The sequence below is a fragment of the Myotis daubentonii genome, chromosome 6, assembly GCF_963259705.1.
Source record: "Myotis daubentonii chromosome 6, mMyoDau2.1, whole genome shotgun sequence".
Taxonomy (NCBI): domain Eukaryota; kingdom Metazoa; phylum Chordata; class Mammalia; order Chiroptera; family Vespertilionidae; genus Myotis; species Myotis daubentonii.
Genome location: NC_081845.1, coordinates 50,924,047 through 51,068,225, shown reverse-complemented (window position 1 = coordinate 51,068,225; position 144,179 = coordinate 50,924,047).

Sequence of the window (144,179 nt, the reverse complement as noted above, 5' to 3'; positions counted from 1 at the left end):
TTATCATTAACTTACTAAGTGTACCAGTAAATAATGTGGATTTTTTTCAATAGATGCAGTTAAACATATGTTGATATATATGCTATTTGATATGTACGCTATTTTGTTGTATTGACAACAAGCTTCAAAACTTCATATGTCAACTTTTCTGGTGTTAACATCATAGATATTTTTGCCTTTAAAAATTTAGAATTTTGTGCAAAAAAAAAGAGCATTTGTGGGAAGTTTTAATTTATTACTTTATTTTTGAAGAAAAGTGTTGCTGAATACTTCGGGAAGCTTATGGTGAACATGCTCCATCTCAAGATACTTGTGAACACTGGTTTAAATGCTTAAAAAGTGATGATTTCGATATGAAAGACAAAGAACGTCCAGGTCAACCGAAAAAGTTTGAAGACCAATAATTACAAGCATTATTTGATGAAGTTGCATGTCAAACTCAAAAATAACTTGCAGAAAGATTAAACGTTTCTCAGCAATTTCCATTTGTTTACAAGCAATGGGGAAGATTGTAAAGGAAGGAAAATGGGTGCCAGTTCAATTGAACTAAAGACAAATGGAAAACTGAAAAGTCATCAGTAAAATGTTGCTTCAACGGCACAAAAGAAAGTCTTTTTTTGTATCAAATTGTGACTGGCAATGTAAAGTGGATTTATTTTGAGAATCAAAATCATGGGTTGATCCAGGTCAACCATGAAGATCAACAGCAAGACCAAATCGCTTCAGAAACAAGACAATGCTCTGCGTTTGGTGGGATCAGGAATGTGTGGTGTATTATGAGTTTCTAAAACCAGGTGAAACTGTTAATACTGATGGCTACTGACAACAAATAATCAAATTGAACCATGCTTTGATTGTGAAATGACCAGAATGTGCCAGAAGACACAGCAAAGTAATTTTGCTTCATGATGACGCACCATCACACACTTCAAAACCAGTTAAAGACACGTTAAAAGATCTTGCCTGGGAAATATTAACCCACCACTGTATTCACCAGATCTTGCTCCTTCAGATTACTACTTGTTCTTATCGATGGCACATGCACTTTCTGAGCAGCACTTCAAAACATACAAAGAAGTGGAAAATTGGGTCTCTGAATGGTTTGTCTCAAAACAAGAAAAGTTCTATTGGGACGGTATCCACAAATTACCTAAAAGATGGGGAAAATGTGTAGCTAGTGATGGACATTACTTTGAATAAAGCACTTTTGACATTTCCCTTGAAATTATCGGGTTTTCTTTGATTACAAAGCCCACATTATATGCTTTAAAACCTTCACTAGATCCTTGAAGCTTACAGCATAAAGTGTACAATTATGATCACATCTATCCTTCACTGTTGTTACCGCACTGCTCCCCACTCAAACACCAAGATTGTGTATGCAATTGACAGTTTCCAATACTAGGAGTAGGTGGCAGGAGAAGGCTCAAGTCAGGGGTAGGAGCAGTAAGCTCAGAACTGTCCAGCCACTGTCCATTCTGGCCTGCAGTGGGGTAAGGGTGGAGGCAGGGGATGTGGTTGTGGGCTGGAAGGTTGCACTTGTAATTAAGAGCATCTTTGAAATGTGAATACTCTGATGTTAGGTTGCTTCTCTTCCCCAAAGCTGGAAGTAGAATGTGGAAAGAAGGGAGGAACAGAACAAAGAAAAGTGGATCATTTAAAGTAGTGTAGGGAAAACAATTACAAATCCGATTTTATAAATTTCACAGAAACCCTGAACTCTGCTCATATCTGCTACATTTAAGAGATTCTATGAGTGTGCTCTTCTGAACAACAGCAAAATTAATTAATTACTTAATACTTAGGTTTTGGGGTATTAGAGTCAAATAATACATTTGACCCAACTTTAAGGAAAGCATAAATATTTTAAAAATGTTAACCAAAATAATACTTTTATAAATAATTAAATATTTTAATTCCAAAATCAAAGGAAATTATCTATAGCATTTTAAATAAATACGTTATTTTTTTGAATTTTAAAATAACAAAGTCAAGAGGACATAGCGGAAAGATGCTAAATTATAAGGCAAGATATACATATAACCTTTGGAGGCTGACACGTTTTTTTCATTTAGAATAAAAAAATTAATTGTCGCATTTGCGTATTAAAAAGAAGCATAGGTTTATTCTGATATAGTTTGTTAACCCATGCAGAAATCACATGTACCATTTTTTGTTACAGGATTTCTGCTTCCAGATCTTTGGATTTGTTGCATATATCATGCCAGCATATCTTGCGTTCAGTGACTTGTTCCACACCAGCCCTGGCTTCTGCGCTTTAAAGGCCTATGCCTCCACGATTAGTGCCCCCCCCCCCCCACTATTAGTCTGCCACCCGGGGACTCAAGATTTGTGTATCATGAAGTAACGATAATAAAACGATGGTTTCAAACGCAACAGGGCTCTGCAGAATTTAAACTGCTAAGTTTACGTCCCATTTTCTTCATTCTCATGAGGCATAATACTTTACAATAAACATTTCCGTGTTTGGTGTTTTGTTTGATACAGACAAAAGCAGACTGCATAAGCCATTTTCTCCTGAGTGTATGATTAATGAATTATCCCTTTACCCCCTAATTGCCATATCAGGAATGGAGTTGCTTGTGGCAGATTCATAAAAAATCTTTGAGTGAACAGTTAGTACTGGCTGTCTCATATTTTGTGTGTTAGTTTTCAAATGTGCAATTACCAGCCATGGAACACTACTGCATAGAACTAAGAAAAGAAGATACACTCAGGGACATTTTCTTTATCTGGGATGTAAGTGATTGTTTTTTTGTGGAAAGTAACAATTTGATGTTGTTTGAAGTTGTTTCTTTCTTTGTCATGCAACTCAAATCAGAATACACTTATGCAAAGAAATCTACAGCAAGCCAACAGGGAAGGGAGTATCATTTCCATGTCCTAAAATAAAGAGAAAAGAAAAAAAAATCAACTGCTAATGATAAAAAGAGAAAATAATGGAGAAAAAGTTAAACCAGGAGACAGAATGTATAGGTTCCTTTATGATATTTCACTAAACACATTAAAAATAGAACCTCCTAAGTTGGGATGTCACATAGAAGTCATTTAGTTCAACTTTTAGTCAATGTAAGGATTGTTTAAAATATATGTGAAGGGGACCCCTTAAACTGGCTCCCATCTTGGAAACTCCCCACCCTACAAGGCAGCCCATTTCATTGAGACAAGTAAAATCTATTCCCCTTTTGCTTGCACTTGTAATTCTTGTTTCGTCACTTTAGATTCACATAGAACAATTGACGCCCCTTCAAATATTTACAAATAGGTACCACAGTAATTTTCTTCTAAATGTTACACTAGTAACTTTAGAATTCTATACAAGGCTCCAGGTGTGGTCTTTCTGATGGCTATTTCTTTTCCTTTTGGTACAACATTTAATTACTTTAGAAATCACTAATTAATTTTTATAATTTGGTATGGTTTTTCACATGGATTCTACATTGTTGTTGCTAATGTGTACACCAAGATTGACATGTTTGCTAAGAAAGGTGTCCAAATTTGTTATCCCAGTCGGTGAGGTTTTTAGAAGAATTTGCCACAGTTTGAGATCTTTTGTTTTCAACTTGACATATTGATAAGCAATATTTTCAGTTCCACATAATTTGTTTCACTCATGTATTTATTAAATGCCAAAGACTATTATCCTATATAATAAAGAGGTAATATGCAAATTGACCATCACTCCAACACAAAGATGGCCACCCCCATGTGGACACAAGATGGCCAGCAGGGGAGGGCAGTTGTGGGTGATCAGGCCAGCAGGGGAGGGCAGTTGGGAGGGACCAGGCCTGCAGGGGAGGGCAGTTGGCAGACCAGGCCTACAGGGGAGGGCAATTGGGGGTGACCAGGCCAGCAGGGGAGAGAAGTTAGGGGTGACTAGGCTGGCAAGGGAGGTCAGTTAGGGGTTACCGGGCCAGCAGGGGAAGGCAGTGGGGGTGACCAGACCTGCAGAGGAGGACAGTTAGGGGCAATTAGGCTGGCAGTGGAGCAGTTAAGCATTGATCAGGCTGGCAGGGGAGTGGTTAGGGGGTGATCAGGCTGGCAGGCAGGAGTGGTTAGGGGCAATCAAGCAGGCAGGCAGGTGAGTGGTTTGGAGCCAGCAATATTCTATTGTGAGAGGGATATCCGACTGCCCTTGAGGGGTCCCAGATTGGAGAGGGTGCAGGCTGAGCTGAAAAACACACTGCACTCCCGTGCACAAATTCCATTCACCAGGCATCTAGTAACATATAAAAGCCAATTTCTTCATGTACAATAAATAATTGTACATGAATAAATTTATTTACTTTAAATAAATTTAGAAAACTAGATTATATCTGCCTTCTAATGAAATCACCCATTTTACTGGTACTTTTATGTCAAGAACACTGGATTAGATATCAGAAAGTAGATTCATGAGCTTTGATTCAAACGACAGGGTAGAAGAAAATCTTGACAGCTCTTTCATCCAAGTCAAGAAATCTAATGAGCAAGCCCTGTTCAGTAACAGAAATTATCTCCCAGGATGATAAGATTACCATATGTTCCCAATTCAGGTTTTTTCTTCTCTCTGAGGTAGTGAGTACACACCACCAAGTTTTGCTTCTATGAATCCCTTTATGATATCATTATTTCTGTACTTTGGGTTCATTTTATTAAATTAATTAGGTCATTTTTTGGTTTATTTTGGAAACATGCTAGCTTTTACTGAAATGTTGATTTTATTAGCCAAACTCTTAGAGTTTTTGGAATGATAAGCTCTTTCTGCTACCTCTGTTTATATTTGTGTTAGTTATTTGTTTTAATTAAAACTCAAGATTTCGCATGTGTCGTATTTATTTCTATCTTCTTATTTTATCCTCAAGTCCATTTTGAGGTCTTTAATCATCCAGGAGTGTAAGTGAACAGATTTGTGTACTATTCATAATTTATAAACATATCCTCTAAACCTAGGTTATTGTGATTCATGAATGACACTACTTTTTAAAAAATATGTTTTTATGGATTTTTTTTAGAGAGGAAGAGAAAGGGATACAAAGATAGAAACATCAATGATGAGAGAGAATCATTGATTGAATGCCTCCTGCCTGCCCCACAATGGGGATTGAGCCTACAACCCAAGCACGTGCCCTGATCAGGAATCGAACTGTGACCTCCTGGTTCATAGGTCGACACTCAACTGCTGAGCCTAGGATTATGTTAAGAGTTAGCATTAGTGGTAAGATGAACACAGCCAGCTGAGTGCTAATATTGTCAGTAATGACAGAGGGATCTGGAAGTTAGTAGCTTGTTAGCACTCAGCAGGTAAAAGGGCAAGATAGCAATTGTGTATGAAGAGAGAAGAATGGTGAGGATGATACTTGTTCGTGTGGCAGGAAATTATTTAAATGTACTATCTGATGCTCTCCATCCTGTTATTCCATTTTCTCCAATCCTAGTAGATAGTTCTGTATCAGAGAAATAGTGTGAAGGATAACAGAAGGCAGCTCAGATTTTGGTCTGGTTTGGTTTCATACTATAATGAAGAAATAAGGAAAGGTAAAAAGGGGGTGACGATGTTTAATAGTCCTTAGAGATAAGGTTAGAGGTGATGAGTCATATAGACAACTTTTTGGTAAATGATCTCTTTGAAGAGCCTTGTTTCAGTTGTCAGAGCCATTTGGAAATTGAAATATCATTTGCTACTGTTCTCTCTGTGCCCAGACCTATATTAGCTCCTCTTGTCATGGGTATCTGAAGAAATCTTCCTTTGTTCAGGAGCTAGCACTCAGATTAATGTCCACCCAGCAGGAGAGAGGCCCAACTATATCTCTTCATTAAATGAAGTTGTTTTTCGTCTCTGTCTGGTTTATCTCTTGTGGAATTTTCCCACAGACTTAACGGAACAGACTTCTATAAGCCTCAAGAATGGGGCTGTATTTCTGGTCCCTGGCAGGACTGTTGGAAGGAGGAGACGGCGCGGCTGCGTGTAGAGAGGACTGAAAGCAGCCTGCGCTTAGACAATAGCTAACACAGCTCCTCTCTCTGGCTTTGTGAGCAGAAGTGGTAATGCCGTTTACTGAGCGAGGGGGAAGAATTTGAGGAAATACACATAATGTCTACTTTAAGCATTGGTTTGAGTTGTTTCTGGAACTAAGTGGAGATCTGCAATAAGCTATTGGATAAATGGATTGGGATCTTTAATAGGTCTATGATGTGGAGATGTGTATTTGGGACCTAACAACTCTTCAGTTGCTTCTGAAGAAATTTGTATATGGGTATCTGTCCAGGATATACAGTGAGTAGAGGAAATAACACAGAAAAGAGAACACAGACATTTAAAGAGTATGGAATATTTCACAGGAAAGACTAAAAAGGACCTGCCAAAGTGGTGAAGGATAAAGTAATGTCATATAAGCAAAGGAGGATTCAATGTCAGAGTATCACGTACAAAGGCACTGGGATGAGAAAAAGTCCTTGTAAGTTTTCAGTGAATTTTAAATCTATCATTGACCTTAGCATGCAATATTTTTGGAGTGACGTGGTATAGACAGTAGACTGCTCTTGGCTGAAGAATAAGCAAGGCAGTGGAGATCACCTTGTCTTAAAAAGGCACAAACATAGTTATGCACTTAGTATACAGAAATAAATGCAAAGTCATTGGTAGTTTGTATTTTTATAATTAACATTTTAAAGATGAGCAAGTCTTAGAGGTTTTCATATGTTGAGATGAAAAAAAAAAAAACAGCACAGAGGGAGAGTTTTAAAATACATGTGAGATGGTACAAGCCATATACCTAAGCCAGGTTATCTTGTGAAATAAATCTATGTATATGTTTCTGGGCTTGAACTAAGTATTGTCATTGGTTTTATTTGTTTATTTTCATTTTTTTCTGCAACGAAAAGGGACTTTTATAGGGTTCAAACCCATGTTCTCAGCATCCCCGCGTGGGGAACTAATTGCTCAGATGACTTGTACTTTTAAAGGGGCATTAACAGTGGATGCCACTAGAGTGCTCCCAGCTCTGCAATGGACTCCCTGGAGCTATAGTGATTCATAAATAGTTTATGTGAGGCCTCAAATGCCAAATCTTAGGAGAATCTTATTCACCTGTCAGGTTATTGACCATTACCCAGTAATCTTTCAAAACAGAGTGAAAATAGGCTTTGCAATAGCTACTCCATTTAAAAATCATGTCCCCCAAAGACCTCAAGTGCAACAATAGGGATGTGTAGCCACAGATATCCTAAACTATTTTCTATTTTATTGTGTCAGTTTGCAGTTACCAGTAATGTTATATGCAAGTAAAAATACAATGCCTTATTTTCTTTGCTGCCAAGTCTGAACTACAATTTAGCCTGACAAATGGGCAAAGGTTTCCAAGCACCACTTGGCTGATATCTCTGTGTTGGAGTATGATGAGCCCGTATTGTTTTTAAATCCAGGAGGTGTTAGTCAAAGGTGCCTCTGCGAATTTTATAATGAAAGCCTGGGAATTGTAGGTGGTATTACTCAGTTCATTTATGAACAAATGTGGGATTGCAAACTGTAGATTCTGGAAAAGGTATTAATGAATCATTCCCAGATGATCTTCCAACCACCCATAGGACTTCAAAATGAATCATGTGACCTATTTTTTAATTAAAAAATGCATTTTAAATGAATTATTTATGAACAAGTACAGCTGTAACCTTGATGATATTAAACTGTTATGGGCTGTTGAAAGGTATCTCATAGCAGTGACTATTCATAGTCAAACATGCAGAATGCATTAATGTAGTCGGTGAAAAATATAAACTAGTCTCTGAAGAGGTGGAGATAAATGAGCCTATCAATCCATATTGCCTTCTTACCATAGCCAGTCACCAAAGATTTGTGCAGAAATATTTTATTTGGGGGGTTATTAGTAGTCTGCAAGTATCTATGATTCTGTCCCTCGGGTTTTAAAATGTGAATATCCTCCCCCCCCAAAAAAATAAAATGTGAATATTTAACACATTATAAGTAATCAATGAAAAGAATATTGGTTATTCATCATATTTCCGTTAGGAATAGAATTAATGAACAAGGCAATTTAGTAAAGATCATTTTGGCTCTCTCTCATATCTGAGATAAACTGAATATTACTTTTACATTGTGAAAACAGAGGGAGTGTTTTCCAAGTGCTAGCCAAAGTGGCTACATTGTGTTTCAGACATCAGTGCTAAAACACACAGAATGTTTCAGTCAGGAACTCAACAGGTTTGCCATCTAGATAACATCTCCTAAATGTATTTTTCATTGTCTAACTTTAACATTTTATTTTTAAAGGTAAAAATTAAAGATATTAAATTATTTTCTAATTTTTTGAGAGATATTTAATCAAAGGGTATGTTATGTACACAGGTAAGCAAGGAAGAAAATTTTAAAGTGGAAAAATTGGGATGAGAGAAGTGAAAGGAGTGGGATAATTAGGCAAATTACCATTGGTAAAATCTAGAGACTTTTCTCATTTTATACTATAAGAATTTAGAAACCTTGGGATCCAGAAAGGAGCTAAGATAAAGTCCAGTATAGAAAACTTAATTAGAATCAGATAAATATTTACTTCAAATACAAAAATGTTTGCAAAAATAATAGAAAAAAATAAACTAATTGCATTAATTGACCATATCCTATATAATAAAAAAGAAACATGCAAATTAACCATCCCTCCACTAGGCTCAAGACACTCCAGCGAGCCACGCCTACCAACCAGTCATGAGCAAGTATGCAAATTAACCCAACTAAGATGGTGGCGGCCACAGAGCTGGAGTGAGCAGGAGGCTTGGGTTGCCCCTGGCGATGGAGGAAACCAAGCTTCCCCCTTGCCCTGGCCAGCCCTGGGCTACCCTCAAGGCTACAAAGTTTCAATTATAGAAGATAAATTAATCCCAGAAAAAAAGAAAAAAAAAAGAAAAAAGGAGAGGCTGGGAGTTTGGGTCGCCAGGAAGTGTGGCCAGCCTAAAAATGGCCCTCAGCCCCTCACCCATGCTGGCCACACACCCATGGGGTGAGGGTCCCCGTGGGGGAGCTTGGCCATAAGCCCCTCACCCAGGCTGGTCAGGCACCGCAGTAGGGACCCCCACCTGAAGGGGGTGTGGCCAGCTTGAAAACAGCCCTCAGTCCCTCACCCATGCTGGCCACACCCCCATGGAGTGAGGGTCCCCACTGGGGGCTTGTCCAGCCTGCAAATAGCCATCAGCCCCTCACCCAGGCTGGCCAGGCACCCCAGCGGGACCCCCACCCTGATCCAGGACACCCTTCAGGGCAAACCAGCCTGCCTGCACCCATGTACCAGGCCTCTATCCTATATAATAAAAGGGTAATATGCAAATTGACCCTAACAGCAGAACGGCTGGGAATGACTGGACAGTATGACACACACTGACCACCAGGGGGCAGATGCTCAATGCAGGAGCTGCCCTCTGGTGGTCAGTGTGCTCTCACAGCAGGGAGCTATGCTCAGCCACAAGCCAGGCTGATGGCTGCCAGCACAGTGGTGGTGGCGGGAGCCTCTCCTGCCTCCTCAGCAGCGTTAAGGATGTCCGAGTGCAGCTTAGGCCTGCTCCTCATTGGCAAGTGGACATCCCCCGAGGGTTCCCGGGCTGCCAGAGGGATGTTTGACTACCAGCTTAGGCCCTATCCCCCGGGAAGTGGGCCTAAGCTAGCAGGTGGACATCCCCTGAGGGGTCCCAGACTGTGAGAGGGCACAGGCCAGGCTGAGAGACCCTCCCTCCCCCGAGTGCACAAAGTTTTGTACACCGGGCCTCTAGTACAGGGGTGGGCAAACTTTTTGACTCGAGGGCCATAATGGGTTCTTAAACTGGACCGGAGGGCCGGAACAAAAGCATGGATGGAGTGTTTGTGTGAACTAATATAAATTCAAAGTAAACATCATTACATAAAAGGGTACGGTCTTATTTTTTTTTAGTTTTATTCATTTCAAACGGGCCGGATCCGGCCCCCAGGCCGTAGTTTGCCCACGGCTGCTCTAGTACTTACTATAAGTTAACACAGTGAAATTACTTTATTTACACTGGTCTCCTTTATCTTTTATAACAAACATGTAGGGTAGGATTATTATTGCATTTTATACACTAGAAAGCTACACCTCTGAGGATGTACTTAACAATGATAAAGATCTAGACTAGTGTTAAGACACAGCAGAGCTAAGATGAAAAATGAGGGCATCTGTGGGACCCCAGACACTGTCTTCTCACAAAACTGCACCATTTCTCATTAAAGTTTTGAAGCAAAGATGTTATAAGGAGAAACTTGTATCTCTTTTAGAAAAATAATATTTACATTTCTATGAGCAAATGCATCCTTTATTAAAATGTATATGTACACATGTGTTGGAGGTTGAGAGGCATATATATATATATAGTTACAATTTTGTGGTGCTAAGTTTATGGGCTAAAATGATAAGAATGTTTCCTACAGTGGCTTTTTGGCTTTTAATTTTCAGTGGTATCTATGTAATATCTTTTTTGAAATCTGAATTTTGCACAGGATGTGATCACATATGTTTGGCATAATAAAGATTTAAAGAAGTTGTCCTTTTAGGATCTCCATATCATCAGCAGGAATTTTTAGGCAATACATTTATATTTGTCAAGCCTTTTAAAAATTATAAGATTATCTTAATTTGTTAGCTAATGATATTAACTTGAACCATTTATTATTGCAATTTATACAGGCATAAAATGGTTTTCAGCAGTTTTATATACTTCATCCATATAATCTATTTATATAAAAACCCTGGGTGTAACGATCCGTCACCACTGAGGTTTGACCAACCGGAAGTCAGCCCTGCAGTCAGCACTGGGTTGCTGTGGCGACCTTCACAGCCGCTGCCACATGCTGTAGTAGAAAACACAGTGTGCAAGTGATCAGAAGCGCAGGAACCACCTCCAGGCCACCCCCGACTTCCATCAGTCCCACCGGCCCTGAGGCGCCCTCCCTGATCTGTTTCCTGGGAGGTTTGAGGGAGGAACCCATCCTCAGATTGTGCAGACATCTATTTATAAAGTTTTAATACATTATATTAGAGGTCATGGTGGTACTGTTTTACCCACAGCGTCTGCAGGAATTGCTGCAAATTTACTTCTCGGTGGAAGAACCTTTCATTCGCAATATAAATTACCAATTCCATTAAATAAAACTTCAATTTCTAGACTTGATATAAACAGTGAAGTTGCTAAAACTATTAAAAAGGCCCAACTTCTCATTATTGATGAATGCACCATGGCATCCAGTCATGCTATAAACGCCATAGACAGATTACTAAGAGAAATAATGAATTTGAATGTTGTATTTGGTGGGAAAGTTCTCCTTCTTGGAGGGGATTTTCGACAATGTCTCAGTATTGTATCGCATGCTATGTGATCGGACATACTACAAATGAGTTTAAAGTAATGTTTGGGGATGTTTCAGAAAGTTGTCTCTTACAACAAATATGAGATCAGAGGATCCTGCTTATAGTGGATGGTTAGTAAAACTTGGACATGGCAAACTTAATAGCAGTTTTCATTTAGGAATGGATATTATTGAAATCCCCTGTGAAATGATTAGTAATGGATCTATTATTGAAGCTACCTTTGGAAATAGTATATCTAAAGATAATATTAAAAATATATCTAAATGTGTGATTCTTTGTCCAAAAAATGAGCACATTCAAAAATTAAATGAAGAAATTTTGGATATACACAATGGAGATTTTCACACATATTTGAGTGATGATTCCGTTGACTCAATAGATGATGCTGAAAAGGAAAATTTTCCCATCGAATTTCTTAATAGTATTACTCCTTCGGGAATGCCGTGTCATAAATTAAAATTGAAAGTGGGTGCAATCATGCTATTGAGAAATCTTAACGGTAAATGAGGTCTTTGTAATGGTACTAGATTTATTATCAAAAGATTATGACCTAACATTATCGAAGCTGAAGTATTAACTGGATCTGCAGAAGGAGAGATGGTTCTGATTCCAATAATTGATTTGTCCCCATCTGACACTGGCCTTCCATTTAAATTGATTCGACAACATTTTCCTGTGATGCCAGCATTTGCGATGACTATTAATAAGTCACAAGGACAAACTCTAGACAGACTAGGAATATTCCTACCTGAACCCATTTTTGCACATGGTCAGTTATATTTTACTTTCTCTCAAGTTCAAAGACCATGTGATGTTAAAGTTCTAAATACTTCATCACAAGGGAAATTAGTCAAGTATTCTGAAAGTGTTTTCTCTCTTAGTGTGGTGTACAGGGAGATATTAGAATAAGTTTAATCGCTTTATCAGTCATTCTTTGCATCACTGTTGTTTTCATATCATGTTTTTGTTGGTTTTATATCATGCCTCTGTTATTGTTATATCATTTTGTTACTGTTTATTTATTAATAAATTTATATATTATTTTCATATACATTTTGCTAATTTCCTTTTGTCTCTAACACTTCTATTATAGAGAAAGGGCAAATAGCAATATTAAAATATTTCCTCTAATTAATTCCCTTTTAATGTGCACAAATTTTGTGCTCTGGGCCATTAGTGTTCTATATAATTTTAGCTGCTTGGGGGTAAACTCTATCAGTAATAATAATTATGATAATAATAATTATCAAATATTACATACTTTTTACACAATTGACACTAACTCCAATATATGGAAACATAAAAATTGACAAAAATATTGTCATTATTATGAGGTATCTTACATCAGATAGTTATAGCTAGATCATTCAGTCTATATATATAAAACCTTAATATGCAAATAGACCGAATGGAGCAACCGGTCTCTATGACATGCGCTGACCACCAGGGGGCGCATGTGGGACAAGGCAGGCATTGGCCAAGGTGGGATGGTGGAGCAGGTGAGCTGGGGCACCAGGTCAAGGCAGGATGCTGGTTGCTGTCATTGGGGTGAGCCTCTGGTGGTTATTGAAAATTCTTTGCTTCTGCGTGCCGTGGTCCCGCCCAGCACTTGCACCTGTTGCCAGCGCTGGCCCAGCTCATACCCCCTGCAGCGCCAGAGCTGCCACTAACACCTGCTGCTGGCGCTGGCCCCAATCGCTCCACTCCGTCAGTGGGTGCGAGCAGGGCTGGCTCCATCAGCACGTGGGAGTGGCAGCAGTGGGAGCAGGGCTGCCAGAAGACAGGAGACGGGGGGCTGTGGCAGGAGGAGCTAAGAGGGGGGCACAGAGAATGGGCCGAATCCCACCCCTGTGCCCACCACAGCCTCATGGCCCACATTTCATTTCAAGGTGCATGAATTCGTGCACTGAGCCCCTAGTATAAAAAAAAAGAAAAGAAAAAAAACTCTAAATATAATTTTTGTGCAAGGAATCTCATAAATAGTAGTTTAAATAGCTAAATTCCCCTTATTGTTTCTCTATTTTCTTCTTTACTCAAAAGACTAAGATTTAAGGAACTCCTTCATAGGACAATGGACATAACAAACCAATTCCCTCAGGAAAGTCTCTATTTATGATTTGGTCAGTAATTATTGATCTTTCAGTAAGACATGTTGATTTTAATTTATCCTTTATCAATAATCACATTTATGAGGAGAGAAAATATAAAAAAAGATTTATTGATAATGAACTATATGAATGCCTCAGTAATTACTATAGACAGGTTTATTGGTTAATTACAATTTTTTTCATACCACATTTTGAAATACTTTGTATGTATATATAGGTTAATGTCCTATTTGTGTAGATGATTTTAGTGCTTCAAATATGCAGAACCCCATTTGAAAGACAGACAACTCTTAAAAGCTATGAAAAATTTATACCTAATTATATATATAAGTGCATACTAGTAAAGTCTGATTAAATGAAAGCAAAATATTAAAGAAAACCTCCCTGTTTTCTTTGTTGCCCTGTTGAATACTCTTTAATCCTTCAACCCCCTCTTAAACTGTTCTTTCAACTCCTGCTGTTATTAGATGCTGTGGCTGCAGTGTTGTCTTTTTTTGCTTCTTTTTCCCAAATAACTTAACATTATTGTTGCAATCGCAGGCTGCAAAAATAACCACAAATTTTTCTTTTTTAATCAGGAAATAGAATCTATTTATTTTACCTCTTGAAATACGGTAGACCATGTTAGCTTTTTTGGCTAATGGAATATTAACAAATGTGATCCAAATTGATCGGGTTTCCTGACCTCATCACTGTTCACATTTTGGATTGGATAATTCTTTGTTAAGAGGGCTTTACTGATCATTGTAGGATATATATCAATATCTCTGGTCTTTACCCACACATGCCAATAACAACCTTCAAACTATGCCCATAAAAAATATATCTCTAGACATTGCCAAACATCCCTTAAGGGTAGGAGATATTGTCCCTGGTTAACAACAACTATTATAAAACTTTGAAACAGTTTTCATACTGGGGTTTGCCCACTCATGTTGCAATCCTGTAGTCATTCTAGAATCCTGAAATTACCATGTGAGTAAGCCTGACCTAATATGATGGAAGATCAAACTATGTGAAAGAGAATAAAGGCACTATGCCCAAAAGCCTCTCAGCTTCCAGACACATGAGTGGAGCAATTTTTGACCATCTGACTGAGTGTACCCCACAGAGATCAGTTGAGCTGATCCAGACATGAAAAAACCACTGAGCTGATTCACAGAATCATGAGCTAACTAAACAATTATTGCTTTAGATCTAAGTTTTAAGGTAGTTCATTGTGTATCAAGTCTAAATTGCATATATTTGAAGTTATCTTTATTTAGCTTTCAATGGTGTCTGGTTTTTATCTAATGGACACTACTCAATCATTTATTAGCATACTAGAGGCCTGGTGCATGAAATTCATGCACAGATAGGGTCCCTAGAACTGGTTGGTGATCAGGGCTAATCTGTGGGGCGATCAGAGGGCTTCACTTGTGCCCACCTAGGCCGGCCTGGCACTGCCTGCTTACCGGCTCCACCTCCTACCACCGCTGCCAATTGCCACCCTCTGTGGAGCAACCGGGGGGTGATCAGAGGGGAAGGGGCACTCCACTGGCACCTGCCTTGGCTGGCCTGGGGCCTGCAAGCTGGGGGAAGCTCTTGCATTGAGCATCTGCCCCCTGGTGGTCAATGGATGTCATAGAGACCGGTCATTCCACTGGTCGTTCTGTGGTTTGGTCAATTTGCATATTAGGCTTTTATTATATAGGATAATCAGGCAAGATATAAGTTCAAATTCTGACTATACCACTTTCTGTTAGTATCACCTGAGGTAAGTTATTTAAACTTGCTTTGCTATGTTTCCACATCTGTAAAATAAAGTTAATAAAAGTGCCTGAAACATAGTAAGAGATTTCTTAAACAAATTTGGTCTAAATCTTCTTAATTGGGGAAAGCATGTTTCTTTATTTCTGCCACTGATCTCAAGTTTAGAAGCTTATAAATACATTTATGTTCTTCTTTATTATGGACCATTTCTTTATAGTGTCCTGTTTGAGAATACATGTGACTTATTGACTCTACTTAGAGTATATTGTTATAGTGGGAATATCTTTCATATCCTATCTAATAAAAGAGAAAAATGGTAATTGGCGTACGACGATACCCTTTTCATTGGCTAATCAGGGCTATATGCAAATTAACTGCCAACTATGATTGGCAGTTAACTGCCAACTATGATTGGCAGTTAACTGCCAACTAAGATTGGCAGTTAACTGCCAACAAGATGGTGGTTAATTTGCATATGTAGGCACAATGCAGGGAGGCGAAAGGGAAAGCAGGAAGAAGCCCCCTGCCACTGACAGTGATCGGAAACCCAGGGAGGAGCTAAGAGCTGGGGGGCAGGGCAAAGGCGGCCCTGGGGCCGCCTTTGCCCTGCCCCCCCAGACATGATCGGAGAATCAGGCGCCTTTGCCGTCCTGGCCAGTGATAGCAGGAAGTAGGGGTGGAGCCAGCGATGGGAGCTGGGCACGGTCGAAGCTGGCAGTCCCGGGAGCTAGGGGTCCCTTGCCTGGGCCTAAAGCGAAGCCCACAATCGCGGGGCCGCTGCAGCTGCAGGTCCCCGCTGCCCGGGCCGGACGCCTAGGCCAGAGGTGTTAGGCCTGGGCAGGGGCGGAGCCTGCAACCACGGGGAGCTGGGGGTCCCCTGCCAAGGCCTGACACCTCTGCCAGAGGCCTCAGGCCTGGTCAAGGGGCCGATCCGGTGATTGGTGATCGGAGGGTGATGAGGGTCAACTCCTCTGGCCGAGGCATCAGCTGGGCGGGGGGCTGAGCCGGGGATTGGGGGGATATGATGGTCCCCTTGCCCAGGCCTGAAGCCTGGGTCAGAGGCGTCAGGCTTGGGCGGGGGGTGGAGCAAGCGATCAGAGGGAGATGGGGGTCCCCTGCCCAGGCATGATTCCTGGGCCAGAGGCCTCAGGCCTGGGCGGGGGCCAGAGCCAGTGATCGGGGGGAGATGGGGGTCCCCTGTCCAAGCCTGACACCTCTGGCAGAGGCGTCAGGCCTGGGCAAGGGGCCGATCAGGCGATCGGAGGGTGATGGGGGTCTACGCCTCTGGCCAAGGCCTGGGCAAGGGGCGGATCCTGCGATTGGAGGGTGATGGGGGTCAACACCTGAGGGCTCCCAGTATGTGAGAGGGGACAGGCTGGGCTGAGGGACACTCCCCTCCCCACACACACCCAGTGCACGAATTTCGTGCACCGGGCCCCTAGTATGAAATAATACTTATAAAGCCAACCACTAACAATCCTTAGTGTGTCCAGTTCATATTTAATGAGAAAACTACATAAATATCTGAATTGGAAACTCTGCTCTGGTCCAGTCATCATCACTTCAGGTTATATTATTTATTCCAATTTCAAAATAGTTTCCACCATTTCTGGGCTCAAAAGTAGATCTGGTTCCTAAGTAGGGGAAATCAAAAGCTGCCCATATTCATATATTAGGGACTTGGCATCAGCTGAATCCTGTTGCTTGTTTTTATGTTCTGTTGTATCTTCATAGTACTTGAGTTATGCCCTGGCAATTCCATTTGCTGAGACTAGTGCTATCTATCTGCTGTATAAAACTTCAGATCTCAATTAAGTTATTCTCTACATCATTTATCCTTGCTAATGAACTCCCTAGACCTGTTCCTTATAGGATATCCACCTGGTGTCAATTCCCTGACTTTCTTATTTTGCTCATATTACCTGCTGTAAATTTCTCCTGATGCCCTATTTACCTCCCGGATGCCTTCTCCTGGTATAATGCTGGGTCTCCTCATCTCTTATGGAATATTTGTCTGAAAATCATATATTTATGCTGCCAGAACTTTTCAACTTAACCAGGTCCAGTTATGTTCCTTCCTACAAATACTAGAACATCTACTATATTGTCTCTAATTGTCACAACAACCCTTCATAACAACTTTTAAGAACACATGATTGATTAGTTATAGAAAACAAGATTTTAAAATGTTAAGTAGCTAATATAAAGTCATACAAAAGTGACTTTAAACTATGATTTAAATCCAGAAGGTGCAAGTTACTCTAAATCAACACTCGGCATATTCGGTATATCTTTTTCAACCCTGTTCTGGTTCTTCTGCCAACACAATTTGAACAAAGCAGAATAAACAGTATTTATTTTGTAATTATTTTTATTAATTGGTAATTGATGAGGTATCACTAAAGGTTGTTGAGCTGAGAAGAATTAATATCAAAACTGTGTTCTAGAAAGATTAATTAAAAGTAGATTGAGGAGGTAGGAGAGGCTGGGTGCACCAGGATATTACACAGTCCAGATCAAGGGTAATAAGGTCCTGACACAAAGCAGTAGAGCATTAGGGAGTAAAATGAATAAAACAGCAACATTGAATGTTGGTGCCCTCTTCCCTGAGTAAGAAGATAAGGAGTGCCAATAGTAATTATATACTACCCTTAAATGATTGTCTCAAAATTATTTTATTGTTGAAACCTATTCAAATATGCTGAATTTAAGTTTTTTTTTAATTTAATTCATAATATGATGAAACATTCATTCAATTATATTAGGTACAGGAAATTAATCTTTAGTAAAGAAATAAGGAGTTCAAAGTATTGCTGAATAATTAAAGAGTCCAGGTGAGCATTTAGTGAGTTTACTTGTGGTCTTGCAGAATGCATTCTAAAGTTGTCTAATTAGTTGAATGTAAGAATCTACGGTAGTGAATTTTTGCTGTGTATATTCAATTTTTATTTTGCGCAAATGGTTCTGGCTATTTTGAATGCCCTGGACAACCCTTCATTCCATAGGCTACATTATTTTACTGCAAGAGCCAGCTCAAATTTCAGTTTACCTATGAAATCCACCCTGCACACCTCAATAAGTAAACACTTTGGTGATTTTATTGTATATAGGGCATTGGCCTGTATTTTGTAGGGGAGGAAAAAAAATAGTTTTCCCTCTACCTGTCTAAGTTCTTAGCTGAGACCCCTGTAATAAGAGACAGATTCATGAAAGCAAAACAAACATAAGCCTGTTAACATATATATCTCATACATACAAGGGAGATACCCAGAGAAAAAATGAATAACTCAAAGAGATGGCTTTAGAATTCAGGATTAAATATGACCTTAAGAGGGAAAGAGGCAAAGGAATGTAGGTCTCTTAAAGGAGAGTAATGATGAATGGGTTCTATGTAGAATAGATGGGAAGTATGATAATTTGTGACAAAGTTTGTCTGGGTGTGATGTTGACTTTTAGTCTCCGCTTCTGTGATCAGTCAATCTTCCCTGGTTGACAAAACTCCCAAGGAGGGTATTTATAGCATCTGAGTTCCTTTTGGAGGATTTGCCTTAAGAGTTCAGAAAAAAAGCCTCTTCCTGTATCTGCTGTTTTCCAAGGATCTACAGCTCAAAACAATCAACATACTAAAGAAACATATTTTTTGGATGGCATATCCCCAACTTCTACAATCATCTTTTGGAGTGGCTCACTCTGCTACTCTTCAATTTCCATTTTTGCTTTTGCCTCATTATATTTTACTTGCTACACGCCTCCCAAGAGTTTCACTGATCTTTAAGAACATAGTAAAAGCTTTAGTCATCTTTTTTTTTCACTTTGATTACCACTCATAAGCCTGGGGTTGCAAATATGTAAGAATAGCAGGTAGAGGAAAAGTAGAAGTGGAAGGGAGAGCTAACATTTTGAACCTCCTGAATACTAAATGTTCTTCTAAGTTATAAGTAAGTTGTAGCCATATTTCCTTCCTTAAAGTTTTGTGTGGCTCATAAAGTTTTATTTGAATGCCTTTGTCTGTTGCAGATCTCAAAAGTCCTTCAAATTCCTACTCTCTTACTCCTGTCTTGATTTACTAATTGCCTGGGGGCAACTGAGTTAGTGAGCCTTGCTATGATTTCATTTTTGCTATGATTTCACATGTACAATAGTCCTTAGAAACCTTCTTTACTAGTCCATTTTTCTAGAGGAAGAAACTGAGACTCCTAGGGGCTAAATAAATTTCCTAATACAGCTCTATTAATCTATCCGGTAGACTTTAATTTTTAAAATAAAATCACTAATTTCCAGAAGTTTTAGCTAAAAGTTGAAGATTAAGTGGAGTAATGGAAGCTATTACCATAATAAATTTTATTCCAGCTGGTTGACAGACACAGTTATATTTGATATTGGCTCCAACTCTTAAGACCTGGCTATGGGAAACCATGACCAGTATAAAGATCTGGGGATATGTCTTAGTTTTGTGCTTAAGCTTTATGGGGGGGAGGGATGATTGAGTGTTTCCATAAAGATAATCTACACACCATGGGTGGTTTATCAGTAGTCACTGTTTCATAACGTCCTAAGATGTGAATACTGTCACGTTGCAGTAGCAACAGTCAGGTTTCAATGGAAAATATAAGCTTTGCCAGGACACAACAACAGAAGTAAACATAAAGAGGGAGAAAGGGAAAATCAGGTATAATTTAAAAGCAGATAACCTGTGTTGATTGTCTTCATCTCAAGAAGACAGGTTTGCTTCCTGAGTCTGTAGCTTACCCCACAGCATTCATTTAAACTTTATAAATATGACCGGCACCAAGGCTGGACTCCCAGGGAGGATATGGATACTGGTGCTCGTAGTTGTACGGTCACTACAACTGAATGTGAGCTCAGTGACTATGATGGGAATGAAAGTTGCCGCTGTCCTTCAGGCTGAAAGTCAAAGGGAAGATTAAAAAAAATACAAGCTACTACTTCTTTTAGGCTTTATTTCAATTATAGCTAACCTAAACATAAAGTGTATAGTGAAAGGGAAACACTTTCACTATATTGGTAATCAGGGTCTCTGACCACAGGTGGTGAAGTATGGTAAATGTTTATTTTTTAAAAAAATATCTTCACAGTTAACATTTGTTACCTTTTTAAGGATGAAGGTATTCTTATTTAAGAAAATGTCATTGTTCATTAATGATAATGATAATAAGCCGTTTGGGATAATAGTTGAAACCTCTGTGGAAATGGGTAGGCTGGAGCTAAATAAAAATGATCCATAAATTTTTCTGTATTAAAAATGAATAGTAGTTTCGGGACAGGTTTGAGTCATAAGAAACATGAGAAGGGTGAGGGAATTAATTTGAGAAGTACAGGGCTATGGATGTAGGAGTTTTAAAACATGGTGTCTAATGCCATGATGCTATTAGCATATTTGTGTTGTGAATCTCCCCAGCTCTCCAAAATCTTCAGGGAATGCAGTGCCTTCACAGATGTGTCATGCGAGAGTGAAGTATTTGTGGAGGAGGCTTGAATGATACATTTCTATTGACGCCCTTAAGAACAGGAGCATCGTGCACTGGACAGCAATAAGATCCATAAACTAAAATGATTAAGCAGGAGCAGGCGTTCAAAGACAGAGGATCATAAGCCACAGCTCTTTCTGGCTTTGGGAATTTGCAGAAATATTCAGAAGGTAGCTGAAATTCTATAATGTGGGGTAGCATTTTAATCAATACTATCTAGAACTTTGATGGCATAAAGTGAATCTGGATTGTAAAAGGAAAAAAGGAAAATAATTTTATCTCTTAAAACCTTTTTCTGCGAGACATTAGTGGGAGAACTATGTTTGGAGAAGAATAAGATCCATATTTCCTGTTTACATACTTAACTTTGGAAAGGACATCAAAACATATTACTTTATATCAGTAAATTTTCTGATATTTTCAGTGGGGACTTCTAATGAAATTGCAGTGCAAAATGAATGATTATAAGTCAATTGAAATAAGACAAACTATTTTTCAAATTTGAAAAAGTTATCTGTAACCAGCTAAAGGATATATCAACAAATTAATTGACACTTAAGCAGAAGCAGAAAACAAAACAAAACTTTGAAATGAGGGCAAAATGTAGATGAACAGACTCAAATAATGACCTCAAAATACATCAACAGATAAAAATAGGAAGTGTTTTTATTTCATCTGCTTTTAATAACAAGGATCAGATCAAGCGAAAGGCTTCCTTTGCTCTTCAGCTCCTTAAAGCAGGCACTTCAAAGAATGAAGGCTGCTCACATCGTTAAGCGATGCAGGAGAAATCTACGTGGCCTTCCGCTTCAGTGGCAGAGTGTCCCTTTGTCCTTGGTCAGCTGGTGAGTCGTGGCACTATTTGTCTCTGTCAGGTCTGCACATCTCACACCTGCATGCTGGAGTCCCCGCTTGGTCCGTTTCTGGGCTGAAGGGATGCTCTTCAGAGAATTGACTACTGTGAGCTTGACAAGTTTGCCCTTTGACGAGGTAAAAGAAGGGCATGATGTCCACCAGTGGGATCCACAAAGCAATTCCCAAGGAGGCTTTAAGCCAATATTTTTACAGTTGCACATCAGGAAGACTGTGAACACAGGGAAACATTGTAAACAGTGCAGAATTTTAAAAAAATGTTTTCAAAATACAGTTATCAGCAATGTTTGTCTTTTTAATTGCCCACAGCACTATGGGGGTAAAGCTAAATATGTATTTTACTAATTTATATAAAAATAACAGAAATAATTATTGCATCTTAAGTGCAGTTCTCAGGAGATAACTCAGCTGAGAAATAGCACATATTAACAAAATCACTATTCACTGGCTAAGTACCTTTTAAAACGGTTAATAAATGTAAGCAGAACAAGAAAGAAAATATTTTTTTCAGAACCATTCTCAGAATAAAATTAAATTTTCTCAGTAATTATTGGAAAATGTTTAATCTTTGAAATAAAGAATTGAATTACTGGCCTGGTCTTGACCCTGATTAAGAGATTCATAGTGTAATGAGAGAAAGCAAAAGGAAATTTTAAACTCAAGAGAGAACAAAGTTAAACGTATATCATAACTCATTTCTAAATTATTAAAGATATTTTGTTCTCTCTGTTGTCCCAACAGTCAAAAGAATGTTTTAATTATCTTTTGTAAAAAATAAAGAACTGTGCCACTGACATGAATTTAACTAATTTGGTTTGTTAAGATGCTTTACCATGCTTTCTAGTGACTTACAGAATGCCAATATTCTTGTTTAATATATGTACTTTAATAATATACTCAGCAATATTTTCCAATATACCATTGGGGTCTTTTAAGTTCCAGTGTCTCCTAAATCCATTTTTACCTGGTATTGTTGCATGGGGACTTTACATTTTCAAAGCACAGCTACAGTATCATTAGTATTCCACAAAACTTATGAAAAGTAACTAAGGCTTCCTCACCAATTTTCCCCCCCAGCAGGTTTGTAAATCTCTAGAGCACTTGCATTTACCATAAAATATTATAGCAACGAGCACTCCTGAAGTAATTAAGTTGGCTATCCAAGAGAAATGCTCTCTCCTGCAGTATTTTGGGAAGACCTGAAAAATTGTAATTTACTGACGTATTTATTTGGAGGGCAAAGGAAGAACTTACAACATGTTGGCTGAATATATCTTTGAAGGTGGAAAAGCCTTCAGGCTAAGTCTCAGATAAGTATGATAGTCCTTTCTGAGGTATTTTTAAGAAAATGATACTATTTCTTCTCTTTTCTTTCTCTTCCTCCTGCTCCTACTTCTCCTAACCCCCTCCTCCATCTATTAGTCTTCTTCTTCACTTCTTTTTCACCTACTTTTCTATGCACCGCCAACCTTTACGCCATCAAAGAATTGACTGTAGACATATGTGTTTACATGGAAATTCAAATTGGTTCCACTCTCTAAAGGACAGATCAAAATGAATCTAGAAGATCATACCAGGAAATTTTAAACTCAAGGCCATGATATCTTACCTTCTGAAATTATACTAGTAACTGAGGCCTCTTCATAAACTTCATGTAACTTAATACACTTTATTAAGAGATTGGCCCTAACCGGTTTGGCTCAGTGGATATAGCGTCGGCCTGGGGACTGAAAGGTCCCAGGTTCGATTCCGGTCAAGGACATGTACCTTGGTTGCAGGCACATCCCCAATGGGGAGTGTGCAGGATGCGGCTGGTCGATGTTTCTCTCTCATCGATGTTTCTCTCTATCCCTCTCCCTTTCTCTCTGTAAAAATCAATAAAATTTATTTTTTTAAAAAAGAGATTGTGTAATTTCAGAGTAAATCTTTTCAAATGACTTTTTTCCCTCTACATAAATATCAAAATCTTGAAAGACAGAAAGACACAGAACTATTCCACATAAATAAGATCAAAGTACATGACACAAAATGTAATGTCTTAGACTGGACTTCAACCAATAAATACATACATACATGCACATATACATGAATATACAAAGGGAATGATTGGTAAAATTTATATATATATAGTAGATTAGATGATACTTTTTAATCAATGTTAATTTTCTAAATTTTATATTTGTCTTCTTGTTATATAAGAAATACAAGAAAATGCTTTTATTCTTAAAAAAATAAACACAAGTATTTAGGAGGTAAAAGGGAATCATTTTTAACTTACTCTCAGATGGTTCGGGCAGCGGGGGGGGGGGGGCAATAATGATAAACAGATAGCTAGAGAGACAAGAAGAATGATTTTATTCTTCCAAAATAGTCTTATCTTTCTAAAGGGATATGCCATTAGATAGCCTGAAAGCAGACTTTATGCTATACCTGAACAGAACACAATCCTGGGAGTAGAAAGGAGGTTTCAGTGATGCAGCCCTCAATCAGTGGATTACTGGCTCCTAACCGCACACCTGCCTGCCTGCTGGCCTGCTCGCCCCTAACTGCCCCCTGCCATTCTCGCCCCAACTGCCCCCCCCCCACCAGCCTGCTTACCCCCAACTGCCTCCCTCTGCCGACCTGCTTGCCCCCAACTGGCCCCCCTGCCGGCTTGCTCACCCCCCAACTGCCCTTCCTGCCACCATGGCTTTGTCCGAAAGGACATCCAGAAGATCTCCTGGAAGGTCTCCCGGTCTAAATAGCATATTACCTTTTATTAGTATAGATTATTAGTATAGATAACTGAGTAACTGCACTAGAATATTACTCATTCCTCAGTCATGGTTATTTAAGTTGCTAGTGATTTTTTTTCTATTAAATGAATTTTGCAATGAACATCCTTGTACATGTCTATAAATATTTCTTTTTAACATTACATGAAGCAACATTTCCAAAAGTTTTAATATTGAATAAATCATCACAGTGCCTCACCAACACATGCTCTTCAGTGAGTGTGGCTTTGAAAGCTAGAAGGCTCATAAATCTCAGGCATACAAATTTTGAACTTAGCAGAGTGAAGGTTTAACAATTTTTCTAAATCTGAAATCAATGGAACTTGCAAAACCCTTTTTACACTTAGAGGGGAAAAAACAATCATATAAGTCAAGGCAAGTCATTCATTTCCACTTCAGAAATACTAGTAAGGTCTTTTTTAAATATAAATATCGATTTAGACTTAGGTTTCTTGCTTTTCTTCCTCCTGGGAGGTAATTGAAGTTATTTGGAAGACATATAAGACTCCCAGTGGATGGGTGTTTGAACCAGTGACTCAACTCTTCAGTTCCCCAGGGTCTCTACCAAGACTCTTGTTTTGCAGCACCTTTGTTTGGGCTCCCTATTCTGACTCTAGTCACATGATCAGTAAATCTAGACCCCTTGGATCTGCACCCTCTCTAGTTCCTCTCTCAACACTGATTTAAACTCACCCCTTTCTCCCTGAGTCATCGCTGGTTTAGAAAATTCCAGAACCACATTCAGATAAGCAGGCTTCTCTGGGCTGCCCCAGCCCCTCTGCAGAGACAGCCCCTCTGGAAAATGACCCACAGCCATACTGACAAAATGTCTACACCTAGAGGCTGGAAGCCCACTGCAGGCCACCTTCAGGGTAACAAAGTACAAACTCTTCTTAAATATTCCTTCAATTTTTTAAAGATTTCTGCCAGGAAATTTTTCATAATGCCTGTAACATGCCCTTAAGAACCCCGAGGACAGAGCTCAAAATTCTAACTCAGAGGCTCAGACAGTGTTTGAACTTTGGACACAGAACCCAAGATTTGTCCTCTCTCTCACCATCTGGTTGAAAATTTAGTGTATTTCCAAGTGATAGGAAAAAATTCTGCTTATGACTTACTTAGCTTTTTTCTGATATTTTTGGTTGATTTTATATTCTTTATGTTCTGTTCCTTCTGACTTTAACTCAGGATGTTCCAAAAACTATCCTAAAAAATTATTGTTGTAGTGGAGGAGAGTAAATTTAGAAACTTTGTCTAGCAATTCAGTGGACTTTTTTACTTCAGAATGAGGCATTATGCATGGAAGCTAAGGCTCAGACCTAGATGGTGGAAGATGATGAAGTCAAAGAATTAAGGAGGAAAACAATCTTAAGCTATATTTGAAATTTTTTAAAGATAAACTTGTTTGATAAAGATAGTTGACTATTTTTAGGAATTACTTTACTTCACTTATCTACCATTTAGGATTTTCTCATCTATATACAACATAAAGAAGACACTTGGTGTTTGTACATGTGCCTGTTTGACAGTATTAAGTAGTAAAAACATTTTTTTAAATAATAAAGACAATGTTTGCAAATTTAAAATGTAGTTGTAACCCCAGCTGGTTTGGTTCAGTGGATAGAGTGTTGGCTTGTGGACTGAAGGGTCCTGGGTTTGATTCCAGTCAAGGGCACATGCCTAGGTTTCAGGCTTGATTCCCAGTGCGAAGCGTGCAGGAGGCAGCCGATCAATGATTCTCAGCATTGATGTTTCTCTCTCTCTCTACCTCTCGCTTCCTCTCTGAAATCAATAAAAATATACTTTAAAAAAATCCCCCCATATTCCCATTTTCTTGGATAGTTCAAGTCTTCTTTCAGATATTAAACAAAAATATAAATCGATGGTCATAGCTCGAAGTTACAATGTCTAGTAAGCATTTACCTATTGTGTGTCTTCAGGATTTAGTCTTGGCCCCATTGCTTAGTTCCCTCATCCTAAGATATCAACTGTTTTCCCAGAAATTTGATCATATTTTTCAGGGTGGCTCTAAAGTCATCATGAAAACCGTGGTTCTCAGAGGGCTCAGCTCTGATATCATTGATAAAGAGAGAAGGCTGCTCTTCTCTGCTTTGCCTCCTGGCTGTATCCTGGGAGAGGGAGTAACCCAGGTGGAAACAGAAAGGGGCAGCAGAGCATATTCACTGGGGCTCCTGCAGCTGCACATGTAGGTCTGAGAGTGAGAATGTCCATGTATTTCATTGTTTGAACCATGTGATTACATGAGTAACAGAGAATATTGAAAATAATCAAAATTATATAATTTTAAAATATTTATTTATTGAATATCCTATAAAATAGTTCTAAATAGAAAACCACTTCAAAACTAAAATTATTTGTAAAAATATATATCAGAGTACAGTAAAGCAATTTTAAGAAAATATGTTAGCTATTGAATATCAACAATTAAGATAAAATAATTTTAGTAAATATTCCATACACTAACCCACTTCCTTAACCATATCTGTCATAACATGCCATTGCTAGATAGAAGCAGTGTTTTTTTGCAAGAATCTTTTCTATATATAATCTTCCTGTTTTTCGGTTGCCTTTTAGTAATAATAATTTAAAGTTCTTTATACCTCTAATTGACTTTTCTTTGTGGATCACAGTATTTTTAAAATAAGAAATACTCTATAGATCTTAAGATGCTTCATATGCTCAGAGAAAATACTGCTAAATATGGAACATCTTAATTTTCTTGTTTCTGTTCAGAAATGCGTGACTATTTCATACGAAGTACTTTCATATATACTGTCTTTTTGAGTTCCTTCAAAATAATTTCCTTTGACAAATATTTTTACATGACAAAACTCATCAAATGAATTGTCTCTATTTTGTGATTCATTTGAAAACTTCACCAATTCCAGTTGCTTCCAATTGTAAACCCTGCCAATTTTATTCTATTTCAATGTTGAGTATAAATCCATCCAATTAAACATCTCATCACAAATTTCTTCTGAAAAGTTAGGAATTCCAAAGTATAATCATAAAGTTTAAAAAATTAAAACACTTATTACTTAATTTACAATTTGTGCATCTGTCTTTATTTCCCAGCTTTATTAAGATACAGTTAACATATAACAATTTGTAAATTTGAGGTGTACAATATGTTAATATGATGCACTCATACTAGTATATTACAAAATGATTATCACCATAGCATTAGCTGATACCTCTATGATGTCACGTAATTATGATTTAATTTTTGTGGTGAGAATATTTAATATATACTATTTTATCAACTTTCAAGTACTAGTATATAGCACAGTACTATTAACTCTAATCACCATGCTATACATTAGATTCCCAGAACGTTCTCAACTTATAACTGGAAGTTAGAACCCTTTGAGCAACACCTCCCGATTCTCCTTCTGTAGCACTTAGTCCCTAGTAACTATCATTCTAGTGTCTGTTTGTATGACTTTATCTCTTTCAGATCCTACTTTTAAGTGATAGCATATAATTTCAAATGGCTTCTCTTAAGTACTTAAGGAATTAGTAAGCAAATATTTTCCAAATTTTATAAAACAGGTATTTTGTTCATCATCGTGTTGTTTTTGAAAACAGAGATTCAAAATCCAAGATGTTTGGGAAATGAGTAAAAAATCATAATCATTAATAAAATAAATAAATGAATATAGCTTTAAAAATATACAAATGTGATAATAAATTGCTCTTTGTAAGACTTAAAACACAACTTCTACTTCTCAACTTCTGGTTTCCCCCCATACATATCACATGGATTCTAATCTACGATTTTTCACTTTTCCTTCTGACTGGCATTCTTTCAGCAACTTTATTCCCTCCTTGCCAGTGGCCCTAGCCCAGGCACAGCTAGATGGTTCATCCCATGGCCAGCAGGGTCAGCAACATCACACATCTCTCCCACTTCCGTCAGAGATCACATGGAGTGAAAAGTCCCTAGATACACTTTAAGGGAGGAATATACTTATTAGCAAGCGTCTGGCATCACCATATTGCATCAGAGGAGGGTAAAAAGAGAACAAGTATTAAAATGACGTCTCTGTTCACTTTTCACACAACAATTAACAACAGCAACATTGGCAGCAGAAACAATAACAATAATACTTAAGTGAAAAATGAAAAATCTAGAATATTAAAAACTCTTTAGAATGGCCATAGCCTTCAGGTTGTATGATAACCTTATGTCATAAAAATAAGTTTGCAATAAAAAATCATTACAGTTAAGATGTCTCTGTGTCTTTATATATTAAAAAAATTACATAAAAATCTTTTTTTCCTGTTCTAATGTTATTTTTAAGGAGTCTAGGAAAACATAACTTTGCCTCACCTTAAATGATATCCAAGATAAAACTTTTAGTTGTTTTTTTTTCTCTTAGATATCGATTTTTTTACATAAATTCTTTTTCCTATGGTTTTGCAACTTGTTGCGAATTGACTCCTCTGTAACACAGTACTATGTGCATTTTTTTGATGGAGAGAAAATCCAGAAAGGCATAAGTTTGAGTCTATCAACATTTAATCACATTTTTAGAATAAAAGATTTAATTTTTAATAATAAAATATTGTATATTAAATGGCAAAATAATTTTATAAAATTAAATATGGGTATTATCTTGATTTTGCTAAAAATATATCTATACTTTCTTCCATGCTTTTATAGCTACAAATAAAGATAATACATTCAGAGTATTTCAATAGGAATAATCTATAATCTGTGGGAAATTTTGTGATATTTTCTTCCTTAGACTCCATTTATTTGGCAAATGGAGGAAAACAATGTTATGATAATTTATAAAACTAAGTGTATCTGTGAATTATAAGCAGGATTGTTTTTCTATTTTTATTCTGTATATATTCAGAAAATTAATATAGATGAGGTACTTCAGAAAGAGCTGAAAAAGATACCAAAATATAAGGTGGAAATCTCATCACTAATCCTATGACAGTCTAAATGAGAAGCTAGAACACAGTTACAAACACACACACAAATAAAGACTATATTTACAGAGGAATATATTAAACAATGACAAATCAAATGTTAAGCATGTAGGTTGAGGAGGTCAAGTAAGAGATTGCAGGTGAGGTAAATCATAAAATACTTTCTTGAAAAGATGGGATTTAATGTGTTTAAATAAAATACTTCTTAAACTTAGAGAGTATCCATGGACTACTTTTGTGTCTGTTTATATAACAGTTCCTGATGTCTGGGCATCAGACTGAAGAGAATTATATTGATGGTCCCTACTTCTGGTGTTAAGCAATGCTAAAACAGGGAACATATTCTCACCCAAGTGACTGACAGTAAATGGGCCATGGGCCATGGTTCATACTTACTTAGCTAACACTCGCTGACAGCTACACTTTGGAGGTCAGCCAAAAAAATTAAGAGAAGGGGGCATTACATGGACTTTCTTTTCCCTAAAATAATCAAAGAGAGTGGAGACATTGAGGAGAGGCTGTTTTTATAACTTTTATTTGAGTACCTCTCACATAAAGTTGGGAAGTGTTTCTAAGATTGAAAATTGATGATGGAAAAGGAGAACCCTTTTGTAGTAACAGAAAAAGCATTCATTATAGAGACTAGTTGACGTACCTTCTTATAATGAAGAGTCTTACAATAGGTTTTGTGCTTTTTCTCTTTGGATGTTAAAGTCTGCAAGCTGGGTATGAGGCAAAAGTAATACAGGAATTGAGTAAAAATAGCAAACTCTGTTGTTTTAAATATCCACATTATTCATTCCATTGGGTTAGAGTGTAATATTCAACATGTCATCTTTAGGAAATATTACACGCTAACAGCTTTCACAGCAGGAATGTGTGGCTAGAGATCTTCAAAAGATTCAAAGCTTAATATTTATTAAGAATCTCTTTTACAAAGCTGAGGGTGTATATTGGAAAGCATAGTGCAATGAATTATATTTCATAGTAATTAATTTAAAATAACTATATTTTCAAGTCCTTTGATGTCTTTGTAATTGTGAGCATCTTGGACACTACAGCTAAACCAGTGCCTCCCTTTTTTTCCATGTGCCTTTATTTCAGCCATTATTTGTCCTATTATCAGTTATTTCCCCTTCTACTCTGTGATATGGTATAAAATTCTTCCAAAAAACTATTCTTGCTTTGTCATTCAATCAGGCTGATCCCTTAAACAGTGCCACTTTTAGATCTGTACACAGGTTATACTTATTCAGATGTCACTTATTAATCTCTCTAGTACATTCATTCTTCCATTAATTACACAAATATTTATTGAGTCAAGTTCTATTCTATTCTTGGAATACTCAGAACCACAGCATGCATGCCCTGCTCCTGAGTTTGCAGGCCAGAGGCAGAAACATGAGTAGATAATTCCAATACCATATGATGAATACTATGAGAGGTAGTGGCTTAGTGCAAGCAGAGCAGTACTGCTCCTGGTTATGGAGAAAAGAGTCAGAAAAGCCTTCAGAGAAGAAACAATAAAGTGAACCCATTGAGCTCTGAAGCTCAGATGAGCTTAGCCAATGAAATAAGTTAGTTAAGGAGCAGGCATTGCTAGGTAAAAAGACCTATAACTAGAGAGAGGACCTATGCAGTGGGCGTGAATAATTTATGAATCAACAAGTCATTCTAGGTTCCAGGAGAATAGAAAATGTGTTAATGTAATGAGTGTCACAAATTCCACTTAAAGAAGTAGATACAATGAATTTCTTTTTTAGTTCAAATTAAAATGAAAAATAATACAACAATAACTAGCATTCAAATGGGTTAGGAATTCATCTCTAAGGATATGTCAACCATTTAGTTTACACAAAATTGTGATATGTCAAATTTGTGTTTTAGAAGATTAATATGGCTACAAAATAGACAATAATTCATCCACCTGCTTGGCTCATCAGTTGAGTATCAACCTATGAACCAAGAGGTCACAGTTTAATTCTAGGTCAGGGCACATGCCCAGGTTGAGGGCTCAATCCCCAGGGTGGGGTGTGCAGGAGGCAGCCAACCAACGATTCTCTCTCATCACTGATGTTTCTATCTCTCTCTCCCTCACCCTTCTTCTCAATAAAAAACAAAAACAAACACACACACACACAAAACACACACAAAAAAACCAACAACAGAAAATGGTTTTAAGAGAACAATGCTGGGACCAGAAAGAAGAGCTTCCTGAAGAGTTTAGCAAGTAGGAAAGGTGGGGTTAGAATTGGGGTTATCAAAGATATCCAAATAGATTTCAGAGATGGTAATTATGCAGAAAGATGGTATGTTTTTGTTGATTTGGTTAAAGAGACTAAAGGTGTGATTCAAGGATGCTTCTTGAATTTTCTACTTGATCATCAGGGCTCAGAAACTAAGTAAAAAGAGAGTCAAATGCCAAGAGAATATAAGTGATTTACAAAGGGACAAGCATGCAATGGCTTTGGAATCAATGAGGTTCCTCTTGACAACAGTAATTTTTGTGAAGATGTGGGAATGGAAAAGAAATTTTGTGTTGAGTCACACATGAGAGAGTTAGGAGTAAAGAAACTCCTTGTAGAGGACTCAGCATTCTTGAAAAGAAGGAAAATAATATGGAAAAAATGGCAGTTATGTCATTTCTCTCTACCTCAGTTATCCCATTGGTCTATGGGCAGAAAAGGGTGTTTGTAACCTGAGTGGATATAGACTACTTGTCTTTGACACTGAAATTGGAAAAACCACAGTTCTTCCGCAATTCTTAATAATAGTAACTACCTCTATAGTTATAAATAATACATTAAACACTAAATGTTAGTTTTTAACCTTACTGGTGTAATAGTTAATACCTGAAAAAACTGAAGTGATTATAGAGAAATTGGCTACAGAATTGATTAACTTTATTCTCACCTCCCTAAGGGACTATAAAAAATTTTAATAATTTACTCAATAAATGTTTATGAAAATTCTCCCTTCTACTAAGGTTGGTAGCAAGGGTTTATTGATGAGGCTCAGAATGCTTAATTTTTTGCTAGAATCACACAGATAGTAGATGACAGAGCTAGGAACTAAATGTGAATTTTTTGACAGCAAAGCTCATGGAGCCCACACTATATGTCACTTTTAAAAGAAGATGTAACTATCACTCTATAACCAATAGTGTATGAATAATTCAGTCTACAGCACGATAGAATATTATTAATTTGCTGTCACTGTCTTGGTTGAGCAGGGTCACTGGCATCAAGGAGACCGACATAATCTTGAGTCCAAGTCAACCCTGGTTTCAGTTTTCTCATATTTAAAGGGGGAATAATAATAGTAACTAGTATTTGTATACAGTATAAAGATTCAAAGATAAATCTATATAAAATTCTTCACCGGCTTATCACAAGGTAATAGACATGTTAGTGATCATGGTAATAGAAGCAGAATTGCTAATAGTAGTTTTATCTTGAGACGTTTTTAATTTACTAAAGAAATAACTATCAATACAAGGAAATTATATCTGTTCTTTTGCCAGCTTTGGGTAATAAAGTCAGTCAACCAGTAAATTCAGCCACAGATAGAATTTGACATGTAACTTTCTCCATTAATTGAGTTAAATTACTTGAGAATGTTGAATTTTTTCTCACAGGTAATCAGAGCATCATTCACTTAAATTATTTATCTGTAACATTTTTCCTCAAAATTACATTGTAAACTTCTTGTTTTTGTCTGATGTTGAATTGGAAAGGATGTATAAAATGCCACTCTATTTTTTTTTTTTTTGCCATTTTTAGTGTATTGACTCCTGGATTCCCTGTGCTCTCCAATAATAAAGCTATTTATTTTTTCCTAAGTGTTTAATATTAATTTCATTCACATGTGTTTAATCCTCTTCAGTCGGTTCTATTAAAAAGGGATTAAACTTCACTAAACACAACAAATATTTTAAAAATTGTTTTCCTTTTCATTAGTATAAGCTTCATAGAGTAATTTAGAGTTTAATAAATAAAAAAATGTGACTAGAATTGTCAAAAATTATCTTAATTATGACATTGAAATCACAGTTGTAATGATTGACAACTTCAGTTACATATACAAGTGACGGGGGGGGAGTGGTGGGGGGAAGAAAGCTCGGATGGTTTATTGAAGGGAGGAAGTAGTGAATATATTTACAACTTCCATATAAGTGCTTTAGCTAGGGTTATTGTTCAAATATATTTGTTGCAAGTTGAAGAGGTGTGACTCACAATACAAAGTATTTGCTGCAGGTTGAAGAGGTGGGACTTACAACACAAAAATGAACATATTATCTTCTTCCATCCAGGAGTTAATCTAGCTCCAACATCTTTGTTTCTTATTTATTTACTATGCAAATGAAAACTCCTGGCTATGTAAATGGGATATTGTTATTTAACTTCACTGTTTCTTCATCTTCAAAATTGATATGCTAGCCCTGACCGGTTTGGCTCAGTGGATTGAGCTTCGGCCTGCAGATTCAAGGGTCCCAGGTTTGATTCCATTCAAGGGCATGTACCTCAGTTGCGGGCACATACCCAGTGGGGAGTGTGCAGGAGGCAGCTGATTGATGTTTCTCTCTCATTGATGTTTCTAACTCTCTATCCCTATCCCTTCCTCTCTATAAAAAATCAATAAAATATATATATTTTTAAAATTGATATGCTATCTATCTCAAAGAGTTGTGTTGACCATGCCTGGTTATAGTGCCTGCTCCAAACAAGGAGGCCTCCTTTGTACCCCAATTAAATATCTTGAAATTATTTATCTAAAAGATTCTACAAATATGTCTACTAATAATGAATCCTCTGAGATGTTAATATTCATATGAAGATACTATTTATCACTCCTATATCTTCAAATGCCATCAGTTAAGCTGGAATCTGAACTAAAGTATTCAACTATAATCAGGGTTTAGATCTACATCCTTTTAGGTAATGTTTGTGCCTTCTCATTTGATGGAGTCAAGCACTGCATTGAAAGATCTCGAATATTTATTAGATCTGTCAAAAGCCAAATCCCTGTTTGGACTCCATTTTTCCCATGGGTCACACCTCTTAGCCCCAAGGTTGAAGAGCGTGTTTTCTACCAACAATATGCTCATGAAGACCAACATGGAGACCAACAGTCCTCTAAATATGCTTGGTTTCTAAGAAATAAGAAAACAAACCAAAAATTTTTCAGTTTTATGTTCTTTATGTTCCTTATCGGTCAGAAGTACCTAAAACTGAAAGAGTGAAAAACGAACTGTGGCGCTGTCCCTGGTGAGTCCACTTGCCAGCTGTTCCCTGGTTGAAGTTTTGACCATCACCCCTCACGGCCCATTGCCTTTTCTGGGCCTATTTCCACAGCTTTGCAGATTTTGTGGTGTTTAACAAAAAAGTCCTCTGGCGCTTCTTTTGAAGATTTAAAATGGATTTTTTTTCCTTTCAAATACCTCTTTTATTCTCCTTTACTATTAAGTTCCTTTATTTGGAAGTAATATTCATAAATATTTATTATTGGATAAAAAAGACACTTCCATGTACTGCCCATGTAAACACTCCACAATTGGATAATTACTGAGAAACACCTGGATGTCCTGCTGCTTCTAATTGTCACCGTCTCCTGGTAGCTGATAGTCATATGCAAAAATAAGAAGCAGCCATCACTTTGCGTGAGACTAACCATGCAGCCCTCAAGCAAAGGCATCCATTAGCCATCTGCTCAGGGTGAGCTATGGCCAACTCCTTTCTGGTATGAATAAAGCTCATATTGGTTCCTTCATGTATTATTCTTTAAATTTTCCTGTTATAAAAATACAAGCTGAGTGGATTTCATTTCAGAAATATACAATTGTACCAAAAGCCTTATTTTAATCATTTTGTCAATTTGAAATTTTAAGAGCAATGAAAATTTCAATAGTTGAAGAAAGGAAAAAAAACTAACATTTTAGGTATGAAGATTATTTGTTCTATTTTTCTCATTGAAAAGATGGCTGTGTCATTTAGGATTTAAAAACATATCTGTTAAAGTCCAAGCTAGAAAATAAAAATTGTTGGTCAAACATATTGATTAAAGGATTTGGAACTGATGTTAAACCATAATCTACCGACTACACACACACACACACACACACACACACACACACACACACACACACAGTAGTGCCCCCTTTATCCATGGTTTCTCTTTCTGTGGTTTCAGTTATCTGCAGTCAATCACCGTCTAAAATATCAAATGGAAAATTCCAGAAATAAATAATTTATGAATCTTAATTTGCAAGCTATTCTGGGTATTGTGATGAAGTCTTGTGCTGTCCTACTCCCTCACTCCTGAGACATTAACTCATCTCTTTGTCCAGCATTTCAATGCTCTACATGCTACCTGTTACTGGCCAGAGGACACTTAATAGCTGTCTGGGTTTTATCAGATTGACTATCATGCTTTTGCAGGGCTTGTATTCAATTAGCCGTTATTTTACCAACAGTGGCTCCCAAAGCACAAGAGTAGTGGTACCGGCAATTCAGATATGCCAAAGAGAGCTGTAAAACACTTCCTTTAAATGAAAAGGTAAAAGTTCTCAATTTAATAAGAAAAGGGAAAAAAATAGCATACAGAGATTGCTAAGATTCACAATAAGGATGACCCCTGTGCCCATGAAATTGTGAAAAAAAATAGTTTTGCTGTCGTACCTCAAACTACAAAGGTTATGAATACAGTGCATGGTAAGTGCTTAGTAAAGATGGAAAAGGCATTGAATTTGTGGGTGGGAGACATAAACAGAAAATGTGTTCCAGTAGATAGCAACATGTTGTGCCAGAAGACACTGAACTTACCAGTATGTAAGGACTGCATGTATATCTTTATATATATATATGTAACAGACATCATGATTTGGTGTGGACTTGATCCTTTTGTCCTACCTTAAATTTTGTTGAAATTAAATAGCCCTGACATGGCCAGTGTGGCTCAGTTTGTGGGAGCATTGTCCTGTACATGGAAAGGTCATGGGTTAGATTCAAGGTCAGGGCACATACCCAGATTTGGGGTTTGATCCAAAATCTGGGTATGTGCCCTGAGAGAGGCAGCCAAACAATGTTACTTTCTCACATTGATTTTTCTCTCCCCCTCTCTCTTCATCTCTTTCCCTCTCTCTAAAGTCAATAAAAAAATTAAATGGCCTAGGTTGGGTAGCTCACTTTGTTAGAGAATTGTTCCTATATCCCAAGGTTTAGATTCTATCCCCGGTCATGGCACATACAAGAAATAACTAATGAATCCAATGAATGCATAAATAAGCGGAACAACAAACTGCTGTTTCTTTCACTCTTTTCTCTCTTCCTCTCTCCCTCTCTAAAATCAATAAAAACTATATGTTTCTTGCGTGTCAGGCATTATATTTGTCTTCGTTCTCCTTTTTGTCTTAAGTTGCTCATGTGAAAAAAAAAAACAACAACAAAAAACCCTCTTTAGTTCCAAATTTTGGTTCTCTGAGAGTTAGTTATCATCATTCATTGGCTTAGAAGAAAAAGCCATCTCTAAATTTAAGTCTCTGCAAAAGCTTCACACCTATGCCCCATAAATTATAGCACATAATTCTAACAGCCAGGGATCCTGGGTGCAGAATATGTGTAATATGAAAACAGATATACTGGTTTAAAAACACTTCAAAATTATCAAAATTTGACCATCCAGTGAAGCCTGCAGAGGGGAGAGACAAGTGGGACGTCTGTGACTGGAAGCTCTAATGTTGAGATGTGAGATGTGGTGAGTAAAACAATTATGAAATAAAGATTCTAATGGAAAAGAGAAACTAGGAAACAACATGGATACAAATGAGAACAGTGAGGAGGGCAAGCCCTCACCAAAAGTTCAGAGGAGAAGAGAAAATAATAACTATGCCCTGGAAACCCTGAGAGGAAACAGACACTACCAGACAATGAGGGAGGCTTACTTTTCCCCACCTCTTTCATGTGAGCAGTGGCAACTAATGTTATTTATCCAGGACAATGATAAAAAAAAATGAACTGCAGAAGGAGCTGCCTCCTATAGAGAGCAGAAGAGTTATACCAGCAGCCCTGTATGTGTACACACTCTGGAAACAGAAATAAAGTAGCACCACCAGTCCTCATGTCTTTTGACAAAGTGAAAAACTTGATCACACCCAAGAAGCAAGTAAAAGTATACCGAAGACTAACAAGGCATCTAGATTTATTGACAATGGCATCTAGAAAACCTATGCATATGAAAAGGCATCACAGTAGCAGTGCTATTGGGGAAGTAAGTATTGGCCAGACCGTGAAAAGGAGACAGCCAGATTTTAGTAGCAATATGATAAACACCATAAAGGAACGCCAGCACTTAGCTCTACTAATATTTTGTGCTCTGAAGAAAATGGTCTTGTTAAGTATATTTCTTGATGCCCTGATATAAGTTGCCTCATGGAAGCATATCTAGATCAGCTTCAGAGGAGCTTGGGCTCAGAAGACAGAATTGGAAGTGAGTGGACATGTGATAGGGCCTACAGTGGCTATTTGATGCCACCAAGAGATTTGTTTTTTAATGAAAAATATATGAGCTAAAGAATATCCTATATAATAAAAGCTTAATATGCTAAGTGTTTGGTGACTGGTCAACTGTTCAACCAATCAAAGAGTAATATGTTAATAATATGCTAAGGCCACTCAACTTCTCGCTATGACGTGCACTGACCACCAGGGGGCAGGCACTTCAACCAGTAGGTTTGCTTGCTGCTGGGGTCTGGCTGATGGGGACTGAGCGAGATGGGCTGGAAACACCCTGGAACCCTCCTATGGTCCCTCCCTGGCCCCGGTCATGCATCCATGGGGCCCTTCGGCCTGGCTTGTGCCCTCTCGCAATGCGGGACCCTTGGGGGGATGTTGGAAAGCCGGTTTCCTCTCGATCCCACAGTCCATTCCCCTCAGGAGAGCGCTAGACACAGTGCTCACGGCTGGAGAGCACTGCTGCAGAGGCCCGAGCCTCTCCCGATTGGGACTGATTGGGCCCGAGCCTCTCCGGATTGGGACTGATTGGGCGCGAGCCTGTGGCAGGCACAATGGAGCCGGGATGAGTGGAGGCGGCAGGTAGGAGCTGCAGGCAGGCATTGGACTGTGTGTTTCGGCTCTATCCCTGCAGGCCACCCTGAGGGACCCCAGCCATGCACAAATTCATGCACTGAGCCTCTAGTATACATATCAAATTATGTAATGCAAGGCTGTTTCTCTTTTCCCTCACATTTTGTCCTTCCCTCTCTCCAATTTATTTCCTTCTCATATCTTCATTGTCTCTACTAAGCGTCTTAGTTCTCCATAAAATTATCAATAATGATCAAAATTTTCTTTTTAATTTTGTATTAGCTTTCAGAGTGTTTCTTGGGGCTTTAGTCACTTCAGGGATTTTTTTAAGTCTCTAGTAAATCTCTTGATTTGGATTTCATTAAAGATGCCGTGTGTGTGTGAGTGTGTGTGTGTGTGTGTGTGTGTGTGTGTGATATTGTTACTTGCAAACATTTTAAAGTATTCAAGAATTTTTATGAGAAGTTATTGGATTTAAAGTTTAGCCATCAAATAGATTTCATATAAACAACACTGTGTTGGAGACATTGTAGTGCTTTAACACTTGAACACATAAGTTATGATCATAATTTTCATATCCAAATCTAATGTTTATCGATTTCAATGAGAAAACATTACCAGAGATGATAAAATAATCAAGCACACTTTAATGCACATATGTATGGTTGGGTGTTGATTCATAGAAAACCCTATGAGTATAGATTTTTGAGAGACAAGCTTAGTGGGACACTACTAGTGTTTGTTGCTGCTATTGTCTAATCATGTGTTAGCCTTCTCTTGTTTCTCAAATAAGCTTTGCATTATTAGAAAAGCCAGAGACAGTTGATTAAATAAATGCTTCAGGCAGGAAGCATAAAAAAGAAAGTAGATGATTATCCCAATTCAAAATTTAGATGTGAAGTCTTCATTCAACCATTTTTTTCCAAAAAAAAAAAAAAATCTTTACCTTATTCCTCAAATTTTAACTCATTTGGGAGTGTCTTGTAAGTGCCATAAAAAGTAAACACCTCTATAGAAAACAGCAATTAATAGAATTGTTTCAATGTAAACAAAGAAATAGTTTAATGTTGTTCAGTGTCCTCACAAATTCTAACATATTCTCTTTTTATGGAAAGTTATTAGTGCAGTTAAAATTCACCATATATTTTTGCTACTTTGTGAAAATTACAATTAGTGTTTATTAAGGTCAAAAAATTCCCTAGACTATCATGTGAAAGATTTATACACATACACATATGCATATGCTACCTAACATACATTCCCTATTAATTTAATCAAGTTATTAGCATGTTGAGTAACCATGCTAATTAAAATAAACTCACCAGAAAAGGGTTTGAAAAGAAACTAAGTTTGTAGATAATGAATAAAGGTAGAAATTACAATTTAAAAGTTTACACATATCTGGATATATCACTGTCATAATTCTAGCCACTTTGGGAAAACTGTGAAATTTTCAGGTTGATAAAAAACATTTCAAGATTTTTGTTGTATTTTAGATACATTAATATACAGTTTCTAAAGATCTCATTTCTCCCCAGAACCTTCAAGAGAAAGTATAACATCATTATCTCAATTTCTATCTTCAGATACTGGGTTGAAATTTCTGAAATACTTTACTTTTTCTGTGGTTAGTCCATATATTGCTCTCCTGGGCTATCCAATAAATTAATACAGGCTGTCAATACACTTGGACCAAAAGAGTAAAGGGTTGTCTAAAAGATTCCCGTGTTGTCAAATTTGTTAGGCCACTCTGGGGTACGGGGTGCAAAGGGAGAAGCATTTCATTTACTGACTTTTAAAACAGAGTGCTGTCAGTGACTGTGTGGGAAACTGACAATCAGGTCAGTGGTTGTGGTTCCCAATGGGCAGCTAGTCTTACCCGTTCAGTTAGTATTCTCTTCATTTCCATGGACTGCATGTGCTCTGTTACTAAGGAAATGCCCGTTGTATTTTCTTGTATTCCTATTTGGATTCCCCCTGCTACTCTTATCTGTGTGTAGCATGTTTGCTCTCCACATATATCTGCATTCAAGAGATACTGTTGGTTTTCTTTGCACTAGCCTGAACAGGGAAATTTAGTTAGCATTAAGAAGTTGAAACTCACCCTGCTTTCAGTGCACCTTAACTCGCTGAGATCAGTTTACATTTTATTTGTATCAAATACAAATCACTATAATACCTGGTGTGATTTTATAAGTATAAGGGGAACTCAAGGAAAGGTTTGATGGTGTTTTTTTTTTACCTCTTATGGTAGCACTCAGTGCATAGTGGCTCAATGGAGGAAAGAGGAAAGAAGAGAGGCAAACGTTACTATGATGTAGATAACATTTCCACTGTCAGATTAAGATGTTTTGGTTCAGTATCCCACTACGATTGCTCATTATGAGGTATGGTAACCCAAGATTAAAACGTATGCCTTTAACTTAAATGTTTATATGTCATTATCCAATTTATTGGATTCCTAGGGCTGTATTAGGTTCCTGCCATAACAAAGTAACACAAACTGGATGACTTAAAAATATAAAAATGCATTCTTTCACAGTTCTGGAGGCAAAATGTCTGAAATTAAAGTATCACCAGGGCCATGTTCCCTCTGAAGATTGTAAAAAACATACTTCCTTTTTTCCCACAGCTCTGGAATATATTCTAAGAATCCTAAAACACCAATCAGAAAGAATGGATACACCCCTATGTTAATAGCAGCACTATTTACAACATCTAAGATCTGGAAGCAGTTCAAGTGTTCATCATAGGTGAATGGATTAAAAACCTGTAATGCAATACTATGCAGGTGTAAATAAGAAAGATCTCTTACCCTTTGAGACACCATGGAGGAACCTGGAGAGTATTATGGTAAATGGAATAAGTCAGTCATAAAAAGACAAGTATCACATGATCTCACTTATATGTGGAATCTAATGAACAAAAGAAACTGACAAACCAAATAGATCCAAAGACATAGAAGCATAGAACAGACTGAGGATCCTCAGAGGGAAGGGGGTGGGGGAAACAGATTAACCAAAGAATTGATACGCATATATGAATAACACATGGACACGGATAATAGTGCTGTAGGCCTGGGGTGGAGGAGATGGTGGATGGTGGTCAAAGGGAGGGAAAAGGAACATGTGTAATAGTTTCAATAATAAAGATAATATTAAAATAAATAAATAAAAGATTAAGACCTACAATGGTATTTTTTGCAATGAGCAAATATGTATGAAAAATAGTATAAATTAATAGCCCAGAGAAGCATCTGTATATATTGTGGCAAAGAAATTGTCTAATGATAAGCTTGGCTGCAAGTGTATCTGGCATCTTTTGGACTGAATTCTTTCTTGCCTGTGAATAAATGACCCAAGACATGTAGTTAATGAGATTTCCAGTAAAGTTTAGGTAGAATATCATTACTCACAGGCCTACCTTCATTTAGGTTTTTTTTTCCTGTTAATATAATCCCTTTATATTATTATTTTTATATATGTAATTCCTGTTATAACATTATAGTATTAACATAGGAATCATATTTCAAAATGGGAAGGGGTATTAAATTAATGCTCATTTGTTATTCTGTTTAGGAGTGCACTCTATTTGTCCTTTCTTGGAAAACTACAGAGGACAAAAAAATCCTATCTGGTTCCAGTCATTTTTTACGTGGTTTTTTCTAATATTTGATATCAGTCGAATAGATATTAAATATTTAGAAATATATTGGGTAATGTTCTATACACATGGTACATAGTTTTAAATTTTCTACTTGTCATACATATTTTATTATTTTAGTATTTAATAAAGAATCCAACTGTACCCACATGTTTTTCCTTTTTCACACAATACAATAAAATCCAACCTATTCATTAAAAAGGGGGAAGTGGATTATTACTCTGAAAATAGCAGATGTACATATGAACATATGAGGCATGGCAGAACTGTTCATAACTTCTTAAAGTGATCCATTCATTCATCAAATGGATAATTACTAAAATTTACTATGTGCCAGATACTATTCTTGATGCTTTAGATAGGTCAATTAACAAAACAGATGAGAATTTTCACTGTAGGAATTTATATTCTAGTGAAGAAAGAATGAAAGTTTATATTTGTCTATAAATATATACTTACACATATGTTTATATGGATAATTAGAGCAAAATCAATTTAAATTAAAAGAAAAATATTTAATGTTGATCACCTGCTAAATAAAGAATATACAAAAAATTTGATTAGAAAAGTCCTTTAATATTTAAAAACTGTGAATATAATTTTGTTTTTATAGTTATCAATGAAATATTAAATAAATATTTCATAAATATTTAACAATAAAAAAATTACTCCGATCAACCCACTAATTTATACTTATCTGTGCTTTATTCTGATTTCTATCTCCTTTTTATATATTATGAAATAATATATATTTTTATAGTTGTCATTATAGTGTCTATAAAATCATAGTTTTAATTATTTTATTTAACTTTTCATAAAATGTCTAACTGCTTTTTATAGTCACTGTACTTATCATACTCATGGATGCCAATCTATCATATAACTATGACCTAATGTGTCCATTTTTTTAATTTAATTTTTAAAAATCATTATCATTATAAAACAGTGTAAAAAGCATATTTTACATAAATTATTTTAATTACTTCTTTTAAAATTTCCCCTGATGACAAAATGAAAGATTTCTCAGAATAACAGTTGAAATAATTTATTCTTATAATGTATTGATAAATTGCCATTTAAAATATTAACTTCATAATCTTCAACATCATCGCTTTCATCTATCATAGCACCTATCAATCAATCAGCACACATTTCTGTCTGCATGTCACTTTTGATAATCACTTTCTTCATTAGAGGAATTGATGCATCAACATTGTAAATCATTGGATTGGCCAAATGATAGCTTGTGTTTTGTCTCCTCTCATTATTCACAATTTACAGTTTTATCCCTTAAATAATACTTGTTATGATAATAGTGCTTGATAATAATGAATATTTTCTGACTGCAAATAATTCCTCCATAGTTAGCCAAACATTGAGTCATGATTTTGTTCATTTCTATTGTGACAAACAAAGGTCATACAATTGAGGGTTCAGGGCTGGTCATTTTGGTTGCAATGGGCAAAATTTAAGCTGCAGAATATTCAAGGGAATGATGTTGCCTGTTTCTTTCCATTTCTTTCTCAACTCTATTTTAGTATTGCTTAATATCGTTCATTAGATAATCATCAATGTGTAATATCAAGTGAAGCATAGGATGGGGAAGGAAAGACAGAATAGAAGACTTCTACCCTTCACACTTTGAAAAATAAAGCATGTCTCATTAAATCGTAATATCCCAATGCCTCTTGTGAGAAATTTGACTTTAGTGGTGGAAAGACGATATTTTAGTGTTTTATAAGTATAAATATGAGTTAATGAAGTATAAAACATCTTTTGCTCTATCAAAAATAATTTTAAAAACTTAAAATGCAGCAAGTAAAATCTAGAATTCCATCCAGTTAGAAAGGCTAATTTTTATTTGGAATGACATTGTGTAATGTACTTAATTTATATTAAAGTAAAATTATATCTACTGAGTTTTCAGGTGGAAGCACAGAAACAAGATGAACTTTTTGTTTTTATTTTTAAACAGTGAATTTCTAAGAAAATGCAAAACACTTGCTGTTAGACACTTCTAAATGCTCACATGGATAAAACTGAGTAATTTACTTGAGCCTCATATTAACTAGGAATCCTAAAGTGCAGATACTCAGTTTGTGAAGACAGAAAGATTACCTGTAAAATTCGTACTTTTTGCTGTTGTTTTTCTCCTTTATCGGTGCCATTATTTACAACTACAAAGCCTTGAGGAGTTTGTATTTTTCTTCTCATACCAATGATCTGAGGTATTAGTGCAGATTATTGATTCTATACTGCTGAGCTCTCTGGAGTATGGCAGACAAAGGGGGGTTATGGGTGTGACTTTAAAATGCCCTTTACTTTCAAGGATGAAGAAATGACATCCTCGCTTTATAACTGTGCAGCTTGCACTGTGTTGCATAAAATGCTCTCCCAGTGGACAAGGTCACCTGCTTTTGAGACTAATTCTCATTCTTTGTGTTCAACTTGGATTGAAAATATTATTGCATATCTTTGCAACCTGGGTCTTCCAACTGTATTAGGTGATAGATGAGTTTATATTTTGAATGAAAATTTTACCTTACATATTTTCTGATTAAATAAATATGCCACACATTTAAACAGTTTATACTTCATCATTTAAGCATTGTAATGCTAATGATAATTTCAGAAAGAACCAAATTTGCTATGAGATAATTTATGCTGCTGTATATTCTATAGTATTTTCAAACAAAGCTATATAATTTTAAAACTCTGCAGGCATAAACTTTATATCTGGAAGAAGTAGGAAGTAAAAGATAAAGTGATAAATTTATTAACTCAGTATAGAGATCACTATCTGATATTTACAGGACTGAAAAAAGATAACACTATACTATTAAATGTAAATTCATAGAATCATAGGATTTTACAAATTCAGATTTCTCTTATTGGAAGATTTTTTTCCACTCCACACTTTCCTCCTTTTCTTCTTTTTGTAAAGATTAACTTTGTTCCCCTCGTGTGAGTTCCCACATCAAAGACATCTTCATTGAAGTTAGTTGCTAAATACAATTCCTTTCCCATTAATTCTGTGAAGGTAAAGGTCATGTCTGTGCTCATCATGATCGTCAGCACCTGCTGGTGTGGTTCAAATTGGTTCTAAAAATGCTCTGCATTTAGACTTCCTGGGTTTAAATCCTGGCTCAGCATCTTAGCAATTTTGTGACCATGGCCAAATGGCTTAGACTATCTCTGCCTTAGTTTCCTCATCTTTAAATCGAGGTTAAAATAGTACCCACTTATAGAATGGCTGTGAAGCCTAAATTATTTAATACTTGCAAAGTGCTTAGAATAGAACCTGTCTGGCACACTATTAACAAAACGGTAGCTACTAATATTACTATTTTCATTCTACAAATATTTATGCTCTGAATGCAGAATTTTTATGTTTTAAGCATTTTATATGCAGAAGAAATGGCTTTATTGATATAAATAAAATATTTCAGTAAAAAAGTTGACAAAACCAAAGTCATCCCTCTGATAAATACTTTAAAGTTGAAATCATTTGGTAAATTAACACATTAAATAGGGTGATGATGATCTGAAAACTCTTGTTATCTTCAAACTCTTGTTATTTGATATATTTATTGGGATTTTATTGTGGTTATAAGTAATCTTTGTAATGTTCAAATTGTTTTCCAAATTAAAAATATTCTGTTTATGCATACAGGTATAGAGTTTTAGAGCCTTGATTACCTATTTTTATCTTGTTGGAGAAAACCCTACATTTTAGGGGAAATATTGACCATGACGATGAATATTTCTTTTACTTACTTTTTGATAGAGGTTTGGAATCCAGATTCGTCTTCCAATTTACACAACATAACTTTGCATCTACTTACCACTCAGCTAGCTTTTGAATCATTTGGAATTGTTCTGGAATTTAACAGTGAATATAATCTCAAACTCTTTAATGCCCAAAAGTTCTCAAAAATGCAAGTGTAAGAACTAACAATCATAGAATATACCAGAAGGATGCACAGTTAAAAATCATTTTTTGTAGATAATCTAATTTTATTCTTAGATTGAATTTATTCAATTAAAATTTTCCTACTGGGTTTAAATTTCATTTTCTGTCTGAACATTTAACATCATATAATCAGTATACATTGAAAAAAGCATAATAACTATGAAAAATATTACTGTTTATTATAGAAATGTTTGAGCAGACTGTGTTATATCATATAGAGATCAGAATGTAGGGAGGAAAGATGACTCGGTATCATTACCAAGATTACCAATGTGTTTTTTTTAATTATAAATTTTTGTTTATTGATACTGTGAACACATAAATAGTTGATGCATCCCTTTTGTGTTGGCTGCTATGAAGCTCAAAAGCAAATTAATAGCCCACATCTTGCTGTTTCATAAGACTTTATGGCATGCATTTGATGTATTTTCTTTATCCTAATTCATCATATACTTTTTCTACTCTGATTCTCCCTTTCAAGATGTTCTCATTTTCTGATTATAAATATTTTGCATTCAATTATTGCCATTACCTCAAGTAAATCTGAAAAAAAGTGAGGTAGGAACAAACACAGGTTAGGATAATGCCTAAAAATGCAGTAAAGGATAGATTTAGAAAACTCCAAATGATAGTGGACTAAATCTTTGAACTAAATCATTAAACTAAATAAATGTCCATGCTAAATAATGTCAGTGCTTTGACATTATTTGTTAAACACTTTGAATATCATCACAAGGTTATATACTAGTAATTATCATCATATGCATAGTTTAGTTCCTAAAAGTATTTACTAATAAAATCCAAATTCATTTACCAAATATATAATCACTATATGCTCAAATGAGATGCCTTTTATATTCAATTTTCATTACTTCATTTCATTAAATTAGGAAGAATTTGACCTTCTTTAGCTCTCTAGGACAGAGGTCATTCTCCTTGATATAGGTCCACTGATTTAACATATGCTATTAACCACTTCCTATAAGAGCAGGTTACATTTTTCCTAAAAGAAGCTGAGTTGTTACTTGCCAAGCCTGTTTCCTAATTAAAGTTGTTTTAAACCCTTGGTGTTTTCATTTTATTTTTGGAATGACATTTCAAGGAATGGCATAGTCACATAGCAAAAACAAACAAATAAAATAAAATAAAAAACTGCAATTACACAATATCACTTTTCACCAGAAGCAAAGAGACAACTCTAAGGACAGAGTGCTTCTGCTACTTTCTATGATGCCTTCCATTCTCTATCTGAAAGTTACCTTTCTTTATTCAACTTCTGTTTAGTATCTTCAGTTTTTAGTTCAACGGCTAAGTTTTAAACATGATAAGAACATTGGCTGTAATTTATTTTATATTTTACTAGATGTTCCAGTGCACAAAATTCGTACGGGGGGGGGGAGTCCCTAAGCCTGGGCTGCACCCTCTCAAATCCGGGACCCATCGGGGGATGTCCAACTGCCGGTTTCGGACATCCCTCTCACAATCGGGACTGCTGGCTCCTAACTGCTCGCCTGCCTGCCTGCCTGATCACCCCTAACCACCTCTGCCTGCTTGCCTGATCTCCCCCAACTGCTCCCCTGCCTGCCTGATCGCCCCAACTGCTCCCCTGCTGTCCTGATCACCCCTAATCCCCTCTACCTTGGCCCCCACACCCGGGACCTGGGCTTCCCTCCCTCTGGCCCGCCGCAGGCACCTGGGACCTAGGCTTGCTTCGCCTGGGCCCAGCTTTGTCAGGAAGGACATCTGGTCTAATTAGAATATTACCCTTTTATTACTATAGATTCTCCCATATTCTTTTGCACAATGAATAAATGAATACATCAATGAATAAATTGTGTCTTTCTTTCGAAAGGCCATACTAATTCATAACAAGATTCTACCTTTTTAGAAGAATTTCATTTTGAGGTTTGTTATTTTATTGGTACTCACATTAAGACAATATATCATCTTAAAAACTGCATTTACAACTTCTTAACATGTAACTTGAAATTGCCAGGAAATTTATTTTGCATCTTATTTCATGCTTTCTTTCTTGTAAGTTTTAACATGCAGCCATAATAAGAATAAATAATAGAAAACAAGTGAGAAATTTTTAGTTTAAAACACTTTTCTTTTTATAATATTGATATGTATATTTATAAAACTTTCTATATTATCACTAATATGTACATCAATAATCTGTGTTTATTCATTCAAAAGTGTTCATTGAGCACTAATTATATATTACAGTGGGGATACAAAAGTAAATATAATATAATTTTCCAACTTTTAGAGTGCATAATCTGCTAGGAAAAACAGAACTATTATAAATAAATAATATTGATTTAATATGATAAGGATGAAGAATTATGTACAAATTATTTTATAGGCATAAATGAGTTGGAGATAAATTATTCTTGTCTGTTACCAGGAAAGATAAAATCTACAATAGCTGGAGAATCAGAAAAATGTATTTTCAGACTAAGAAATAGGTAATGCAAGCATAAATAAAGACTATTTCAATTCACTAGTAAGGAATGGCCTACAGAGATTCTCCACACATGCCATATGGGAAATGTAAATTAAAACCACCATGAGGTGCCCAGCCAGCATGACTCAGTGGTTGAGGGTCCACCTATGAACCAGAAGGTCATGAGATTAATTCCCAGTCAGGTCACATGCCCAGGTTGCAGGCTCGATCCCCAGTGTGGGTCGTGCAGGAGGCAGCCAATCAACAATTCTCTCTCATCATTGCTGTTTCTATCTCTCTCTCCTTCACCTTTCCTCTCTGAAATCAATAAAAACATATTAAAAAAAATAAATACCTTATAGTTATTTTGTTTATTTAAAGGGGAATTTATTATTACATTTTTAAATAGGGCAAAGGATGTTTATAAAATTGCTTGGTAGCTGTAGTCAACTAAAGGAGGTGACAACAACCTCAATAACCCATCTCCCAATACTCATGAACTTGAGAACTTCAGAAGTGAGGAATTTTCAGGCAAAACCTTTTCTCTCCAGTGGTTTTCAACCTTCTGGCCCTTTAAATACAGTTCCTCATGTTATGACCTCAACCATAAAATTATTTTCGTTGCTACTTCATAATTGTAATTTTTCTAGTGTTATGAGTTGTAATGTAAATATCTGATATGCAGGATGGTCTCAGGCGACCCCTGTGAAAGGGTCGTTTGACCGCCAAAGGGGTCGCGACCCACAGGTTGAGAACTGCTGCAAACTTTAGAATTGAAGGTAATAGTAGATTACTAGTAAAAATTTTTGTCTTCATGTTTAAGGACAAAGCACATTTTACTGTATAACTTAAACAGATGTATTTTACCAAACAACATGTCTTCAGTCAAGTATTATGTCTTAGGAATATGAGCCTGCCAGTCAGAACTAATGGCATAATCATTTAATTCACTTTATAAATCTACTAGAGGACTGATGCACAAAATTTGTTCAAGGGGCTTGGCCCTCGCAGCCCCAGCTTTATCTGGAAGGTCATCTGGAATGTCGTTCTACTGTTTGGTCTAATTAGCATATTAGCTCTTTATTATATAGGATACAATGGAGTCTTGGAGTTTGAAATCTAGTTATATGTTAGAAGTCATGGTAAAATTCTCTATGTTACACTTTGTTCTGCCTCTGTTCAGCTGTTGCATTTCTAAGGTCAAATGTCTACATAGATAGGGAAGTTGAACAAAGTAGATTGATTAGACCTAAATAACTTAATCTTAAAGTCCTGCCGTTATGGGGTATTAGATATTAATACAAATGGGTAAGTTTAGTTTTCAGTTGACTTCTCTGGAACTCCCACACTCTGCGAAATGCATACCTATAGACAAGATTCCTATAGACCCAAATGGGAACTGCAGGTTTACTGGAACTTGCTCTCCTCTTTCGGTCACACTTGATTCCCATCTATAGAATATTAAACAGAGATAGTGAGTGTTTGCAGAAAAATCTATTTTAGACTTGAATGCCATATGGTGAAGAAGGGGAAGAAAAGCAGTCTTAGAAGGGTGATGTAGCATTTGTGGCATGGCTTACCGTGATGTGAAAGGAGCCCCATGTGCCATATGCCAACTGTTAACCGTTTCATTTGTGAATGTGTAACAAGAAAGAAAAGTCAGCTCTCTCGCTTCATAATATGCATGTGAACTTTGTGCAGTGCTATGTTTGTTAGGTGACCAAATTACTTTTCACAAATGAAAAGTAGGGTTGATCATTGTACTGAACTTAAATCTTTAAATTATCATATTCTTCATCATGATCTTACTTTTCGGGCTATTTTCAGAAATAAAAAAGATGAAACCTCATTTTATTTTTTAAAAAAGGTTGTCTCTGAACTAAATGAGCCAATGGCTAGAATTTGATGCATATTTTTCTTTTAGTTGAGCTTTCTCAGATAGGTGTTTTATGTCTTTTTTCTCTCTCTCTTTCAATGAGCTGACGTTGGGCCTAAACTCTGGCTGTAAACTCTCTGAAATTCTCATCAACGGGGCCATCTGCTCCAGCAGACACCACACATGCTTGCATCTGATCGACCTCATTGAGTGTGCATTGTTTCCATTGTCATATATCAGATATGCATAAAACTATGTTCTCTTAATTTCTGCTTATGGCTAATTTTCCTTGTGGGACAGACTGTAGAATGGCAGAGAAATCTGGACAATATGTAAAAATATTACTGTAATTAAATTTATCAGACTTCTAGCTAATAGATAGCATTACTTTCTTACCTTTATTTTTTAATTTAGCTTCTTTAATCATATTTATATAATTTTACAGTCAAATCAACCTTCAGTTCAAATCTAGTCAAATTTAAAATATCTATGCAAACTTAGCAGTGTTTATTTGGCCCATTCATATTATTTCTTTTGTATAGCATATTTGTTTTTTGTGTTTTAAACTAAAAATCATAATAAACACTCATTCTTTCCTTTCCCAGTAAAAAAGTAATTTTCTGTTGTTAAAAAAAAAAAAATTAGAGCAAGAGAACACTTTCTATGTTCTGTAATAGAAAAGCTTGAACTATGCCCTAACCAGTTTGGCTCAGTGGATGCCGGGGTCCAGCCCCAGCAGGTCCAGGGGTCCCCAAAGGTGTGGACGGAGTCGGCGAAGAAGGAATGACACGGAGACAGCGTTCAGTTGATCAGCAGCCTAGCCAGGATCTCCAGCCAAGTTCTGGTCTTGATCTCCAGAGAGGCTCTGCTGTTTATTGTCTTGTTACATCCGTATTTATACTAGTTGATTTTAATCCTGTCAATTTCTATTACAAAGGTTAGGGCGTTTCTTATCTCCATTCCAGGGAGTAAAGATTATGTAGCTTAAGCAGGATTGTTTGTAGTGATTAACTACCCGCCTGGCACTTAGTTAAGGAGTTTCATCCCCTCCCTGACTTCAGGGAAAAATTCCTACCTGGGGAAACAACCTTTCTCGGAGAGGTGACCTTGGTTAAAACACACAGCGCTAAGGGGAGCAAACATATTAAGAACAGTATGCTATATACGCCAGGTCCCTTGAAACATATGCTGTGCAGATGTTTCTTTCCTGCAGCGACTGTGTCAAGCAGCAAGGATGGACCGGCTCCCGGCAGATAAAGTGTCGGCCTGTGGACTGAAGGGTCCCAGGTTCGATTCCGGTCAAGGGCATGTACCTTGGTTGTGGGCACATCCCCAGTGGGGGGTGTGCAGGAGGTGCCTGATTGATGTTTCTCTCTCTATCACTCTTCCTCTCTGTAAAAAAAATCCAATAAAATATATTTTTAAAAAAAGAAAAAAAAAGCTTTAACTCATCATTCTGGTTAATCATTTTTATTTTTAATTTTGTCTGTCCTTACTTTCTTTAGCACAGATTATCTTAAATATTTTCTTCAAACCTTTTCAAGGTTTTTCACGTGGCTGCTGTATGAAATCTTCCTTTCTGTTTACCAAATTGGGCTTTTTTTTCTGCAAAAGTTAAAATTATGGCTTTATTGTTGATGACTTGAGTAGGTTTATATTTTTCTCTTTGAGCCCCCTCCCCAACCCACCCCACCTCAGGACAAAAATTCATCAGAGAACAAAATAATGTTCTAGCTTTTTTTGGCCTGATTGTCCATATACGCAATTTCTGTAATCTTGGACTTTTGGCTCTCTGTACTATTGATTGTTTCAAAATGACTTTGGATAAGAGTTCCAACATAGGTCAAGCAGAACTATTTCTTAACCTGGATTTAGCAATCTTGTTTTGAGTTTGGCAGTGGAATTGAAAGCATCCCTGGCCTCTGTGGGAAGGTAGGGATGGCTTACAAATTGTTAGTTTGCTCTACCAAAGGGAGATGATGTTTTTGTTAGCTTGTAAGCAATATAGCAAAGTTAAATGGGAAATGATTCTGGTATCACTATACTGTATCATATTAAGCTGTATTACTGAAAAGAAATCAGCGATCAAAATTGCTTATCATTTTTTATATTTATAATTTTTGTGAAACTGATTTACTGTGGCTTTTGCTGTGTATGCTCATTTAGTCTCTAAGTGTCTGCAACTTGGAATGAGGCTGATGAGTCACATTAAGCATTCTCATACTCTGGGACAGCAGAGATGTAACAGCTCACTTAATTGAACTCATTTTACCATTAAATCTCATTTCCAAGGGCTCTGCCAGTTGTCAGGTGCACTGTATTACACTCCCACATGGCATGTGACATCTTTGCTACTTGCTGCATCTGGTTAGAACTCTCTAGTAAATGCTGGTATCTAAGCTAGTGAAAGAGGCCAGGTGGAGGACAATGACATCAAGCTAATGATGGTGAAACATTAAAAAAAAAATAACCCCAGAGGATACTTCACATCTGATGAAACTGGACAACACGTTTTCATATTCATATGAACACAGTCATATTCCATAGCTTGCATTAAGTAATTTATTTTAATATAAGAGTATGGTCATTTTTCAAAAGATTACTTTTAAATAATTGCTACAAATAAAGGATTCTGTTAATTTCACAAATTTTAATGTACACATTTTTTGGCCATAGGTAATGAGAGCTGGATTAATGAATTAATGGACCTGAATTACTGACATTTTACTAGAATATTGAGATTTCTCAATTCATAATTCCTTCTTTTTCTTCACACCAATGAGATGTTTAAGTTTATACAAGTAATCATTAAGAAACTTCACAGGGGTTATTGTTCAATTTTTTCTCAAATTAAAACTATAGCTATAGTTATAGATAAAATAAAAATAGAGTATAGATACATGCTTATGAATTACTTCTCTCTTTATAAAATTATGTGTATCAATTTCTGTATTCCAAATAGCTTAAATTATTAAACTATTTAATGAAAAGAAGTGCATAAATGTGGTAGACTGATTAAAAGACTGTACAATTTCCAGTCTTACATTTAAATCTTTAATTCATTTTGAATTTATTTTTATATATGGTATAAGAAAGTGGCACAGTTTTACTACTTGCATGTATCTGTCCAGTTTTCCCATCACCATTTATTGAAGACTAGAGGCCCGGTGCATGGACTCATGCACCGGTGGGGTCCCTTGGCCTGGCCTGGAGGGATTGGGCTGGAACCAGCTCTCCAAGATCCCTGGAGGGGTCCCAGATTTCAAGAAGACAGTTCTTGGGTGAAACACCCCAGAATCGGGCTCCCTGCTCTTTGGTTCTGGGTGAATCACCTGAGAACTGCCGCTGCCAAGTGATCACAGCTTGGCAGCTCCTGAGTTGAGCATCTGCTCCCTGGTGGTCAGTGTGCATCATAGCTACTGGCCAGTTGGCTGATCGCTTAGCCTTTTATATATATAGATACTGCCATTTCCCCATTGTATGTTCTTGCCTGTTTTGTCAAAGATTAGTTGGCCATATAAGCATGGGTTTATTTCTGAGCTCCTATTCTGTTCCAGTCATCTATGTGTCTGTTTTTGGCCAGTAACATATTGTTTTTATTACTAACACTTTGTAGTATATTTTGAAACCAGGAAGCATGATACCTCCAACTTTGTTCTTCTGTCACAAAATTGCTTTGGCTCTCTGGGTCTCTTGTAATTCCATAAAAATTTTAGAATTGCTTGTTTTGTTTCTGTGAAAAATATCTTTGGAGTTTTGTTAGAGAATACATTGAATCTGCAGATTGCTTTGGTAATATGAACATATAAATTCTTTTGATTCATGACCACTGTATATCTTTCCATTTATTTGCATCATCTTCAATTTTTTTCATCAATGTCTTATAATTTTCAGAGTACTAGTTTTTAAAGCTTTTGGTTTATATATCCCAAGAAACCAGAAACACCAATCAGAAAGGATATATGCACCCCTATGTTCATAGCAGCACAATTCACCATAGCTAAGATCTGGAAACAGCCTAAGTGCCCATCAGTAGATGAATGGATTAGAAAACTGTGGTACATCTACACGATGGAATACTATGCTGCTCTAAAAAAGTAGGAACTCTTACCATTTGCAACGTCATGGATGGAACTGGAGAGCATTATGCTAAGTGAAATAAGCCAGTCAATAAAGGAAAAATACCACATGATCTCACTCATTCATGGACAATAGAGACCATTATAAACTTTTGAACAATAATAGATACAGAGGCAGAGCTGCCTCAAACAGATTGTCAAACTGCAGCGGGAAGGCCGGGGAGGGTTGGGGGGCAGGAGGTAGGGGGGTAAGAGATCAACTAAAGGACTTGTATGCATGCATATAAGCATAACCAATGGACATAAGACACTGGGTGATAGGGGAGGCTAGGGGACTGTCTAGGGCGGGGGGATAAAATGGATACATATGTAATACCCTTTGTAATACTTTAACCAATAAAATTAAAAAAAAAAATTTCCAGAGATTAAAAAAAAATAATTAAAATAAAAAAAAAATAAAATAAAATTACTCCCAGGTATTTTATTGTTTTTGATGCAGTGTAAATGAAAGTGTTTCATGATTTCTCTTTTAAATAGTTTTTTTATCCAATCTAATAAAAGGGTGATATGCAAATTAACTGACACAGTCACAAAGATGGCGGCACCCATAGCCACAAGATGGTGGTGCCCAGTCCTCTCAGACTCACTGGCGCTCCCCAGTTCCAGTGGATGGCAACTGAGAACATGCAGTGTGAGCGGCCTGGAAGAATGCTTGCTTCATCTCTATGGCAATGAGGCAAGCACTCCATGCCCAGTCGCTGATGGGCTCTGGCCAGGCCCTGCAGAGAGCTACCGGCGCATGGATTTGTGTGCAGGGCTACTAGTTAGTGTATAAAATGCAACTTATTTCTGTATATTAAATTTGTATTCTATAACTTTATTGAATTTACTTATTAGTTCTAATAGTTTTTGGTGGGGTCTTTGGGTTTTTCTACATATAGTATCATGTCATTTGCAAATAGCGACAGTTTTACTTCTTTCCAGTTTGGATGCCTTTTATTTATTTATTTATTTATTTTTTGTTTGATTGTTGTGTCTAGGATGTCCAATAACATGTTGAATAAAAAGGATGAGAGTGGGCATCCTTTTCTTATTCCTTATTTTAGAGAAAAAGTTTTATATCTTTTCACCATTGATATGTTGTTACCTGTGGGCTTATCATCTATAGCGTTTATCATGTTGAAATTATGTCCCCCTGATACTCACTTTGTTGAAAGTTTTTATCATAAATTGATGTGAATTTATTAAAATGCTTTTTCTGCCTCTATTGAGATGATCACATGATTGTTATACTCGGTTATGCTAATGTATATCATATTTTTTGATCGGTTGGTATTGAGCCATCCTTGAAATTCCTGTCATAAATCCCACTTGATTATGGTGTATAATTTTTTTAATGTATTGTTGAATTTGGTTTGCAAATATTTTGTTAAGAATTTTTGCATCTAAACTCATTAAGGCTATGGATCTGTAATTTTCTTTTCTTGTAGTGTCTGTGTCTGGTTTTGATAACAGAGTAATTCTGGCCTAGACACCTAAAATCATAAAACTTCTAGATAAAAACATTGGCAGCAGACTATTTAACATCATTCTTAGCAATATGTTTTTTAAAGTATCTCCCTAGGCACTGTGAACAAAAGCAAAAATAAACAAATGAGACGACATCCAAATGAAAAGTTTCTGCACAACAAAGGAAAGCTTCAAGAAGACAAAAAGAAAACCTACTGAATTAGAGAAGATATTTGCAAATGATATATTTTATAGTGTTAATATCTAAAATATATAAATAATTCATAAAACTCAATATAAATAATATCCAATTAAAAGTGGGCAGGGGACCTGAAAAGACATTTTCCCAAAGAAGACATACAAATGCCAAAAAACATATGAAAAGATGCTCAACATTACTAATCATCAGAAAAATGCAAATCACAACCACAATGTTATACTACCTCACATCTGTCACAGTGACTGTTATAAATAAGACAACAAATAAAAAGTATTGGTAAGGACATGGAGAAAAAGAAACACTTGTGCACTGTTGGTGGGAATGTGTATTGATGCAGCCACTATGAAAAGTAATATGGAGGGTTCTCATAAAATTAAAAGTAGGATTACCATACATCCCAGAAATTCTGCTTCTGGGTATTTATACACACCCTTATGTTCATAGCAGCATTATTCACAATAGCCAAGATATAGTAACAACTTAGATGTCAATCAATAGATTAATGGATAAAGAAAATGAGATATACACTGAGTGGCCAGATTATTATGACCACCTGACATTTGTAGGCAAATTAGCTATAATTTCTCACTGAAGTTGCTAGAAGGCCAGACCATTACAAACAGAGAAGCAGGTTGTTTATCAAGACAGTAGAAGTGATTTTTTTTCTGAAGATATGGGTAAACAACAAGATTTAACAGCCTTTGAACGTGGGATATATATATATACTGAGTGGCCAGATTATTATGACCACCCCATCAGTACTTCGTTGGGCCACCTTTTGCCTTCAATACTGCAGTAATTCTTCTTGGCATTGACTCCACGAGGTGTTGAAAGGTGATACAAGGAATCTGACACCATGCCTGATGAATAGCACTGTCCAGTTCTGTGAGATTTGGTGGTTGTGGAACCAGCTGCCTGATGGCTCTTTTAACTTTGTCCCACAAATGCTCAATTGGATTGAGATCTGGTGATTGTGGGGGCCACCTACACAAGGTAATGTCTCCCTCATGTTCTTGAAACCACTCCTGCACAATACAAGCACCGTGGCATGGCGCATTGTCTTGTTGGAAGAAGCCATCTCCATTGGGATACGCCATCAACATGATAGGATGAACTTGATCAGCAACGATACTTAGGTATGTTGTGCTATTCAGACATTGTTCCACATGAATTAAAGGGCCCAAATCATGCCAGGAAAACATGTCCCAAACCATAACACTGCCCCCACCAGCTTGAAGGGTTGTACTCATGCATGTGGGGTGCATGCTTTCATGCTGTTTCCGCCAAATTCTCACTCTGCCATCTGCATGATGCAACTGGAAATGTGATTCATCGGACCACATGACTTTTTTCCAATGCTTGACTGTCTAATCCTTGTGTTCCTGTGTGAATTGGAGACGTTTTATCTTGGTAACTGCAGACAGCAAAGGTGTTCGAACAGGCCTTTGGTTTCCATATCCCATATGATGCAGTGTATGGATAATTTGCCTACAAACGTCAGGTGGTCATAATAATCTGGCCACTCAGTGCATATGCAATGGAATATTACTCAGCAATAAAAAATAATGAAATTGCCATTTGTGACAATATGAATGTACCTTGGAGGTATTTTGCTAAATGAAATAAGTTAGAGAAAATAAAATGTTATCACTTACATGTGGAATCTAAAAAAAGAAAACAAATGAGTAGGAAAAAACAAAACAGAAACAAACTTATAAATACAGAGAACACACAAATGGTTGTGAAGTGGAGGGGTTTGGGGAATGGATGAAAAAAATGAAAGGATATAAGACATATAAACTTCAGGTTTAAAATAAATAAGTCCTGGGAGTGTAGTGTACAGCACTAGGAATAAATTAATAATATTATGATAATTTTGTGCATTAAAAGATAGGTATTAAATATAGTATGGTAATCCATTGGGGTATATAAATATTGAATCACTATGTTGTACATCTGAAATTAATATAATATTCCATTATTAACTATATTTAAAAATACTGTGCAATTTATATTCCTTTTTTTTTTCTACTACACTTTCTAGTGACTTGGGAAAACAATTGTATCAGATGAAGATGAAAAAGAATTGAGCTTTGTAATGTTTTGAGAAAAGATTGAGAGTAAATAAGAGGTCTTCATCAAGGAGAGAACAAAGTTAAAAGGCTGAGGTTGCAGTGAAGAGAATTAAAGCTAAATATAACACAACTGTCAAAGTAGTAAATTAAGTAGTAAAATACAAGAACCAGCAACTGGAGCAAATATTGAATTTTATATTATTTCCCAAAAAACATACTCTCTCTCCCTTTCTCCTTCCCTTTTGCTTCAATATTCAATATCAATAGAATCTATCAGATACCAAGCATATTAATATAACATTTAACTAATTTTATCATAAAATTGATAGGAACAATAATTTATTCATGATATAGGGTAATATAAAGTGACTAGTGAGACTACTCTGATTTGATTTGCTACCTTCTAGCATGCGGGCAGAAAATTGCATTTTAGTAAGTTATTTTTAATTTCCATTAAACTGCAATGATATTTTCAAAAACCTTTAGAATCTATAAAAATATAGCATCTGTTAATTATTATTAAAATTTATATTTAAATTTAATCCAGTTAGCACACCCAAAAGTATAGGCAGGTCTGGTTTCATGAGCTATGCTGCATATGTATGTTTTGTAATATGCCGATGGGTTTATCATAAATACATTTCCATACGTTCGTATAATGTTTGTGTATTTTTTAATGTAATATTCTTTGGTTGGGTTTATTCAAACTATAAAACAATCTATAACTACAAATATAACAATGCTTTTTCTCTCTCATTTGTTTATTTTTTAAATATATTTTTATTGACTTTGAGAGGAAGGGAGTGGGAGAGAGATAGAAACATCAACGATGACAGAGAATCATTGTTCGGCTGCCTCCTGCATACCCCACACTGGAGATCAAGCCCTCAACCTGAGCATGTACCAACCTAGAAATTGAGCCGTGACCTTCTGGTTCATAGGTTGATGCTCAACTACAGGGCCATGCCAGCCAGTTTCTCATCTATTACTTTCTTCCCATTTCTTATCTCCCTTTCTTCCAGTTTTTCTTTCAAATTGAATAACTGATTTAGGCTGGGCTATTCACTGTATTATGATGAGAATACAGAGATAATAAAAGTCAGTTTGACTTCCAAATGAATAGTCTGGTGGAGAAAAATATACTACTAGAATGCATGCAGTAAGTTATGTGTCATGAAATTCAGTCTAGAATGTCCTAGATTAAGCAGAATGGGTAAATAGTACGGGCTAGAGAGATCTGTAGAGAACACCATATTTTAACTTAAGTCTCTAATTAGGAACTATATTGTAAGTATTGATTTAGAGGCGAGGAAACATCATCTGTGGTTAGGTTAGAAGCTGCCTTCCCAGGCCTCCCCTGGTACCAACTTCCTGGAGAAGAGACAAAAAACCTAGTGGAACAGATTAGAGAGATGAAGGCTTAGACATGAGGTTTGTAGGTCTCTTGGGGAAGGTAGTGGGGAACTCCCACTTTTCACTCTAAAAACCTTCAGGAGTAGTAATTTTTTATATGGCATAAAAAAGGAAATATTTTCTCTTCAACCCCCTTTTCTGTATATAAGCATTGCATGTTCACTATAAACAATAACATTGAAACAATCAGATTAAGTCAAATGGGAGGAATAAAAGCCCAATTTTCCATCACTTTTGGTTCAACTCAATTTAAACACATGAAACCATTCACTTTTTGTCTTCCTGAGTTTCTATAGGTTTGTCTTCATGGCTTTGTACAGGGTTTCACTTGTCCCTGGGCCACTGCTGGACAGGAAGTTGCTTTACAGCCCCTCTCTGTCCTCTTGTACCTGAGGAAAGCATCTAACCATCATGAGGCTTTCTATGAGATTTTGCTGCTAGCAGAAATAGGCAAGAGAAATAGTACATGCAAAGGGAAAGCATAAAACTGTCAAGATATCAAACTGCAAAAGTGGTCTCTGCTCTTCTAATTTGCTTTATGATTTTGGGCATAGCATTTATTTAAGCGTTTATTTTTAAAAAAAGGTTTGACCAGATAATATTTTAAAAAGTACTCCCAAGCCCATAATTCTATTCACTGAAATATGAATAAACTAAGTACCAACGTTTTGTTATTTTTTTAAAGCAATTTTTACTGAGGCCCTAACCTGGTTCCTCTTAGAAACTTTTATTACCAGGATTTAGTGCCCTTGCATTCTTCTCCAGAATGTGCCAGAAATTTTTGATGTTTGTCATTCCACTTGCTGACAAGTTTATGTAGTTTCTCTAGCTGTACTGCCTTTTTGTGTGTCCAGCCCCAAGATGTATTCTGAGGAAGATGTTCTTTTCAGAAAGAGGAAACCCACTTTTTTGGTTGATCATCTAGGTATATCTTTGCTCCCCAAGGCCACCAAATATGCTCAATGATACAAGAAGTTTGGCTCCTCCCTGGCCCTGGCACCCTCCTTCTTTCACTTGAAACCCTTCAGAGGAAAAAGAAAACGAAATGAGACAAAGTCCTGCAAAAGTGTTAATGATGTATCATTAAATATGAAAAAGACCAAAGTCAAGGAGAGAAAAAGGAATGGAGGGAAAGCTCAATTTCTATCAATGGAGGAGAAAAAGTGTCTATGTAAATCATCTATCTCTATATATAAAAGCCTAAGCAATGGTCAAGACAGAATAACTAGAACAACTGGAATGACCGGAACAACCAGTTGCTATGATGCACACTGACTACCAGTGGGCAGACGCTCAACGCAGGAGCTGCCAATCAACCTCCTGGTTCCTCCCCCTGGCTGGCAGGCCCCAATCATCCAACAGGGCTGGGCCCCCCAGCTGGGATGAGAAACCAAGTGTGGGTGCCAGCAGATGCGGCCGTTTCCCAGGGGGGCCAAAGGCCAGCTCCCTCCTTAGGGCTGGTGGCCAACCTCCCAGGTCCCTCCCCTCTCCCTCCCCCTGCCTGGCAAGCCCTGATTGCCAGATTGGGGCTGGGCCCCAGGCTGGGTGGGTGGCGGTTGACATGGGCGGTAGCAAAGGAAGGAAGAGTGGGGGTAGGCAGGGAGGCAGGGAACCTGATCAACCTTGATTACCTGCCAGGCCTAAGGACCCCACCCATGAACGAATTTCATGTACCGGGCCTCTAGTTTAGAAATAAAGTAGAAAATGTGAATGTTAAGAACTGCCTTAAATTTGTAATCAGATGCCATTTAGAAGTCTCATTTTCAAAATCCGTACAATGAAAATAAAATCACAATGAATAGATAATATTTCATCTGTTTCATAAACTTCTTATTCTACTTTGAAATTATAAAAGGACAAAATTTATTTTACAGATAAGGAATCTGAGATCAAGTCTTAGAGACTTGCTCTCTCTGTTAAGACACATACTTGCATCACAACCAGATGATGTAGTCCCTCTGTGAGTGGAGAGCACCTCATGATTTCTTGCCATAAATATTTTCACCATGTGCTTGCCTGAAACATCAACCAGTATGCTATTTTGTTATAAGTATAAGGACAGCATACTTTATCAACATGGTCATAGACTTAGACCCCAGTTTTACCATTTACTGTTCCTGACATGATAGACAGTACTGTACACGTCTGAGCTTCAGATTTCTGTAAAATAGAAATAATAAAATACCTATTGCAAAATATTATTTTGAAGATTATATTTAACATAAGTGAAATCCTTAACATAGCATAACATAGACAATTAACAATGTATACTTTTATTCACCTATTTGCCAGTATGTTGCATTATTATTTTAAGTTTACATGTTAACATGCAAAAGTTGTGTATGACAGTGTTAAAAAAAGTCATGCAATTCTTATCCTCAATGTGTCTAAGAAATTACTTATCTAAAGATCTTCATCTAATCAAAAGAACCTGAAATTATAGAATACCTAAACTTTAACCCTTGATGTGGAGAATGATGCTAGAATATTAAAATAAAGCATCTGCCATTAAATTTACATCTGGTGGCACTCGTAACTGGGGAAATATTGAGGGGCTGCTTCAGGCTCATTGAGTTTATGAGAAACAAAATACTGGAGATGGGATGAAATAAAGGTCAGGACTTCCTGATATTTTACTTGACTTAAGTCTCACCATGCAATGATCTCAGTTTCCTTAATAGCTATAACAGTGAGTAAGAAAACATCTCCATGTGAATAAAGAGCTCATGGAACAACTTTCATCTTTTTGGAAAAAAAAACAAAGCAATGAGTGCAAATCTAATGAAGAATAAAAGTGAACTGGGACTCGCCTTAGGAATTCCATAAACACACTACTGGTTATAAAGTAAAAATTCAGTGAAACGAATCTTGTATCTTACTGTTATGAGTGTTGCTAGCAGCAAAATCACTGAGAAAGCCTCATGGGTATTGTGTGCTTTCCTCAGGTATAAGATAACAGAGAGAGGCTATGAAACAACTTTCTGTCTAACAGAGGTCCAAGGAAAAAAATACTCTGGTCAAAACTATCAAGACAAATCTATAGGGACTCAGGAAGAGAAAAATAGAATGCTACATCCCCACATCTTTGGTGTATGAGTGTGGAGAGAGAGATCTTTGGTGTTTGTTTCTTTACTTATAAGAACACTTGTTCTGTTATATTGGGGCCCCACCCTTAGGGTTTCTTTTAACCTTAATCAACCTCCTTAGAGATCCCATCTCCAAATACAGCCATATAGGGACTTAGAACTTTAACATAAATTTGGGGTAAACACAAATATTCAGTCCATAACATTTGCTTCTAAGTAACCATATTCATTTGGCCTGAAAGCAGTGTCTGAGACAAGGATTTGTGAGATGAACTCAGGAAGCAGGACTGTGAGAACAGGGAGAGTGAAGCAGGAAGTCAACGAAAGAGTGCACTAGGATGCTGCCATGGGCAAGAATCTTCTGTCAGCCAAGATATAGACAGACCCTATGGAATAATCCAGAATTTTCCACCTGAAAAATGGGAGACTGGAACATCTGTCCATTCTAGGCTGCCCATTTGTTGAAGAACCAACCTAGGGAAGTTAAAAATGCATTCGTGTACTAAACAAACAAGATCTCTAAGCAGAGAAGAACTGGGCACAGAATGAGGAAAGGTATAGGATCTCAGCTCTATGGTAGGAGCTGGAACCACCACCTGTGCTTCAGCTGATGTCACAAGTGGACCCGAAAACTGTGACATGAGCAAAAGAGGCATCTGTGTAATATTAATCTTTGTTCAAATACAAATGAGCAAAAGAATAAATTGTTCTGTAAAACGCGATATATTAGATTCATTTAAGGAGTACAGTAAAAAATTATATTGCCCTTTAAAATTGGAGGATGGTTTCCCACGTGAGGTGGCAGTGCTATGAAAATAATGTGCGTGTGTTTCAGTTTCCTATTACTGCATACCGGCTAAAAGGAACAACTATTTTGTTATCTTTCATGATTCCACACTAATAGACTCAGCTGGAAGGTCTCTGATCCTCCTGATATTTGCTAGGGCTGAAATCTTCTGAAGGCCTGACCCAGCTGCAATGGTCTAAGATGACCCTATCACTTGGTAGGCAGTTGATATTGACTGTCGGTTGGAAACTCATTTGGAGCTGTTGACCTGAGTGCACATGTAGCATAGCCCCTTCCCGTGTCTCGGGCTTCTCATTACATGGCATCTGGGTTTCAACAGTATCCTAAAAGAGAAGACACTGAAGTGGCCAGACTTTCATAATGCTTGCTTACACTCAGAAGTCTTTACACGTTATTTACTTTGCATTGCGTTCTTCAAAAACAGTTACAAGATCAGCCTGGATTTATAGAAAATACTAGAGGCCCAGTGCACAAAAATTTGTGCACTCAGGAGGGGTCCCTCAGCCTGGTCTGTGCCCTCTCACAGTCTGGGACCCCTCGGGGGATGTCCACCTGCTGGCTTATGCCTGCTCCTTGGGGGATTGGGCCTAAGCTGGAAGTAAGACATTCCTCTGGCAGCCCAGGAGCCCTCGGGGGTTGTCCACTTGCCAGCAGGGAGCAGGCCTAAGCTGCAGTCCGACATCCTTAGTGCTACTGAGGAGGCGTGAGAGACTCCCGCCACCACCACTGTGCTGGCAGCCGTCAGCCCTGCTTGTGGCTGAGTAGAGCACACAGACCACCAGGGGGCAGCTCCTGCATTGAGTGTCTGCCCCCTGGTGGTCAGTGTGTGTCATAGTGATCAGTCATTCCCAGTCATTGTGCTGTTAGGGTCAATTGACATATTACCCTTTTATTATATAGGATTATATAAGATAGAGGCCTGGTGCACTGGTGGGGGCCAGCTGGTTTGCCCTGAAGGGTATCCCAGATCAGGGTGGGGGTCCCACTGGGATTCCTGGCAAGCCTGGGCGAGGAGCTGAGGGCCATTTTCAGGCTGGCCACACCCCGTCAGGGTGAGGGTCCCCACTGGGGTGCCTGGCCAGCCTGGTTGAGGGGCTGATGGTTGTTTGCAGGCTAGTCAAGCACCCCCCGTGGGGACCCTCACCCCATGGGAGTGTGGCAGGCCTGGGTGAGGGGCTGAGGGCTGTTTTCAGGCTGGCCACACCCCCTTCAGGGTGGGGGTCCCTACTTGGGTGCCTGGCCAACCTGGGTGAGAGGCTGATGGCCGTTTTCAGACTGGCCACACCCACGGGCTAGAAGAAGGTATCTGGGATTTATTTAAATTCTATAATTGAAACTTTGTAGCATTGGTCCAGCTTGAAGCCTGGGTTGCCCCTGGCAACCCAGGTTCCCAGACCCTCCTTGAGCAGAGGCTACAGGGCTGGAAGCAGGTATCTGGGGCTTATTTATCTTCTATAATTGAAACTCTGTAGCTTTGAGCAGAGCCCAGTGCCAGCCAGGGCAGGCGGGAAGCTTGGCGTCCTCCATCGCCGGGGGCAACCCAAGCCTCCTGCTCACTCCAGCTCCGTGGCCGCTGCCATCTTTGTGATGGAGTGACAGAGTGAGGGAGTGACAGTTAACTTGCATATTACTCTTTTATTATATAGGTTAATGCTTCTTCTATTGGTGGGAGATGCAGCATGCATGCATGCACAGAAAGGAATATAATTATTTACAACCATCTTTGTGCTCTAACTACCAAAATAAGATAAAAAAGGCTTGTTGATATTTCATGAGAATTTATTATTCAACAATTCTTTCTCAAGTTTCTACTATTTGGTTAATGTTATACTTAACATCTATTCATAGTAGGAGTTTTAGAGGAGGATCAAAATTTTCTCCTACTATAATTAAGGACAATGGGGGAATATCCCAAAAGGATTTCTCAAAATGTGATATCCAAACCTACATTTGAGTACCCTAAAGTGCTTTTTAAATCATATACATTTTGAGGCACAATGTTACCTAATTTAGGATTGTCTAAGAAACTGGCATTTTAAATAAGGCACACTAGGTATCTATAGTGAGAATCACTAGAAAGATACATTTCTATGTCTTTCTCTAGAATGAGCGAAGAATGCTGGGGAGTAATAGTTGTTCTGTACATGAACATCAAGGATTAACATTCTAGGTGGCATGCTTTGCAGATATTTTGGGTAGCAGGCATTGTGAAGCACACATGAAGTCCTAGAAACTAGGCAGAGAATAGTGCTTCCTGGAAACAAGTCCATCAGCCTAGAGGGCAATTAGGAAAAATTGAAATGTGGCAAGAGTAGATTAATCAATCTAAGTTTTATAAGGGGATCAATTGTGATAGATTTAAATGTACTAAGTAGGGAGTTTCATCTTGAAGGTAATGGGTAGTTGCAAGGTTTTAACAGGAGCGCCATATTCTGATGTGCACTTTCAGGCAATGGATTAGAGACACAGAGATCTGGTAAGAGGCTACTGCTAGTAGTAAAGAAGGCAAGGACTGATAATGGCCTAAACTTTGGTAGTAAGTGGGTAATGATAAGCCATTAGAGTTGTTTACATGGGAATAGATCACCTTCATTATAGAATGATTTGCACATTCACTAATGATTCTAAAAAGGCATCCATCCAGTCATGAAACACAGGCGAATATATATAATATCAAATTCACCTACAATTGATAAAAACATTTTTCTATGTTGCCAGATTTTATGGAAACCTGTACAATTAGGTACATATACTTTAAGACTCACCTATTTTTTCTTGCTACTGTATATCCAAAGTACTTTAGCTGTTCGTACTCTGGGTAGGACACAAAGCTTATCTTTTTAGCTGGTTTTAAGGATGGGCAAAACCACACTCATGTGTTTCTCTTTGCTTCCCTATTTCCCTCATGGAACTTTAGGAGGTATAACCATAAAGTAATGATTTTCTTATTGGTTCATAAATTAGCTCTGAAGGCAATGCCGAGAGGTTCTGCACGGTTTTGAGCTGTTGCAGCACTGCGAAATTAAGAAGAGCCTCCTCAGGTAATGGCTTTGCAGAGGGCAACGCTCATTAGAATGTGTTGCTCTGGCATGTTGGTTCTAAAAACACCTTTTTCTTTATCATGACCCTCAAATACCTCTGGTTTCCTAAGCATTCCATGAGGGTTTTAAACTAATTTATGGTATGCCTTATTTTAAAGGAAAAGTTTTAGTTATGTTAAAAAAATTGTTTTTTTCCCTTTCAGCAAAAGTCAAATAGCTTTCTGTCTGGAGGGCTTTTGACAACCTCTGCATCCCTGATGGACACATGGCAGGCCCGTGGCTCATCTGCACACCCAGGAGAAAAGAGTGGAAGGAAAGCAACCATAGTAAGCCTGGAAATGCTAAGGGCAAAAAAAAAAGCAAGATTCCACCAAATCCTGAACAGCCTCAGAAACATGAAATATTTGCTGAGTCCAAATGTGTATTTCTACTCTTTAAAAATAAAGCAGGCCTGCTCCCTTGAAGAAGAAAGTTAAGGAAATCAGACGACTTTTATGGAGTTATGGAGAGGCTATACACAAAGGCAGTAAATCTGTGTATAACTCTAAGCCCTTGCTTCCTCTCACCAAACAGACACATAATGATGGAAACACTCATTTCTCCTCTGGGTCTAAGAAACCCCTAGTCACTCTCTAAACTTTTACTCTCCCACATACCCAGGAGAAATTGCAAGTGTTGCCAGCATCATTATTCTCTCTCCTTCCAAATTCCTTATGGCTTCGTTTTCATCCACAAAGTCCTAACTCCTAGTGAAGGCAGTGCCTTCCCAACCAAACTGCGAGACACACAGGTATTATGAAATGATGATAGCTGGATTCTTCTCTCCAAAAGTATTGGTTATAAACATGATAAAATTCCAGTCCTTATTACTGTAAGCTCCAAGATAAGCTTCTGAATTTTCCCATGTGATCTTGTACTAAAACATTTCTTGCTTGGCAGGTGGGAGTGTAGCGTCTGTGCATTGTAAAGCTATTCTGTTCTTCTGGAGCCTGTGGTCATTCACTAGAACTAATGTGTATACCCTCTTATGACAGTTTCATGTGCCTAAAAGTATCCAACAATCCATAATCCTTTACCCTTTTCTGTGCTCCAGGGATAACTGAGCGTGGCACTAGAAAGTTACTGTTAGTAATTATAATAAATTATGTATAGACCGAGTTGAGTGCTGTCAAGAATCCGAATTTTTAAAAGCAAAGGCAGGTAGACTTCAATGCATCCACATTGGGTGGAGGTAAGAGAGCATGGAAGTATAAATGAATAAAAAATGGTTTAAGACTTTCCAGTAAATGAGACTCCTGTTCAAAACACTCCTTTACCTTTTTATGAGAAAATGATAGTTACATAATAAAATAAGATAGATCTTCTACACTGGAAAGAAGTGAGGAAGTAGACATAAGTGGCACTAAATATTTAAATAGTGTACCTCTTACACATAAATTTTAATTTTTATGAATCTATATTTATTTCTTAGCATAAAACTACTTTTCTTGCCTACTTAGTAAGTTGAAGCTTAGATTCACAAAGAGCATAACATATAAACATAACACAGATACATACACTAACATTTACTTCTATTTCCCAGTTTCCCTGATAGCGAATCTAGAGGAGAGTGGTAATAAGGAGTACTTTGCAATGCAAGCGCTACATTAGTGCAAGGCAGATTTTTTTTTTCCCTCCAAGGACTGGAAAAAGTCATATTAAAAAATCAGGAAGCTTGTTAAAATAATCAAGGTACACTGTTCCAAAGCATATTCATGGGACAAAGCACACCAATTTGAATGGTTTCAAAATGGTAATGCCACTGCTGAAAACGGGTGTTTCAATAACACACTTTGTTATAAAGAAAAACGTCATGACTTGAGAAGCCAGTACAGGAATGTGTTTCAGGATTGGACTGCTCTTCCCCCACCTCACTTTGGGGGACAAGTTAGAGTCGAATACCAGCCAGAGGGTTGTTCACACTCTGAGGGGTGGATGGCCCGTGTTGAGAGCTCAGACTTTGACCTCAGACTCTGTTTAAATTTGACTCTGGTGTGTATTGGTTCTAGAGAAAGAGAAGCTACTTAACCTTTATGTGCCTGTTTCCTCAACTGAGACTAACAATGGAATCTACCTTGTAAGGATGTTCTAAGGAATAGATTACAATATATCTGAAGTACTTAAAACCATGAGTAAAACTTAGGAAGGTATGTATACTCCTATACACACATATATACACATATGTGCATATGCACACACAACCATGTATATCTGTGAGCTACTGTGATGCTCCTAATAGAGAAGCTTCTGTAGACATGAAAGGTGTTTCATGTATCTGAACCTGAAAAGGTGTCTAACAGAGGAATATATGTTCTTGAGAATATCTGAAAAATATAGAATATATATCTAAGTTAGTAACATTTCCTTTCGTTTGTGCTTAGTTGCTACTGTGCTGATCCAGTGATAAGCAGAGCCAAACTGCACTATTATCCCAGGCTGAAATTGTTCAAAGCAGCCTTCATCCCTAGGATGATGGTACCTAGATACCGATTGAAGAATTATAGGCAGCACTTCAGATGGCGCTTGCAATTTTGCCATTTTATGTGTCAGAATCTTTAGGCATTCAGAAACAGGGATGATATTTTACCAGACAAATATTGATCATTTTCTTGCACTTACAGATTTTTTGTAAAAACCAATCTCACTACTTTCTAGCACACTTTTTAAAGAAATGTTCAACAAATATTTATTGAAGAGCAATTAAGGTCCAATCACTCTGATACATAATGAAAGTACACAGATGAAAAACTTGGTCTTTATGCTCTCTGAGATATAAACATGGTAATAATAAAATGGGATAATTCCTCAAGTGTGTCACTGTGTTTCTTAGAATACCAAGCCCATGATGCCTGAACTATAAAAGTCTCATCTTCACATTATGTAACACAGCAGAATGTGTTCAAGTTGAACATTGGCCAACTGCATACCTTTTAAACTAGAGTGATTCTTATTAATTAACTGTCTACAATACATAATACTATTCAAAGTGCTGATGGTAAAACAAATTTCATCATTATGATAGTTTAATAAAATTAATTGAAAATTATCACCTCTTTCTCTATTTTTCTGAAAGAAGTCATTTATGATTGGTATAATTTTTGTCTTTCTTTAAATATTTGAACAAATTTATCAGTGGTATCACATAGGTCTAAAGTTTTCTTTGTGCAAAGATTTTTAACTACAGATTTAATATTTCACTAGATATTGGAGAATTCAGAGTTTGCATTTCTTGTGTCAAACTTAGAAGTTTGTGTTTTCAAGCAATTTGTCTATTTTGTATAGATTATAAGATTTATTACAATAAAGGTGTTCAAGACATTTAGCTTCTTAACATCTTTCAAAATTTGTGGTACTATCCCTTGTCATGCATATCAGTTAGTTAAATTCAATAATTTTTTTGAAAAGTATTTATTGAAAATTTAATATGGACCCAGTGTTAGTCTAAACTTGAGAATTCAATAGTTAGAAAAGCAGGCAAAAATCCTACCCATATGACACTTTTAGTCTAATGGGATTATGTTAAAATATAAATGTTAAATGGGCCTTGCTTACATAAATCTGAGGGTTTTATTGCCATTTGACAATTTCTTGTTCCTCCTCCATTATGAAAAATGAATCAGATTGATATTAAAAGTCCTATTATTTATTTCCACCACATGATGTTCTGTTTAAAACTGAATCTCTCTTTGGTAAATATTCAAACTAAGAATATATTCATTGTAATCTGTTGCTGTCCAGCTAACAGTTTTCTATCACCATTTGGTAGAGCTCTATGGCAATCAGAGAACCACTTGGAGAGTGGAAAGGGATTTGGTATGTCTTCTCTCTCCCGAACCTTCACTGCGGTGGGGTAGTCCAAAGTGGTAAAAGAGAGTGTGTGATGATCAGCTGACAGGATTGCCTAAGTGCTATTCGAACAGGAATAAAGGCTGCCCTTTAGTCACCAGAGCATGCTTCCGGCCTGACTGTGGCAACATCTCCAGTCTTCATAACCTACGTGCTCGTAGGTGACACCAAACAAGAGCTTCTGCTGTCACAGGGTTCACCCTCCAGGAGTCCATCCCTCGGCTTCAGTTCTAAGGATGGGCTGTCATATTCACCCTGGGCTCCTGCCACGCTGTATCATTTTTGGGGCGCCTTTAATTTGATACATTTCTGGTGTTGTAATTTCTTTCAGTGCTTCTCTCTAATAAACTTTATGTCTGCTGCACTGAATAGTGTGAAATTTCTATAACATATTTTTGCTGCCTGCCTTGAGCCTCGGCCATACATAAGCACAACACACTTTGAGACAGTTCCTCGTACTCCAACCATTCAGGAATTCCAAACAAGAAGTGTCCCCACACCTTAGAAAAGTGCCCACACTTCAAAGAACATTTTAGGGGCCTCATCTTTATTGGGAGAAACATTTATCAAAGCCATCCCCACTGGAAGGTTGTGGAGGAGGGAGCTATTCCTATCTGCATTGAATCTTTGAGAAATCTTCTTTCCCAGAAGGCTTCTTTCATAGTTTGCTTAGTATATGTACTACATCATAGGCACAATAAACACATCTACCTTGTTTACTCAAATAAGTATGTCCTGCACCAGACTCTAGCTTGATAGGGCTTATTTTAGTGTAATTTAGTGTCTGTCTTCTTAGAATCGGGGTAGAGGGTGGACAAGAAAAACAAAAAATAACTTTTAGATTAAGGCCTCAAGTCATTGCCACAAGTAAATATTTTCATGCTATTCAATTTCAAAGAGCTAAGAGTTAAAATTAGCAGATCATGTTCAAAAAATAAGCAAAAAAACCCACAAGGTCAAGGTTTGGGTTAAGAGGCAGAAAACACTGAGAGAGTGAGGTTGTGAGCTGGGGAGTCCTGCAGGAGTCAAAACTCCTGCTGTTGGGTCTTCAGTGTGGGGCAAAGATACAGGTCAACCTGCCTTGGAGTGGGAAGCAATCCTTTTAAAGCATAAAAGCTATTATTTCCTCTGTGGCTGAAGGATTTCAAGAAATGTCTGCTTTGATCAGCTTTAAATGTTGGTAAATTGAGAGCTACAATACCAACACTTCTTATAAAGAGAGACCAGAAGTAAGCATGAATTGGGTAACTGAAGGGAAATAGCATATAAAGTTTTCCTCTTTGTACCTAGAAAGTGGGCATAGTTGTGATACAAAGGATAGAGGATGGACTCTATAGAAGACATGAGATCAACTCCCAGCTGCCTTCAAAGGGGCATGATGCTTTGGAACATGTAATTTAATCTCTCTAAATTTAATTTTTCTCATAAGTAAAAGTAGACATAACCAACATACTTACCTCTTTTGCAAGCATATGTAAGAAATAACATGTTATAGTCTCCATTTGTGCTAACATTTGTTAATTTTATATCTTAAGTTAAAGATAACATACTAGTATATAAATCTACTGTTATAGGGAAACAAAAGAGTAACAAAATAAGTACCCATCTTCAAGGCTGTAACTACTGGAAAGAATGAAGTGCACAGATAGATACAGAGCTAACTACTGACATTTTGAGGGTCTTTTAAAGTTTATTCCAAGACTTCCTGCTACCATTTTAAAAAGAGTGTTTAATTATTTTCTCCATTCAATTGTTCAATTGTAAACTCATGTTTTTCTCAGACCTCACAAGCTGAGAATATAAAATAAGGTCACCTTTGCCATTCTCTTCCTCATTTCCTGGGTTGTGGAAAGTTCATTCTTCTACTAGTTTCTCTTTCCCATCCAAGTTTTGGAAAACCCAGAGGAACACTTATGTTTTTCACAAATCTATATGGGTGGGTGGTTTTAAAATTTTCAAGATATTCTAGAAACACTTCTAGAAATTTTAAAGAGTTGCCTTCAGTTTTATTAGCAATTCTTTCAGAGTTTCTGCTTACTGATATATTTCAAATAAATCTTACTTATTACCCCAAGTGCAAATAAGGTCAGACTGTATTATTTTTGAATTTACTAAGTGACTTAAAACAAAAAAAATTACAGTCCAGAAGAGCAATCTGAAACCTGAGCAAGGTTAGTGTTTATAGAGCTCAGGTCTGGCTCCCAATCCACCCACATACTCATGCAAGTCTGTTACCTTTCAGTCCGGAAGGGAGTGTTTTGTTTTGTTTTTTGTTTTACCAAGAAAACTTATTTTATTTTGTTTTGCAAAAGAGTAATTTTTTTCTAAAGAACTATATGTTTTGCCCTAATATAAAATAGAAAACTATTTATGTATTCAGAGTAAGTACTCTTCTAGGCATCAAATATCTAGAAATATTAGGGTCAATTCTCAGAATGCCACGACACAATAATCAGCTGTGAGAATGTACTATTAGATCCTATGATAATTATGTTCTCATATTCCTATCACCAGAGAGTCTGAATCACCTCTTCTGCTCTTCATATGTTCACATTTAAGTTAGAAAAACTAGACATTAGAGAAAATGAGGTCAGGACAGCATGTGACCTCTGGAACAGACACATAAATCATAGGCAGTTGGCGCACAAAGGAAAGAGTAGGCATTGGAGTCTCAGGAATAAAATCTACACCTACCCCTCACCTCCAAAATGTTGTGTCTTTTGAAAGACGTAGGACTATTTTAGCCAAGGAGAGCAGGGTATCTCAACCCCATGGACCATCTTGTGTAAAATTACAAAGTATATGTTGTAATTTGTGATTTGAAGACAAGGATAATTTGATGCAATATTGGGTATGTGGAGAAAGTGACTGAAGAGTCAGATAAGGCTAAAAAGTGAAAGATCTCTTCTAAGTTACATTTACAAGCTGTTTCTGAACTAGAAAAATTGACCACAGTCTACTTAAGGTCGAATATTATATTTTGGCTATGTTTTTTCCCTCCTGTAATCAATTAAATCTTATAAAAATGAACCACAAAGTTTGTATTTCTAATCTTGATGATTACAGTTAAGGAGGGAAAGCCCACTTTTCAAGAAATTTTATACATTATTTAAATTTTTATTTAAAACTATAGTGAAACATATTAGACATTTGTAGAAATATGAAAATAACATGAAATTAAAATATGAGAAATTATATTATAAATATAATATCATTTAAGCCCCTGCTTTATTCCTCCTTGGTAGCATTTCCTTCACTGCTCACACCAAGGTCGTAACTAATTTAAAATTTGAACTAATCTGAATTTGATATTTTTTCTTCCAATATTTATTGAATTTCCCTGATATATATGCATATATATACACAAATGTATATGCATATATAGATGCACACATAGATATATACACATGTATATACAGTATGCATAATTTTGCATGTTTTTAAAGTTTTAAACTATATGTATTTTTCTATAACTTATTCTTTAATTTTCCTCAATATTTTCTATATGTGACTTATCAATTTAGATGAATGGTGCATGTAACACTATTTTACTCACTTTCATTATTGTATTGTATCCCATGGTATGATTATTACACATTACATATCCATTCTCCTATTTATATAAACTTAAGTTGTTTCTAACAATGCTGCTGTGAATATTCTTAAACATATTTTATAGCACATACGTGTATATTTCTTTGTTTCATTTAATAAAACATTATGGATGATGTATAGTGGGGGATTAGTATTATATTAATTGCACTATATTGCTAGATTAGGAAGACCAGTTTTTAAAATTGTGTACATATGTACTTCCATGACCACAAAGCCTAGACCAAAGAATTTAATAAATTCATAATTGTTTTTAAAGCTTTCAAGAGGTTATAATCAAGAGGTTATTTTTGCTTCACTGAGTAAAACCGGTGATGTTACTTTCATATTAAGGTTACCTCTATATCTTCAAGATTATTATTATAATATTTTTAATTAGTCATTTCCTCCTCTGTATTTAATTATGTCTAAAGACACTTAAATGTTTATTATTTCAGTGATAATTTTTAAATATATAAAATGAAGTTTCATTCCCCACATCAAAACCATGCTACTAAGGCTATAAATTACACATTTTAGGGTCTATAAAACCTGATATGATTCAGTTTATGGGCATGCATTGTTAAAATATTTTTACAATACATTTCTAGATAAAACTAGCCTTTAACTATTATAACGACTATTCAAAATACCTCCCCTGAAGAATAACAATTGAATAGTGACATTTTTTTCTAAATTCTTTTATGAGAATGGGGTGAAGTATCACAGGGATCTTCTTGAAATACCTGCCATAGGAGAGAATCTGACACATGCCACATTTTGGGAAGCATTAATCTTTTCTTTCCTTTCCCAAAGGAAAAAAAGCTAATGAAAATATTGTGACTAAACTCATCCAAAATGCTCTGGTTTGATTTTCATGCACACCCAGCTACACCACAGATAATGAAGCCTAAAATACAGAACTAACTAATTCAAATTTAACAAATATTTACTGAGCAACTTCTTTGTGCAACATTGTATTCTAGGACCCAAGGATACAGGAATTAATAAGGTGAAATCTAGGCACATGGGACTTACATTACCTTTCATAGTACCTTATCTTGTTGGATAATATTATAGAAATCTGCTTATTGTAGCACCAAACAGTTTTAGGAACATATTTCTTAACATGTGAGGGCAAATATTTCTGCAAAATGTGTCTTCTGCCATTTCATCAAAAGTATAATAATGGTTGATAAAAAGAAAAATGCTGACAATATGTAAAGTAATAGAGAGTAGAGAAGTCATCAGTAGATATCGTAACAGATTTCATTACACAAAACTTTACAATCCCCAAAACATATATACTATATAATTCAGACAGAAAGTATGCACCCATAACTTTCTTGTAAAAAGGTATAGTTGCTGTGGAAACAGTATGATGGTTCCTCAGAAATAAAACATAGAATTACCATGTGATTTAGCAGTTATACTTTTAGAAATATACCCAAAATAATAGAAGCAGGGATTCAAACAGATATTTGTACATCCATGTTCATAGAAGCAGTATTCACAAGTGTCAAAAGGTAGAAGGGACCCAAGTGTTTATTGATGGATAAATAAAATGCTGCACATACATACAATAGTATATCAGCAAGCATTAATTAGGAATGAAATTCTAATACATGCTTCAACATAGACAAACCTTGAAGACATTATAGTAAGTGAAATATGCCAGGCATAAAATCACAAATAATAAATGATTTTACTTACATGTTACCTAGAATTGTCAAATTCATAGATACAGAGCATTGAATGTTGGTTACCTGGGGCTAACAGGGGAGGAAGTTGGGGAGTGATGATTTAAGTGATACAGAAAAAAAGTTCTGGAGATCGTTAGCGATGACAGTTATACAACAATGTGAATGTACTTAATGCCGCAAAATTATACTTAAAAATGGTTAAGATGGTATATTTTATATTATGTATATTTTAATCACAATAAAAGTAAAGTGAATGGAAGATGAGAAACTGCATAAAGTTTTGATAAAAATGGGAGAAGTGAAAAGGGCCTGGAAGGCAATGAGGAGAAAGAAAGTTTGCTTTGTTTAAAATGAAAGAGTCAGTGCCTCTTTGGAGTATCCAGCGTACAGGGAGACTTGATAGTGAAGAGAAAGCAACAACAGTGACTACAGGTGAAGAGAAAGAAAAACAGCAGTGACAACACTCATCCTCTGTGCTGGGTGGAGGAAGGAATGAAAAAACAAAACTATATTCTAGTGGGAAACAAAATTAGGCAGTAAACTATAAAGAAAATAAGAGCAGTTTGGCAATTGATGTGAAGGTCAAGTGTGCCTTATGAGTGAAAGAGGATTGTGGTCAGAAGGGCACATGAAAGGAACTTCAGGAGTGATTGCTCTTTTCTGATACCAGTGACAGTATGCTTCCTGCAATGCAATGGAGATATGATTTATAATTATTTGTTAAATTTTATTTTATGAATGTTCAAGTCCATAATATCAAAACTAAAAACAACAACATGTTAAAACAAATACAAAAAAAGGACTAATAGCCCAAATATATGTAATGTACTTAAAGATCACTAACGAAGAGATTAAGAGCCCAAGTTTTATTTTTTTTAAATAGGTCAATTGGGTAAAGAGCTAAGGCCACTAAATATATGATAAGATGCTTACTTTCACTAATCATTTCAAATGCTCATTAATCTTTTTAAAAAATAAATTCAGTACAAATTTTAATAATTGGATATTTTTCCAGGCTTTTGAAAATGTTGTTACAAAGACATTTTCTTTAAACTGTAGGTGGGAACTCTATGTAGGTTAAAAATGGGCAAAACATGTGACCAAGCATTTCCACTTATCAAATCTATTCTGTAGCAATTAAGCAATTATCATAAGATTTATCTTACTAAGGTTTTTCACTGAAAAATTATTACATAGTAAAACAAGCAACAACAGAAAGGAAACAACCTAAATATTCAAGATGAAGAAACTAAGTGAATTGTGGTGTGCTCCTGTAATGCGATACTATAGAAGCATTAGAAAAATATGTAATATGACTTATGTGCTGACTAGGAAACATATCCATGGCATATTAAGAGGAAAAATTTTGTAAAACCTAATCTCATTTTAGTTAAAAAACAAAAACAAAAACTGTATGTGTGTACTCATTTACTCATGCAACCTTAAAGACCCAGGTAGGTAAAACATAACCTGAAGATTCAGCAAACTACTATCATTTGTTACTTCTAAGGGATGTAATTAGAAGGGTGGGAGATTAATATCCACTTCTAGTCTATGTATCTATGTATCTATCTACCATCTTTCCATCATTCATCTATATATCTATCACCTATTGATGTGTCTAACTCTCTACCTACCTACCTATCTATCAATCCATCCATATTTATGATTTGGAGGGCTTATTGATAAATCATACTTTATTCTTTGTGTTTTTAACGTATTTGGAATATTTGCAAGCAGAAAAGTAGCTGAGAAGTGGCTATGTATTTAAGTACTGCATCCTTTGTTCACTTCCCTTTGACTTTGAATTGAAAAGCTAGCACCTCGAACCACAGTTTTTATAGATTCTATTTCTAGTTTTTAATTCAAATATACTATTTTGCTAATGCTTTTTATATTGCTTTAATTTTCTTCTGAAATTAAACATAAGAATCGAAAGTTCTTTCTCAATTATTTTTTAACTATAGTGGTAATTTTAATGTCTAAGATAAAGAAAATCCTACTAAATTAGGTAGCTATGTTTCTTAAATGGCTGAGAGGATTGCAGATCTAATTCTATTATGGAAGTAAATAATATATTTCCAAATACTCATCTTGGGTTCACTCTAGAAAATGCTAATTTTACTGGTTGTTTGGGTACTGATGACAAATGTAATTTTTTAAATGACATTATAAATAATGACCAAATAAAACACTGAAATCAGAAATGACAGGCAATTGATCTTTGTGAATATTGTGAGGTTAAAATACTAGATATGCTATGCTTTTAGTGTTTTCTTGAACTATTAAAAAATATGTTTTAAAACCTAATTTAAAACTGCCTGCTATTAAAATTAGCATGGAATTTTCAAAAATTTTTAAGCTTGCCTATATTCATGATTAAATCACCCATTCTGATAATCAATTCAGTAACAACTGAAACTGATTTGATTACTAAATTTAATTAACCATTTTGATGGCTGCTCTCATCTGCTGGCCTATGTTATGTATATTTTACCACAATAAAAATAAAGTGAATGGAAGATGAGAAACTGCATGAAGGAATGTTACTTCGTAGCCTCAGATATGTAATGTGGCCTGATTTTATGAATGCAGCTTAAAGTATTTCTGAAAATATAGGAAAATTTCAGGAATACTAGCATAATGTGGTTCAATGAAGAGTGCTATGCGTGGTGACTTTGTTATGTGTAAATTTGGCTAGTCTGAACTTAATTTTCAGAATTTCCTTTACTGTACTCTTCCAGTTAATATTGACCATAAAAAAGATTCTTGTAAGAAATTTATAGAGAAGAGAGGAACCAGCAGTCATTTCATAGCTCACATTTTATGGCTCCTTTGTTGTCTCCTTGGCAGTGGCGGGGCCTGCAGCTGCTCCACCTTGACCTTCAGCTTCTTTGACACCTGGGTTGGTGTGTGCATGCTTAGTTCCGTGATAAACGGCCTGAGCTTCTGAAGGACACCAGTACCATCAAGGTTGGAGGCAGCAAACACTAAAATGGTGTTAGTCTATCTTACTGGGCTTCAGAGCATTCTTGTAGGTTCCAGCTTCTCCTGCTTGTCGGCACATTATATCTATCTTCCCTTCTCCCCTACCTGCCCTGGGACAGCAAGCTCCACCCTCAGCCACCAAGACAGCAGAGTTGCAGAGACTGCTGAACCAACTTGTAAGGTCACATTTTACAAATATCAAATCATAGCTAGATGATAGATAGACAATAGATGATGATAGATAGATGATAGATAGATAGATAGATAGATAGATAGATAGATAGATAGATAGTAGATTGATAGATGATAGATGATAAGATAGATATCCTAGTGGTTCTGCTTCTCTGAATGAACCCTAACAAATATATTATGGTATACACTTAAGTAATTTAATTTTACTTTGGTGTATTACCAGAAAACATTTTAATATATACATAATGAATTTTTGTGAAAATTTAATTTTAAACTAGGCAAAGCAATTAATACCTGTCCTATTAGGTACTAAAGAAATTCTGAATAGCATTCAAAGTGTGTTGAAGAAAAGGGTTAAGCAAAATCAATAATTAAAAAACACACACAATGTCATTTTGCTTTTGTTCTAAAAAATATATTTTCCATTGACTGGGAAGAACAGCCCGATTCAATATTTCCCTTAAATTCTCGCTCTTAGACCATAGAGTCTGAAAGACTAGGGCACTGTATCTGGAAGCTCTATATTAGTATTATTCAGTTGCTCTTTAGCCCTATAGCATCAGTACAGGTTAGTTTATCACATTAGATAGTTAATAATTTGCAAAATCAGAATGCTGACACTAAGAGTTTAGAGGACATGGCATATATTTCAGTAGACCTGGAGCATGCAAACAACAAACTCCAGATGGCAGAAGTCTACCTGTGGGCTTTGGGCCAGGAAGGACAGGTTCCTGAAGATGGCACCATTAGAGGGGTACAGGGCAACAGAGATTTTGAGAGCTGGGGGTGGGAGCCACAAACCAAGAACAAATCTCAAAATATTCAATGTTTATTGTAAAGCACTTTATTAGAAAGATTATTAAAATCCAAGAACATGAAAAACTTTTAAGGTTTGAGGCTATTTTATACTATTAATAATTTTTAAAAGCACATTTTATTCAGTATACCTTTATTATGCTTGTAAAGTTTATAATTTATGTTTATTAAGCATATGATACTGTAATATAACTAAGATTTAACATGTAAATTTATAATAAATAAAATTTCTAAATCAATATGCACATAATTGAGACTACATTTTATTTTATTTTACTACAGGTTTAGGATATACCGTTCATGAGTTTCTAATAAGTACTCTGATATTCCCTTTATGATCTCTGTAATCTAAAAATATTGTACAGTGACATATTATATGGATATGCAGTAAACACTGCTAATCAATAAATATATAAAATGAGTAGCTTTTATATTAATGTCATTATAAAGCTTCCATGTTATTAAAGTAGTTTCCTGCCTCAGCAAATGCATAGGAATATACTAGAATGCCTTCAGGAAGCAAGATTTTTTTTTCCTATTTTGTTAACTTATGTATCCTAAATGCCTAGAATAATGTCTGACATTATTTTTTAGGTGACTGTCATTTGTTGAATGTTGCTACATCAGTCAAAATTTTCAATATACTATATTTTGACAATAAAATCATTTTTATTTTCTATGTTCTCTATTCAACTCCAGTTATAGCTTGACAACATGAAAGGTAGAAAACAACAGGCAGTGACACTGGATGTAAGAAAGCCGATTGGGCACACGGGGCAGTTTCCCCCATCACCAAATGTTGAAAATTCTAAAGAACATTTTCAGAAACCCAATATAAAGCCAGTTTCACGTATAAAGTGAAGTTTTGGTGAACTAAGAACTCTAAGCTCCAATATTAAGTTGGAGAAATGTCCCAAAATAGCTGGCACAAAGAATGAAGAGATGGGAAGCATAAGAGAAAAATGGGTACATGGAGACACTTGAATGTTTAATAGAAATGTGGGGAGAGGGAGAGAGAAAATGTACGTAAGAGCTGAGAAAATAATAGCAAAATGTTAACACGATTGAATAAATGTGTAATAAATTTCCAAGACAAAAATAGGAAGAGAAATTTCAAAAATGGCTCTATCCAAGAAAAATAAAGCAGGTCACCTCCAGAGGAAAAAGGCTCACTGACCGCAGACTTAAAGCAATGTGGGTGTAGAAAGATAAAGGAACAGCACCTTCAAAGGGCTAAGTCAAGAATTCTCACCCTGGTCAGTGATCACTCAAAAGTGGGAGAGAAAAAATATTCAGACAGAGAAGGATGCAGGAAATCTAGCTCACTACAATCTCTCAAAATAATCACTAAAGCAAAGAAACCATTAGTACACTTTTATTAAATAACTATTCATTGCAAAAATCATATTTTAAAATGAGAATACACAATTGAATTTCAGATGTCTTAAACGTGACAGATAGGAAGAATCCCAAAGAGTAGAGAAAAATAAAATCTCAATTAAATGTTCTACAATTATGAGGAAACTGTAAGTTTAAGTAGGTTAATCTTTGGGGGAAAGTGCTAGAACAGAAATAGGATGCAGACTTTTGAAACTAGCATAACTGGTAAAAGAAAACAAAAACAAAAAAACCCTCCTTTAACCTTACATAATTTTATATTTTATGGGAAAGCAAACTTTCCTGTTTAATTCTCTGGTCAATAGTTTTCCATTAGTACCTGAAATTTCCTTCTTGTGGTCAGAAAATCACAGAGCTGGCCCCAAAGAAAGTAGGCATTTGTCCATTAGATAGACTCTGCAGCAGCAGATCTATTCCCCTCCTCTTTCCATGATGAGGGAGACCAAGTCAGATATCTTCTGCCCTGGTTATGCAGTGAAAATATTCCACAAAGAGTAATAGGGGGATGGTTGGGATTTAATATAAAAGGATGCAAATAACTTTAAATACATTCATATTATTTCTGAGAGAGGCATTTTAACTTAAAATGCACTGCTTCCTCAACCCTCTCTCTCAAATTCACTCAAATCACAGTTCATTTGTCACCTTTTATTGTGTCGCTACACTGAATTCATTCCTGTCTGATTCTTTAACAGAGAAATGAAAAGTCAAAACTAAAAATTTGAGATTTGCAGTAATATGAAAAAAAATGTGGAAAAGCAAATTTTTAAAAAATTAGATAAATATGTTAACATTTTCTCACTATTTCTTATAACTTAAATCTATAGTGTAACAATTCTATTAAATGCAACACATTCAATATTAACTTAAATATTTATGTAAAATGTTTGTAGCCTTGAGCAAAATAATATCAGAGCTACCATTTTAAATGCCACATGAAAAGGTGACTTTAGGCATTTTAATAATTGTGTCAGAACCATTTATCTATTTCTAAATATGTTTCCAGTGGGCATTTTTCCAAATATATTAATTTGGCCTTTTCAATGTCTACATAAGAGACTGTGGCATTAGAGTCAGTGTTTCAAATGCAGATGTAAAGTTTATTTGAATCTGGTAATAATGCCAGAAAAGACTTTAATGAGCAGTTTAAAATGGGATATGGGTAATATGAAATATTCAGAAGGTTAAAACTTGATCAACAGGAAATGCTGACATAAGCAAAATCATTTTTATTTTTAATAAGAAGGGACAGGGGACTTGCTCTATTTTTTTGTTATTTATGCTTCAAGTTTTTCTGCTTCTCTTTTTAATTGTATATGACAATGAGGGCAAAAATATTAGTAGTGATGGCTAATTTTTTGAGCACTTACTGTGGGCAAGGCACTCTGGTAAGGATTTTATTTTTATTAACTCATTAAGACTGCTATTATTTTCTTGATTTGACAAGAGAAAGCATTGCACTGTACTGCCTTCCTACATTCATGAGAATGGCATTTACACGGATGGGAAGGGTGGATTGGGGCTTCCTCTTGTGGGAATGTGGATGCTACCACTGACCTCAACTTAGGGCTTAGTGCATCTCCTCCTGGGTGTATGTGTTCAAGGAATTCTCACAAAAGTTAGTAGCAGGGCCTGTGTGAAGATGCTCATCACATTCCTTGAAGTGTCAGGTTGTAGATGTGAGCTTGGTTACAACAGAAGAAACTTTGTGGATAGAAGGGAATGTAATGTCACTATGGAGCTTAGCAGTTAGATGAATAGATAATACACATATGCACAATTATTCATAGGTCTTAATAACATTATGCTAAGTGGAAAAGATACAGAATCTATATTAAAATAGCACGCAAAAACAAACAAAAAAGAATACAAAATAAACACATTAGAAGAGTTGCCTAATTAGAAAAGTGAGAGGGTATAAGAATGGGGAGAGGGAGGATAAATACTTAATTTAAATTTAATTAAAAGAAGAGAATGAAGGAATTTGCATGGACCAAGAAAGAGAGTGCCAGATACTAAAAGTAAGATTACCTCCATATTTTGTACCTAAATTCTAACAGGAAAAAATCCTATCTAATAAAGAGGGAATATGCTAATTGACCCTCATGCCATCGCAAAGATGGTGGCACTCACAGCCAATAAGGAGGGAATATGCTAATTGACTGTCACAACCTCAAAGATGGTGGCGCCCACAGACACAAGATGGTGGCGCAAAGTCCCCTCAGCCCCACCAGGGTGGCAGGCATGCAGCAAGGCTGGGACTACCTCCTGCTCCTGAGGGTTCCCAGACTATGAGAGGGGGCAGGCAGGGCTGAGGGACATCCCCTCTAGTGCATGAATTTTCATGCACCAGGCCTCTAGTATACATATAAGTATTTTACTTCAAGGATTTTGAAGAGCATTGTCTTTCAGTGCAGACAGAATCAAGGGTACTATCCAGTGTTGGCTATGGAGTGAAGCAGGAGAAACTAATCGTCATTTTTAGCATAGTTAAATTTGTGCAAGCATGGATATTTTTACAAATACATTCTCTTCGGTTTGACATTTATTAAGGAGTGTGTAGTAAACAAATGATTGAAAAGGTAGTCAAAGATATATGTGCATAACTGTTTATTGAATTATCTAAAGAGAGGCCATCAATTGCTCTCACAATGTATATCTAAAAGATTGTTTAAAAAATCAGATATATGAACGTCCATTATTGAGTTACATGTTACATAAAAGGAGGGAATTCCTAGAAGATTAAATATGTCCTGGATTGTGAGACGGATCTGAGATTGGAGAGGGTGCAGACCGGTCTGAGGGACACACCCCCACCCCCTGTGCACAAATTTTGTGCACCAGGCCTCTAGTCATCCTATCTAATAAAAGAGAAAAATGCTAATTGGCGTACGACGATACCCTTTTCATTGGCTAATCAGGGCTATATGCAAATTAACTGCCAACTATGATTGGCAGTTAACTGCCAACTAAGATTGGCAGTTAACTGCCAACAAGATGGAGGTTAATTTGCATATGTAAGCACAATGCAGGGAGGCAAAAGGGAAAGCAGGAAGAAGCCCCCTGCCACTGACAGTGATCAGAAACCCAGGGGGGAGCTAAGAGCTGGGGGGCAGGGCAAAGGCGGCCCCAGGGCCCCTCCGCTTTTGCCCTGCCCCCCAGCCATGATTGGAGAATCAGGCGCCTTTGCCGCCCTGGCCAGTGATAGCAGGAAGTAGGGGTGGAGCCAGCGATGGGAGCTGGGCACGGTCGAAGCTGGCAGTCCTGGGAGCTGGGGGTCCTTTGCCTGGGCCTAAAGCGGAGCCCACGATCGCGGGGCCGCTGCAGCTGCGGGTCCCCACTGCCCGAGCCGGATGCCTAGGCCAGAGGCGTTAGGCCTGGGCAGGGGCAGAGCCTGCAACCGCGGGGAGCTGGGGTCCCCTGCCCAGGCCTGACACCTCTGCCAGAGGCCTCAGGCCTGGTCAAGGGGCCGATCCGGTGATTGGTGATCGGAGGGTGATGAGGGTCAACTCCTCTGACCGAGGCATCAGGCCTGGGTGGGGGGCGGAGCCGGGGATTGGGGGGATATGATGGTCCCCTTGCCCAGGCCTGAAGCCTGGGTCAGAGGCGTCAGGCTTGGGCGGGGGGTGGAGCAAGCGATCAGAGGGAGATGGGGGTCCCCTGCCCAGGCATGATTCCTGGGCCAGAGGCCTCAGGCCTGGGCGGGGGCCAGAGCCAGTGATCAGGGGGAGATGGGGGTCCCCTGTCCAAGCCTGACACCTCTGGCGGAGGCGTCAGGCCTGGGCAAGGGGCCGATCCTGCAATTGGAGGGTGATGGGGGTCAACGCCTGGGGGCTCCCAGTATGTGAGAGGGGGCAGGCTGGGCTGAGGGACACTCCCCTCCCCCCACACACCCAGTGCACGAATTTCGTGCACCGGGCCCCTAGTATATAATAAAAGGCTAATATGCAAATTGTCCCCTTGACTGGGAGTTCAACTGGGAGTTTGACCAGGAGGCAGGGCCGGCCCTCCAACAACCCGAGGACCCTCCCCCAAGCCAGCCAATTGGGCTAATTGGGCTGATTGGGCCTGGCCATCCTGACCCCACTCATGCACAAATTTGTGCACCAGGCATCTAGTATATATATAATCTAATACAACAGGACATGCTAATTTTGATTTTTTATGAAGATAGAGTGGCTTTTTTGTAGATAAAAGGGGAGGATCATAAAAATGAAGAAAAAGGGTTTATTTTTTAAAAGACAATAAGACAACTTACCAAATTCATAATTTTGCCTCTGAATTAGCCTGTAAAGTTTCTAAGTTTAGAGCCTTATATTTCAGCCATTATATAGGCACCACTACTTATTAACCTTTTTTCCAGCAGTGATCAAATCACAAGCTTTTTCCAGAGAATAGAGAAAAATGGACAGCTACCTTTTCTTCCAAGTTACAGACAAGTCAAATCAAATTGACTGCATGTGTTCATGTGTTAATCAATCAATGTATAAGACTTTATTGATCGAGAAAACCCAAAGCCTCTTTTCTTCTTTTTATTTACTGCTTTTCTCTAAGTTTTAGAAGAAATGGATTTAGAGAATCATTAGATTTGTCAAGTTACAGAGATGGAGTTAAATCAATGGTAGTCACTGGAGCAAAGGTAAGAAGTTTGTATCTAGGCATAAGAAAGAATAGTAATGTTTATCAATAAATATAATCAATCATATAAGTGTCTGTCAATGTAAATCTCTTTATTTCTGTTAGAATGCAGATTTGCTTTATTTTTCTAACATTTTACTAAGAAACATTACAAGCACAAAGAAAAGTTTAAAGAGCTTTGCTGCGCTCTAACCAGTTTGGCTCAGCGGATAGAGCATCAGCCTGCAGACTCAAGGGTCCCAGGCTCGATTCCGATCAAGGGTATGTACCTTGGTTGCAGGCATGTACCCAGTAAGGGGTGTGCAGGAGGCAGCTGATCAATGTTTCTCTCTCATCGATGTTTCTAACTCTCTACCCTCTCCCTTTCTCTCTGTAAAAAATCAATAAAATATATTTTTAAAAAATTTAAAAAAATAAAGAGCTTTGCTGTGAACAGCCAAATTTCCACTATTCAAATTCTATAACTAACATTATAATACACTTGCTTTATTACTTGTCTGTTTTTTGAGAACTCTAACCTCTACCAATCTTTCTTATTTTTTGGTACATTTCAAAGTTATAGACATCATTATAATTCCATCCCAAATATATAGATATGCATACCATTAACTAAAATTCATTAGTTTATATAATGTTTTGGTTATTGTTTTTCCTTTTGAGCTAAAAATGTATTTCCTCGAGAAATAGTCAAGTCTCTTTGAAATTTTGGAATTGAAGTGGCTAAATTTTCACCCAAGACAATTTCTGAATTAATGTTCCTTAATAGTTAAGGGCATTTAGTCAAAGACTATCTAAGGGCAGTCCATGGAAGATCAATTTTTGTCTTGTAATCCAAATAGGACAATTTAGAAATTATCATCAGCAGGAACTCTAACCATATGCTCTTCAATAAATCTACAAACCCAACTATATTTGTACTTGTTTTCTCTATTTCTCTTGTTATAACACATCTCACTAAAGTTTTACCAGATGTGGGTGTCTGTTTTGCCAGATATGATTAAATGTGTGGACAATAAGGCTATATTTAGAAATACCAAGAAGTTTAAGAGAAGAAGAGGGAGTAAAAATGTTTTTATGCTTAGAAATCCTCAGTTGTCTGGAATAAGGTTGTAACACACACCAAAATTTAAGATGAGAATTTATATTACTGAAAGAGATATTATTTGTTAGGTTGCATATGCCTGTGTAAAGGAGGTATGACAGTGTGCACAGCTGATTACTTCCCAAAGTACAGAGTAAGCATTATATGACAAATTATGCAGCATCATATCTCACTGGCCTGTGTCTGGCCCATAGGCTTTTGGAACGTTTTCATAGACAAGGTCAATGTAGGACAAGTGGACACAACCAGAGAGGAAGATAGTGTGGAAGCTCTGATGGTCATTATGGGCCCTCACATGCTATTTAGATGCAGGCCTTGCCAAAATTATCACAGAAAAGAGAGTGTTTGGACTCAGATGAAGTTTGTTCTATCCGTCATAGTATCAAACAATTCCCTGATTATGATTTAAAAAATGAAGAATTCAATATAGAATTATATTGTAAGCATTCAAGGGCAATTATGTTGCAAAATAATTTTTCATCTAACTGAAAAAGATAAATCTCTTTACAAGAATTAATTTCCTCTATAAATAAAGAACAAAATAACTGTGGCTATAATGTCGTGATGAATAAGAAAGCTGATGCTGCAACCTGTAGATTTATATTAAAACTAGAGGCCTGATGCATGAAATTCATGCTTGGGTAGGGTCCCAAGGCCTGGCTGGCGATAAGGGCCGATCTGTGGGGTGACCAGTGGGGCAATTGGGGGGGCCCCCGCTGACACCTGCCTTGGCTGGCCTGGGTCCTGCAGGCTGGGGGCAGCTTCTGCATTGAGCATCTGCCTCCTGGTGGTCAGTGCATGTCATAGCGACCGGTCGATCCATCTGTCCTTCCACAGTTTGGTCGATTTGCATATTAGGCTTTTATTATATAGGGTCTTTGACAAGGGAACTAGGAAAAAAGTTTAAAAGAAGAGGTAGAATTATTTCAAACAACCTTACCCAGAAGTAAAGTTAAGTTGCTCAACAGCAGGCAAGCTACCTCAGAACTGAGGAGCAGGGTATGATAGCTAAACCAAACCAATACAGCTTTTTAAGAAGTGTTTTCAGATTAAAGTATTGATTAAGGAAAAAATTCTTATTTTCAAAGACTACTTTTTGCAAATATGATGTTAATCTTTCCCCCTATAATCTTCTCAAGGCATGTAATTTCCCATGTATTTCTTCATTTTCCTATATCATCTATCTGCTTCACTCTACTGTATTTCTCTTAACATTTATTCAAACATTTTCTTCTATATTCCATCCTAATTTCTATCACTCCTAAATTATGCTGTCATTTTCCCCTTTCCTATAAAAGCAAATCTTACAAAAGTTTAAACTTTTTGTTCTCTACTTTTCTCTCCTTGCATGAATTTTAGTGCATTTTTTCTTGTACCATTTTAATAAAATTACAATTATTAGATTCATGATTGTTGCAAACTCCAGAGATTTTTTTTTCTGCCTTCACATTACTCCTCTTCTTAGATGTATGTGATTTAGGTAGCATTTCTTTTCAACTCTTTCTATCCTCTTGATTTCTATGAAATCCATGGAATTCATGCTGAGGTAGATAGTACTAAAGAAAGAGTTAAATAAAGACCAAGGGAATAAATAGAGAAAGAAGAGACTGAGATTTATGTAGTCCCTGGTTGTAGTAATAGATGTGATGGGGGAACTTGAAGTTGACTCCGTAATTAATATTATATATAACCATGAATAGAAAAACCAAATTGTTCATTAGACTCAAAGTGCATTTCATATTTAACCCTCCCTAATGTGTTTTTTCCTTCATTCAATATAATTTATTTGCAAGGCACAGTGCCATTGTACTTACTGGACAAATGTAAAGATAAATAAACACTTTATGGAGAACTCAAGAATTACAACAAAATATTAAATGCTTTTTTCTCTTTAGCATCCTAATATTATAAAATATCTGTAACACATTGATCCTAAAATGCCCCCCAAAAAATATATTTTTGTTTTTATCACAGAGATAATTTTTAACCCATAACTGCACTATTTTATTTGTATTAACAGCTTGTAGTATAGTAACAAGTTGCTATAGCAACATATTTTAATCCTCCAAGAATCATTTGTACAATTTATTGCTAGTTTTGAACAGTGATATACAGAGAGCTCCATTTGATTCACATTATTACTAAAATTAATAGTGTTTCAATCTCAACTTCTTTCCAGAAGCATAAAATGAAACCAGCAATATTTAGCTTTATTCACTGTATTTCTCCACATTGATTCTATTCAAAATGATGTTGTTATGTTATGTTTCCCAAACACACATAGAAAACTCACCATCTGGTAGGGTCAACATTATTAAAGAAACAATAAACCAGAAAACGATCAGCTCTCTATCATTTGGTGGGTCTAAATTTTCATTGAACAAAATATTTGTTTTTAACTTGGCTATAATATATCTTGCCTATGATTTGTTAATCTGTTTAAAAATTAATTGAGAAGGTCATAACTTTGGACATATAAGCATTACTCTTTCTTAGGCTTCTGACCCAAAATTGGAAGATTTGAGTTGCCTTTATTGAAAAAATTCAATTAATATTTCATGGTTATATAAAACTGTAATTGTCATCTTAAAAATTTCAAAATTATAGCAACACAGAAAGAAAAAATATCACTTGAAATTCTAGCTTGTCAAGATTATCACAGTTAACATTTGGGTGTAGATACATATAAAATTAGGTGTACACTGTACCTACTGAAAGTAACCTGCTATTCTGTCTTAAAAGCAAATCATAAACATATCTCTATATCCTTAGTCATTGTATTATGGAATAACATTTAATATTTCTGATACAGAATTTTTGGACTGGAACCTGGATTCTTTGTCCAAGGAGTCAAAGAATAAACCCACGGACAGAGAGTGGTATAGCAAAGGTGGAGATTTATTAAAGAACAAGTACAGACTCCCACGTGGGGAGGGGGAAAGAGTCCCCCAGAACGGACTCCCACGTAGGGAGGGGGAAAAAGTCCCACTGAGTTCATTTTCCCTATGGCTTATAAAGGCTGCAGATCTTGGTGCCTTGATATCCCCTCTGATTGGTCACTATTCCCTTGGACTGCTTACTAAAGTAACCCCTGGGCTCAAAAGTCAAACCTCACATGGGACATGTGAAGTTCGCCCCCCACCCTTCCTTATTGTTTTCCTGTTCCCTTTGGGGTTTCTTCTTCTCCTTCTGGATGAAGGGCTTCTTTCTCTTTATTTTGTAAACATAGACCTTTTGCTGTTCCCAGCTCCCTCATTCTATGGAAATATACCCTCTGCTGCTCTGCAGCCCTGTGCTTCCTCCCTGGTTCCCTTAATTTCTAAAATTTCCTAAAACCTGTCCAATTTTACTCCTAAAATTCCTGTTTTCTTTCTATGGCATCTTATTTCAAAAATGTATGTTTCTTTTTAACCATTTTCCTTTGTGACTTATCTAAGTTGTTTTTAATTGCTTGCTCTTTCAAATGATATCCCACCATTACTATATTTTTACATTAGTGTTCATTCATTTGTCTATTTTTTTAAAGAATTCCGAACTCAAACAAGTTTTTTTTTTTTTTTGCTTTTATTATTTACTAGAGGCCTGATGCATGAAATTCGTGCAAGTGTGGGCCTTCTTTCCCCCCGCTGCCAGCACTGGCTTCCCTCTGGCACCCAGGACCTGGGCTTCCTGCGGCCACCAGCAGGCACACAGGACCCCAGCTGCCCTCGCAGCACCAGCTTCGTCCAGAAAGTCATCCGGAAGGTGGTTCAGCTGTCTGGTCTAATTAGCATATTATGCTTTTATTTTTATAGATATTTGAAGCAGTTTTAATTAAATGTTAAGCACATGAGCTTTAGAGTCAGAGCTCTTGAATAAAATTGGATTTAACACCTGCTATGTGGTAACCTAAGTTACTTAACCATCCTATGCCTCCATTTTCTCATCTGTAAGATGGAAATAAGTACATGATCTATCTCAGAATGGTTTCTGGATAATTAAATCACTTAATATATGAGAATAAAAATGTTAATATACTTCAAAATGTTCATTATTTTATACCAAATATACTGCAAGAATCAATGCACTAATTTAGACTCCTCTGTTGTTATTTTTATATACTATTCTATATAATAATCAAATGTTACTGGCTTTTTAAAGATCTCTAACATTATTTCTTTATGTCTTGAAAGTTTTAAAAAAAATTTTCACAATTATTTTTCAAATTAGATATCAAAGCAATATTTGAATTATTTTAGCCTCCACTCCATAGTACTTGGCAACTAAATTTATGGCTCAATATTACAACTTTTTAAAAAAGAAATTTTTAAACTTTTATTGAATTTATTGGGATGACATTGGTTAATAAAATATATAGGTTTCAGGTGTACAATTCTATAATACCTCATCTATATATTGTATTATGTATTTATCACCAAAAGTCAGGTGTCCTTTCGTTACCATTTATACTAGACAATTTAATTTTTTTCCTTTTTTACCTAAAGAATTATAGCATTGAAAACTTTAAGCAGTGAAAGCCATATTGATTTCACTTAATTTATTTTTTAATAAGCTAAAGATCAAAAAGTTTAATAGACTTACCTAATTAAACATGACTGATTAAAGTAGGAATAAAACAGCATCAACTTTTATAAATCTTTTGGATACTTTTTCTATTGAACTATAAAAATTATACTAAAAAGGAGAATCAGCGAACACCTGCTTAGCCTTATAAGTAAGCAAGTTTTTGCAATATCAGGATGTGCTGTTGAAGCAAGATATCTTTAAATTAAGAAAGATATGTCAATTCAAACTAGAAAAGTTCCAGAAATTAATATTAAAATGGTCAAGAGAACAGGATCTAAATGAAAAGTTTTAATAATAAAAACTAATATTAAGATGAAGGTAAGGAGAAATATAATTAATGTTTTCTGATTCTTAAAAGATATATGCATAATGAAAATAAAATCAATCAGTAAATAGCTAACTAATTTAAACACTAGAGTCCTCCTTTAGTCATAACTATAGAATAAATACAAAGATATACTACTTGGCATAAAAAAATAATAAGCTCATGAAGTTTATAATCCCAAAGGGTTATAGACAGGCTGAAAATATATATTCAAGGAAATAATATAGAATACATAAAAATGTAATAGATCCTTACTTGGTTAATATATATATATATATATATATATATATATATATATATATATATAAAATATTCTTAAATGGTTGATTTTTTTTTTGTGGGCGGGGGGAGGTTTGAAGGTAAACAAAGACTCTTAAAAAGACATTGCTAGTTGCCATGTATCATAGACTAAATGTGTTGATCTCCAAAAATGTATACGTTGAAGCTATAACCCTCAATGTGACAATATTTAGAGATAAAGCCTTTAGAATATAATGAGATTGCAAGGATGTGGTCCTAATCGAATAGGATTAGTATGCTGAATGTAGACAGAGGAAAGATCATGTTAGATCATAGCAAAAAGATGGCTGTCTGCAAGCCAGAAAAACTCTCACCAGAAACCCAATTAATTAGAACCCTGATCTTGGACTCCCCAGGCTCTAGAACTGAGAGAAAATAAATATCTGTTGTTAGAGTCTGTCATTTTGTTATAGCAGCCCCAGCAGATTAATACACATGGTAAAGGCCAAATGATGAGCTGAAGAAATCACCTGGCCATTCTAGCATGCATCACCATTGTTTCTATGCCTCCCAGCTCCTATAAATTGAATGTGCCCTCCACCTTCAATTTACATGTTAAAGTCCTACCTGCAAAGTGATGATGTTTGGACCTGGGGCCATTGGGAGGTACTCAGGTCATGAGGGGGGAGCCCTCATGAGTAGGATTAGTGTGGTAATAAAAGAGGCCTCAGAGAGCATTCACCTCCTTCCATACCAGCAATGTAGATTGGAGCCAAAACTTGTAAATCTGTAATTTTTCAATGAAAAGGACTATCCTGTAGAAAGTCTGCACTGATATTGGAAGGATGGCTACTAGGGAATTTTTGGTCCAGGATACTAACCACATTGGCTTTCAGTAAATTATCTAGTAATCCTGGCCAATTGTCAACTTTAACTGCAAATGAAGTTGGAAAAGACCAACCTCTGGGGGATGACAGATAGGAGGATTAACATAGTAAGAAAATAAAAAGTGAAGAATCTTCCCTGATAGAGAATATACATATTTAAGTTTGCAAAGAATTATCTATAAATTCAGAATTAGGAAAATATTTGCAAATTCTTCTATCTCTTAACATTTGATAAACCAATGACTTTTCATTGATTGTTTTCCACAGGTAGTCTTCTGTTTTCTTATCAAATCTCATTTCAAATATTAATATGAATATAAATATATGAATACATAGCTTAAAATAAATAAGTTAAGAATTCACTGAAAAATTTGAGAAAAAACAGATTATTTAAAATGACTCACTTATCAGACCACATTTATAATTAAGGTCTTTTGAATTTTTCAAATACTAACTTAATATAATTACTTAATAATTTGAGTTAGGTGTATAAAGAATAAAATGACAATTTTTAAAAACCTTTTAAATACATGTTGGCTATTATAGTAGTTAAAGTTAAATTACAGTAAAGAAATGGGAAGTGTTCTCTGTTAATGTTCCTTCAGGGAGTAGAGGATTTTATGACTTGGTGTTTAATGACCCTCATGATTCCTGAGGGGACCTATAATTTTTTAATCAGGCACATCTGCCATTTAATAAAAGCCAACTTTGCTAGGATAGGTCAGTGACAGTGTATGTTTAACGGCTTCTTTGATAGTTTTGTACATGTTTTCTTTTAGCTTATCCACATTTCTGGACAAAATTTTTAATTTTTTCTAGCTAACCTAATCAAGCAAGGGAATAGAGTTCAAAGGTCATAGCAAGGATTTTTTTGGTAATAGATACTTTAGAACTTCAGTCCCAAAACAAATATAAAACTTTCCTATAACTTTGTCACTCTTTTTTGTAACTTTTTCATTAAAGGCATTGTATAAAAAAAATAAGAATATGAGCCAAAATTTAGCAAAGTCTATTCAATAATTTGTTCAAGATGTCTACTTATGATAGTGACATAATCTGTCCCTTCTACTCTCAACAACTGTTTATATAGTAGGATTCTAAAATGTTATCTCAAATCTCAATGTTCACAATTTTTCTCTGAAATTTTGTCATTCTTTCCTTCCCTCTTTAACTATTTTCTCAAACTTGACCTGTGCACTCTAGTATGGTGATACCTTTAGGAAGAAAGTCTTGTAAAGACTTTTAAGAAAAGATTATGAAATATCAAAAATATTGTTAAAATGTCATGGCTTGGGCAATGTTTCATTTGCCCTCTGTAGTAACTGATCACTAATACTGATCACTATAATTTCAGGTTCTGTTCTCCCTCCAGGCACATAGGAGAATTCTACTTACCCACCCCTATGAAGTTAAGCATGGACATACTTAAAAGATGCTATTAAAAGATGATCAGAAGAGCTGTGCAGCATGTGTCATTTCTGAGCCGAAGTGTTTAATTGCTAATGCAAGACTCTCAATTTCTCTTCCTTTCATTGATAATTATGATTGTCATATGCCTCTGTCTGGACCTTGGGTGACTTTGATAAAAAGAAAATCTTCTCTAAACCTGCATTTTACATCTAGTGTAATCAAGAAATTAACTTTTATTGTAATAAATCACTAATATTTGAGATTGGTTGCTATCTGGCTTATCTTGACTAATCCATACTCAAATTTTAATGTATTTCTAATGATTAAGTTAATTATATGAGTTCTGCTTATAAAATGAATGGATAGAGATACTTGTCATTAAATTTTTATAAGTGCATTAGTTACATAATTCAGTCTTACTATTCTAAACTGTATTTCCATTTTAACAGTGAATAATGCAACTATTTTCTTTGGACTGATATGCTAAATTATGAAAAACTGAGATCATGCACTAAGCTTAATACTCATCAAAATGGTATTTTCCATGTCACTCGAGATGGCAATATGGATAAGAAATGTAGGCAGGGAACTTAATCTAATTTTACTGAAGTGACTGTTGAGAGAATTATATAACTCTAACCTTTCCACCCCATTCTTGTGCCCTGCTCTACCACCTGCAGCTCTGTTGAACAGAAGAGCCTTGCAGGATGAGAGCCATCTGCAAAATAACTCATCTATCTCTTCAAAGGGCAGCTGAATTCAAGTGCTATCCTATCTTCTGATGTGCAGTAAATTTTAGTTATTGCTTTTAAGCAGTCCTCAGTTTTCTCTTTTGCACATTGATAAAGGCTTTAAATAACAGATGTCAAAACAACCACATAATTTTTTTTTTGCTTATTGAATTTCCAGAAATGTTAAGATCTGCTTCTATAGTGCAGTTTATGTGAAATAATACAATGCAATCATGCTTCTTCTATAGACAGCAATGGCCCATGTGTGAGAAACATTCTGAACGCGTTATCCAAAAATATGCTCAATATGTTTGTTAGTATACTTAGCTCCTTAAGGATAAGCAAAAATTAATACCACTATGCTAATGCCCTAATTCTTAATTTACCTCATGTACATAAAATATATAGACAAGTAGGGGAGCACAAACATTTGTAAGATACAAAGACTCCTCATTTCAATATTTACCTTTTGTGGACAAATTTGGAAAACAATTTCTTAATGAAAATTGAATATAAGCTGGCTTTACTATGGTAACACAAATGTTAAAATTATTATGAATGCTATGCCGTATGGTGCTTAGATAATGGCAGAAATAGGTTGTTGATCAGTAGATACATTCTCATTAGATTCTCACCATTTTTAGAATAGAACAGATGAATTCTCTTTGGAGCAGTTTGTTCTAAGAATGTTTTTCTTGGCTGCATAGGAAGTTTTAGAGTTTCATGAATCATTGCTATAGCACCATGTATGAATTGAAAAAATGTTGATTTTATTTTCCAAGGTGTGTGCTTCTTCATTTTCATAGACATTTCAATATTTATTTAGTCTATACCACAAATAATGCTAAAAGTAAAAGACATGACAAGATTTTTTAAGGCTGTCCATTTACATCATCATATTATTATCTTTCAGGGAGAGGGTAACCCCAAAATTCTCAGATAACAATAAAATGAATGGCTGTCATCAATGGCAACAGAGAAGAATGCTAGTCAGTGCTTCATCTGGGGAGACAATGCTGTAATGACTTACAGGTGCATGTTGACTATTAGATCTTAGAAGTAAGATTGATATGAGGAAGATAACCTAAGGCAAAATGAAATGTCTTATACAGATACCTCACTAGAGTTCCATGAAACATTGCAGTAAATAATAGAGCCCTCTTTGATTATATTGTTTTTATTACTTAATATTATTGCTATATTTATTTTAAATATCTTTCTATTCAATATATTTTATAAGATTAGATTAAATCTTTGCATTACTTTATATTTTTTACTAAAAGTGATTTTTTTCTAGAGTAAATAAACAGACCTAAATACAATATAGCTTTTATTGCACTAAACAATTATCAACATAAATAAAACAAAAAATTAAAATAGCTATACCAAGAGAATACACAACCCTCATTATTAACAATTAGATATTGATAGAAAGACACAAACTCTCAAGTTTGAATTTTGTGTTTTCAATTCAGTGATTTCCAATTTAAGATAATTCCATTGCATTCCATGTTTAAGTGTGCTGAAATATAAATGTGCTATTTTATTACATTAGATAAAAGTTCAACCTAGTGGGGGGGGAGCTTTGAATCTGGTATATCTTTTTTTTTAATATATTTAATTGATTTTTTACAGAGAGGAAGGGAGAGAGATAGAGAGTTAAAAAACATCGATTAGAGAGAAACATCGATCAGCTGCCTCCTGCACATCTCCTACTGGGGATGTGCCCGCAACCCAGGTACATGCCCTTGACAGGAATTGAACCTGGGACCTTTCAGTCCGCAAGCTGACGCTCTATCCACTGAGCCAAACCGGTTTCGGCGAATCTGGTATATCTTAATCAAATTCTGACTATATCACAAGTTATAATTTGATTATATCACAACTTTTAAGTTCCTCAGTTTCTTCTACTGTCAAGCCATGATATAGTAACAGCATCTACTTTTGGAGGCTTACTTGAGTATTACTTAAAACACAATAGTACCTGACATATAATTAGCACTCAGCCCATGCTCATTGCTATTTTTATTTTATCATTATTATATAGTATCAGAGGACAATGTATCATTAAGATATTTTATCATGAATACAATATTATTATGTCGTAAGACAGTTTCAGCCTATGGAAGTTATTGAATTTCCTTCAAATGCTCATTTTACTATTAATGACATGACAAATCTATCCCACCTCTGTTCCTCCCTACATCATTCACTCTTTGATTCTCCAGGATAACTTTCTGAGATGAATATTCCCTTCTCCTTTCTGGCTAACTCTCTAAACTCTTTTTTCCATCTTTACTCTCATCTGATGAGATGGCTTCCAATTCCGCTGAGAAAACAGAGAAGACAGGAAGAGGGATTCCTCAAGCCCATCTACCAAAGGACCGTATGCCAGCAAATGTCCCTCTCTGTTTTGTATTATCAAATTATTTTCTTTTTACTGAAGAATTTCCATTAGCACCACACAACTAAACCAGCTGTTGTTATTGTCAATGATATATATATGGCTAATAGGCAAAATGCTCCCTTGGGAGTTCAACTGGGAGACTGGGAGTTCAATCGCTCACTATGACATGCGCTGACCACCAGGGGGTGACATTGAACAAAGGAAGGTCCCTATCAGCCCTGATCGCTGGCCAGGCCTAAGGACCTACCCATGCATGAATTTCATGCACTGAGCCTCTAGTGAATAAATAATGTTAAATCCAATGTCCGTTTATGGTTCACTGTTTAAAATATCAGCAGGTTTTAAAACAGTGAATAAATGCTCTTTCGTAAAAAATGTTTCCTAATTCAGTTTCATGTCCTTGCTAGTTTGTCCTTTGTATTCCTTGCTCAATTTCTAAGTGCTGAATATTATAAATGACTGTCTTTTCTTTTTAAAGTTTATATCTCTACTCTTGACTTTTGCATGCGACAGCATACTTAACAGCATTATTTGATGGTTACAGGTAATGTCAACCTTCTACCAGTCTTCCATTTTACCATTTTCTAGTCCCAAATCCAGTTTCAATGATTTCTTTAAATAACAGCTTATTCAGAATAGAATATTTTATAACATATATTATTCTATTCTATTCTATTCTATTCTATTCTATTCTATTCTATTCTATTCTATTCTATTCTATTCTATTCTATTCTATTCTATTCTATTCTATTCTAATCCATTCCATTCCATTCTATCTTTTCTATGCTATGCTATGCTATGCCATGCCATTCCATTCCATCCCATTCTATTCTATATAATTTAATAAAAGAGAAACATGCAAATTGACTGTACCTTCGATATGCCATAAGCCATGCCCACCAGCCAATCAGAGCGACTATATGCAAATTAACCCAACCAAGATGATAGCTGGCAGCCACAGAGCTGGAGCAAGCAGGAGGCTTGGTTGCCCTGGCAATGGAGGAAGCCAAGCTTCCTGCCTGCCCTGGCCGGCTGTGGCCTCCGCTAAAGGCAACAAAGTTTCAATTATAAAAGATAAATGAATCCCAGATACCTGCTTCCAGCCAGCCTCCACTGTGGCCAGCCTGCAAACAGCCATCAGCCCCTCACCCAGGCTGGCCAGGCACTCCAGCAGGGACCCTCACCCTGAAGGGGGTGTGGCCAGTCTGAAAAAGGCCCTCAGGCCCTCAGCCCCTCACCCAGGCTGGCCAGGCACCCCAGCGGGACCCCCACCCTGATCCGGGACACCCTTCAGGGAAAACCAGCAAGCCCCCACCCATGCACCAGGCATATAATAAAAGGGTAATATGCAAATTGACCCTAACAGCAGAACGACTGGCAATGACTGGTCACTATGACACACACTGACCACCAGGGGGCAGTCGCTCAATGCAGGTGCTGCCCCCTGGTGGTCAGTGCACTCCCACAGGGGGAGCTCTGCTCAGCCACAAGCCAGGCTGACAGCTGCCAGTACAGCGGTGGTGGTGGGAGCCTCTCCTGCTTCCTCAGCAGCGCTAAGGATGTCCGACTGCAGCTTAGGCCTGTTCCCCGCTGGCTAGTGGACATCCCCTGAGGGCTCCAGGGCTGCCAGAGGGATGTCTGACTTCTGGGGGAGCAGGCGTAAGCCAGCAGGTGGACATCCCCTGAGGGGTCCCAGACTGCGAGAGGGCACAGGCTGGGCTGAGTGACCCCCTCCCCAAGTGCACAAATTTTTGTGCACCGGTCCTCTAGTGATATATATTAGTCAATTAAATTTGCACATATTTAAAGCCCTTTTATCTAATGTAGGGAGAGTATGAAGTTAGTGGTTAGATATACTCAGATGCATAAGATATTAATGGGTTATAATTTTTACCAAGTTTATACGACAAAGAGTAAAACATATTTTTTAGATTTTAGCAAAAGTAACTTCCCCCTTCTCAGAAACTTTCAGAGTAATTAAGTTGTTTTTCACACACTCAGAATAATTAGTTATATATCTCATAACCTTCTACCATTTGGGATCCCTTGCTAATTCCACTATTTCAATTCAGATCTTAATTTAACCAAACAAAGAAAAGCAAGACCATATAACCTACATACATATCAACCAAGCAAAGTATGTCTGTTTTAAAAAATCCCTTCATCACTAATTCTGAATTCTATTCTTTTTTTTTTCCATCTGGAAGGCTCTCTTTAACTCTTCTCTTTTAACCAATGAACAGTATAGCTCTTTCTTCTCAAATGTTGGCTAGCCTTTTGGCTTGCTTTTTGACAATAACATATGGCAGAAATGATGCTCATTCATAAGAACCCTCACAATTTCTGCTCAGTCTTTTGGAGTACACATATTTGAAGTTCTCTCTTTCAGTATCCAGCTGCCATGTTGCAAGAAATCCAAACCATATGGAGAATTGACATGTAGGTACTCCAGTTAGTAGTCTAAGTTGAGCCTCAGCCAATACCCAGCATCAACTATTAGCCACATGAATGAGCCATCTTGGATATTCAACCAAATTCACTCTTCATATGACACTACTCTCAGCCATCATCACTGTAAATTGAGAGACCCTTTGCAAGAATCCAATGGAACTTAGGCAACCACAAAATATAAGAAATAATAAGTTGTTGTAAGCCACTAAGCTTTAGGGAGGTTATATACTGAAGAGTATTATCCATGACACTGATATAGTTTTGAGATGATAGGTCATACCAAAGTTAATAAAATAATTTTAAAATGCTTAGTTATTTATTATTTTAAATATTGGTTTATCAGTTGATCTATAAACTAGTCAACTAGATAGATGATAAATGTGGGTTTTTTAAAATGTATTCGTGTCTATTATGTCACTGGTATTTTTCTGATTAAATAGTGTGTTCAATATTGTCTTGTTATTTTTTCATAACATTTTCTGGTACCCCTTAAGATTACATTCTATATTTAATGCATTAGGAATTGTTAAATTCTCTCTTTGACTTGTCTGAGAACAAATTATGCTAAATGAAGAATATTCTCAATTATATATTTTTACTGAAATATCAGTTTAATTGTTTTAAAATCCATGCTTATTTCTATATTTTAGAGTCCTTTTATTTAATTTATTTATATAAGATAAAACTTCTCCAAAAATTGTATCTCTTTATGATTTTTTGACCATTTTAGCAAATTTAAATGCTGCAAAATCTTAGATCTTTTCAATCCCATTGCATAGTCAAAAAGAATATAATTGTATTCAATGTAAATAGAAACCCTACCAAAATATTCTTTCCACAAATATAAATATTTCAAAGCACAAGAATACAATTCTAACATAAAATGAATTTTGAGTTCTCACTGTTTCTTTAGTTTTCCCTGTGTTTTATATAAATAAAATTCACTATCTTCTTGTTTGCATACTATTTTTTCCTGTGATACAGAAATCCAGAACATAATTTTCATATGGCTCTGGCTTTCACTAAGATAGGATGACTTAGGACAAGTAATCATTTCCAATGCATCATAAAGGACATTCTTAGTCTAGAAGAACTCTCTGTCATCATGGCGACACCTCCTCTGGGAATAGATACTCCTGCTAAGCTGGGCTGGCTCAAACCTGGATCTATGCTCCCCTTCAGCATTCAACTCTGAGAATTGCTTTGTGGATCTCACTTGTGTAGAATGTATTTACCACAAAGAAGAAGGAGGAGGAGAAGGAGAAAATTATAGCAAAGATCTAAAAGGGAAAATGAAAGACAAAAAAAAAAAAATCCTTGGAGGGAGGGGGCATACAAATGAGAAGTTAAAAGAAAATAAATTATAAAAACTTAAAAGGTAAATTTCTCATAAGCTATTTTATTCATTGCTATTAATGATTTTATCAGAAAATAAAAAAGTAACTGTCATTTTATGTTAAATAATAAAAGCACTTAATCAAAAGCCACAGGAACACTATGAGCTCAATAACCTCTATTTTCAGTACATATTTCAAATATATCTCATCTGCATGTGCGCACGTTCCCCACAGATCATGTAGACAGATGGCCTAGTGGCTTTCAGGCATTTTTCAGGCCTTTCCCAGGCAGTGAACACAACAAAACCATGTAATACACTTAGTGGCCAGCAAAAGTAGTAGTTTCCAATGATGCTTCTACATCCTTGTACAGTGCCTAGTGCCCAGGAAAGGAACCTTATCTCAGCCCCCTGGGTTTATCAGCAAGTGCCCTGCATGTCATTGTCCTGAAGGGAGAGGAAAGCTACTCTGAATCTGGGAAGATTAAAAAAAGATTGGCAGCTTATCACTGGTTGCTTTCATATTTATCCACACATTAGAATAAAAACTGTGTCCACTGTACATGTGCCCAATTCACTACCAGAGGAGCTAATGCAGAAGCTGGAAATACAAAGCAGAGGTTAAACAAGACTATGTCATGTTATCCTAGAGCAATGTTAGTAGTAAAATTCAGAAAAGACGAAAAAATAAATACCTAAGTGTGGGAGCATTCGCTCCTTGAACCTGCACATACTTCTGAACCTTGTTCGCTGCCCCAATTGTTAGGGCAAGTTCTTCCTTGTACCCTGCTTGCTGTATTAACTGTTGGGAACTCAGTTCCTCCTTTATCCTCTGCTCCACTATACCAACTTGGGGTCTTAGCCCCTCTGCCAGAGGCTGGATCTACTAGAACACCAGGTATTAGACAAAAAAGCCATGAGAAGTTGTAGGTATATGAGAGAGTCTTTATTGTAGAAGCTACTGGCCATGTAGCCATTGCTAACAAGGAGTCACTAGACAAAACAGTTCTTCAAAGCCAAGTCCCATACAATAGGTAGCCGCACACTGGCTAGGTAACAATACATCTTTCCTACATAGTAGTAGCAGTCTCTGTACCCATAGCAGCAGCCTGCTGGTCAGTAGTCTTACACTAAGCAGTCTAGCTTTACATAGAAGCAGCCTCACCAAGCAGCCGCACCAGCCATCATTTAAGCTAGCTACTTGCTGGTCAGTATCATACTTTATGCTACTTAGACAAATGAGGCTTTTTGCCAGATAGTGATATCAGTCATTTGGGTTATAGAAGGGCATGCTTGCGCAGTGCATAGATTGCTGCATCCTTGCACCTGCATATAGCATCTTAGCCTTGAACATTCTGATTTAGATTCCCATACTCAGAGTGGCCTTGGGGATCCGGCATACTCTAGGCAGGGCCCCACACTAAGACAAAACTAAACCAGGATGCCAAGATGCTCAGCACCGACTGGGACTCTTGCAGGCCAACTCAAATGAATATATGATCTGTCTCTCAGTCAGAAGTCTGCTGTTCTCTTCAATAAGTGAGTAAAATAGTAACATCACTTATAAATCTTCTACTGTATGCTTCCCTTTGGCTTCAATTATTCAATTTTCTTATCTTTCATTAAGCATTTATGTACTATATTCTTTATAGATGGACAGTTTGGCATTTACTTTGTATATTTCCCCATTATATATTCTTAGTTACATCTTTTCCATTTGCATCTGTCCTATTGCTTTCACTGGACTGTCTGCATTCTTAAGGACTATAGCCATCCTATATAATAAAAGCCTAATATGCAAATCGACTAAAAGGAGGAACGACAGGTGGAATGACTGGTTGCTATGACATGCACTGACCACCAGGGGGCAGATGTTCAATGCAGGAGCTGCTCCCAGTCTGCAGGCCCCAGGCCAGCCAAGGCAGGTGCCAGCAGGGGCCTCCAGATTGCCCTGTCTGCAAAGGGAGGCTATCCATGGGGGTGGGGGGTGGGGTTGGCCAGCGAGCAGGCTGGCGCCTCCCCGCATGCCCCCTCCCCCCCCGATCACCTCCTGCAGATGGAGGCAACTGGCAGCAATGGTGGGGGGCAAGGCCAGCAAGTGGGCAGCACCAGGCCGGCCAAGGCGGGGCCCCCCAGTCGCCCTGCTGGTCGCCCCAGAGATTGGCCCTTATTGCCGGCCAGGCCTAGAGACACTACCCATGCACGAATTTCGTGCACCAAGCCTTTAGTCTTTTATAAATATCTACACAGATGTTGCTAATTTACTAAATACATGACTCTATTTTAATGTTCACTTGAAATTAATTTACATTTAATGAATAGAGCATTTATGTTAAACATCTGATGAGCTAACAATCCACTTTTTTTAAGGTCCCACTGTCAGAAGAGAAGGTAAAGATAAATCCAATGGGGTTTTTTTCTGGACCATTATTGTATAAGACTGTTATAGCTTACATTGGCAAATCTGTTATTTAAGGTGTTTTAGTTTACTCAAACAAAGTGACAGCTACCATCGATACTTTCCTAATCCTTTTTGATAGCATTAGGTTTAGTGCATCTAAGCTGTTAAGAATTCTCAGTAGTTTCCTTTCAGACACAAAGGTCATATTAAACAGGAAAACAAAAACTGCGATATACAGCCATCCCCAATTTTTAATCCCCTTAAACAAAAGTTTTATTCACTTGTTGATGATTTACTTTTTATTAACTTTCTAAAATGACTAGTTAGAAGCCTTCAAATTATATCATTGTTTTACAAATATCACTAAGGTAAAGTATACCCATGATTATAAATTTTTCTTAATAATCTTAAATTACCCGATAAAAATAAAAATGAGTACATACTGCCAACATTGGCATATTTATTTCATATAAATCATATACACGAACTACTATACCCATAGGTTATAGGTGCAGAAAACTATTTGGCTGACAGATATACCACTTTTCTTCCTTGTGAAAAGAACACCCATTTTACTTGGATGGTGATTTGCACAGCCCTTGGGGATGAATCATTCTTAGGCTCAGAGGATCATGACAATCATCTTTCCTGTTGTCAGTGGTTTGGTGTGAAAGTAATCATGAGAATCAATTGGAGCCAGTGAAATACAAAAGGGTGTCTGACAGAGATTTCCAAGAAAGATTTAGATTTTCTTCTCTGGAAAAAAAAAAGACCATTACTACAAAGAAGAGCCATCTTTTTGTGTTGACTTTGGAGGCAATTGCTTAAGGATGTGATGCCTAAAGGTACTTAACTATCATGGACGTTTCAATCATAAGAATAGTGAGAATTCTCAGTAGAGGAATAGTAGAAGATTCTGAAAGGAACTATTGAGCTGCTGGACCAACTATAACACTGCCTAACTCTAGGGTTCTATTGTATATTATATCAGACATTTTATTTATCTATTCATGGAGATTTGAGTTATTCCACACACATTACTATTGTGAATTTTCATATTGTTATGATGCTACCTTATTGTTTATAATTAATTGGTCTAAAATGAGTTCTTACAAAATTTCAAAAAGTCATACTCTTCCCTATGATTGTTGAAAATGTTCATATACTAAGTATAGGTGGCCACATTTTCCAACATATGGAGAAAGCTATCCCACACTAAGAGAGAATTATATCAATATGCAGAGGAGAGAGGTAGAGGATGAGCTAAGAACCCTGGAGGTATCTTTACTGGTTTTAGAATTGAGAAGCCTGGCAGCATCCTGACTATCCCATTGCTTTGTTGTTCATCTGTTCCTTGGATTATTCTAGTCATTATGCTCCTCATTCTTCAACTGATGCATAATATCAGGGGGTAAGTTTTTCCAAGGAAACTTCATAAATTAACATCTCAGAGAAAGACTAGCCTTCACCTCCGTGTTAAGTAGCTGCATGTTAAGTGCACCTTACCCTGTTGCCTCAAAATGGTCACTTTGACAGAACTCAGGGAAAGGTGGCTTGAAAGTATAAAAAGAGAGCAGAAAAACATTGTATTACCAGGCATCTAGAGATTTCATTAAATATTTCAAACATGCATGTGTGCGTGCACACACACACACTCACACACATACCATCAAGTGACAAAACAATAGTTCCTCTCCCGTCACTTCCCCAGTTGGTATGAGATGACAGTGTGGAGTCAGATCTGGATTAGGATGTGTAGGCCTAAGCGTGGGTGTTGTGGTTTCTTCCTGCTTTTCTTTGCTATGTTAAGCTTCCCTCTCATAAGGTCAAATGTGGAATTTCCAAGAGCTTTATTTGTAGAGCTTAAGGAAGCCTATAATAACTGAGACTGATACCGAATTATCTGGTTGGGCATATGCCTACACAGTAAACTTTCCCATCTGCCTATGTGCTTATGTGAGTAAGGGAAGTAAGATAATTGCAGAGAGAGAGAGAGAACAGGGCAGAGATATGGGTGAAAAGGACACCTGATTTCCTGGACACTTGAGTGAACATTATAGGAATTAGCTTAGCTTGCACCAGCATGCTGCTATGCCACCCAAGTGGGCTGGTAACCATGTACGAGAACAACAGCACATGTCTACTCCACCAAGAGCAGGAATACGGTACCTAGAAACTTAAGTCAAGGTAGATTTCCCTTTTTAGTGGCTTAATCACAGAGGAGCCCTCAGGGCTCCCAGGAGGACTCACACGGAACCTGCCTGAGAACCAGCACTTGGACGCCTGCTACATCGAGGGCATTGGAACACCAGAATGACCAGAGAAGCAGTGAAAACAGGGAACAATCACAGCAGCAGACACTTTCCCTTCCCAGCTTCTGAGTCTTCACTCCACTGAACAAAGAAGAAGGCACGTGCAAGAGGGTGGAGAAGAGAAGTGAAAGGGCCAGTGCAATTCCCTCTGGCCAACACCCAGCATGGAAGGGGCTGAGCCATAAGTTGAAATAGGAGTAAGTTTTCATTCTAGAAAGAATTGTATCTAAAAGTGACGAGAGAGTTTTTAAAAAAATCAAGTTTTTTAAAAAAATCAATGAACTAATTACACCTGCAGCATTTCCCCCAAAAGGTTTCAGTAATTACAAAGGGAAAGTGTGTGTGTGTGTGTGTGTGTGTGTTATTTTTGGAGAGGAAAGAGACAATTTTCAACAAAGTATGCAGATATAGACAATGAGATCTAATGGAAATAAAACATAATGTGGTCCAAAATCATTTGTATAAAGTAAGTAGAAAACAAACATAGGTAAAGAGTCAGTATTCATACTGTTTCTTGGCATTTTCCCATTGTTATTTTTTTCTGAAGCATTTTCTATCTGAGAAACCTCTCACAAAAGCATAAAATAATATCTCTTTCTGGTTTACCATAAATCTTGACATGTTTCCTGTCCTATGGCTCACTAACAAAATGGCTAAGTAATCAATTATAACTATTCTCACCACTAGCAAATGTTTACGGGTTCTGTTTTCAAGGAGCTATGCTTTGAATGTTACCACTTCCATATAAGCTGTGATTGCCATTTGGTCTGCAATGCCTTGGTTAAATACATTGCTTTGTGAGAATATGAATGATAACATATTTTTTTAATCAGTCTGGATTAGCAACCTTCTTGAGGCACTTGTTCAGAATTGGCACTGTAATCACCTGCTGATATCCAAGTAAGTTCTTGGGTAGTGACAGGGATGGTAGTCAGGAGGAGATACAAAGGAGGGAATGCAGTTCTGAGCAGCAGGTCATGAAGTTAGAATCAATAGCTAAACTTTTAATTGTTCACATAGTTTGTAGATACTTTTTCAATAATGTACATGATATTTTTGTCATTTTAAACACTGCCTTTAACTGGCATTCTTTTATAAAAGGCCACATTTTAAAATATGAGGGCAGCATCTTTATTACCATACTGTATAATATATAATTAAGTCATAAATGATTCAGCTTGGGTAGCATAAAAAAGAATTATTGCACAGTCTTAGTAAGTATGTGCTAAAGTTATGGTTGTTGCTACTACAGGCTTTATGAAACTTTGATGCTCTTATGAGCCTTCCTGGTTTTCGCTCTGAAATGTTATCTATTTGTTTCTCAATCAGTGGGTGTTTTTTTCTTAAAATCTCATTATAGTGATTATTTAAAAAGCAACAAAGCAAAATAGAGCATGTGCTTTAGGCAAGGCATTTATATTCAGTCCTCACAATTATCAGGTCAAAACAGTAGTCAATGAAGGACAAGAAAAAGGAGAAAAGGAGGTTATAGGAAGAAGCTAGCTGGGAAAAGTATAGGCAGAGGAGATGAAAGGAGAAAGGAGAAAGGCAGAAAAGGGGAGTAGGTGGGAGGAGGAGGAGAGAGCATGGGAGAAGGAAAGGTCAGCAGGAGGTGAACAGGAGTGGAAGAGAGAAGGAAGAGAGACAGAAAGATGACAACAGAATGGTGTGTGGGCATCAGCATAAGAGGGTCAGTTGGGACCATCTGAGGACTGCTTCACAGGGCTCATTGCTTCCAAAGTGTATTCTCCCATTGAGATCAAGATTTTAAATGAGAGGGTAAAGGTAAAGCTTTCTGAATGGTTTACTACACATACACATTGGATTGAAAAACATGAATGGATTTTATGTTTATAATTTTATAACTTCACACCGGCTAATGATTTGAAAATTTTACATTTAAAATTTTGAAGTACATATTTTAGGACTATTTCCTCTAAAAACACATGGACAAAATGAGATCAGAGAAAATAGATTGAGATCAAAGCAACTCTCTTTTCTGAGTCAAGTATTTTATTTATTTTTCCATTTCGTCATATATTCCTCTAACATCATCTTAATTGATGCAAATATTTCAGTGTCCTTAAATTCAGTTTATCATTCTTAATTTATTCCATTGCCACAGTTGGGTTTCCTAGGGGGCATTTGGTGTTTCCAAATCTCTTCCGGTATTATAAACTGAATGATACTAAATAAATATGCATATTTCTGCACATTACTTATATTTCTTTAGCATCAATTACTTGATATGACTCTGAGTTGAGTTTGTGAATTTTAAGTCTATTTAGACTCATTACCAAATTGTCCCTGAGAAAGTTACTGATTTACAATCCTAGTAGCAGTACATAAAAAGCCCCATAAATAGATGTTTATACATTTCACTACATAATTAGTGTAATGCCAAATTATTTTGCTAATCTGAATGATTTTCATAAAATGTGTCAAAGATGAAAGGAAACTCTAATAACCTAAGTGAGATCAAAGAATAAAAACTTTTCTCTAAGAGTAATTTTCCTTAAATTTCTTAAATAATGTTCTAAAGGCACTGAATGTTTGGGTATGGAGAACTGATTATTATTACCAAAAGAAGGTCTCTAAATTTAAAAATCAGCTGATATTTGATTAAGGGCCTTATTTTTTTTATCTTTTCCTTCCATCTATGTCTACACATTATAAACAAATTACTTAAGAAGTTATGTGGATGATCATCTTCTGCCAAAATTATCCAAATCAGCTCTTTGATATACTTTGCCGTATTATTTTGTGTATGCCAGCTTCCACTTGCATAAGTACATTTTAAACTCTTTTCAGTGCAAAAGGGTTTATCTATTTGCATTTCACATGCAACTCCTAAATTATTATTACTACATAATAAATGTTAACAGTATAAGTAATAGGCAGTTAAGTATCAGAAAAATCAAACCATATCCATGCCAATTGTACTTAAAATTATTAAATTGTAAATCTGAATATAATTATTCTGATTAAATAAGATACAGAAAATGAGAATCTGGACTTATATAATTGATAAAATACAAAAGGGCCACTTACAAGGAAATATTTTATTTGTAATTTATTTCTTACGATCAATTCTAAAAGCTATTTGAGAGTTAGAATATGTTTTTAATAGTTTTAAAATTTGTGACTTCTAAAAAACATAATTAAATAATTTTGATAGAAATTTTATTTAAATATTTTGCCCAGCTTTACTTTGCTCTTTAAGACTTTTCCAATTCCAACCCTCCTACGTATTTCTCAGTATTTTTTTTTCTGGTAGCTTCAACCTCAAACTAACAGTTTGTCTCTAATAAATCATGTCTCAAAGTGGAATTTATTTATTTTTAATTTATCTTGATTGTTTAAAGCATTACAGATGTTCCCCTTTTCCCCATTGACCCCCTCCAACTGCATCAGTCCCCCCAGTGGAATTTATAATAAAGCAACAACTAGATTTTAAGAAATATATCCTCTAAGAGGGGAAGAAGGGAAGAACCTAAATTGAAGTTGAAAATGGTTTTATAAGCATATAGCCAAAGATAGAAAGAACTGCCCAAGTGAAAAAGATATACCTTTTCTACTAAGAGAATATTGGAAGCTGATTAAATATTTTGGTTGAATAATTTAAGGTCATTGTAGCAGCCAAATTTAACTTAAAGAAAAGAAGAAGGCAAACGTGAGAGGAAATTCCAGGTTGTTTATGATGAGGAAACAAGAACATCGTGTGCTGGGTGGGTGGGATTCTTCTTCCTTTACCGTTTGGGCATATAATTTTCATCCCTAAAATAAATAAAAACATTTGTGTCAATAGTATTTAATTGTTATTATTCCCCTGTAATCATGTTGTGCATTTAGTTGGCTGTGATTTTACTGTCAGTTTACCTATGTCAGAAAATATTACTTCATTTCTGAGGCATTTGGTATGGGAAAAAAATGTTTTCTTTGAGCTATATCTAGGTATAGATTTTTTTTCTGTTTGTACATAGATAAGTTTCTCTGAGGCACTCATGAATATTTTGGTGGCTCCCATGGGGGTCTGACATTTCAGTATTTCCTGCCGTGCTTGGGAGGGAAGCATTTCAAAAAATTAAAAGCACTGATAAGAAAACCCTTCATTAATAAAACAGGCTATTAAGTTTGCAGCTCCTGTTCTTAAAATTTCCCTATTTTATCTAAAATTAATTTGCAGGTACCATGAAACTTTTTGAAGTCTGAAAAAAAAAGAAATAAAGTTAAGGGCAAGATTAAAAATGGTTTCATCTACATCTCTACTCTACAGATCATTTTCTCTTTTATTTAATAATTAATGTCAACTACATCAGCATGTTTAAATCCTCAACAGATAAGAAATAATTAAGTTAACACCACTCAAAATGATATGTAACATCTCAATCAGTGAGAATTTTTAAGTAGTAACAAGGAGAATAAAATCATTGGAAGCTGCACTGTAGGATATATGTTTTTTTCCAGTGAAAGTCAAAGGCACATTCATACAGATGCAAGAAAACACCACACTTTAGTGAACTTGTTGAATCAGCTGCTAAAGCAAGTGATGTAGCTGCCAGCAATCTAAAGAAAACTCAGTGGCATGCAGACAGCACTCTACTGGCTTTTATAGTTAGTTGTCTCCCAGCCCCAATAAAATATATTGCGAATTTGAAAATTAGACTTTTGCCTGGATATTGAGCCTTCTTTCATTTTCTGCTTTTCCCAGTTTCATAAATACTAGATTGTTTGGTGCAAACAAAAAATTTTGTCTTCCCTATAAGCTCAGAAAAATATAACAGACATGAACAAAATATCTCATATTCTCTCTCTCCCTCTGTTCTTCCCTGTCCCTCCCTCCCACTTTTCCCTCAATTTGCTGAAGCAGCGATGTGCCACTCTATACGCCTGGAAAGCCATCTATGTGCTTTTGCCCGTGAATGCCATATGTGCCATAGGATTCAGTATAAGCAAACAAAAATGCACTCTTTAAAAGTAATCTTCCTGTGAGCACACACCAGCAAACACACTCCTTGCATTCTTTTTTTTTTTTTTTTTTGACAACTGTCTAACATTGAGCTGACCCAGAAAAACTGCACACTTTATTTGGCTCCCCTTCATTTCATGCACCTATCTGAGAAATCGGGAAAAATGACATGAAACACAGAAGTCCACTAAAAGCAATAACAGAAAGAAATTATTTTCTCTTTCAGCTGCAATTGTCTTCTTCACCCACCACTCATCATTAACATCATCAGCATGATTGCATTTCATGAAAGCTTATGTCATGTCAGGCACCTGTTAAATCATTTCCAAAGAATTATAGCTCTTCGGTTTTCCATTAGAAAAGGCATGGAAATTCCACCCAGTGTCTGAATTTGTACAATGCCATGGAGTGTGGTTACTCCCTTCTGTGCCTAGAGAAAAACCTAAAAATGCACATTAACCCTAAGTCACTGCACTGCAGTATAATCATTGTCTAGAGCCATTGAAACTATTCCCAAGGCAAATTCCCAGTCTAAACTGAGTGACCCAAGAAATACTGTGGGCAATTGCAGAGAGCAGGCTAATGGGTGAGTAGCCGCAAATGTCTGCTGTCTCAGTTTGAGGGTACTGATGAGGTGAAGGAACTGAGCCCTTTACAAGTTACTAACAGCAGGACTGGCTGACATGCTTGTGCAGTGAAAATATCCTGACACGGTCACGTCAGTCAGAGCAGCGGAGGCAATGGGTCACAGAAGAGGTAGGAACAGCTCTGTTGCTTCCCTCACTGCTACATATAGGACTCCAATTCCCTCAACTTATGACTTAATAATGCTACCAAGCTGAGGGTAGATTCTGTAAAAGATCTGTTTTTCTATTTGCTCAACTTCTTTCCCTCCCCATGATCAAATCTTCAGGGACTTTTAATTTAGGTAGTTGTCCACATTTTTCCAAAATAGCCATAGGGCACTCTACTCCAGGAGGAGTCTATGAACCATACCGTGATGATTGTAGAAGAGAGCTTCTTTATTTATCTCTGCAGGATATTGACTGTGGACTCATGGGTGCCCCAGACTCACCTGTCTTTGCACTTACCACATAATGTTGAGCATGTTCTCTCCTTGGAGTAGAGATTCTGTCTCACTTACCTTCTCTTCCCCAGCTCCTGGCACCAACTCTGGCATAGAGCTGGTGCTCACCAAATACGTTTTGAAATAAATTGAACTGAGATCATGTATCTCATTCATTTATTCATACATATAAGATATTTTTCCATATGTACTAATTTTAACCCATTAATTATAGCATCCAAAGTCAAGGATGGGTACATACTTCTCCAAAATACCTCTAAGGGACTAGACGACATAGGACCAATTCCTAAGAAGAGCTCAAAACTTCTGAAATGTTGCAGTGTTTTTCAAACACTGACAGTCTCATGTGTATAATAGTCTTCTAGAATTAGTGGAAGTAAAATATATTTGTCAAGGTTTTCCAGACAAACATAATCAATAGGTTGTGTGTGTGTGTGTGTGTGTGTGTGTGTGTGTGTTTGTGAATATACGTATCTGTACAGAGATTTTACTGGCTTATGCGATCCTATAGCTTCAAAACACAGAGAAGAGTTGATGTTAGAGTTCAAGTCTCAAGAACTAAAGGAAAAATTCTCTCTTCCTTGGAAGACCTCAATTTGTTTGATTGGGTGAGGCTTATTATGGGGAGTAATACACTTAACTCAAAGCATAGTTAATAATTTAAATGTTGAACTCATTTAGAAAATACCTTCAGAGCAACATTCAGGCTGGTGGTTGATCAAACATCTGGGTAGCTTGGCGATGCAAGGTTGTCATATAAGATTTACCATCATACTAAATATTAGAATAGCATGAACATTTATGAAGAAAAATGTTTAATGATCCCAGTTTTCTGGAGAAAATTATGTAAAAATAATTGATAAAAAAAAACAGAGTTAAAGATTTAGCTTGTCAGCATGCACTAACTTAAGGTTTGTCAAACCATATCAACTTTATCTGCATTAACCCTCTGTGGAATTTAAACTCATGAACTTAAGTAAGGTTGGAATTTACATGCCTTGCAAGAAATTCAAAATCTTTCTAATTTCTGTCATTTCTTTGCATGCACCCTAAGCAACCCAAAATTAATGATCCACAGGAAAGCTGTTAGCTTTTGTGACTCTATTTTTGCAAGAAATCTTGGCACTTCTGTTGAAATTCCAAGAAAGAAATCAAGATTCTGATCAAATGGCATTTCTAGAAGTCTTCCATAAAATTACATGTGCAATAAGTAGCTTCCTGCCTTCTTCAAATTTCCATAGTATACAGTGTATACTTTTATTAGAACAGATTGATTTTATTCAGCTTATTTACATATGAATCTGTCTTCCTCGATAGTTGTGAGCTCTCCTATGCTTCCCTTAATAGTTTGTGAGTCTTCCTTAGATTTGAAAGTCTGCATGGGGTCCTCAAATGAGCAGAATCAGCCTGTCAGAAATGTAGAATATTGGGCCCATTTTTGACCTCATGAGAAAGTATATATAGTTTCACAAGATGCCCAGATGACTTTGATATTAAAAATTGTTAAGTACTGTTCTAGGTACAGACTCCTGCATTAAAGGAACCCATGTTCCAGTAAGGAGATCATGATTAATTTCTAGAAAAAGCCAATGTTTTCTTTCACACTTAGAGTTTATAAAAGCTATTTCATTTGCCATGAATATTCAACCTAGCGTCCCTCCCCCTTGTTCTTCCCATATCTCCATTCTTGAACTCTTCATGTTTTCCAGGTACCTTGTACCAATTCTATATACAATTCAAAATAAATAAGTATAAGGAAATCCAATAACTATTTTGTGTACCCTCATCATAAAATTCAATCAAAGTCTTATTTATGGCCGGGACCGGTTTGGCTCAGTGGATAGAGCATCGGCCTGGGGACTGAAGGGTCCCAGGTTCGATTCCGGTCAGGGGCATGTGCCTTGGTTGCGGGCACATCCCCAGTGGGGGGTGTACAGGAGGCAGCTGATCGATGTTTCTCTCTCATCGATGTTTCTAACTCTCTATCTCTGTCCTTTCTTCTCTGTGAAAAATCAATAAAATATATATTTTTTTAAAAAAGTCTTATTTATGTTGTTTTTTTGTTTTGTTTCTAGTGTCTGTGGCTAGTGCCTAATCACAAGGTTGGACTAGCATGCTTCAGTTGATTGGAAAAACCATCACTTCCTGTAAAACAAGATTGGTTAAGGTGACCCTTTTACGTACTGCCATGACACTTAAGTAATGGCACACTGCACTGCCATTTTCTATTTGCTTCCCTAGTTAACCTGGGGTCAACTTGAAAGTAGGAATCACTGTCTGCTTTACAATGTCACTCCAGTGTTTTATCCATATCTGGTGCTTCCTGGGTCCTCAATAAATATTTTTTGATATCTGGGAAGAAAAATTTCCTTTTTCCCTTCTAGCTTGTTGGCTGGTCTAGCAATAAAAATGAGGTAAGACATTTACAGGATATAAGCAAATTTAATGTACATACAGGAACTCACAAAGACTTGAGACTCAAAGACAGGCAATTGAGGTTTATGTGCCTTCCTGAGCTGAGGGTGACAGGGGCTTGGAACTTAAAGAAAAGGAAGGTGTATCACAGGAAAATAGAAAGAGTTGATGTTTAGTAAACAGATGTTTGCCCTGCCATGCAGGAGGGCATGTGCAGGGGGGTAGGGGAGGCCGGGGGAAGGTCAATGGGGGGGGGGGGGAAGGAGACATATGTACTACTATCTGTAATACTTTAAACAATAAAATAAAATTTAAACAAATAAAAATAAAAATAATATATCTATACATATAAAGAGGTAATATGCTAATTGTCCATTATGGTGTCCCAGTAACTATCAATTTGCATATTGACAGGCCAGCAGGTGCACACACAGCAGGGGAACTTGTGTGAGGCTCGCTTCCCTGCCCCTGGTGCCGGAGTCCTCTTTTTATCCCGGGTGCACGCCTCCCACAGACACCCCCGTGAGACTGTGGCCTGTCCGAGAGCACTCTGCCAGGGGATACCACCAACGCCCCCCACTGAGGTTGGGGGAGCCGAGGGGCAACACCTGCACGGCAGAAGGCCAATTCTCAGGGCACAGTCGGCAGATACCAACCAGGGTTGCGCGCATCAGCGATGACCCCTGGGAGGGGTCGCACACGCAAATGGAGAGGGTGTGGACCCAACACCATGAAGGAAGGGCCCGGGTGCGACAACAGAGAGTGCACAGGCGACCCTCACACCACAGGGAAGCCGCCGCAGCTTTCTCCAGCTGTCCATTCATTCATCTGCCCAGTCCGACTCGGATGGGGGCTCCCATCCTGGGAAGAATGCTCCTGGGAGGACAAGCGGGGCCTGACCGTGCCTGTGCAAGCACGCGCATCACCTGTGAATTCCGGAGGGGAGCAGATGGAGAGCCACTGGAGGAGTGGGAGCGGGCATGGGGCGGTGGCAGGAAAGGCCTCCCCCCCCCCCTCTTTAGCACTCAACGGGAGAATAGCCTTGTGTGCACATGAATGCACATGCACGCGCACATAACACAGCGCTCCGCAATGGATGCCAGCTGGACCCTCCCCCAACACGGAGGGGGGAGGTGCAGGCCACGGTGGGCAAAACACAGCTGCATCATTGCTCAACCCCTCAAAGCCGGTACAGGAGGGGCCCGAGTGCCCAAACAGAGGCGGCTACAGGTCCCAGAGAGGAAAGCAGTCAGTACTAAGGAGAAAAAGCATAGAACGTTTAATTAGCCTGTAAAAAGAGTAAAAGAGTGAGGGAGGAGGGGGAAGATGGGGAAGAAGGGAAGGAGGGAGGGAAGAACTTTATAAAGGAGTCAGTAGAGAACAGAGTTAAAGAAGGGAAGAGGATGTGTGAGTGAACTGTAGGAGCTATAATGAAAGTCAAGTATAGTTGTATACTGGGGCAAATTTTAAAAGTAGGAGTCAGAAAAGATAAATGAGAGTGAATAATTGGGCTGGTAGATAGATGGATATTAAAACAGTGGAAGTAAGTAAAGAAGAGTGTATGGGAAAGGTAGGGTGAGAGAGAAAGAGGGAGGAAAGAAAAGTTTTAAAGGGGAGCCGGTAGAGCTTAAAAGGAGAATGGGAAAAAGGAAGAAATGGGGCAGGGAGCAAAGCAGGTCCAAGGGAGGAAGTGAAGAAAAAAATTAAGGTGGGAAGGAAGGAAAAGGGGACGGAGAGGAGGGGTAAAGATAAAAGAAAGAAGGAATGTGGGGAGAGAGGGAGGGTAGGAGAAAGATGGGAAGAAGGATGATGGAACAGAAGTAGGAAATAAGGAGGAAAGAAAAGTTTATAAATGGTGAGTCAGTAGGAAAAGTATTACATAAAGGAGAGAAAAATTGTGTGAGAGGGAAAAGCCAATAAGGAAGTCAAATACAATTGTCTGTGAAGGGGATAACATTAAAAAAAAAAACTTAATAGGGGTGACCAGGCCAGCAGGGGAGGGAGTTAGGGGGATCGGGCCGGCAGGCAGAGTGGTTAGGGGCCAGAGGTCCTATATTGTGACCTGTGTGATCGGGCCTAAACTGGCACTTGGACATCTCCCAAGGGCTCCCGCATTGGAGAGGGTACACGTTGGGCTGAGGGACCCCCCCCCCCCCACCGCATGAATTTCATGCACTGGGCCCCTAGTATATATACATATATCTGGTGATAGCTTTCTTTCTGGGCCAGAGCCCCTAGTCATATTATTTTAGTTAGTTAAGGAAGAGGTAAAAGTTTTTTCTGAATATGCTGGGTCTTGATTGCCTTCAACTCAAAATAATCCACATGCCAAAGTGGCAACTTTTTCGGTGTCACACCCTGCTGCCCTTCAAGTTTGTGAATGAGTGATGAATGCAATTAGTTAAATAACAGCCACCCAATTGGGAAGAGACAGATTCAAAAGACGGAAATTACTCCAGCAATTGAAACAAAACTAAATTTTCACGTAGGAGTTCGTCTTTGATGCAAGTGTATGTTATTCACCCTCTAAATCACAAGAAGCATCAGGGAGAGCTTGTTTAATATTTTTTAATTGTGGAGATCACAAATTTAAACTTGATCTTTTGAAATTAAATCCATCACTCTTCTCTCCATCCCCAGATTGTAATTAACAGAAAGTAGGTATTGAGCAGCAGTGAGGGCGATTAGAAAAATAATTTGTTGCTAATGAAATCAGCGGAATGCCACCAGCTTCTTACTCAGTTTTTTTCAGATACTCAACTGGTCAACTAATATCAAGAATTTAAAACCTTAATCCCATCTCTATTGAATAAAGATTCTTGGCTAACTTAAAGAAATGCCTCTGTGAATTTAATCAAGTAGTTCCATTTTAACTTTAAAAAACATTTGCAGAGTTTGATGTTTCTCTCAGGTACTTGCAGGGGGCTTAGTTTTAATATCATTTCTCTTAATGTGTTAGCTATTATTTCTACATAAATTGTTTAGCAGCAGGCTATATATTAAATCCTGAAGTGTGCTGTATTCTTAGTATTTATGAAAATAAATAAAAGCATACAGAGAGAACATTTATGAAAAATGACATACTTTCCTATATGTTCAGCTGAAAAAACAGAGGTTTATTAAAGAAAACAAGAGATGCTTTCTAGTAGTGGAAGATAATGCCGCAAATAAACATGAATAAGATCAGCTCCTTGAAAAATCTCTGGATCGTGTTATGGTCAGGTTCAGGGGCTCTGGTGACAACTTTAATAGTGGGATTTATTATAGCTTTTCCATGTTTGTATAATGCCTTTTTTTCAAAAAGCACCTGGGCACAGAATTTTACTGAGAGAACATTCATATGACAATTGGCATTGGGGAATAAATGAGGAATGGCAGCCAATCTACAGGCTGGTAGGGCATGACCAATTTTATTAAACCACTTGAGTCAGCTCTGTTCAGTGACTATCTCTAGGCACTGTGGAGATGCCCATTGCCACACTCCTTAGTGCTCAGAGAAAGACATTAGAAAGGCTGCCAAATTATCTTGACCTAATTAACTGGAATTCAAACTGGGCCAGTATTTTATGTAGTCTAAATTGTTGTGCATTTGGGTCTGGCTGTTTTCAGCATGTAGTGATAACTTATATTTCTCACATATGTAGGACTCTTACATTTGCAAAGTATTAAAACATATTTGGCTTAACCTTTCCTATTAGAGTTTAATAATTTGTAATATTCCCATGTTAAAGGTAAAAACCTGAGGCATAAATAAACTATCTGGAATGGTTAATTTAATCCTGCCTAATACAATGTTTAAGCCTAATATACTCAATTATGAGAAAGACATATAGAGTGGATTCTGGCATGTTAACAATAGAGGATCATGAATTTTCTCATGATTAGCACTACCTGGTATATGTTCTCATTTGTAGCAGTGACTCACCTGTTGATAAATCATAGAGAGGTAGAAGTACCATCCTCCAGCATAGCATATTAGAATTTGTGTGTATTTGCCTCTGTGATGAGTGAGTTTAATTTGTAAAAGTATCATGCAGGTAATTCAGATACCTTCACTCCTCATCCTTAATGAGAATCACTGACCTGAAAGAATGACATTTTTAAATTCCAAGAGGGCTTGACATTATCTCTTCCAATTATTTAGCCTAAAAAATTATTATACTTTGTTTAATGTGAATAAGATGATATTTTTTATTATTGAATATTATTCATCTGTGTTTGCAGATGAATAAATCAATATTCAATTTTTCTTAGCACTTTTATGTGAGAATCACTAAGTACTGGTCTGTAAATTCACAAGATTTTATCAAATCGTTATAAGACCTCCCATAGCTGTCCATCTTGAATAAAACTCCCTCAATTTCTTAATTCACAGATATTTTCCCATTGCCAAGAAAAGATAAAGTACTTATACAGACTGAACTATATTTTAAAATTTTTAAGGGACGTAATTGTGCTTTAACAATAATTTAAAATGTCTGAAACAAGCAGACTCTTTCTAGGCCAATCATGAATCTCATCATCCTCAGAAGCCAGATCTAAACTCAGCCTTCTTAGAAGGTTTTTTCCTCAATTGATAAAATAGACCCAGTTATTGTGTTCATTTCTTAGTCTGGTGACCTTTAGACAGATAAATTAAATTATGTGTGTTTATAGTTATATTGCTCTTATTACTAGTATATTCCAGGCATTGCTCCAGTTTAATCCATGTAAAAATCCTGTGAAAGTGGTACTATAATTTTTACCACTTAGCAAATGAGAATGCTGAGATCCAGAGATACTAAGTAGCTTGACAATGATCACATTAATAGGTAGAGGCAGAATTTAAACCTAAGCCAGAAGATTTCAGTTGCCATGTTCTTAACCACTATGCAATACTGTCTCCCAGGAAGATAAATATTTAAGACTAGAGCCCGATGCATGAAATTCATGCAAGAGTAGGCCTTCCTTCCCGCAGCTGCCGGCACTGGCTTCCCTCTGGCACCCGGGACCCAGGCTTCTCTCACAGCCTCGGCTTTGTCCAGAAAGTTGTCCAGAAGGATATCCAGAAGGATGTCCAGTCTAATTAGCATATTTACACTTTTATTATTATAGATTCTTTTTTCCTCTGAGATTGACCTATGCATTATTTTTTTATTTATCTTTATCACAGAAAGTATTAGAAATGTCCCTCTTTCCCCCCATGATATGCTTTCTTAATAAAATTAATAAATAAATCTGTTTAAAATCTGCCATTCAGGATTTTAGGCCTGCAGGATTACATTAATATGTATTTTCTGTAAGATTTTATAGTTTGATTTTCATAACTTCTGAGACTTGTTAATTCTCAAGGTCACACTATATTTTAATTCTGTCTTTCAAGGTGCTAAATAATCCATCCCAGTCTGATGTTATTAACTAAGTAAATGAGCATATTTTGAGATGATTGATGGAATTATTAAGTAGCACTCATCCTAGGACTAACCCCATTAGTCATGTTTCCCAACTTTGATATTAAACTATTTGGACTACAACTGTGAAAAAAAAAATATATACCTATTTAGTAGTAACAAGCAAGTCTCTCAGCTTTCTCACATCCTTTCTGGAATTAAAAAAGGTATAAATAAAAATACATTTCAAAATTTAAAAAAAGTTGAAACAGTTTTCATTTAGTGATGCGATTGCCCGAGTAAGCAAAACGTTCCTAGAGTTCAGATAATTATTAATTACATATTTAATTACTGCAGTTATTATTTTCCAATTCAGCAAAGAATTGGAAAATATTAGCAAAAATATTTATCTGATAACATTTGTCTCTCTTGAAATTATTCTCTTATTTTATAGTATGTAGCTGTGATAGAGGCTTATGTACTCAAAAACAAATCAAGACACACATTCTTCAAATATCTATTCTTTTTTTTTTTAAAATCCATTTCTGAAATTGGACATTTTCTCTTCATTTTCCTTTTCCTTACAGATTAAACTATAAGTACAATAAAATTTAAGTTTGTAAAATATATATTTGAAAAATCCATAGACATATCTGGTTAAAAGCTTAGTATTCTTTTCATAAAATACTTCATCATTTTGTGTAGTAGTATCAAACTTCTGTTAACGTAAAAACATTCAAACCTGTAAAGAATTTTTGTGAGTTTATTTGTGCCAACCTGTGGACAATTGCTGGGAAGCAGAATCTCAATGGATTGGGATAATGCTCCAGAGAATGGCAATTTTTTCACCTTGTTGTATACATTGCAATCAAAGGAGGAGATGTAGGTGAGTTACATGAAATCCATTGGTGATAGATTAGAGAGGCAGGAAGAAGCAAACGGGGGGGGGGGGGGTGGGCTTTAGGATTGGATAAAGAGTAAAAGGATAGACACATACTTATTTTACTTAGGTGGGTACAGGATAGTTAACAGTCAACAATTAACATGATAACAAAAGCAATGAAGGAATTTGTGGTCTCTGTCATGGTATGAAGGGCTTTTGGTTGTGCCCTGAGGGCTCTGGAAAAAAGGGAAGTTACAAGTTACCCAGACATTTCAAGGATATGTTATTGTCAATGCAAAAAAACAATAGGCCCAGTTAAGGTAAAGATTGACTTTGTTGGGAAAGATACTGGCCTAGGATATGCCTACCCACCATAACTGCTTTTAGTTGAAGTTTTCATTTCAGACCATCCTTGTGGTTACTTTAGGTCTTAGAGTTTGCAAGACTGCCATGCAGGCCTTCCCTGAGCTTATCAGGTTAGCATGTGGCCCCTTTTGTCCACACTTTTATAATTAAATAATGCCAGTATAATACAACCTCTCTTAACAAATTATATTTCTCTCATGTCTGAAGATATTTGCAGTGTTTCATTTCCTGGAAACGTTCTGACTTTGTGCTATTGGTATGTTGCTGTTTTTATTTATTTGTATTTTCCTTGATTTGATTTGCTAAATTCGTCTCCAAAATTCACCGTTTCCTATTACAGTTGACAATTGTGCTACCAATTATATAAATAAAAAGGCTGCTTTATGCTCTACATTTCCTTACAACTTTCCACTGTGATCTAATGATCAGAGTTTGTCTGAAATGAAGACTTAGACCAACACGTAGTATCCCTTCCCTTACATTAAGTAAATTGGATCTGAATTTCACTTTTATACGCACCGCTACAATTAATTTAGTTTTCAGTGCATTCTGGGCCTCCTGCTTTTTGTTTTCTAGACTGTACCGGACAAAGGTTGAATTGGGAGCTCTACACTACACCCAATTTAGAACTTAATTAACCACACAAGTTAAAAGTGAGGGCAGTCCCCAATAAGCTGACAATGAAAGTCGTGGCTGCCCTCCACCTGATAAGAAAGAAGCTGAGAGTTTTAAATTGAGATCACTGGCAGCATAGCCGTGGGTTTCGGCAGTGACAAACTGTAGTTACAGATTCCAACAGCCCCTGATGAAAAGCTGTTCTCATTCCCTAATGCTTTATGGGAGAGCTGCAGCTGCTTGGAATATTTTTCAAGCAGAAAGCTATCATCATGACAACAGCAGAGTAAAAGAGGGCAAAAAAAAAAATCCTTTCTGGTAGGGAAATAAAGACATCTTAGGCTTGACTTCAAAAGCTCTCTACAGCAAACAGTAGCTGTGGAAATACCGTTTCATCTTTGCCTCTGGGATATTATTAAGCTTTTCTAGTAGCTCTAACTGCAGGAGAAGGGATTACAGAAGTTGCTGCTGTGTAGCTGCCTGCCATACAAATATCTGGAAAAGCTGGGATCATGGATTTATATTTGGGCCAATGATTAGCCAACCCCAAGATACTGACCTGGTAATAAACACCACAACACACCTCTTTTCACACCACACAAATGAGAACATGCAAGACACTTCTGTGTCTTGCTGAAATGTTAAAGACTTCTCGTTGGTTAAAGTTTGCAGAACACAGCCGGGCCAGTTCCGGCTACAAGGACTAATAGCATGCAGAGTGCAGCAATGCCATTCACACCGCATCAGTTACAGCTGTGTCAGCATTTCTGTGATGAATCCTTGCTTTCAAAGGTTGAAGCTCAATTGTTTAAAAATCCACTGGCAGCTGCAATGACCCATGCAGTCCTGACATAGAAACTATACCCTATCATTTTAGCACGGAGGGCAGGGACTCAATAAAAATTAGTAATCAAAGGTGTTTTATTATTACTGTTTATTTGATTCAGCTGTTCAATATGCTTATACAAAATCATTTTTCAGTGGAGTGAAACTACTTGATGTGGATGAACTACTTGCTATTTTGGAAAAGGGAAAACAAACCAATGTCATTTTTTAAAACGAATGAGTCCATATAGAGTGCATTTAAACATGTCATTAAAGATTTGTAACTGAGATTGAATGAAATTTGACTTCTCTGAGTGAATAAGAGCCACGATATGGCAGCCTCCTAATAAAATAAAATTAATGACGGTTACTAAATAATTACTAGATGTCTTTACAAGTTGGCATTTTTTTGCTTGCAGGTTAGAATGTGAAAATAAATCTAAAGTGTAAGGTTCATACATATATATATTATATTAGTTGTGAAAAATACAATACGTTTAGCATTTGAAATTTATTTTCTCAGGACTAAGAAATGCCAGAACACACAATGAAGGACTTAAAGCATTTAATCAAGATTGAGCCACAGGTATTTTGAATCCTAGAATAAAATTTATTTTTAGTGAACTTCAACATCAACTTAATTTTATTTTTGTAAAAGAAATCTGGTAGATTTGACAACGCTTCCATAGACACAACTGATTAAAATCTGTTGCCATTGTTGAAAAGCTTCTAATAATTAGGTCTCCACATAGTGGTTTGTATTCTTTATTTTTCCCATGCAGTCAAAATTTCAAGAAATACTTCTGTGATTATTCTCTGATTCTTTGCCTTTTACAGATTATCAGTGAGGTCTGAGTCTAGCCTCACCATTATTATTTTCATCAATTTTACTTTTATTTATTTTATTATTTTAATGGCAATGCATTTTAGATCTATGATCAATTTTTTAAATATACTTTTTATTGTTGATAGTATTACAGATATCACTTTTGAATAACAGAGATTTATAGCACAGGACCATACAGTAAACCTGCCTCTCTGAAATTGGTACTAAGCATTTATTTTTTTAAATGAAGGCATTATAAGTATTTAGTTTATTATTTTACTTGTTTGAGGCTTTCCTTTGGCCATAACATAGTGAGACCTGATTTTGCATATCAGTATATTTTAATAAGCATGTAAAAAAAAAAGCAACAGCTAAAAATTTATTTATTCCATTAATCTGAATGAATATTATTATAATCAAATTATCATTTATATTTGGTGAGGCTAAAATTACATTAGAATTTTTAAGAAAGCGAAAGTTCTAGGGTTCCTTTCTGAGGAGTAGCTATTTGCATTTCATCTCTTGACATGAAGCTTTAAATATCAAAGTGCTTTGATGAATAATAAATACAAATATAAATGAATAAACAACTTGATGCCAAGAAAGAGGCAAATAAATATTCAAAAAAGCTGACTTTGTGGTTTTGTTTTGTTATTTTATAATGTATTTTGCCTTTGGCCTCGTCAACAAATAGATGAAAACAGAAAAATAAAAAAATATATTTACTGTACAGATAAGCCATTCTTGCAGTTCCTGTATTTTCTGATGAGTGTAAGGTGTATAGATCCAATATTCTGTTAAGCAGAACAATCAGTCTGCCTTGGCACTTTATTCTCCATAATATGGGAGGGTGACCTACGAATTGTGGGAGGTTCCAGAGTGATTTTAAACATCAGTCCTTACGGCAGAAGAACAGTATTTGATTCCCGGTGGCCTTGCTGCTCAAACGTATTGCCAGCTTTAGGGCCCGGCGGGAAGGAGAAGCCCGAGCCACTGCCCAGGACTCACTGTGCCAGAAGCACAGGCAGCCCGATCGCATGGAGTCCTGTCCAGGAGCCATGGCATGACAGCAAGCGTTCTGCGGTCTGAACTAGAAAACTTCTGAGGAAGGCGCTTATTTTATATGATGCACCAGGAAAGTTGAGATGTATCATCAATGTACACTCTGTCACTGGTTCCCCGTCTGGCTGGGAAGGTCATGAGTCGGGCTGGTGAAATGTAAAAGGCAGAGAGCTAAAGTTTTCCTCCTGCTGTGATCTGAAGGTCTTAGACTCCTGCGGAGGTAATCTTTAAAGGGAACAAGGCCGAGCTTTGGAAAGTTTTGCCATCATGACCCACCGGTAGCCTGTGGCCTCATTGGAGGGGCCAGTGTGAGCTAACCCGTGGTCAATTTTTATCCTGCTATTCTTAGGTACTCTAAAATTACGCACCTTAATCTCTGAAGTGGGACTTTTTAACTCCCACTGTGCAGAGTTGCCAAAAATAAGGTACTGCCCAAACGATCTCATCTTAAAACAAGGTAGAAACAATCTACGCACCCATGTCTTCTATTAAGTTCCAAACGCAATAGTAAGTTATATCTTAAGATTACTTATGTTTACAAAGAGTTTATAAACATGACATGATTAAATTCTCAGAACAACCTTTAAGATTAACAAGATAACATTGTAAGTCATCTCTCCTTTAATTTTTCTCTTTTTCTCTTTTTTCTTAAAGCAGAAAACAAGAGTTTATAAGGAAGAAAAAATTGATTTTCTCTGGCAAATGAACAAGGAATAGACACCAGCTGCCAGGCCCTGGTCTCACAACCATGGCAGACATCAGTATTCATGATGTAGTCGAATCTCTACTAAATCTAGACTTTATTTGTGCAAGCCTTCTCAGCACAGTATTCACAGCATCCCCCGACAGCACAGCAGTTCACACAGGAGAGAAACCGATTTACTGATGAAAACAAAGATGAGTCCACAGAATGTCAGACTCCAGCGTCACATGTTCCAAGTAATCAGATTTAAGTAGAAGCATATCCAAACCATAAGAAAATGCGATCTCAAATGAGTTCTGATGCATGGTATCCCTTTGCCTGTTACTGTTACAGATATTCGCCCTGCACAGGTGATGGGTTTAGAATTGTGTACTTGAAACCTGTATAATTTTGTTAAGCTCTGTCACCCCAATACTTTTAATAAAAAGGGAAAATAAATATAAAATTTAAAAATACTGAGTACAAAAAGAAAAGAACTCTGCTGTATTACACAGGAATGACATAGCCACACTGAAGGAGGAAAAAGCAAAATCAAACAAACAAAAGCACAGACACAAATATTAACTCCTATAATATTTGAACATGGCATTTTAACTGTATACTCTCGATGTAAGGGAAATATAGAACTGCAAATGAATCTTGAACTTTCTTGTGGGTTGTGTTTTAATAATTTTGAGGACCTAACTATTCTGAGGCCTTTGTATGTGTACTGTCAGATTGAGTAAATGACTAATTATGAACCAGGGAGCATACAAATACAGCCTGGGGAAAGGCTAGCTGAAACCCAGGGGGTGTGTCAAAGTTGGAGGTAACTGTATATAGATGCTATGTGTATATACACACATACATACACATAAATTCAGATATTTTAGTTCTGTGAGATGAATAGGACAAGGTGTAATGATATCCTGATAGCAATAAATAAACCTAAATCTTGATCAGTAAATATGATTCCCCACTGGAAGGAATGAGGATTTCTTAGAAAATTGTCTGGTTTCATCTTAGGACTGGAAATTGATATTGAAACATTTTACAGAAAGTAAATATGTTTAATAATAATAATAAATTAATAAATAAGCACATGATAATAATGGCATAGAAAAAATGGCATAGTTGAAAGGAGTTGCTATTGGGAAAATCTGGGACAATTTAAGTATAAAATAAATAAGGACAGAAATAAATGATAATCAATTGAATAAAATAGGAATTCATAAATCTATACTGACAAGAGAAAGAGTATAGACGATAGGTAGATAGACAGATAGATGGATACACATGGATTCACACACATAATTAGAAAAAAATAAATGAGAGCTCTTTGTTCCAGTATAATTTGGAAGAAATAGTGATGATAGAAAAATCACCATTTTCCCACCTTCACAGTAAAAATTGTTTCTGGCAAGAATCATAAATAAATGACTGCTAAATCTTGCCATGAAAGATCATGAAGAATGTATCTCCCCAGAGATTGGGTACTATGTTTATGGGAAAAAAAAGTTAATAAATTAACATTACCTAATGATTTCACTTTTGTAAATTTGCTCAGTACATATGTGTTCAATAAACTGATAGTTTCCTAGTAGGTACCAATGGTTATTGAGACCATTTGATGGCCATTACAGAAACCAGTTACTGCTGATCTCTTATGGCTTCCTTGTCTTAGCTCATTTTGAATTTTGAATGATACAGAAATCTTTCAGATAGTAACTATCTCTGGGTTGTAGTCACAGGAAAATTCAAGAACCCTGAGTTAATCTGTCCCAACTCATTAAGAACACTTTGAATAGATTATGAATAATCTACTCCACAGGAGAATTACATGATGCAAACTCACACCCAGGTTCAGAAGCAAATCCTCTGAACCCAAAGAGTTGTAGAATTATCATTATCATCCTCACAATAAATATGCAGCTCACTGTATGATAACTTCTTATGTATTATCTAATTTATCATTAAACTGAGGAACATGCTATAATTTGAATAATCCATTTTAAGAACATTTATACTGCCCAGATTATTTTCCCTTGAATCTGTTTGCATGTGTTTTTGTGCATAAATATATTTTAAGGAAGTTATATCTATTACAAAACTAAATATAATGGGTGGCATAACAATGTTTTACTCACCCACCAACAGCATATGCAGTGGTGATCCCATCTATATATATAAGAAGCCAGTGGCCCTAACTCCATAATGCCATCACAACCAAAGGAGCAGAGGTTCTCACAGTGGGCGGGGCGAGGTGCAGGCTACTAGCGGTGGGGTGGGGAGGGGGAGGGGGAGGCGGGTGAGGCAACCAGCTGAGGTAAGTGGAAGTGAGCTACTCGTGCATGATTTTGTGCATGCTGGGCCTCTACTAAGATTATAATGGAGCTGAAAAATTCTCATCACCTAGTGACATCATAGCCATTGTAATGTTTTTCACAATGCAACATATTATTCATCTGTTTGTGGCGATGCTAGTAAACAAACCTACGTGATGGCAGTTATATAAAAAGTTAAGTATAGAACAGCCCAGATGGTGGTTCAGTGGTTGAGCATTGACCTATGAACCAGGAGGTCATTGTTTGATTCTGGTCAGGGCACATACCTGGGTTGCTGGGTCAATCCCCAGTGGGGGTGTGCAGGAGGCAGCCAATCAACGATTCTTTCTCATAATTGATGTTTCTATCTCTCTCCCCCTCTCCCTTCCTCAATAAAATCAATAAAAATATATTTTAAAAAATGTTAGGTATAGCACACATAACTATGTACAGTACATACTGCTTGAGAATTATAATAAATGACAATATGAGTGGTATATGAATTTATTATACTACCAGTGACCCGGTGCATAAAATTTGTGCACATTAAAAGGGAATTAATTAGAAGAAATATTTTAATACTGCTATTTGCCCTTTCTCTATAATAGAAGTGTCAGAGATGAAAGAAAATTAGTAAAATGTATATGACAATATTCCTCCTGTCAGAGTCTGGGGCATGCCATGGAACTAGAGTCAAGTCCCCGTCCACCCATGTGCGCCTTGAAATTGCGCCAGACCCAGACCCAGCTGGCCCCACCCCCATTGGGCTAGATCCAGACACGGCCGGCCCCACCCCTGTCAAGGTGGGGGGAGCGGCCGCAGGTTGCCTGGCCCGGTGCTGGGGCTAGGGGTGCAGCCTGAGGTTCCCCCGTCAAGCCTCACCAGGTAGAGGGTGCACCCTGAAGTCCCCTGTCAAGCCCTGCCAGGTGGGGGGAGGCATGGCCTGAGGTCCTGCAGCCTGGCACCGGGGTGGGAAGTGTGGCCTCAGGTCCCCTGGCCCAGCACTGGGGAGGAAGGCATCGCCTGAGGTGCCCCCACCTGGTGCCAAAGTGCAGGGCGTGGTTTGAGGTCCCCTGTCAAGCTCCACCAGGCAGAGGGCGCAGCATCAGGTCCCTGTCGCATCCCAGCGCCACACAGCCTCAGGTCCCTGCTGATTGCTCGTTAAGGCTCGATATGGGAACTCGGCCTCCACTGTGGGCACAGTCATCTTGTGTTATGGAATCCCTGCCTCTGCTGTGGGCGTAGCCATCTTGATCATTATGGTGTGATGGTCAATTTGCATATTCCCTCTTTATCAGCTAGGATACCATTCATCGTTATTTTAGAGCATTCTCTTTCTTCATGTAACAAATGCTTGCTGTAAAGTAGTATGTTGTATTTTTCCAGGCAGCCGCCTCATGCATCTTGTATTTATTCTGTGTCCTGATTGCATCATTTTCTCTTGTTTTTGATTTGAATCTTGTTTTATTTTATAAATTTATTATAGTCCAAGTGTACAGTGTTTTTAATCCTACAGTGATTTAAGTAATGCCCTAGACCTTCACATTCACTCACCCCTCACTCATTGACTCACCCAGAGCAATTTCCAGTCCTGTAAATTCCATTCATGGTAAGTGCTCTATACAGGTCTACCATATTTTCACTATAACTTTTCTATGTTAAGATACAGTTAAATAAACAAAAAACCTTACTATTGTATTACAATTGCCTACAGTAATCAGTACAGTAATGTGTGAAATAAGTTTGCAGCTTAGGAGCAATAGGCTATACCATATAGCCTAGATGTGTAGTAGGCTATACTATCTAGATTTGTGTAAGTGAACTCTACATTGTTCATACAGTGACAAAACCCCCTAATGATGCATTTTTCAGAAAGTATTCTCATCATTAAGGAGTGCATGACTATATACTCTTAGCAAAAGATCCAGCCAATATTAGTCTTTGCCCAAACAATTTGAAAACTTATAGCTACACAAAAACTGGCACATGATATTTTTAGCAGCTTTACTCATAATTGCCAAAATGTGGAAGCAACAAAGATATCCTCTCCAGTTGGTGAATTGATAAATAAACTGATACATCCAGATAACGGAATATAATTCAGCACTAAATAGGAACCAGCTATCATGCCACAAAAAGACATGGAGAAGCTTAAATGTGTGAATTACTAAGTGAAAGTAACCAATCTGGCTAGATACTGTATGATTCCAACTATATGACATTCTGGAATAGGTAAAGCTATAGAGACAGTAAAATGGTAAGTGACTGCTAGGAGTTGGGGCGAGAATAAATAGGCAGAGCACAGGAGAGTTTTAGGACAATGAAAACACTAGGAATGAAACTATAATGGTGGATCCATGTCATTAAACATCTGTCCAAACCCACAGAATGCATACCACCAAGAGTGAACCCTAAAGTAAACTATGGCCTTTGGGTGATTATGATGTATAAATAAAGGTTCATCCGTTGTTTAAAACAACATCCAGTGGAGGACGTTGATAATGGAGGAGGCTATGTATTTATAGGGCAGGGGATACATTGAAACTCTGTACTTTCTGCTCAATTTTACTTCAAACCTAAAATTGCTCTAAAACATATTTTTTAAAGTTATACTGAAGATATTATGATGATACTTGGGGATAAGTAAATTTGAAAATTTATGTGCAGTTTATTATAGCTGTTTACTTCCAAAACAGTTATTATTCTTACATATAGTCGTCACATCACTCCACAGCAATTAAAGTTCCATTTAAATGTCCCTTTGTTAACACAAGAAAGATTGATAATTAGGAACATGGGATCCAAACTGAGAAGAACAATTTCAAATCCCAACACTGCCAACCTTAACTGTATGATTTTAGGGAAGTTATTCAACATCTCTGAGTCTTATTTTTCTCTTTACTAGGGATTAAGAAAAATTGAATAGTTGTAAAATACCAATTTTATAGGCCTGTTGCTGTAAAGAACAACTTATAGAGGGAACAGGTGTTCAAGTTCTTTTATAAACTATAAAATAAGGGCCAGCCCAGCCAGTGTGGCTCAGTGGTTGAGTGTTGATCTACGAACCAGGAGGTCAGGGTTCAATGCCTGGTCAGGGCACATGCCCAGGTCGTGTGCTCCATCCTCATTGTGGAGGTGCAGGAGGTAGCCAATCAATGATTCTCTTTCATCACTGCTGTTTCTATATCTCTCTCCCTCTCCCTTCTTCTCTGAAATCAATAACAATATATTAAAAATAGAATAAAATAAAGGCCGATCATTGCTACCATTTGGATGATCCTTTGAAGAATTACCCATACCATTCTGAAATAATTTATTACATAACAGAAAAAGTCATACAAACCCCAAGTGGATTAAAAAAAATAAAAAAAAAACCTCAGAAAAATATAGGATGAAAATCATGGCAGTGCAACAGATTTGCACTGCAATGAAAAATGATGGGAAAAACACAATCAATATGATGACTCCCACTTTTTGATATGACTCTGATTCTGGGAATATGGTGTCATTTCCTTTTAAAATGTATCAATATTATTATAACACATCAAAATCTGTGACATGTTAAAGGAATTCTGACAGATCTCAAACACTAAATTATAATAGGTTTAAATTTCCCTAGAAATTTAAATGAACTACTAGTCATACCTTAAAAAGTGCTACATGTTATGTAATAAATAACTGACAGTGAATATAAAATATTTTAAATCTGGTGTTTTATTTGTTGAACAATATTAGCAATGTATCATAATTTTTATAATGGGTTACTATTAATCTATAAAAAATTGAGGTTGTATATTTGTCCAATTATTAAACCAGAAGGCACTTTCTAATCATTAAAGCTATGTTGGGGAATGATGAAGAAAGCAAAAGGTTGGTATATATAATGAAATTCATTAAAAAATTTAAAAGGCAAGGAATAACTGAAATATTTTTAAGGAACAAACTAAAAGAATTGATCACCTTAATTACAAACTTTTAATGCAAGTTATAATAACCACTTAAACACCAATAGAGCAACATAAAAATGTCATATTTCAGAAAAAAATAAATGCAAATAATATATAAACCCATGAAAAACATTTCAATCTTTCTATTAGTTAGTATTTTTTAGATTAAAATAACCAACAGTTAATATTATTAAATAACAAATTGTTAAATACATTTAAAGTCATATTTAATATGTGTGCACTTCAAGGCTTATAAACAGTCTCAGACAAAAGTAGGGGTAACAGTTGTAAGTACAGAAAACAGTGTATTCTTGTATTATTATTTGTTAATTATTTTTAAATATATTTTTATTGATTTCAGAGAGGAAGGGAGGGGGAGAGAGAGCTATAAACACCAATGCTGAGAGAGAATCATTGATCAGCTATCTCCTGCATTCTCCACACTGGGGCTCGAGCCCACCACCCAGGCATATTCCCTGACCAGTAATGGAACCATGACCTCCTGGTTCATAGGTCGATGCTCAACCACTGAGCCATGGTGGCCAGGCAATTATTATGATTTTCCATAAGGCCAATTGTAAACCTACTTTTGCCCCACCCTGTATATACTCAATATACAAAATGGTATATTGTGTAAATTGGTACAACCCTTCTGGAAAGCAATTTGTCAATACAATCTGGGTCTGTAAAAGTTCATATTCTTTAGTATAGTAATTTCTTTTCTAGAACTCTAGCCAAAGGAACTCATCAGAAATCCAGACATTTAGGACAAAGATAAGAAACATTACATTTATAAACAGTTAAAACCTACGAGCAACTTAAATGTCTAATGTTTGAAATGTCATTAAATGTATGTTAGTATTGCTATAAGATAGAACATGTCGTGTAATTAAATGTAGATTTTTAAATAATATATAATGGCATGAGATAATGCTTATAATTTCCAGTTAGGTTAAAGGTAAGAATACAACCCTGTATCATTTCTATTGAATCCATGTTTTGTGCATAAATATTTGCTTAAGTTTTTAAATACATGAACTTAGAAACTGTCAATAATATATCAAATATCAATATATCAATAATTTTGTAATAAAAATTAGATAATTTTTATTACTAGTTTTATTTTCTGCATCTTCTAAATACTTTACAAATATGCATTTTTAAAAATGAAAGATAACCCATGGACACAGGCTATAGGGTAGTAAAGACTTGGGCAGGGGGGAAGATATCTGTAATACTAACAACAATAAAAATATTAAAAGTTAAAATCTAGAAAAATGAAAGATATTACAGTATATGCATTTCAATATATTTTACACATTATCTAGACTTTTCTCATCAGTCTTTTATTATTGATATTAAAATAGAACTTAAATATTAAGAAATGGGAAGAAAATGACAGATGTGGACTAGTGTCTCAGCCTGCACCACTGATTTAAGGACATTAAGTTAATGTTACACTGTTGCTTTTCCATAGAGCCTAACACTCCTGAAATGACCGTGTTTTCCCTTTCTCTGTCCACCTTCCAAGACTGTCTAAGCCACAGTTAGAGAAAAACTTTCTCATCTTTGTATTTGTCTGATATTGTTGTGTCATAAATTATGCATCCATTTTCATTGAAGCAATTATATGGACTTTAACTGGCAAGCTGCTTTCAGGTTCTCAAACATTAAATTCATCTCAGGAGACTTGCACATGGGGCTAACCCTGTGTCTTTATAGATGATCCCTGAGTGTTTTTGATGGTACAAATTGTGAGCATTATGATAAACTGTAGCTGGAAACCCAGCCCTTCTGGGTATAAACTATTCCTTTAACTGACATATCTCCTTTATATGTCTTTTATTTCAATTTATGGTAATAAAACATTAATTTAATAAACATATTTTCTAAATATTTAAATGCATTAAATGTAAGTCCTCAAAAGCCTATTATATACACATACTTAAAATTATTATTATTTTTAAAAATATATTTTATTGATTTTTTACAGAGACGAAGGGAGAGGGATAGAGAGTTAGAAACATCAATGAGAGAGAAACACTGATCAGCTGCCTCCTGCACAACCCCCACTGGGGATGTGCTCGCAACCAAGGTACATGCCCTTGACTGGAATCAAACCCGGGACCCTTCAGTCTGCAGGCCGACGCTCTATCCACAGAGCCAAAACCAGACAGAGCTAAAATTATTTTTAATATTTACTGTTTTGCCAAGGAATCGTAAAGAACAAAATTTCATAGCAAAAATAAGGGGCTTTGTTTTCCCCCTAGATTATATATTCTATGAATGTTGCTTGATGATTATTTGATTATGTTTTTGTTGTGTTTTTTTTTTTTTTTTTTGCTTTTAATGTTTTTATAAAGATGGGAATTGGTTCTGGACCTAGACATCAATGTTTCAACTCCTTTTGTCATTTTCTCCTTGCGGTTCCCAGTTGCAAAATGAAAGTTTCCAACTCCAAGCAGCATAGCAATTGTAGTCTCATCAATATCTTCCATATTGTGCATCTATACAATAATAGAGAAATATGCAAGTTGTCCGGGACACCGTCACAGTAACAGTAATGACCAAATTGCAGGCTGCATGGGGCAACAAGGCTGGCAGGGGGGTTAGTGAGGGACGATCAACTGACTGAATAGCAGGCTGTGTGGGGTGACCAGCCAGCAGAGGAGGAAGTTGAGGGTGACCAGGCCAGTGAGGGGGCAGTTAGGGGCAACGAGGCTGGCAGAGGGGGGCAGTTAGGGGTGACCAGGTAGGCAGGGGGGGCAGTTAGGGGTGATCAGGTAGGCAGGCAGGTGAGCAGTTAGGAGCCAGTGGTCGGATTGTGAGAGGGATGTCTGACTGCCAGTTTAGGCCTGATCCCGTGGATTAGAGAGGGTACAGGCTGGGCTGAGGGGACCCCCCCTTCATGAACGAATTTCATGCTCTGGGTCTCTAGTCTCATATACTAGAATATGGACCTGCAAGACTCCTAATAAAAGAGCTTATCCAATTTCTTTATTTCAGACTTGCGAAAATAAGACAAAAAATTTTCCTAATTTTTCGCCTTTGCAATTCTACTACCTTTACTGATTATTTTTATTGCTTTTTGAAATCTAAAATTGTTAACATTTATTACACACTTGAAATTTCTTTAAAATAGTCCTGGTGGATATTCTGTTCCTGGGTCTCAGATGAGAAGGGCATTGTTGAATAAATAAATAAATAAACAACCATTTCAACTGTCCTAATTTAAGACCTCATTGACCCTGCACATTAAGAGGACGAATTTAATGGGAACTATTGTGTGGGTACTGGCCCTTGGAAGGCTTGCTTTGAAATATAAATCTACTTTCACTAACATAGATATAGCAAAGGCTTCAACTTTTATATTTTTAGATTCTGTTCTTTAAATAATTATAAACACACCATAGGAGAAAATTAAATGAAGTAGAAATAAAATGATTGTTCCCATTTACTAAGTTGTTGATACTAATATTTCTTTATTCTACCCTACATTGTCCCCATGCCCTGCAATGATATAGTATGAGAGGCTGAGAGGTCAAGTAAGAAACTCACCATTCACCCCTTCATGTTTTCCTTTTTAAATGAGAGTCATCCAATACAAGAACAAATGAATTAGCCAGAAATATCACCTTAGAAATGAATACCTGGTACTAAGTTTTCTTGATCTATTTTTCCCCTTGAGGACTCTTGCCCAACTCCTAAGTGCTCATTTCCTATTGCTGTGTGGCATATGGAATGGTGACAATGACAATAACCTTTGTTCTCCAAGAAAACATAGATAAAACCAGTAGTAAAGAAAAAACTGAAAAGGTAGTAAAAGAGAGAGCAAGTATAATGTGGTTATGAATTTATGAGGAGGAGAAAGAATATTATTTCCACAAATAAACTATTATACCAAATACCCAGAACACATTTTAGATATGTAAAATTGAACCTAAATATTGTAAACAGGTAAAGAAAATTATAAATTATATGGCAGATATAAATTATAAAAATCAAAACACTAATGTTTTAGAGATTAGATGATTAGGTGGCTTCTATGTTTTAGATAGCATAACTGTATAGATAAGTTTGAGATTATCTAAATATATTTATTTTAACCAACATAATTATTTCAAATGCATATTTTTTAAAATAAATTTTAAATCTGTAAATGATGTTCATGCACAAACAAGAGATATTTTCTATAGGAAATAATATTCCCAGTTCTTTTTCTCATACGAAAATGTGCTATTAGAAAAGCTGGAAGGAATATGATCAAGAATGGTTTCTGTATTGTACGAACTGTAATATAAATGCCTTTTTACTCATGGGCAGACAAACTAATAGCTGGGCTTCGATACTGTGCTACTCAATATCACATGCTGTTAAAACCCTATCTGAACAGACTTTTCCAGAAATGTAGTATAATGGCTACTGTAGTGCTCCCTTACTTTAGAAGGTTTAGCTTGGTGACTTAATATTGGTTTCTAAACTCTTTTATCCTTGGATAACTCAAGAGGCTCATTTTCTACTCACACCTTTTGTGCTACTAGCTTGCAGAGAGCTGTATCTGCAGGTCTGAGCTAGCTGGCTAGAAAGATGGACTAATGCCACAGAACACTCCTTTGAACAGAAAATTTCTGTTATTAAATAATTGAAGAGAAGTTTATTTCTCTTAGCTGTTCTTCCCCAGTCAGATACATTGTATAACATTATGAGGATGGAATCTTTTTACAAGAACATTAGACCAGTGGTCCTCAAACTTTTTAAACAGGGGGCCAGTTCACTGTCCCTCAGACCATTGGAGGGCCAGACTATAGTTTAAAAAAAACTATGAACAAATTCCTATGCACACTGCACATATCTTATTTTGAAGTAAAAAAACAAAACTTCAAAAAAAAAAAAAAAGGCTCTCCTAACTTAAAAAAAAAGGCCCTACTAACTGCAAAAAAAAAAAAAAAAAAAAATAGACCTCCTAACTTCAAAAATAAAATAAATCCTAACTTGTTCTTACCTCGGTCCTCAGGCAGACGCAGGCTCTGCACAGGCAAGCTCGTGACTCGTCCAATCACACCCGAGACTGAGAGGAGGAGTCCAGAGACAGAGAGAAGGAGGAGAGTCGGTGAGTGCGGCGCACATTCCACACATGCGCACTGTGGGCCCGGGACAAGTTGGCTGCTAAGCAAGAGGCAGCAGTGGCAAAAACACCCGGCGGGCCAGATAAATGTTTTTGGCGGGCCGCATGTGGCCCGTGGGCCGTAGTTTGAGGACCTCTGCATTAGACTGTCTATCCTGGCCTAAATCGTGGGATAATGTGAGTTCAGGGTCTTGCATGTATTCAAGTAATCCCATGCTTGTAAGTCTCCCTGCCCCAACCCAATATATACTACTCTCTACGTTTACCATGTGGCAACCATAGTATGTCTCTGACCTATTGCATCACAATCTGAAAAACTGAAATAAGGCTTAAAGCCAGAAACCAAATACACCCATGCCGGTCCGTCCAGGCATAAAACCTAAGAGGCATATGCAATAGAGAGCTTTTCTGTTTTTGTAGAGTGTAATGAAATCACATTTGATATTAAAATGTTTTGGAAATGCATACAATTAAATGACTGATAAGTGTTGAATTGATTTTACCATTTGTCCTTCCTCATCCTTCTGATATTTTACGTTCTAACTGCTCTGGATTTCTGTAGTGCTCAATGCTATAGATAAGCAGTTTCCTGCAGAAATCTTTGATCTTTCTGAGGAAAAATACCATTGAAATTTGATAAATAATTAACAAAAACTTGATAGCAATCAGTAGCAATCAGTCAATTACTCATCGAGTATATGCCAAGTAGACTATACTATGATAAGCATCAAGTAAGATAAAGTAAGAAATATAAGAATGTAAGGTATGGTCTTGGTCCTTTAGAAGTTTACAACAAAGTGAAGTGGTAAGTCATATGTATCTCAAATGGATAGCACATGTTTGAATATTTGCTTATTTAATTGACAGTGATAAGTACAAGATCAAAGTATATAACATAGTAATTTTAATTTGAGAATTAGTTAAAAGATTTAATTGTAAATATTAAAGTGCATACTTAGTTGAATAATCCACAATACTGATGCCAACTATGATTTCTGAACTATTGTGAAAATCAATACACTTTTTGCAAGTTAGATTTTTTTTCCAATCATCTGTCATAACTTGTAATAAAATACGAGGAAAGTCTAATACCACTTCCAAAATGTTAGAATGTGTAAGGTTCATTCTAGTTTTAGGAATAGCATTTTATTTTGCTTACTCACAAAGCTCAGTGAGTTTAATTAAATCTCAACTGCCTCAAAGAAATTTTTTTATAGTACAAAATTGCACTTATCATCTTGATGGAAAAAAATATATAAAATGCTACTGTCTTTCAAAACAAAGAATTTACATATAGGCAATAAGTAAAAAGGTTTATAATATGGCCCAGAAATACAATTAAGCTTTCTGGTGGATGTTTTAAAATATTGTATGGTGAATTATGTGGATGCTTTAGATATGTTATTCAAGGACCTTGATAAAAGTCCTCTCAATTGTATATATTCTCAAATGCAATAAATGCACAGTGAATGCTTAGGTAAAGAGAGCTTTGTGAATATAAAAGTTCTAAGCATACTGGAATACAATTTTCCCACTTTCATATTTCCATTACTATCTAATGCCTCTTCCCCAAGCTCAATAACACTTAGTTTGATCTTAATTAGGTCATTATCTCAAAAAGCAATTGACTTAATAGCATAAATGACCACCGCTTTTAAATGCTTTATAGTTATCAGTGTGTGTGTGTGTGTGCATGTGTGTGTAGATTGGTAGATGTCTTTCTCTTCATCTTCTCTCTCTCTCTCTCTCTCTCTCTCTCTCTCTCTCTCTCTCTCTCTCTCTCATTCTCCCTTTCTTTCTTTCATTACATATATATATACACACACACACTAATAAAAGAGAAATATGCAAATTGGCCATACCTTTGTGACACCCACCAGCCAATCAGGAGTGTGTCTGAAAATTAACACAATAAAGATGGTGGGTTAATTTGCATACGCAGGAGCGAAGTGGCCAGGGGTGGGGTGGAATGCTTACATCGTCGCCATGGCGCCAATGCAGGCATTCTGCACCGCCCCAGCTGCTTCGGGCCTCTGGGCAGTGTGGGAAGGCAGAAAGGCGGCTCTAGCCTGGGTGAAGGCGGTGCCAGCAGCCAGGGGAAGGAAGGCTCATTCTTGCATGAATCTTTGTGCATCCGGCCTTTAGTATATATACAGAGGCCCCTCCTTGAGTGGAGGCCACTGCCGGCTGGAAGCAGATATCTGGGATTTATTTATCTTCTACAATTGAAACTTTGTAGCCTTGAGCAGAGCCAAGGGCCGGCCAGGGCAGGTGGAAGCTTGGCTTCCTCCATCATCAGGGGCAACCCAAGCCTCCTGCTCGCCCCAGCTCTGTGGCTGCCACCATCTTTGTGATGGAGTGGCGGAGTGATGGTTAATTTGCATATTATTATTTTATTAGATAGGATATATATAGCTGTTGGAATGATGTGGACAGGGAACCTTCTAGTAACTTAGTTATTATAAGCTTGAGGCATTCCACCTCTCCTCCCCCATTTCATTTCTCTCACAATAAATATAAAATACATAACTTTAGCCCTGACAAGTTTGACTCAGTGGGTAGAGCATCAGCCTGCGGAATGAAGGGTCCCAGGTTTGATTCCAGTCAAGGGCACGTACCTTGGTTGCGGGCACATTCCCAGTAGGGGTTGTGTGGGAGGCAGCTGATCGATGTTTCTCTCTCATCGATGTTTCTAACTCTCTATCCCTCTCCCTTCCTCTCTGTAAAAAGTCAATAAAATATATTAAAAAAATAAAATAAAATACATAACTTCAGGAATATTTAGCACTTTGCTCCCTTATCTATTTCTACTGCCTAACTTTGTAAGATATAAGAGTTTCTTCTGGGAAAAACTGACAGATTAGCAAGGGAGTGTGCAGGCCCCTATATATTCATATGGATAGAACTAAAAGATCATGGTAAAATATACCCACAGTACTGCTACAATGTACTTTATTTAGAACGTAGGAACACAAATATAGTGAAGTGGTAAGATGTAACACATATAGACAAAAAACCTTATTAAAATAACAATTTCTACATTGTAATGCTCTCTCAATTTTACCCACTCTAGATAATATATTCCATGTTTTTTCAATAGCATCACTATTTTATTTAGTCGTTTTATAACAAGTACCTGCTTATTATTACAAATAGAAGAATAAAAACTATTTGGAAATAAAATCATTTACAAAAGAGAAAACTAGAAACATATATATTGACAATCAATATATTTATGCACACACACTCCATATCCTTATTACCAAATTGAAATCATAATGTTTTATGATTTATATTCAGTTTGGGCTTTTTCTATATATTTACTTGCGTTGTTTTTTAAGGAAAACAGTTTTAGGCAAGTAAAATGTTCTGATTCTGTTCTCCATTCAAATCAATCATGCTGATTTTCATTGATCATATCTTTTTAATTTTCTTGGGCTTTAACAGATTTTAAAGCATTCTCCAAATTATTTGATTTTCCTGAACAATTAATGTTTTTCTTTATCATCTCAATTACAGATTTAATTCTGCTGTTGCTATTTTAGTTTCCTTGCAATAGCTCAGTGTCTCACCCAAGTCTTTTTTCATCTCTGCTGCTGTTTATATTTTCCTTTTATCATAAAATATTTTTCCCATAAGACTTTCTCTTCCTGGTCCTCTGTGGCTGTGTGGTCTTGTATTGTACTGATATATTTTCTATGTTTTTTTTCTGGATTTTAAAGGAAATAATTTATGACAGTGTGCTCTTCCTTTGAAACATCAAAAAAACATTTCTTTTCCTCTGTTGTGTGTGTGTCTCTGTGTGTGCACATGTGTGCACACACCTGTATGTGTGTGTACTTACAAGTGATGGCTATCATATTTCACTTATACATATTATCAAAGAACAATGTTACCACTACCAGGAATTCCTTTCCTTTTAGCCTTTGTGAACAAGTAACATAAGAAAATTCCAACCTTATAGGATATTAGAATATTTTACTGTGTTTATGATTCTTCCTTTACAATATTTCACAGTTCCTTTCTGTTTTATTCTGTTTCCCATACCATAACAAACTATAACCCTTACCAATGGTAAAGCCAATACAAAAAGTTAAGGGAAAATAAAGCCAGTAAATCAGAACTTTCTTCCTAAACTGCAAAAGTTTCTTAGTTGAGGTGTCAGCAATAATTTTACATTGTTTTTATCATTATGTACAAGCACTTTTCTTAAAACTGAGGTACACCCAAAATCTTGGCATACATAATAGCACTTAGAACCATGCCTAAGTTTAAAATATTTCATAAAATATAATATTTTGAGCTTATTTTTCACTTGAAATTTTTTGGAGGATATTGAGATGAACTATGGCAGAGGCTGCTGTTAACAATAAGACAAATGCCCAAAATAGAGTTGCTTATGCTAAACCCCAAGTCACCAAATGGAGAATTAATCAGTTTTGGCTCTCCCAGAAATAGAATCTTAAACTAGTCAATCAGGAATGGGCTTATTAGCATTGGTTAGATAATTTACCTGAAAGACTCTTGTCATCCCTTAAAGCATCGGTTCTCAACCTGTGGGTCGCGACCCCTTTGGGGGTCAAACGATCCTTTCACAGGGGTCACCTAAGACCATAGGAAAACACATATATAATTACATATTGTCTTTGTGATTAATCACTATGCTTTAATTATGTTCAATTTGTAACAATGAAAATACATCCTGCATATCAGATATTTACATTATGATTCATAAAAGTAGCAAAATTACAGTTATGAAGTAGCAATGAAAATAATTTTATGGTTGGGGGTCACCACAACATGAGGAACTGTATTAAAGGTCCATGGCATTAGGAAGGTTGAGAACCACTGCCTTAAAGGAAAGCGACCTTGACAAAGCCAATCCATTTTTTTATCTAGTACTAGAGGCCTGGTGCAAGAAATTTGTGCACGGGGGTGGGGGGGGGTGGAGAGGGTGGGTGTCCCTCAGCCCAGCCTGCACCCTCTCCAATTCAGAACCCCTCAGGAGATGTCCGACTGCCAGTTTAGGCCCGGCAGTCGGACATGCATCTCACAATCTGGGACCACTGGCTCCTAACCATTTGCCTCCCTGCCTGCCTGATAGCCCTTAACCACTCTGCCTGCCTGTATGATCACCCATAACCACTCTGCATGCCTGCCTGATCACCCCTAAACACCTCTTCCTCCTTGTCTGATCTCTCCTAACTTCTCCCCTGCTGGCCTGATTGCCCCTAACCGCCTCTGCTTGACCCCATACCTGGGACTCAGGCTTCCCTCCCTCTGGCTGGCCGCAGACACCCGGGACCTGGGCCTGCTTCGCCCAGGCCACAGTCACAGGCACCAGGGACCAGGGGCAGGAGGCTTCTCCCTCTCCCGGGTTGCAGCCACAGCCGCTGGTGCCTGAGACCGCGAGTGCGCGGCTTCACCCGGGCTCGGTTTTGTCAGGAAGGACATCTGGAAGGTTGTCTGGATGATGTCTGGTCTAATTAGCACATTACCCTTATTAGTATAGATAACTTCCTTGTTTCTGACCCTTCTCCCTATAAAATACTTTTATCTTATAGTGCTCCTTCTTGAAGCTCCTTTCTATGTGCTAGATAGGATATTGCCCAATGCATAAATCTTATCTAATAAAGAGGGAATATGCAAATTAACCATCATGCCATAACGGTCAAGATGGCTGCGCCCACGTCGGAGGCAGGGATTCTGTGACACAAGATGGCTGCACCCACAGCAGAGGCCGAGTCCCCGTAATGAGACTTAATGAGCAATCAGCAGGGACCTGAGGCTGCGTGGCGCTGGGCCAGGGCAGGGGACCTGAGGCTGAGCCCCCCGCCTGGTGGGGCTTGACAGGGGACCTGAAGCTCACTCCCCTGCCCAGCGGGGCTTGATGGGGGACCTCAGGCCATGCCCCCTGCTCTGATGCTGGGCCAGAGGACCTGAGGCCACACCCCCCCATGACTCTGGTTCCCGTGGCGCACTCCAGACTCTGACAGGAGGAAGATTTTCATATACATTTTACTAATTTTCTTTCATCTCTGACACTTCTAATATAGAGAAAGGGCAAATAGCAATATTAAAATATTTCCTCTAATTAATTCACTTTTAATGTGCACGAATTTCATGCACCAGGTCCCTAGTTATTAAATAAAGCCAGTAAGATCTTTAAAATTGTCAATATAAGAACATCCAAACCCATAGAAAGTTTTATAAGATTTTATTTGAACCAAACTAAGGTGTTGCCTGGAAGCAAGGTCTCAAAATGCACCAGAGATAGCAGTTTTGCCATTGTTTTTATACATTTGGAATCAAAGCAGGGAAGTAAGAAAGATTACATGAAACCCATTGGGGGTAGATAAAGGAGGCAGAGAAAGCCAGGCAGGGAAATCCCTATGATGGGATAAAAAGTATAATGGAGATATATACTTCTTATACATTGGTGAGTACAAGATAGCTAGCATTTTACATTTATGGTGAATAGAGGTGGTATAGAGGTGACAAGATCATGTGTTCTCTGAAGGGTTGCTAGACCTCTAAGGGCTCTCAAATAGAAAATTATCGTATAATTAAAAGATGAGTTAACCTAGGTGTACAAGGACAATGGGTAGAGCTTGCTTAAGGCAAAGATAAACTTTTTATTTAGGAAGTTATAGACCCTGGCTGAGTAGTTCAATTGTTTGGACCATTGGCCTGATATGCCAAGTATGTGGGGTTGGATCTCAAGTCAGAACACATATAATAATCAAGCAGCAAATGCATAAATACGTGGAACAATAAATCTCTCTCTCTCTCTCTCTCTCTCTCTCTCTCTCTCTCTCTCTCTCTTTGTGTGTGTGTATATCTCTTCCCTTCCTTTCTCTCACTCTCAAATCAATAAATAAAAATCTTTTAAAAAGTGTTAGGCTTGGCCCTAGCTGGTCTGGCTAAGTGGATAGAGTGCAGGCCTGCAGAATGAAGGGTCCCGAATTCAATTTTAGTCAAGAGCACAGGCCCGGGTTGCGGACTCAATCCCCAGTAGTGGGCATGCAGGAGGCAGCCAATCAATTATTCTCTCTCATCATTGATGTTTCTATCTCTCTCCTCTCTCTTCTTCTCTGAAATCAATAAAAATGTATTTTTTAAAAAAGTTATAGACTTGCAGTGTGACTACTCACAATGACATGCCTACTTAGGAATTTATAATAAGATTACTCTTGCAATCTGATTACAAATCAGATCTAATCTAATTTAATACATACCCTTTTTTATTCAAAAATTACCTCAGTTGAATTTTTTTTGTTTTTTAGATTAAATACTTTATTTTTAAGTGACTGTCAGAAAATGCTCCTCTTCTTCTACTCCCCTTCCTCCACCTAATTCTGGGGTCTTTTTTAAAATTATTTATTGTTTAAAGTATTACATATAGTATTACATATGTCTCCTTTTTCACCCATTGACCTCTCCCTGGCCACCCCCACATCACCACACATCCCCTCACCCCCCTAGTGTCTCTGTCAATTGGTATGCTTATATGCATGCCTACAAATCCTTTGATTGATATTACACCCCAATCCTTCCCCTGACTTCCCTCTGAAGTTTGACGGTCTGTTCAATGCTTCTCTGTCTCTGGATCTGTTTTTTTTCATCAGTTTATGTTGTTCATTACATTCCACAAATGAGTGAGATCATGTGATATTTATCTTTCTCTGACT